This window comes from Amblyomma mixtum, chromosome 3, assembly GCF_055824585.1.
Source record: "Amblyomma mixtum isolate Tamu chromosome 3, ASM5582458v1, whole genome shotgun sequence".
NCBI lineage: Eukaryota > Metazoa > Arthropoda > Arachnida > Ixodida > Ixodidae > Amblyomma > Amblyomma mixtum.
Window position 1 is genome coordinate 26,651,778 of NC_143014.1, and position 144,179 is coordinate 26,795,956.

General features: G+C 45.7%; 3 protein-coding genes across 6 annotated transcripts; 2 read left to right on the top strand and 1 right to left on the bottom strand.

Annotated features, from left to right (window-relative positions):
- Positions 1-2,051: 2,051 nt before the first annotated feature.
- LOC149349481 (uncharacterized) lies at positions 2,052-4,360 on the top strand. The gene is made up of 2 exons (XM_089578453.1): positions 2,052-4,189; positions 4,242-4,360. The coding sequence occupies exon 1, from the start codon at positions 2,483-2,485 to the stop codon at positions 2,885-2,887; it is 405 nt and encodes a 134-aa protein (XP_089434579.1). The 5' UTR covers positions 2,052-2,482; the 3' UTR covers positions 2,888-4,189; positions 4,242-4,360.
- Positions 4,361-6,153: 1,793 nt separating this feature from the next.
- On the top strand, positions 6,154-11,792 carry Oseg6 (intraflagellar transport protein Oseg6). The gene is made up of 2 exons (XM_089578449.1): positions 6,154-10,457; positions 11,164-11,792. Exons 1-2 carry the CDS (start codon positions 6,771-6,773, stop codon positions 11,488-11,490), a joined length of 4,014 nt encoding a protein of 1,337 aa, XP_089434575.1. The 5' UTR covers positions 6,154-6,770; the 3' UTR covers positions 11,491-11,792.
- A 1,007-nt stretch (positions 11,793-12,799) lies between these two features.
- Positions 12,800-78,350, bottom strand: LOC149349483 (coiled-coil domain-containing protein 186-like). Of its 4 annotated transcripts, none has more exons than XM_089578450.1 (17): positions 78,152-78,350; positions 72,705-73,548; positions 64,011-64,179; positions 60,041-60,253; positions 58,598-58,717; positions 56,230-56,433; positions 53,242-53,328; positions 41,580-41,722; positions 37,675-37,855; positions 31,935-32,009; positions 31,443-31,527; positions 31,216-31,295; positions 27,092-27,310; positions 22,852-23,054; positions 18,981-19,050; positions 18,643-18,792; positions 12,800-15,341 (listed from the first exon to the last, which is right to left on the bottom strand). In XM_089578450.1, exons 2-17 carry the CDS (start codon positions 73,517-73,519, stop codon positions 15,255-15,257), a joined length of 2,901 nt encoding a protein of 966 aa, XP_089434576.1. In that variant the 5' UTR covers positions 73,520-73,548; positions 78,152-78,350; the 3' UTR covers positions 12,800-15,254. The 4 variants fall into 4 exon arrangements, 3 of the variants coding, with proteins under 3 accessions (XP_089434576.1, XP_089434578.1, XP_089434577.1); XM_089578452.1 differs by lacking the exon at positions 78,152-78,350 and adding an exon at positions 77,307-78,139; XM_089578451.1 differs by lacking the exon at positions 78,152-78,350 and adding an exon at positions 77,289-78,139.
- Between the last annotated feature and the right edge of the window lie 65,829 nt (positions 78,351-144,179).

Below are 144,179 nucleotides of genomic sequence, written 5' to 3' on the forward strand. Positions count from 1 at the left end.
AGCGCTCTGATGGCGACAACGCTGGTAAATTAGATCGTGCCAATGACATATCGCCAATCATCGTACGACATCCGATTGCAATGTAGGTTTGTACTACCAAAATGCAGAACTAACTATGGATTCTGTATGTTAAGGTATATTGTGCCAAAGTTCCTCAATACCTCATTCAGTGACCAAGTGAATATTTTGTCTTTGTCTGCCATCCGGAAAAGCTTTATTCAGCAATATGTGCTACAGTGATGCGAAGCGTCTGGGTGTACTATGCCACTCTGTGTAATAACCTCACTGTCTTTTATTATAATTATTACTGCGAATTGCTAGATATCTGTTTCCTATAATACATTGTTCTTCATAAGCGCACTTGTATCCACTTTTCAACAGTGTTTTTTTTTTCTCTCTTTTTGCCTCGTGCCAACTGCCGACTTGTAAGGATGGTGAGGCCCGTCAAGCGGTGTATCATTCACTGCTTTTTTTCTCACCATCCCCAGTTTGCGTGTACAAACTGAAATAAAGATTTGATTGATTGATATTCTTGAACACTCCATTAAAAAGTATGTTCAGTATTGTTTATACGTATTAAGAGTATATCCATGAATACTCATTAAACGATCCACAAAAACCCTGAGGCAGGGTATGAGTATCCAGCGTTAGCAATACGGAACGAATATTGCGTAATTTGCTATAGCAGGTAGAAATTTTTCGTTGTATCCAGATATCTACCTTTTTGATGCCAACGTATACAGCGCAAGAAGGCAAATCGTTTGACACCACTTCGAATGTCGCACGTCAATTAGTTTGGCCGTAATGGACGTCTGAAGTTTCACGAATTCACAGTTTAGGGAAACAAAGGTCATCGGTGCGAATCGTTATATTATTCTACGCTTTAATTCGACTAGTGATATTATTCTCCGTAACGCGCTGAATCGTTTGATATGACTCCGAACATTCTAAGCCAATTAGGTGGTCCACAATCTGTGTACCAATGATACCACCCACTGGTCCCACTTGAATGGCCTTGTGTTTCATACGCGACCCTTGCGTTTCATACGAACGCGACCTTGAGTAATGCGAGTGTTAGAGCTCACATGTATTGTTTAGAAGCATTAAGAGTACCTTGCAAGAGGATGCTGAGCAGCATCTGACTGGAACGGCCTCTCCCACCAAATCGCAGCCATTACCTGTCCATCAAGATTCCACCAAGAGATAAGATAACGCAGCTGATGTTAGATTAAACCAAACCTCATGTTATATCCGTAGCCCCACCCCTTATGTATACCCCTGAATAGGGATCAACTGAACTGAAAAGCAGCCATAAAACCACACGTCGATGCATATCAGCCTACTCGGACAACAGAGCGGTTTGAACGAGTAATTTGTTACCACTTAATAATGTGCAAGTGCAACGCGCCCGCGACACACGCAGCAAACGAAAGCGAAGCAGAGACAAACGTGCAATTTCTATTGCAGGAAATGAGGGGAGAGCGAATCTGCCTCTGCTACACCGCACTCGCGGAACATGACGCGAAAGAGGAGCTGTCAAGTTTACTGCGTAATAGTAACAGACGGCGAAAAAGTATTGATCTGCGGCGACTGCGTACGTGCCTGTCGGTGACGCAAGGGCCAAAAACAAAGCGCTTGCGAAAGAGCCCGCCAAGCCGCGGCAACAGCGAGCGAAGTGCTTTTCCAAGAAAACTACAGAGAAACTAACACTCGGAAGCGCCGAGATAAAGAAGGTACAAAGAGCAAGGCGCGGTGAGAATGGGTTGCTCGAGGCGCTGCGGCGCTGCTGCTACACGGCCGTTTCGCCAGACGCCGTGGTTTTTTTTCTTTCTCCAATGCTTCCCCATGACGTCAGGCAGGGTGCCTCGGGACCATACCTCGGGCAAGACAACAAACAGCGAACGGCCTGCGAGGGGAAACGCGGAGGGAAGGGGTGGGGCAATCCTCCTTCTTCTTTCACCTCTACCGCCGCTGGAGGCAGATCTCCACCCCGCGCCGCCATTGGTCCACATCTCACTTGCACGTGACCTGTGACGCGCCGCAAGCATCCCCTGACCTGCCGAACACAAACAACTCGTCTGCCATTCTTCGCCATTGCGCAGATGTTGAGGGCTCCGTTGAGGAGGTGGACGCACGCTGACGTGGGCGCTTTAAACGCGCCGCGTTGCTGGAGAGTTTCTGCGAGACCGATGCGTCGCGTGTGGCGCAGCTTTTGCTGAGCGTTTGTTTCGGACAGTGTCTCCTCTCTGTGTGGCGGCGTCCCCTAAGTCAAGTTGCCCTCGGCACTGGTCGCCATCGCCTCGTTGTGTGTTCCTCTTGTGTGCGCCCCTTTCAAGGTGGGTCACCCCTTGATTTTCGTTTCTGACTCTCGTCGGCCTAGGGCGGCGTTTCGATCTGAGCTGGGATACTGAATTGTGTGACTACATCGCCGCTTCTGTGTGCGCAATCAACTCGGCCGCCATCTTGTTCGAACGGGCTCATCATGGCTGCCAGAGTAGGGCAAGCCGCCTGTCCGGTCGCACTGGGACCTTCGCCACGTCGTCGTGAACGGCCCGCGGCTGGCGGTGCACCAGCGGTCAGCACCACTCAGGCCGCCCCGCAAAAGAAAGCCCCTCGCAAGAAGACGCCAAAGGCAGCGTCCCCGCCTGCTACCAAGAACTCTGGTCGCGTTCCGCACAGCAAGAGCGCTTCATCATCGCCTCCCTTGGGACGTCCCGCGGGAAGCGGCAACTACGCTGGGCCAAAGTTCAGCGAGCCGCCGTCGCCGGGCGCTCTTCCCCAACCGCCGGTTCAGTGGATGTCTTGCGGCGCCTTGCAGGCAGCCCCGTCCGAGGTCTGCCTTGAAATTGCCAACCAACTGAAGCTGCTACTCAAAGTGAACGCTTGAGATGAAAGACTCGGCTGACCGCGAACGAAACTGGGGTGGGTGGGGGGACTCTTTTCTGGACTGCTGACAGACTGTTGTCGCTGAACCGAGCCTTGGCGCTGCCGCCCTTTATTTTTGTTTGAATGTGTGGTTCTCGAGTACCTGGCGCAGATATTTCTGCGAGAACTCGCCGGTGGACCTTGCTGGCAGGTCGTATTACTAAGTATGGGTCTAGTCAAGAGGAACTTAGTTTTTTACAGACTGACCATCATGCGTCCGACGAGGCAGATTTTATGCATGCTCGCCGATCATGTGCATCTTTTACCGGGGGATGTGATATTATTTTTCTTGCCCCTGGTCACTCGGGAAAGCAGTTCGACTGCCAGATTGCACGGGTGGATGGATGATTTGTGAAAATTGGCTCACTGATCATTTGACGATCGCAACATTCCGCGTCATTAATCATGCTTGTGTGAAACAAAAAGAAAAATTCTCATTTATCTTTTCGTGCGAGTTTCGTCGACAATGCCCAAAGAGCGCGTCTGCTCGGCTACGCATTGCCAGCCTAGTAATTCCTCGACGCCCGGTAATCGCCGGTAGTCTCGGTGGAGAGACATTCCATGGTTCATCCATATGGTGCTGACGGAGTTGTACTTTGTGGATATACGCTGTGGCAAAGGAGCTCATTATTTCGAAGCAGTTTTGCTGGCGCGCGTGCATGTGAAGACGTTGACGCTTGCAGTTTCTGCCGCTGCTGACTTGGAAGTGAATAGGCGGCTTGAGCATTCTTCCAGACCAGTGTCAAGCACTGCCCTGGCATGAGTGCACCGTTGCGCGAGGAATGATCGTTGCCCATCATGGGGACACTTGGCAGAGGTTACAACGCTAGCTCCGAGACTCGTTCCGTGGTATCATACGCAGCCTGCCAGCAATATCCACCGGCCGCAAGCTTTGTGAATGCTCATGTAGCTTTGTTTTGTAATGACATCTAGTTCCCCGTCTTCGTGTAGTCTTCGTCTTCGCAGTGTTTTTCACAACAAACAAAATGGGTTAAAAAAGATTTTTTTTTTTTCAAGCACGTAAAATTTGGCTCATCTCATGGTCAAAATTTTCTACTCTGTCTCTTTCACGGCCCCGAATATCCTTTCCCCTTTTCCCGGGCCCCTTCGGGGGCCCACCCACTGGTGCCTGGCAGACACGCGATGCGTGCCCCGCCTCGAGCCCTCCTCTCATGCACACCAGGCCGCAAGAGTGCTTTCGAGCACAATGGCCGAAGCAAGAAGCCGTCGGCACAAGACATCATCAAGCCAGCGCGGTATAAAGGTAACTGCTTTTTGATAAGTGCCCGCATGTTTCAATCTGCCCTTGGTTTCAGATCAGGACATGGCATAGGCGCCGACTGTCGACCTCGTTTATTCAACTGTCTGGCGACTTGCTGTTACAGTGAATGGCCCCGTCTGCATATAATAAACGCCTGCTTGATTTGTACACGAACGCTGGGTTGGATTGATTTCTCTGGTAGCGATTCCGCGCCTGGCTGCGGGCAGGGGATTTTTCTCTACGGAGTTCCTACGCCATCGGAGCCTAAGTAATCTGCGACACAGATGAGCTGCACAGTGGCGCGGTACTTGAACGGAGCAAGTGTGCCGGTGTCAAAACGACGGGGTGTTGCTACGAAAGTGCACATCCCGGTTGAAATCGACGGTGTGGAGCTGCAACATGGTGGAAACAGTCATTCACTGATTCTACGCAGTTTCTGCGTGCGTTGCTATATCGGAGCAAATTTGTGTGCCTATACACTTCGTGCTGAAGTTTGCCCCCGACTTGCTGCGCGATGATTGCGCTTGTACTGCTAAATGAAAGTTACGGTAAGCTGCGATTATGCACAGAAATGTGTGCAGTGAGTGAGGATTGCTGGCCAATGTAATGCGCAAGGTATAGGCACTATCAGGAATAAGTGCGAGGAGGAGGAGGTAAACTATATAATGAAGAGACCTTACGCGGGGACTGGGGTGATGTTCCTCTCACCGCGGCGGGCACCTCTTACGCCAGGTGGCCGACCAACGTTGTCGTTCGGCGACCTGGTCATCGGCCCGCTCCGTGACTAGTGGTCATAGGCGCCGAGTTTTCAAACTGCCGGGGCGGGGGGGGTGTTAAGGAGAGGTAATGGCAGAGTTACACGAGTAGAGAATGTGTTCTGTGTCTGCCTTGATCTCTGGACAGCTAGGACGGTGAGCTGTGTCACACAATCCGAAGTTGTAGAGCATTGGTGGAGTGAGGAGACTGAGATCTGCGAAGGACGTGTGCTTATGCAGTGACTGGTGAGGTTGGTGTAAAATTGTGCGATTTTCCCTGGTGTTCTGGTAGTGTTCAGCTACTTGCTATTTGTATGTTGCGGCGTCTTCCCTGTGACGTTAGATTTGGCCAGGGGATCGAAGGCGCCCGGATCTTGATTTCGCGGGCCCGTTGATGAACCAACTCATTTTCCTCGATCCCAGCATGACCGGGTATCCAACGTAGGTCGATTTAATGCTCGGACTACTGTTATAAGACTCTGCTAGATTGTCATGTAGGTTTGTTTCCAGTAGTCTGCGTTGTATGTTGCGGATGGCATTGCTGGAGTCGGTATAGGTGTTATTTTATGTTGTTTATGGGGGATTAACGTCCCAAAGCGACTCAGGCTATGAGGGACGCCGTCGTGAAGGCCTCTGGAAATTTCGACCACCTGGGGTTCTTTAACGTGCAACAGGTCCAGTTGCGGTCTAATATGCGCGTTTTCCATAGGCTATGAATTCATCGTCCAATAATCAGGTTCCAACAAGGTACCGTAGGGATAACAAGGTACCGTAGGGATTTGAAACTAACTTTTTCTTTAGCGTCCTTTGCACCGCAGAACAAAATCGCATCCTTGCAGTTATCAGAATTTTTTTTTTTTTTTCCTATGGAGCTATCGTTGCAGCCGATCCCAGCATCGTGTTAAACTGCTACACTCTCGCGCTGTGCATTGCACATATTAGTCTTCATCAACTTGTAGCTTTGCGCAAAAGGCACGAAAGGAAACTCCTGGCTCAGTGGATGCCTAAATCGTGCTTTGAGCGACATGGCGGTAGAGAGAGATGTGCGCTGCTTGCGTTTGCCTTGACAACGCTTTGGTAGAAACGCGCACTGGAGCAATAGGCCGCAGATGTCGACAACATTGTAGACTCCGTTGATTTTTGATGAAAGGAAAGGCGCACAACTGGCTTCCCGGGTCAGTGGACCTCAATCACGCTTTCAGGTAAGTGGTGGTGCTGTCCACCTGCAACAAATTGCTTTCGCACAATATTTCGTGCTTAGCAACGCGAAACCACTTGCATTTTTTTTCTCTAAAAGCGATGCGCGCACCAAATAAAGAGAAGTGGAAGTAGACCAGCGTTTGTGTCCAGTCATTAATGAAAAGACTAGCGCATGTAACTAGGACACAGACATAGAAGACAGCACGAGCGCTAATCCTGTCTTCTACTATGTCTGTGTCCTAGTTAAGTGCGCTATTCTTTTAATTAACGATGACATACTATAGCCCAGCTTTCCGCCTTGATTTGTGTCCCGAACTGTTTGCTCTTTCGTACGCGTGCCTTTTTTACGCTGTGAACATTCACACGCGCTAAGGGGTGGCGGTAAAGGCCACGGATATATTCTACTAGCCTGTCGGTTTAAACCTCCCCCCCACTCCAGAAGAAAAGAAAAGGGGACGTTGCTTTCTTTCATGTCATAGAACGCTGCCTACTCAGAAATGTGTCGGATTAGAGTTTCCCCGTAGCGCACCAGCCAAAGTCAAGGTGCTCGCCGCTCGGGAAGGCACGCCGTCTCCCATGGCAACGTCCCGTGTTTACAACGGCTGGCTACCGCGCGTATCAGAGCAAGCATGAAGGCGGTCTTTACGCTTCCGGAAAAGACACACGGTCCGGGACCGGTGTTCTTCACGTGGCAGAAGTCGAGTGGAAACTACCTTGTGACAACTGGCTACGATCAGACGGTGAACGTGTACGACCGTCACGGCGACCGGAAGGACCAGATCAGCCTGCCCGGCATGTGCTCCGGGCTGGGCTACGACAAGGATGGCGACACGCTTGGCATCATCACGGACCGATCGGCACGGCTGTTTTTGTGGGACGCAAACACACAGCAGCTGGCACAGGTGGACACTGGCCTTAGGGACGTGCTTACACTGCTGCTGTGGGCCAAGACTGGGCCCTTTCTAGCCATCGGAACCTCTAAAGGGAACTTGCTCATTTACCATCATCGATCTTGCAGGAAGGTACCAATCCTGGGGAAACATGCCAAGAGGATAACCTATGGGGCTTGGAGTCAGCAAAACATGTTGGCTCTGGTTGGTGAGGATAATGTGCTGACAGTCAGCAACCAAGAAGGCGACACGCTATGCCAGACGACACTGAAGTCGGAAGCCACACTGGTGCAGTTCTCATGCATGAAAAAGGATGAAAGGAGCACAGCTGAAAACACGGTTAGTCTAGTGCTAAACAAGAAGACTCTGCTTCTTCTCGACATTTATGATCCAGAAAATCCCTATGTTCTTGCATTCCAAGAAATGTATGGGAAGATAATAGAGTACAAATGGTATGGAGCAGGCTATATCCTTCTAGGATTCACAAATGGTTATTTTGTAACCATCTCAACAAGCCCTAAAGATATCGGCCAAGAGATGATGCAAGTTCGCTGTCATAAGCAATCATTGTCACATATAGCTATATGCCTATCCCAAAATAAAGTGGCATCCTGCAGCGACAATATTATCAAAGTATACGACCTTTCCGATTTGCAAGACGTGCAGTCTGTTGTTACAGTCGATGATGTGCGGAAGATTGAGTGGCTTGACTGGTCCGATGACGGACAATTTTTGGGAGCAGGAGGTGCAGGCGGCAGCTTGCACGTCTTCCTCACAAAGCTGCCAACCTTGGGAAACAGCCTTGGCCATCGTTTTGCTTATCTGACTTCGCTGACTGAGGTGACTGTGGACAGTGTTACAGAGCCTGAACTACACATGACACTTAGAGTGGACATAGAACCTAGCTTTATTGCTTTAGGGCCGTTTCACCTAGTTGTAGGGATGAACAACCATGCTTGGTTCTATGCACTCGGTGACAAGTCAATGGTACCACTTCATGACAAAGAATATCTTGGAACAGTGAGAAGTATGAAACTGAATGGCGACTATGCTGCAGCTCTTTTCGATGGCAAACTGCAGCTTCAGCTTATAGAAACTGAGACCAGCGACTTAGAAGAACGGGAAAGTAAGCTATTTCCAGATTCTGCCCATGGCCATGTCAAAATTTTGTGCCATACAGTTACTGAAGACTTTGTCATATATGGCACAGACACTGGTTTTATTGAGTTTTTCTTCCTTGAGGACTGGACTGCCATCAATAGGTATAAACACTCCAGTGGAATTCGACAGCTCCATCTTGATCCATCGAACACTAGGCTAGTGGTTCTGGATGAAAGGTTGCAGGGGTTTCTATACAACCCTGTGACTGACCATGTGATAGACATCCCAAACATACCATCTGCTGCTAGGGGTGTTTTCTGGGACCAACACCTGGACAACAGAGGTTGCTTTGTTGTGTTTGATGACGTTAATGCCTACGTATACATGTATGTTTCATGCACAGTGGTAGGGGCCCTTGTAGAAACCATCAGGAAGGTGAGCATTCCTTCTGGGCAATACCCACTACTCCTCCATGACGGCAGCTTGACATGTCAAACACAGAGTGGGAAAACAGCACTACTGCTCGTCACTGGAACAGAAGACAAAGGCAAGGACACAGTTGCTCAGCAGCGGCAAACGCTCGACGAATACCTGAAATTGCGCAGGTTCAATGATGCTTGGCAGGTGTGTGAAACCTTGAATTCAAAAGAAGACTGGATTGTATTTGGAAACAGTGCTCTGTCTAACTTGGACGTTGACCTGGCTATTCGAGTTTTCCGGCAAATCGGTGATGTTGGAATGGTGTGGTCACTACGAGAACTGTGTGAAATCGAGGACAAAAGTCTTTTGGCAGCTTATCTGGCCATGTTCAAAGGAGATTTTGGAGTTGCACAAGAACTCTTCTTGGCATCAAGCCAGCCAACAGCTGCATTACAAATGCGGCGTGACCTGTTACACTGGGAACAGGCATTGCAGCTAGCAAAGCGCTTAGCACAGAAGCAAATACCTTTCATATCAAGGGAGTATGCACAGCAGCTTGAGCTTGCAGGTGACAATGCCAGTGCACTGACCTACTATGAGTCTGGCATAACAAATGATTTAAGCCACACAGACCATGACAAAGCGTGCCGTGCTGGCTTGGCACGGACATCACTTCGATGTGGAGACATCCGAAAAGGAGTCAAAGTAGCAAAGGAACTAGACAGCAGACTGCTGCTGCGAGAGTGTGCAGAAATTCTTGAGAGCATGAAACAGCACCAAGAGGCAGCTCCTCTTTACGAGCAGGGAAACTACTACGATAAAGCAGCCAACCTCTACATAAGACTTAAAAATTGGAGCAAGGTTGGTGAACTGCTCCAGCATGTCACGTCACCAAAAATATATGCTCAGTACGCTAAGGCTAAGGAAGCTGATGGACGCTTTGCAGAGGCAGCAAAAGCATATGAGCAGGCACACGATATTGAAAACGTTGTTCGAATACAACTGAACAATTTGAACAATTTAGAAGAAGCAGTTCGACTAGTGAAAGACAGCAAATCAACAGAAGGTGCAAGGCTTGTAGCAAAGTTCTTTCAGAAGTTAGGAGATAGTGTTTCTGCGATACAATTCCTCGTACTCTCTAAGTGCTCAGATGAAGCCTTCCAGCTAGCCAAAAGCTGCAAAAAGATGGATGCCTATGCAAACGCCATTGGTGACAGTGGGTCACCAGACGACTTCCATGCTATTGCTACTTACTATGAGGAAGAACGTAACAACTTTGATGCCGGTAAATTTTACTTCAAGGCTGGTCAATACAAGCAGGCCATGAAGCTGCTTCTAAAGGCAACCACTAAAGATGATGATGAGCCAATCAACCTAATTGTGCAAGCTGCAGCAGCAGCTGCAGACGACCAGATAACCAGGCAAGTCATTGAGTTCCTCATGGGTGAAACAGATGGAATACCCAAAGACTTCAAGCATCTCTTCAGGCTGTACATGGGACTTGGACAGTACAGGGAAGCAAGCAAGACTGCTGTTGTCATTGCACGAGAGGAGCAAAATGCTGGAAACTACCGCAACGCACATGACGTCCTCCTCAACATGTACCAGGAACTGCGTAAGCAGCAGGTCAAGGTTCCAGCTGAAATGCACCACAACCTAATGCTTCTCCACAGCTACATTCTGGTAAAGGTCCACGTTCGTCGTGGCGACCATATGCAAGCAGCTCGGCTGCTAGAGCGTGTGGCTAACAGCATCAGCCGCTTTCCAGCACACGTTGTTCCCATTCTGACCTCAGCTGTGATAGAATGTCAGCGGGCTGGTCTCAAGAACTCTGCATTTACCTATGCCAGCACCTTGATGCGGCCAGAATATCGCAGCCAGATCGACACTAAGTACCGAAAAAAGGTATCTGCCATGAATAGGCAAACACTTGCTCAAGAAATTTTGTTTACACCCTATGCAAGCATTCATCCTTTATGTTCCTTTCACCCATTTTTTTAAAAAGTTTGTTGCGTGATTCAACAAAAGAATGTGCTCGAGCATGTACCTTGAGGTGGAGAGGGCTTCAGCAGGGGAATTTTGACGTAAATAAATTAAGTTGAACTACAAGAAGTAAAGCCTCATGGCTACAAAGCAATTAGCTTTCTTTTGTAGCTGTATAGCTATGCTCAGATGGATGCTCAAGGGAATTTCCTTGTTCATAAAACAAATGAAAAAATAGACAAATGCATGACACGGTAAAGCAAAACAGGCTAGTTCCTCTCATGCCAAGCTAATTATGGCTGCTGCATGCTTTCCTCCATACCACTGCTTCGAATGGTGCAGTGGACTGTAAACTTTTGCAACAGATGGTACAGCTAAGCAGCATGTTATCTTCAATATATAGAGCACTTAATGCAAAACACTAGAAACTGGAGTAAAATTTCAAACCCACGCATACCTGATAATGGTAACCGGCAATGCTTGTTTTGCTACTCAAAAAACTCATTTTTCCCCCTTTACTTCAGATATGTTAATAAAAATGCTTAGCCCTACGGGTATCCTGCACGGCCGAAAACATTACCAGCCTGAAATGAATGCGGCAAGTGAAACACTCTCCCAAACTCTGCAGGTGGAGGCTATAGTGCGCAAGCCCCACCGGGAGCAAGAAGAGGCGGCCCACTCGCCATGTCCCTTCTGCGGCTGCAGTCTTGCAGAGATGGAGCTACTGTGCTCCCACTGCACGGCCAACCTGCCCTTCTGCCTGGCAACGGGCAAGCACATTGTCAAGGACGACTTCACACAGTGTCCGAGGTGTGGCTTTCCTGCCATCCACTCGCAGTTCTGTGCAGTGCTTGCATCAGAGGCCAGCTGCCCCATGTGCCTGGAGCCAGTGTCTGCAGACCAACTGCAGCTGGGGCAGTTTGAGCCGCAGGTGCACGCAGACACAGAGGAGTAGCTTCTCAGCGGATTGCCTTTGCCCTGTGCCTCCAGAATGCAAAACACTGAATCGCAGCAGGCTAGTAAAAATTACTTGTAAGATGCAACAGAGTTGTAGCTCAGTATAAAAACTGTAACAGAGCTTGTTCAGCAGTTATGCCCTTTGCAGAATTATCATGAAACGGGCCAGTAGCAATAAATGCTGTGTAGTCCTGCTATGAGAGAATCCAAATCTCTTGGGGAAGAGGAGTTGGGAGCCCTGTTGCAATATGTCACACATTTTTATTTCGCATCCAAATAAAATGTCACCGGCTGAACCCATTTTGTCTGGAAGCAAATGTCAATTGCCACTTCAAAGCACACTCAGTCTTCGTATATTTACAGGCATATAGCCTCTTTAGTAAATGATAAAAAGCACTCTGCATACAACTGCCACCAAATAATTTGAGCCGCCCAAGCTTGTGTTGAAAAATACATCGCTAAACAGTACCTACTCTAACCAAGCTGATTTTTTCTCTGCAGACCTATTTTTTTTTTTTTTTTCACAAGCAAATGATGACAAATGAGAAATTTTTTTTTTTACGTTCATCTGATATTTTATGTCAGAGAGATAAAAACAGCTTAACAAGCTGAATTATTTCTCGGAAGAAAAGAAGAGTAACATAAACCTCTCAACTTGAAGCTTTTCACCTTGAAGAGGATAAACACTGTCATAAACCCTGAAGGCCATAAACTTTTTTTTTTTTTTTATGCAGTGACAGGACAATGTGGGATTTTACCATTTCAGTTCTCTTGGCTTTGTAAAAAAAGAATTGTAAATTATGTGGATGGGATATGAGGAACACTGTAGTGAAGGGCTCCGGATTGATTTAGACCACGTGAGCTGACATTGCACAGAGCATGGGTGCCTTTAGCATTTTGCTTGCAACAAAACGTAGCTGGTGCAGCCGGGATTGAACCTGGCTTCAAGTAATGAACTGGCTGCAACCAACCCATCCAGCTCAACGAACTCCTTCAAGACCAAGGAAATGTGTAAAGGTGCTTTTTACACCAGCAGCAGATTCACAGGCACCATTTGGAAGGGCTGGTCCTGTTGAACTTCCCTTGCTTGAAAAAATGGCAGTAAATGTGGTTTTTCCATGGAACATTATTTGTGCGAAGAGGGGGGAGGGGAGCACGTTGTCTCAAGTGTGTTGCGCACTAATTGTAAAAAAAAAAAACGGATCGTGCTTACAAGATAAAAAGAATAATAAAATAAGAAGAGATACATAGCTGTGACCCCATTAGCACAAAGCAGCTTGTCAACTTGAAACGTTCTGCAGGCACAATGACACTGTTTGAAACTGTTTAATAAATTTCAGCAAAAACTTTGTGCAGGTCAAAGCACTGGCATGCAAAAAATAAAGATGCATACATGTACACTAGACTGCAAAACATCTTGATTGTAAAACAGAGGCTTCAAGGTCCAGAGCACGTGCTTCCAGTAATAATCGCTGCACAAGTCAAAACATAACTTTTGCGCATGAGCTATGGAAAGAAATTTCCACCTTCAGCACATATAACAATTTGTATAGCATATTGTTCCAGCATAGAGAAGATGCGGGACAGAGAGAAAGATGAAAAGGGGTGCTTTCTTGTTTGTTGTCTTTCTGTCTTTTGCCTTCGTTACACTGGAACAACACAATAAACGAAAACGAACTCGACCAATACTGTGTACTATTGAGCAATTTGCAGTATGATGCATTATGAGCGCTACATATGCAAGCAACAAATATAGTACAAACAAGTGTTTTTGCATGTGTTAACTATTACAGCAGACTGCTAACCCCCAAAACTGCACCATAGCTCTGAATTTGCATGATCTGACCATGATACTCTTGTTTTGCCACTGGAATAATGCGATAGACATAGCAAGGGGCCAATGTAGAGTGTGAATTTGAACCATTTTACTCATTAGACTTGTACCATACAACTTGCATCCAGTGAACTCTACAAGCAGCAAAAAAAAAAAAAAAGACACCAGTGCCAAAAATTCTAAAAGCATGTCACATAAATGAAACGAACTGTGTCTGAGTTTAACCGAGTTCACAAGAATTCATGCACAAATGTAGTTGCTTGTTAACATGATCAGTAAAAACAATTTTCATACTTGCTCCAATTGTTCACCCTAACCATGGCTTAACTGTGCTCAATGCTACTGGCAAATTTCTATTACATGAAAAAATATTGAAAGTGGCCAGTCTCACCAGAAAGACGCAAAGTCTACAAGGTGTCAGTTTTGCAATTCTGACAGCATTTAGGTGACTTAAGGGCAGCACTTCAAATACATTGCAAAGCAACCAAAACACAACAGAGGCATTTGCATGCTGGACAACAAAGAACATTTCAAATACACAACTCTGCACTGCACTAACTGTGGTGCTAATGAGGAGGAATACAAAAATAAAAAGAATTAGCAAAAGTTGTAGACGTGCATTGTTCCTTAATAATGTATCACTTGGCTATTGTTAGGGGCAGGGTACTCATTTCATTAGTGACTGTCTTTTATCTCAGCTTTCACAATAGCCTTTCAAAAGCACATGGAACCAACTGCCACATCAGTACTATGATGTTTGTACTAATGTTAAGGGAAACACAATTAAGAAGCAGCACACTACAGCTGTAAGGAGCTTTCAAGCTAGTCAGCATAACGAACACCTTATACACTTATACACTTATACACAATTAGTATTTGCCTTCAGCAGGCCACCCACTCTCACTAAATTGATTTGAATAGTCTGTTTTATAGAGTAAACTATATATATATATATATATATATATATATATATATAGGACATGCACGCACACACACCCACACGCATGCACGCACACACACACGAACACATGAACACATGCACACTTTCAGTTTGAGATTATGCTGCGATACAGGGTGTACTGCCAGATCAGGGCCAACCCTGTCATCAAGCCATATAATGCCATTGAGACAGATATGCAAAAAAAAAAAAATGAGCGAGAGAGAGAAAATTGTTAAGAGATGTCAAGGTGTTGAATGAAAGTTTGCAAGCTGTGCCTGATTGGCACTGAACTAAAAAACAACTTGAGTGACTGATAAGAAACAAAGAGGCTAGTTTCCCTATCACTTGTCTTGCTAAGGATAGGCGTATGCCATCTTTCAGTATAAGTGCCAAAAAGTCTAAAACTTTCTGACTGTTAACAATTACAATCTAATATAGAAGAGAACTAGAGGCTTTCCTTGGGTTTTAAGAACGGGTCTGGAGAAAAGAGCAAGTGATAGTCAACATGCACATTACGATTACACCCAGAAAGTATGTTTTTCTGCTCATGAACACTTCAGAAAAGCTCAGCACAGGCATCCATTTGAAGTACAGCTGCCAAGTGCAAAAAAACAATGTGCACTGTAATCATGGTTGCGGAGCTCTGCACAGGTCGATCATTTCTTGTCTCACAGAAGACACACTCTACAAGGCACGTGACACTAAGATGTGACAATGTACAATGAAAACTGGCAAAGAAAAAGAATAATGGAGACTGCACAAGGAGTCACAGGACTGTCCTTGTTTAAAACCTGTATATGCCAACTCTCTCAGGCAGCTAAGCATGAACACTGAAAGGCCTAGCTAGCATCTGCAGCCTTATCGCTACAAGTTGGCAAAATAAACCCAGACATTGTATCTAACTAGCATATGTACAAAGGACTGATTCCCAAGGCCCCACTTGCATTCAAAGGAGCAGCAGGGCAGCTCTATTAAGGTACAGTTCTTCTCACTTTCGCCGGCACTGCGTTGCATCAAGGTTGCGATAATCCTTGCTAAGGCGTGCTATTTCCTCCCCGAGGGTGTTTATATTCTCCTGCAGAGGTCGTGGGGAAAAAACAACAACACACAAGCACCATCAGATTAAAAATCCCATGTGACCTAAGAATTGATAAAGATTAAAAGAAGAAAGCCACGACCAGAGTGACTATAACAATCTCAAGTCAGAGGAAAAAAAGCGGAAAGCAACCTGCCAAAGAGAGCTTGCTTATACAACGAACAGAACAGTTACGAGGCAAAATGAAGTGAGGCCTAGCAAGATGAGAATACGTTCAGATCTCATGTAAACTTTTATCAGCGTACCACATTCACCATACACGAGGTTTTTGACCAGAGGGTCCTATATAATGAATGTTTAAGGGCTAAATGAGCCAGTAGAGTAAAATCCTCTAGATAGTAATTCATGGTATTGTGGCAAAAAGAATGTCCTGTGGTTCTGATATGCTGCGGCAGTCATCGGATCTGCTGTGTGTAGGCTGCCCCAATGGGCTCATGGTAATAAAGGAGTAAGAAATGACTGAAGCCTGTAGGCCGCAACTAATAAGAGGCTTCTGAAAAACATATTGCAACGGCTTTGTCTTTTGCACTCCAATAACATAAACCGATACAAAGACCTGCTAACACCAAGGATAGCCAAGGCGAAGAAAGGATTCGTTCTTCTGTTTGCATGTTCTTTGTGCGCATTATTCTATTATTCATATAGACGGCTCAATGAGCAGTATTGTGAATGTGGTATGTAATCTTTAAGAGGCACCGAGGACACTCCATCAGGTTTCCATTATTAGTAAAATCAGATGGCTGGTCCTTTCACGACTCTTCAACTGCTGTGAAATTGGGAGTTGGAATATTTTTTCTGAGGCTCGTGATGTAGGTGATGACGTTGAGTGTGGTAGGTTCGCTATGTTTAATTTGTGAATTAAATCTTCGTTTTCATTTTTTATGCATGATGATGTGATGAAAGTCCACTAACAGTAGCGACACAAGTCATCTTAACCCTTTAACCGCCAACCCCGAGCTGCACTCGTCACGGGAGTTGGTACCAATATTGCCAGCGACAAGTCACACTCGTCCGGCCCGATCTTCCGCTGTTTCCGCCAACAAAGACAAGTTACGATCATCTGTTGCTTTGGTTGCAATTGTCAATACCTAGAGAGCGATAGTTGTCTATAAAAAAACTGCATTTCTCGTTTTCCGCGCGTTTTGCCTGGCAACTGTCTTTTCATAATGGCGCTTCACATGAAGAATGCCTTTGGTGGCGATGCTCGGAGAAAAAGAGGCGCTTCTTAGAGTACAGAAAGCAGCGTTGCTGACGACATGGAATTTGTGTCTGACAGTAGTGTGTGTTTGAGCTGGATATTGCTTCAGATGACGATGAGGGCAACGACGACAGCGGTGACGCGCTGAGTAGTGCACGTCTGTGGCAGCCCCCTGACGAGAATGATATTCTTGGCTGATTCCATGTATTTTTTGACCAGGGCATCACTGATCTAATCGTGACAGAGATGAACCGTTACGCAGTAGCGTATTGAACTGCTCGGGGTTCCACATGGAAACTAGTAGACCGTGATCAGATGATGGTCTTCTTTGCACAAATAATATTGCAGGGTATTGTTGGCAAACCTCAATTCGAGATGTACTGATCAACAAAGGAAGTTTTGCAGACACCAGTGTTCAGGAAGACCAGGAACTGCTTAAGCGTGTTGATGCACTGCTTCCATTTCAGCAACTTGAAAACCATGGATGAAGCTACCCATCTGCAACCCAGGCAATGGAAGCTGTGGCCTGTTATCACAAGGCTGAACAAGGCCTTCCTTGCTGCCTATGTGCCAGAAGAGAATCTGTCCGTTGATGACAGTCTCTTGCTTTTCAAAGGAAGATTAGCATGGAAGCAATATCTTCCACTCAAACTTTCAAGATTTGGTCTCAAATTCTTTTTATTGAGTGAATTTTCAAGCGGCTACATCGACAATTTTCAAGCTGCTACAGCTGTGCACTTCTCAGTGTGTTACTGTCTTTTGCATCAAATAAATACTTCGAAATTTAGTACATTGTAAGTCATTACCACGTCATACATTGAGGGAAAGCCGCCCTCAACAACAGATTTTGTTTTTTTTTTAGTTTTTGTGCTAATAATAACCAGAAATCAATGATGTAATATATTTTCAGAATCAGAATTGCACAGAAAAAATTATGAAAACTTAAAAAAAATCTGTAATTTTGGTCGGTTTTTCGAGAGTTAAATAAGCGGCTAAAGGGCTAACATTCGAGCGTATACTCTATCATTTTCTGCTCTATTTAACAAAACATCTCTCAATATCATCACTCTACTTCTGGGAACACATTTGATCTACTGGTGGTGATACCTGCCTTCATTTTTTACCATTTTGTAGCTTTAAAAGCTTAACTTTCTGTGCCTTTTGATGATTAGCAAGCAGTAATCCACCAATCTAGGCCAGCTTCAATGTGTCCTCTGCCTCCTCCTAACTACAGAACCAAACATACACAGTAAGCATTGATACAAAAGTGGCAGAAGGAAAATGCAGGTGCTGCTCTACAGCAAGCCATAGAGCTCAATATAAAGTGTTGAACAGGCCACTTAAAAGGCACGCTTTTTTCTTGCGTCCATGCCCACACAGCAGCTGCATGCAATACCTGTTGATAAGATGCACACCATGCTCACTACTGGCACATCCTGCTATCAACATCACTAAGGTGTGAAAGCGTAACCCTCCTCAAATTCAAAAGCCTTGCAGCCATGAGGCAGTGACAACGCTGCCAGTGTGTGGAGTGAGCCCACTCTACCCATGGACAGAATGGATTACAAACTTTTGGCAACGGTTTCGCACAAAAATTGCAAACACCTTTTTTTTTCTTCTGATATGCTGGTTCATTTGCACTAAAATATAACAAAGAGTTTCTTTTTGACATTATTCAATGGGTGGTACTTTCACCAATAGTACTTGCCCTTTACGTCCATAATTTATCTCAACAAACATACCATCACCCTCGCCCACTGAACACCAGATTTTGTAATGCACTCAAAACAGCCTGAACACCCCTTTGAGCTTGGAGAGTTTATCACTTTCAAATGCAGATACTACTGTGGACATCTAAGCGACATTCAGGGGAGAAGTGGTGATGTCGGGAACAGATGTACTGTTGAAAGAACATTTGGAGTGCTGCAAGTACAAATAATGCAGAATAAAATGAGCAAACTACATACAGAGGACAAAAAGAGATAATACAAGCTTCCTCAAACTTATCTGCAGGCTTTTTTGCCTGCCAAAGGAGGATGAGATGTGTGAATACAGGCTTGGAAAAACTTGTGCTAAGCTCACTTTAAGGGTGATGTTTTTCAGCAAGGTATCTTCGAGAACTGCCTGGAGCTTTTGGTTAATTTCCAGGGACAGCTCCAGAGTCATAGTTGTGTCCACAGCATGGCTGTTGTACACAGATGCCATGATACCTCCTTTCTTGGAGATCTCTGCCTGCGAAGACAAAAAGCTGAGAGGTAGCCATTTTTGTCCAAAGCCGTAGAGGGAGGCTGTGGTTACCTTTTGCTTTTTCCCTAACGACTGCTTGCAAATAAACACCAACAAAAAGAAAGTGGCCATTTGTGCCGTTAGAATGCACTCCAAAAAACGTGGAGGTCTGAAACGCGAGATCAGGAGCTCACCTTGTTGCAATCCATACTGGTAGGAACCAATGCACCGGCCTCTTCTCTGATTATGTAATTTTGAATTATCCTACAAACACAAATTAAAAAAAATATATATATATACATACTTCCATAAGGATGACGCAGACAGGCACAAAAGTTCTAGCATATGTCAATATATCCATGCAAGAAGACTATAAAGAGAAGCCCGAAGAAATACTGGGGAAACGTATGTGGTGAATAATGCTTGGAGACAGCTATTAACAGTTCATGGGAGATGGATACACGATGAGAGAAAGGGGGAATGTCATTATTTTGGGCTGAAGCTGAGGAATCTTAACAGCACTGAACAATAATAACCAGCAGTTCTTGAAAAAATGTATTTCCTTTAAGGGGCGATATGGGTCTTGAAATTGCAAAAAAGACAAAAAATGTAAATTTTCAAAAAATCATGATTTTGAATTATAGGCTTATTGGGGCTTAACGTCCCAAAGCGACTGAGGCTATGAGGGATGCCACAGTGAAGGACTTCGGAAATTTCGACCACCTGGGGTTCTTTATCGTGCGCTGACATCGCACAGTACATGGGTCGCAGTTTGCCTCCATCCAAATGCGACCGCCGCAGCCGGGATTGAAACCATGTCTTTTGGGTCAGCAGCCAAGCACCATAACCACTGAGCTTCCATGGCAGTAATTTTGAAGTCTCTGTTGTCTACACTATGTCTCTGCAAACTACTGTATAAACGCGTGTAAGAGCCGCACTTTTTTTTCCAGATCCGAGGGCCAATTTTCGGGGTGCGGCCTGTACAGGCAACGTGTGGATTTTTTTTTTTTAATGTAAAAACACACCAATCAGGGAATAAGCGGCATTTGTTCTACGTTAAATCTTCCCTCGCGAAGTATTTCGACTCTGAGCTCATCCCAATAGAAGCTGCGCAGGATGTCTGCCGTCAATGCGCAGCTGTTGTTCCGCACTTCCATCACATAGCAGAGCAGCTCTTCTTCCAGTTCGGGAAACTAAAACAGCTTGCCTCAGAAAGCACGCATTTTGCAGCTTGTGTTTCTGAATGCATCCTTTTGGTTGCACCATCATCGGACGCACTTCTTAGCCACGTCAAATTTCCTGCCCGCCGCAAGCTTGCCATATTCAAGAGCTAACTCCCAGCCGCGTAGCTATTAAGGTGCTTGCCCATCGAGCTAAAACTGCAACGCTCGGCGGCAGCACACGAAAGCTACAACCACCACTACTACGGTGAACACGCTAACACGCCATAAAAGCAACAAAAGGCTTTTTGAAAAGGCTGGAGCTGGAGATACTGATGCCTATGTGGATAGCGGGAGGTCGCGGCGGAGGAAAAAGTTGACGCTGATGACGATAACCGCGGCCTCGGGTGCCATCCATGGACGGCACTTGGAAGCTCCTGTGAGCATGCGTGGCCTCCGCGATCAAGCGCTCTGCTATCAAGTGCATCGTTGCTCGCAGCCGGAGCTGATCACGGAGACCACAGCGCGTGCATTTAGAAGGCTATTCTCCCCTGGGGAAAATTCAGGTGTGGCCCTTACACGCGTTTAACAGTATTAATGCTCAATTTCTTCTCTAAGTATTAAAAAAGAAAATTTATAACATTGGAGGGCCTGAATTGGCAGTGTCAGTAAAATTTTTTAGTATTTTGCACTGAAAGTATTTTTTACCACCCAAACCCACAAAAATATGCGCTCACTTACAGCCATGGTCACAGAGTGAAGTACGTGGCAGTCACTCATGAGTAAGTACCTTGAAAGTATCGCATACTTGATAATGGGTCTGATCTGTACCTCTCACAGCTGCTACTAGTGCTTTAATTGAGTTCCTTATTAATTGCCTGGTCATTTCTGGCTGTGATTTTTTGAAAAAGGGAGGACCAAGGTTGCTCAGACAATCAAAAACACAAATCTGATTTTTAAAATGAAAATTTTTCAAACTGCATCTCCCCTTAAAAACTGTGGGGCTGCATTTGTAAGTGACCTGGCATCGCAACACATGCTATTGCGGTACAGAGATGCCCAGATATCAGTACGGCATGCAGTGCCTGCAGTGTACGGAAAGTTGCGCGGTGTCTCTTTGAAGCGGTTCGAAGCTTCTCAAACGTGTGAGCTACTCAGAAAACACAAATATGCCACAAGCAAACTTACAACTGTTTAATAACTTATTGAAGGGGGGTATTTATACATAGTATCATAATACATAGTATCATAATCACAGAAATACCGTCATGCATGCATGTGACCATTTTTACATTGTACACTATTCTTCGTCTGCACTTCCATCACATCTCACTCATTTTTCGTAATAGCGATAGGTCGCATACTTACACACATTCCTTTGTCCGTTGTTCCTATTAAAAAAGCTTCCACAATTTCCCTTTCAATTCGTTATTCTCCTTGCCTACTGTTGCAGTTTTGCCTAAAAATGGTTTGCGATTTTGTTTGCACTGGCTTCTCTTTTTGGTGCCCTCAATAAACATTCACCTTGTGTTTGTTAGCCACCTTCTTCAGTCCGTGTGTCATTTTATGAACATATGGTATAACAACCGACTGTTCTCTTCTGACTGGTTACCTCAACATCAGTTTTCTCCTCGTCATGGTTTTTGGCAGTTCTTCTGCCCCTGACACGATCATGCTATCAGGGAAACCACTGTCGATCAATCAGCTCGTTTACATGTTGATACTGTCTGTCATTTTGTGATCGCAGGACTTCAAAATGCTCTGAAACATACACGAGTGGGCAAAAAACGAGATAGACATGATAGAAGTCCAGATGTGGGGTAGTAGACAATACAAAAATGCTAACATGCATGCATGACGGTATGTCTGTGATTATGATACTATGTATAAATACCCTCCTTTGATAAATAATAAACAGTTGTAAGTTTGCACTTGTGTCATATGTCATTGCGTCCTCTTGTATTTTCTAAGTAGTGCATACGTTTGGGAAGATGATCAACCAACTAGCCTCAGTGTAAGCATTGTTAGCACTTCGAAGCGTTCAAACCAGGATGCACAGGAAAAAAAAAAAAAAAAACCTAAAAAAGAACAAATAGCAGCCGCTGTGGTATGCAGTGAAAAAATAAAATAAAAATAAAACTGGTCCAATGCCATTTTCAAGTAGGATAATGCGAGCTTTTTTCACGTTCTGTCTTCAGCTCGCTTCATGCATAGTGCAATAAATACTATATTTGCAATTATCTTCTCTACAAAAGGCTAAACTATTCATTGTTCAGGGCACACCTAGGCTGCTCATATATCTTCTTTAGGGCACCTCTGTTTGGATGAACAAATTTTCTGGCTCCTTCAAGTTCGTCTAAAAGGAGTCTACTGTAATACTTCTTGAAGCAATTTTCAATTCTAATGCAAGTTTTCTTATACATCATTAAGACTGAAGAACGGATTTGTACCACATTTGAGGTCTTCTTACAAAGTCATTGGAACAAATGTGCACCCCTTTTTCTACAAAAAGAAAACAGTAGTCGAAAATGGCTTGAAAGTGATGTCCTTCATTTCCTAGAGTCATTCCGAGAGCAATTTTGCCATCTGTATGCGTGTGAGACATGTACACAGCTTGCAACTTATAAAGGTCTAAATCACATAAATCACCAGAGCAGTGTAGAACAATGCCACTTGCCATCAGATGCATTAATTATGCCTCAAAGGTTCTTAGTTTGAATGTGTAAACACCAAAATTAATTAATACGCAACTAACTTGCATATACCCATTCACCAAGACCAAATTCAAGATTTAAGAGTAATCAGTGCTAAATTGCAAAGCTCGCTTTAGAGGTGGGAAAGAGCTCTGCAAAGAGACACTGCTTCGCTGGCCTATTAGACGTTGCTCACAAGAACAGCCACCTACTTAGATTTCTTCTTCATCTCGAGAAGCAGCTGCTTGATGTGTTCCTCTAGGAATTCAATCTTGTCATTGCGTCGTGCAAGGTTCTTCTGCAGCCGCACAATGCGCTCCACCAGCATCTGCTTGTCCAGCTCAAGCTGTGCGGGGGCCGCTGGTGCATGCTCAGGCGACCCACAGCTGCTTGCACCAGATGCCCCTGGGCTACCCTGCGAGACAAGACAAGCGCCCACAAATGTGCACCAGCATCGTCCTAAAATATACAATGTATACAATGCACCTGCTAGGGCTTAAAGCAACAACTGTCACAAGAAGAGCAGGCACAAAATGTATCTTCTATTGTTATAATACTGGTATTGCTTCTTAACCCTTTAATGCCCAACACATTTTGCCTTCTACTGATTCCCACATGGTGCCTGGCCACAAATTTTGATAGACATGCATCATACCACTGCAATAACCCCGTGAGACAAAAAGTGGTCACACGTATTTGGCTGTTTGCCAGTGTTGAACGGCTTGTTTCTAATCTTGCGGTAATTTTTGCTGGAACAGCAAGACGAGAATTGTGGCATAAAAAATCGCTTGCACCTTACGAACCTCTAAAGATTGTCCGTGTCATTATACCAGATGCTCGAAATGAATGTTTTGGATGAGCACCTCGTAAATTTTTGGTTTGTCGTAACATCACAATAACGGACATTGAGCTGCTTAGTTTCTGCTTGAGAAAGCGCATTAAAATTAATTGCGCTGGAGAATAATAACGTTTCCTCGTGCAGACAATAAGTACCATAAACTGTTATGGGTCCCAATGGCTGCGAACACATGTTTACGCAAAGTAGGAAGACAACTGCTGTCAAGGTGACAGCAATGATAACGACCCAGACTGCATGTATGCCTTAAAATTAAATAATCATTCATTGAATATGGGCAGTAGCAGCAGTTAGGATGGGGAAGAAAAGCCAATGACAGTCAGAGTTTGTTATTTGTGACAGTAATAAAAAAAAGAAAAGAAAAATTCTGCTCTGAAAAGGTTACATTTTCACTGCAGCAAGACGCAAGCAAATGGTGTAAACCACAACTGCACTGCAATGGCAACAGATTTCACTTGCTCCGAAAACAGTCTGCACTTCTGTCTCAACTAGACCAACTGCACACGATTTTCATCAAAATTAAAGCCTTTCAAGTTGGTATTTTTATAACACATGCTAGTCGCACAAAATGGACTAAATTTCTACATCGTACCAACTGTACAATGTAGAAATTGATTTTTTTTTTGTGTTTCATAGTTTGAACATTGAAGGAGCAGTAATACAAGGGTAGCTGAAGCGATGGCGTAGAGACAGATAATCCGCTTCATGTGCAAGAGGACCGGGGTTCGAATCCCGGTGCCACGCAAGTTCGCCTGACGAAATAATTTACGAATCTTGAATACCTTCTTCCGCAAATGAGAGAACAGGAAGTAAACATGGAAGAGCCCCAAAGGTGAGACTAAAAATTAAATAGACTGCGTAGTGTGCTCACCCTGGCATCATGCAGGATGTGGAGGTCCTCGGAAAAGTACGCTGTATCGACTACAGGATCTGGTATTCTCCTACGACTGCTAAATAATTTATTATCGAATTCCTTGTGCTGTTTTGCTTTCGGTTTCAACAGCTGAACGATGACTGTGTCATCAAACTGTGCTTATAAGTCATGTGTGACATAGAAAAACAGTGATAAATCGCTGCTTTGTTGTTTTAATTCGCTACAATGCTGAAGCCAGCCTGCCTCAAGAGCTGCAATGACAATGAATGTAGAAGCAGCGACTATATTGCAGTTTTTTTTATGTCTCACGTGACCTATAAGCAAAATTTGACATCAGTCATTGTTAGGCTGTTGAAACCGAAACTGGAACAGCATGACAGAAAAATTCGATTATAAATTATTTAGTAGTCGCAGGCAAATACCACGTGGCGATTCATGCATAGTAGTGTCTTCCGCATTATTATAGAGAAGAAACCATGCCACCAAAATAAGATGTCTATACTCCTTTAAGGAGTGGCTGAGGTGTGCACTGATATGTGAGACAGTTACTGTGCCATTTCCTTTCCTCAAAAACCAATTTTCATATTAAAATTGAGGCACAACCGTTAGTTGCACACTGTTGCAGGTGGTGTCATACGATTTCTCATTCCATATAGCCCACGTCTCTTAATCAGGTTGAAAGCTAGCTTGCAACAGGTATTTGAACAGAGCATCAAGAGTGTTTCGCTCAGACCTTTTTGGATTCAGCGTTCATGGAATCAGTGTTCATGGAATCAGAGTTCGGAGGCGCACCTTCGTTTCAATTCTCAGTGTGCAACCTATGTTCAGGTCGAACTCTCACGAACGTAAGCAGCTTTAAGTGCCCTCGGAATTTTTTTAAGGTTCCTATATTGAGACAAACTTATGTTCACTGGGATGGCTAGAAAAGGAAGGCATAGAGTATGCCATCTAATTTAAGTAAGAACTACACGAAATGTGCCCTCCACATAATTAGATTTGCAGAGCTAGGCTTACTGGCTCAGTGCATAAATCAGCAGCAGCTGTTATAGCTTTGGTTTGGCTGTATAGCCTAGCATTCTTCCGTAGAACACTCCTCAGGCTGCATATTCCTTCCAAGCCAGTAGGCCACACGTCACCTACCAACCTCTCTCTCTTCTTGATACTTACCCTCTCCCTACTTTGCCCCAAAGGAGGAGAGAGGAATTTTTCCTCTCTACTTCACTACCTCCCAACCACTGCAGGTGGCAAGTGAATTGAATCAAATCAAGTTCAATTAAATCAATTTGATAATTCATGGTCTTATGGCTGACACTGTATATTACACGGTAGAATACAGGGCTACCATGTCTAAACCAAAGCTATAACAGCTTTCGCTGCAAAAGTGGAGGCACACGTCTTCAATAACCTTGCCAGGCTACATGGTATCCTTTACAGAGCATTTGCAATACAGAGAGACAGGGAATGCCGTACCTACACAAGCTTTGCAGATCAACCACTGCCAGTTAATGCAAACATAAAGGTTATCACTCCATTGTAAAGTGCCATAGCAGCCCCAATTTTTCAAACAAGAAGCCTTGAGTTTTGTCACAATAATTTCCAGTCACACGGTTCATATAGTATCCCCTTCATGCACTACTTATATTACCCAATAGGGCAAAATTCTCAAAATTTTCAGATTTTAAAAAGATGCATGTTCAAAAAAAAAAAAAAAGGGACGAAAGGAATCCAAACAAAAATTTTCATTATCTCCGATGATTAAAATTATGCAATTCCTACCAGGTCTTTATAGTATATACACGCAACTCAAAAGTGCATTAAAAGTGTCAATTACACTTCTTGTAGTGCAAAAGCACTCCTTGACAGGTTTCAAACCCAGCCTCGAAAACTGTATGAAGCTTGGCCTTTGGGGCTGACCCGTGCGACCGGAGTTGGTTAGTGGCTGTGCTGGCAGATGGTGCCATGGGACACGTGTTGCCAGTGCACGCTTTACGTAATGACGGCAGCTCATGCGGCATTGTCGCCTTGCGCAGCATGTGCCACCAGGACTGCGCGTGCGCGCCTCTTGGGCCTCCTTCGCGCCTTGCACTGGCTTCGCCCATTGTGAGACTCCGAAGACGCTGTCGCTGACGCACGCACCGCTCAAGTGACGGCACAGCTACAAGCAGTCTAGCTTAAATCGTTTCAGCACCAGGCTAAAGACATGCTTTCACATGTCGGCTTGTTTAACTACGCTAAAACCATACCACTTTTTTGACTAATTCCTGTTATATGTAGTTTTTATATAGAGAAATCTGGACATTTTAGGCCTTTTAAAGCATTCATGCTTGCAAAACAAGCAAATGACAACGCACATTCACTGAAGCCATATCAGAGCTGCCAAAAAATGTCCACGTGTCTAAAAAATGATTTTCTGAGTAGATTTTGCATGCTTGGCTCAATGTGTTTCTGCACATCATTTTTCAAGTCTCAGTGCATTTTGTTGCGTCCACATTAGTGCACCTTGTGTACAAGGAATTAAGGTACGTTTCATTTATGTCCACTTATGCGGATGCAGCGACTGAAGGAGATATTGTGTAGAAGCTGCATCGATGGGAAATGCCATTTCACTTAGACGTGAATAAAGAATATTGCATATAGGTGGCAATGAGAGGTCACAACAGCTCAATGCTGAGTCATGCAAAGCATTCCACTTAACACAAGTGTGGAAGAGCAGGCTGCTCACCGGCACAGTAGACCTCCCGGCATTGACAAAGGTAACTGTGGGGTGGTTGCTGGCGGCGGCCTGACTCGGTCCCGAGCCCAGGGTCTCCAGCGAAGCTGTAGAGCTGGTACGTGAGCCCAAGCCAACAGGCTCAGGTGCGCCAACCTGCCGGGGGCTGCCCTGGTTATCCTGCTGAAGCTCGAGCCGCTTCTTGGTCAGCTGCAGCTCCCGCGACAGCTCCTGTACGATGTGGTGCATGTTGCAATCCCCCCCCACAGAAAACCATGAATTAAAACCTCTACAATTTTTTTTTCTCTTTTTTTGCACCTAACCCAAGAGGAGCGACTGGCGAAAGCTGCATGCAACTCGTTCTATTACAATTAATTTAATGGGTGCAGTTAAATTCCACATGGTGATCCATGTTTACTAATGTATTATACATCATTCCAAAAAAAAAAAGAAAAAAGAACACACTCTCCTCTCCTCTTTTAATGACAGTACAAGCTAGCAGTCTGGTTGATAACTTTGCAAACATAAAATGGGTTCACTGCTACACATACAGTAGAAGCTTGTTAATTTGACCTCTGTTAATTCTGAAATCCGGATAGTTCGAACCGTCGGCTCGGTCCAAGCTAACACCCATAAGCCTATGGCATAGTATTCTAATTCAAACACTATGGGTCTCGCAGCAGTTAATTTGAACAGACTCCCGAAGGGCAACAGTGTCCAGGTATGACTGGTGCAGCAAGCGATCGCTCAGATAGCCCTATTCAAGCTTGAATTCCATGCTGCAGAGTCACTAGTGCACAGACCTGACGACGAACAGATGGCCTTGTCTCAGAGAACAGATTGACCTCATAGTTTTGGTTTCGCGCCATCAGCATCACCATCAGCCTGACTACGCCCACCGCAGGGAAAAGGCCTCTCCCATGTCTCTCCAATTAACCCTGTCCTTTGCCAGTTGCGGCCACCATATCCCCGCAAACTTTTTAATCTCATCCACCCACCTAACTTTCTGCCGCCCCTTGCTATGCTTGCCTTCTCTTGGAATCCACTCGATTACCCTTAAGGACCAGCGGTTATCTTGCCTTCACATTGCATGCCCTACCCAAGCCCACTTCTTCTGCTTGATTTCGACTAGGATGTCATTAACACGCGTTTCTTCTCTCACCCACTCTGCCCGCTTCTGATCTCTTAACGTTACACCTATCATTTTTCATTCCATAGCTTGCTGCGTTGTCCTTAACTTAAGCTGAACCCTCTTTGTTAGCCTCCATGTTTCTGCCCCACAGGTGAGTACCGGCAAGATACAACGGTTGTATACTTTTCTCTTGAGGCATATTGGCAAACTGTCATTTATGATCTGAGAGAACCTGCCATATGCGCTACGCACCATTCTTATTCTCCTAGTTATTTCCTTCTCATGATCTGGATCAGCGGTCACTACCTGCCCTAAGTAGACATATTTCGTTACTACTTCAGCACCTCGCTACCAATTGCGAACTGCTGTTCCCTTGCGAGACTGTTGAACATTAATTTGGGCTTCTGCAGTTAATTTTTAGCCCCACCATTCTGCTCTGCCTGCAAAACTCATTGATCATGCTTTGCAGTTAATCTCCTGAGTGACTTAGCAAGGCTATGTCATCAGCGAATCGCAAATTGCTTAGGTATTCTCCATTAACTCTTATCCCCAACTGTTCCCATTTCAGCTTCACGCCAGACCATGGCAACGGCAACTCAACCAACCAGCACCCGCCAGCCAAGCGAGCCCAGCTGCGCGTCGCTAGTCTATTTTTTCCCCTTATTATTCTCGCCATTTTGGCATTTCCCTCGCTTCCGTCCGCGAGGTTCGTCAGTCCTTCAAGTGAGTCGAAACTGCAAGCTCTTTACACTTTGTTGTGCGATGAAGTCTGCGAGGTGAAGCCACCGCTAGTGACGTGGTAGTGGTGGAGCTCCATTGCTACCGTGCTGCACAATGAAGGATGCCGAGGAGCCCCATTACCTAATGATTATAGAGCATTTCTGCTTTCTGTTCCGACACTCCCAATGGTATGCATACTATAAAGCATTGATGAGAAAGTAAAAAAATAGTCATTGCATTGTTCTTACCTCAAAAGCAAGCAGCCATTACCCAGTCTTTCACTGAACAAATTTAATGCGACGCAGGCAACTGGTTCTTGTCAGGTTTTGCGGGCTCATTTGATGATTCAAACATACGGATAATTAGAACATTTTCTCCAGTCCCTTCAAGTTCGAATTAACAAGATTTTACTGGACACACAAATGAAAAGGACATTTACTGGTACTTTTAGAGTACCTTCATCAAATCTTTCGAGCTATGAAACTGGACGCACTTTTATGTTTAACCCTATACTGCCCAGTGTCACGATTACGCGACATACCATTTGAACGCTGTGGACTCATTACTACATGGTGCTTAGATACAAAGTTTGATGTCAACATGTTCTCAGCAGCCAACATTTTCCAGACAAAAGTTTGGTGTCACCGTGAGCAAGCTGTGTGATGAAGGGTACGCAAATGCACGACTACTAGCTACTATCGAAGTTTCTAGTCTCTCATTTTCTGACAAATGTTGCAGAGAATATAGGAAGACACTTGTTGGATAAAAAATTGTTTAGTGCCTTTATACCTTTGATTTGGTCTTTCTCACAACTCGGAGTAGCTGCAGAAAATGGACCAAATGCTAACTTTTGCTAATTGGCGACTAGTTGATTGCTCAAACTTCAGCGGTGGTAACAAAATTTCGATATTGGCTTTTGAATGTGGGTGCATTAGCTAGGGTAATGTGGAGATAAATGTGTTTTTTTCTTTGATTCCTTCATAATTTAGGCATTAAAGAGTTAAAGGGATACTGAACCAAACTTTTGGAGCTGCTCTTTTGCATGTAAACAAGAGCTTGACTGCTAAAATTGATAAATATGACAAGCATTTTAGCGAAAAAGGCGGATAACACGCTTTTTTTCGCAATTTATTGCCGTATCGTTGCACCTGGCGGCCGCCTGTGGAAGCTGCGACTAGACGTCATTACACCCGCGCGCCCACCGTTCCCGCAGAAGCACGATTGCCATCGCTACTCGCGGCTTTTCCATAGCTTTTCCATGTCTGTCGTCTGATCACGGCGTACACAGATATGTCAAAATGTCAATCGATGCTGTCTACATACCATAACCGTATGCACGCTTATGTCCGCTAAATGCAGCTACTTTTTCCGCACCTTACGCCATTTCTAACATTCTCACTTTTAAAACAGAAGCGCGACGATGTTCAAGTGGCGCCATCTGGTGGTTAAGAGGGGAAGCATTGTTGTCAACAAACCGACACCCCTCTTAGCCTAAAGGGGGCAGAATCGTCACTCTAAATAAAAAAATAAAGCAAATTTATTGCTCGTAAGTTTTCTTATGGGCGACAGGAGACGAAGCGGAAGACCGGTGGCCCATTTATGGCCAGTGAACGTGCTGAAGAAGGCAGCAACAACGATGCAACCAGTCTGAAAAGAGGTTTCATGCACCGAAGGGCGCCGCCATATTTGTTGCCGCGGGAGGGTGCCATGACGTCACACTCTTCACCTCACGCTGGCCGGGAGGGCTTGGCGCGCGCTCATGAAACATCGAAAATAAAACCATTCGCTGAAAAATAAACGCAGTGACGACTAGATTTCGGTGTAATCACTTTCCGAAAATCTATTTTCAGCGTTTTTGTTCAATTTTCAGATTTTGCTTCAGTATCCCTTTAAGGGGAGGCTCATACACCTAGTCTGCTACTTTTCAAACCTTCAGACTTCTCTGCAAAACAGCAGTGCACCAGTGGCAAGTTCAGCTAATAGATATGTAGCTGCACTATGTGTGCTGACAACCTGTGGAGTGTGCACACCCCAGTTACACATATGATCCAGCTTGCCGACAAACTGCTTTTGCAGCTCACAGGCTTGAGACACGTCTATCGCCTCAGACATGCAGAAGTTAGCAGAGCCGGCCAACGCAGACATCGAAAACTTACAACTTGCTTTTTTGTTTCAGTGCATTCAAGCAAGATGTAACATTATAATGTTTAAAAATACAAAAAACATACAGATAATCAAAAGAATGCAAGCAAGAGTATGTGGATGCCGCATTCTGGCAACATACCTTGATGCTTGAAATATGCCGTCTCTTCATCACCCTTTGTTCATTTTCAGCATCCTCAACTTGCATGGTCAATTTTTCAACTGCACCAGAAACGATCAGGAGGACAGAAACACAATGACCAAAGCATGTGTTAAAGTTTCTTTTTCTCAAACAAAAGGCTTTTACTCATAAAGAATGTGTCATGGAATCAGCATGGATGACGATAAAGTATGTCCAAAGAGCCTCACTTGTTTTGGTCTTTTCAGCCAACTTGCGTGCTAGCAGCTGTGTTTCCTGTTGCCGTTGCTTCTGCTCAGATTCGACGCTCGATGCCTGCATACAAGAGGGTGTCACATATCTCAATATATGTGAATATGCAATTGTACCTAACATCTTGATTATTGGATGCACAAAGCGGTACTACAAAGGGTGTCTGCTAACAGCTTAAAAACTCTTGGTAATCTAAACACCCTAATATGGCACTCAACTTGTGACACAGCAAGCCAAAAATTTCAGGCAACTAAGAGCACACCAGATCCATACCTAAAGAGACCCCACTGTGCATAAAATGTAACACTCAAAATGTGAGGCTAATTATTGTGCAACTATTCGAAATACCATGCATGGAAATTAAAACAAAAGAAAAATAACTAGAAAGATGCTTTACAGATACACCAATTGCCACTTAGCTGAAGAAAAATGGCACAAAAGTTATAGAGTAAAAATAGGAAGAGGCTCACCAGCTCTTGATTCTGTTTCTTCAGCTGGGCAACCTCCTGCATCAGCTTGCTATTCTGCTCCTCCAGGTTCTGCGCCTGCATGAGTTTTTTTTTTGTTTTTAAAGCACGCTATATTAAAAATAAACGATAGTAAAGCATTTTACAGTAACACAACTGAAAAGCCCGTATGATGCTGTAGAGAGGAAATGTAAGGATCCTCTGCCTGCAACTTCTTCACCAGGCCACATTTATATGTCCTCCAGGAGTGGAGATGGACATGCCATCTGCATCACCCTTGCACTTATGATGTTATAGTTAACTGTGGTATGTAAGGAGGAACCCGCACACACAGAGCAGTCTGCTCAAGTCCATAAAAAATGCCCCTCCATGCAACCACAAAGTTTGATGCATCACTGTAGGCCTGCGCATTTGCTTTCACATTGGGACTACACTGAATGCAATTAAGAGACGAAATGCTTTGATTACAGTTGCAGACCGATTTTTCGGACTTCATGGGACCTGGAAAAAGGGCCGAATAATCGGACAGTCCGCAAAATTCATGAACTTCAAAAAACTTATTTTTCTGCGAAAAGCCGGCTTTAAACATCACTAAATTTGCCGCTCCCCATGTTCGGCTTGCCAGCGATAATATTGACTGTATCTGAGCCACAGTTGTGCTTTCGTCACGTCCGCATCACCTCACGTCATGATACTAGGCAATGCAATGCGGCCGCAGGTCTTCCGCGAACAAATGAATGTGACGCGCGAGACAAAGTTTGCATGGGCAACGACGCTTGCGAAGGCCGAGAGGTAGCCCACAGGAAGACGCGGGCCCCTCCAAATGCACCCCCACCCCAACCCTGCTCCCGCATCTGCAGCGCTGCACAGCGGGTGGCATCGTCCAAACCGCGGTGGACGCTGCAGGTACCCTGTTGTCTTGTTTCCAACGCTATTGCACGCTCTTTGAAGGCCATATGGATGGCATTGAAGAGAGTGCCATTATCTCAAACGGCAACGAAGGAGAACAAATAGACATATCCAACCCTATACAAGCTAGTCCATCCGATTCACTCCGTGAGCACCTGCTGACTCTCGTTTAAATCCAAGATGGTGCCTTTCATGACAACGGTGAACTGGTTGGTTGTGACGGTGATACCCACTCACATCTATATTAGGCTGAAAAAACTAACTTTTAGTTCAAAAGCGATCTCTATAGTTTTGCTGGCGTCTATTTTAGTCTGAAAAATCGAACTTTTGGACTCCACAGTGTCCGAAATATTGGTCACGAAAATGTACATGTTCCTATGACATGTGCAATGGTTCCTCACACTTAGAGTGAATTAGCAGTTATAACGAAGGAATTTTAATTTCCCATTCTCATTTTTGCATTTTCATACAATTTGGGTCCGTTTTTAACAAAGTAAATAAAAGCGCGTCGGCGGATATAGAGAAGAGATTTCGTACCAACTGAAAAATAATCTATCAATCAGAACATTTTTATGCCTCTGAGGCAAATTTTGCACGAAGGCCAAAACTCAACTGATGTCAGCCTTCGTGGCATCGTCTGCTCTCTCGTAAAGCGAATGGCTGCTTCACTGCATTGCTTTACTCGCTGCCCTCGTGTTGCGGCGGTAGAGCAGGCAGCGCAGGAGAACAAAAAAAGTCAAAAAGAAGAAAGAGAAGAAAGACTTCTTTTTTCGTGACGTCACAATTTTTAGACACTGGACATACTCCATTATTCCCTTTCTCGTAACTGACTCTGATCGCCCCCTGTGGATCCTCGATTTCTTGGAGGTGTTGAGTCTCGCAAGCTCCAGCACCTTGACGGGAAAGAGAAAGGTGTCTTTCAAGACGAAGCGCACCAATCTGGATGAAGTGCGATGAAACGCCAAAAAGAGTGATATCGCATGGAAGTATAAAATCGCGCAGTCCACACTTTCAACGATAATCAAAAACAGAAGCAAAATCAACGCTGTTCTCGACGACGACATTAACAGTGAGGGCCAAAAGAGGACCCGGTGTGCCACATACGGCAACTTAGAAGCTGCACTTTACAAGTGGTTCTTGGATGCATGATCAAAGGATGTCCTGCTCAATGGTGGATCCATTATGCTGGTGAAGGCCAAGGACTTGGGCTTCGCTCTATGGCAAGAAGACTTCCAGCCAGGAAATGGGTGGCTCCAGTGGTTCAAAGAGAGGCACAATATTACGTGTAAAAACATCGTCGGGGAGGCCGCGTCCGTCGACGAGGGATCACTTCAGCATTGGATGGCCAAGAATCTTGATTGAATTCTTGCATATTCCGACAAAGACATCTAAAACGCAGATGAAATGGGACTGTTCTTCCAACTGTTGCCATCGAAGACTCTCATGGCCAAAGCAGACAAATACGTGGGAGGAAAGGCCACCAAAAACCGAATCATGGCCTTGATCTGCGCTAACAAGGATGCTTCGGACAAGCGACACTTGTTGGTCGTAGGCAAAGCCAGGAAACCGTGCGGCTTCGCCAAGGTGCTCTCTATGCCAGTGACGTATGTGAGCAACAAGAAGGCATGGATGACGGGAGACATTTTTTGCAAGTGGCTCACTGACTTCGACAAAGAGACGGTCCGAAGGAAGCGCAAGGTGCTGATGTTGCTTGACAACTGCACAACGCATCAAGTCAACGCACACTTGAGCGCTGTAGAGGTTCCGTTCCTGCCGCCAAGTTGCAGCTCATGAACCAAGGGGTTATTGCCAACTTTAAGGTCTACTACCCACGCCACGTGATCGAGCGCCTCCTGATCGATGTTCGCACTGCTGACAACGTGGCTGACATGAAGATCCCTTTGGTGAAGACGATCTTCACAAGCGGAGCCTGGAGGGACCTGAAGCGCCTGACCACCGCCACTGCTTCAAGAAAGCCGGCTTCTCCCGAAACAGCAGCTCGGAAACGACACCTGCTGGGGACGAAGCTGCCGCGGTTGACATCGCCGCAACAGCTGATGGTGCTGCCATGACAGCCTGCTAGGATCAGCTCTGGGAGTCTGCTAGCGGGTTGGACCTTGTGCCTCCGAGTCTGGGCCACATAGACTTAGTTTTTGCCGATGACGGCCTTGTTGCCAAGGTTGACAGTGGCTACGACAGCGATTGCGACGACGCTGGTTGTGCCTCTAAGCCGGTGACCTCTGCAGCGGCCATCACAGTGCTTGACACTATACGGATGTACCTCGGGAATTCAGAGCTTGGCCAGAACTTCGGTTCGCACTTGGACAACATCGAGGCCAAGATCCTGAAGTCCACACTCGTGAAAATAAGGCCTACCAGGCATTAAATAACGAAAGGGGAATCATGCTGCTTCGCAATCAAAGCTTTGCAAAAGCAATCAGCTGCTTTGTAGGCTGATAACTTGTTTGAATGGGTTATGGAGGTTTAACGTCCCAAAGTGACTCAGGCTATGAGGGACATCATCTTGGAGGGCTCCGGATAATTTCGACCACCTGGAGTTCTTTAACGTGCACTGATATCGCATAGTACATGGATCTTTAGCATTTTGCCTGCATCGAAATGTGACTGCCGCGGTCAGGATTGAACCCGCATCTTCCGGGTCAGCAGCCGAGCACGATAACGACTGAGCCACCGTGGTGGCACTGATAATTTGTGCGCAATTCTTCGACCAACATAAATATACAGTGACAGTTCGGTTTATTGCTCACAGTAAAAAAGGAGCCCACTGAATGTTGCCACGAACCACTGTAAGGTTGGCCAGATGTCACATTACTGGTGGAGTGATGTCAGAGGTTGTTAATGGAAGGGCAAGGGGCAGTGCACTGCTGGTAAAATGCTACTCAATGCACAACAGGCAGTTTTAATATAGCGTACGCAGCTATATGCAAAGGAATAGCATACGCTAAAAACAGCATGATGAGCAGTGTGTATGCGCTAAACGCTAATTGAGACCAAGCTTTTGCGTACGTTAAGTTAGCGTACGCTAAAATTTGAGTTTAGCATGCCTGGCCCACGTACGCTAGAAGATTAGCGTTGACAAGATAGCGGCATCCAGGTCGCCCACTCCAGAGCAAATTCATCAATTTTACTGTTTTTTAGCGTGCTCATGCCTATAAATACCGTATGGGCCTTTCGCTTTGCCTCATCTCACCTACAGCATAAAGAATTGGTGATGAATTTACCGTTTTTCATTTTGTTCAGCGGCTACAGCGTCCCTAAGCCTAAGAAGATACGTTGTTTTCGAGTGGAGTGGCTTGGCTTGGATTCTTACACCTGTGTGGCCATGAAGAGATGTACCCGGCTTGCAGTCTCGGTGATCGCTGTTTAGGCAGTGTTGGCACTCTGATTAGGGCAGTTCGGTCTTAGCAAGATGGCAGCCTACATGGTAACAGCAATGAGAAAGCCCACTCCTCATACGCGGTTTATATTCACGGATGATTTAACACTCCTTCAGGAAGGGAATGCGCACACTGAACTGGCTAACCTACAGTTTGCGTTCGTGTTTGTGGACGTTAAAGGGATACTGAACCGAACTTTTGGAGCTGCTCTTTTACATGTAAACAAGAGCTTGACTGCTAAAATTGATAAATGTGACAATCATTTTAGCGAAAAAAGGCGGATAGCACGTTTTTTTTTTTTGCGATTTATTGCCGTATCGTTGCACCTGGTGGCCACCTGTGGAAGCTGCGACTAGACGTCATAACACCGTCGCGCCCACTGCTCCCGCAGGAGCACGATTGCCATCGCTACTCGCGGGTTTTCGTTTTATGTCAGCTGCTCGTCGTCTGTGCGTCATCTGCTCACGGTGTACACAGATATGGCAAGATGTTAATCGATGCTGTCTGCATACCATAACCGCATGCATGCTTACATACATTAAATGCAACTATGTTTTCCGGACCTTATGCCATTTCTAACATCCTCACTTTTAAAACACAGGCCCGACGATGTTCAGACTAGTGTTGCCATCTGGTGGTTAGGAGGGGAACCATTGTTGTGAACAAACCGACGCCCCTCTCAAGCCTAAAGTGGGCAGAATCGTCACTTTAAATAAAAAAATTAAGCAAATTTATTACTCGTACGTTTTCTTATGGGCGAAAGGAGACGAAGCGAAAGACTGGTGGCCCATTATAACCACTGAACGCACTAAAGAAGGCAAGAACAAAGCTCTCGCTGCCGAATGTCCAAGTCTGAACGCGCCTTTATCGCTTGGTCTACCCAAACTGCAGTGCGACATCGCCCTTCGAGTGACGCGACCGGTTGCCTGTCGGATGAGGGTGTCATGATATCACGCTCTTCACCTTGCGCTGGCCGGGAGGGCTTGGTGCGCGCTCATAAAAAATTGAAAATAAAACTATCCGCTGAAAAATATGCGCAGTGTCGACTATATTTCGGTGCAATCACATTCCGAGAGTCTATTTTCAGCGTTTTTGTTCAATTTTAAGATTTTGCTTCAGTATCCCTTTAAACTAAAAGTGCTGGTGGGACACACAGCTTAAACTCCCACAAAGTGCTTGCGTATAGCATACATAAGAACTTGTATGCTATACTACAGCTACCTAATGTCTCCATTGCTTAGTCAGTTTTTTTTTCAGTGACCAAAGAGAGACTCTGGTGCTGAAACCTCTACAACTCCACCTAAGGTGTTTTGGTCACATGTGCAAGCTAGAAGACCACTGCAGGCATAAGACTGCACAACACACAGCTGACTGTATCAGGCTAACTCATGCCTTTGCACAGACCACTGTGGCATAGATATTAAGGGTCAAGTCACCTTGAGCTCTAACAGGCTGTGCTCAGACTGCAGCTGGACGCTCTTAGTGGTGAGGCGCTCTGTGAACTCGAGCAGTTCTCCCTCCTTGAGATGGCAGGCCTCCATGTCTGCCTGCATTTCAGCAGCCGACTGGCGAAGGCGCTCCACTTCCTGCTGTGAGGAGACCACCTTCTCTCGCTCCCTGAAAAGGTCACAATGCATATGCCGAGGTAGTGGGTGAATGCTCCAACTGATTGTCAACCAAGCACTAGTATGTAAACACTCAATTAAGTCAGCAGCAATTCAAGCACACAGTGAGCAATGCAAGTAGTCAATGAATTAATTAATCAGTAAAATAATCTACCAAATGGCTGCTCAGTAAAGTAGTGAGCAGTTAACTCTATAAACCATGAATAACGCTTCAGTCATAATGCAATAACTAAGGGAGAGAATAAATAGCCAGAGAAGACAAATAGAGAAACTGTGGCAAGTGGTCTACTATAAATTTACTCGGCCTAGTTTATAAAATCCTCCACTGCATTAATATGCTGAATCAATACCTTGTTTTGGCTAGTTGGTGCATAGTGAAAACTTCAAACGGCATGGATACTAACCAGAATTGAGAAAATCTTTTTAAATCTGTTAAGAATGCTAAAGAAACAGTTAAGAGCCCATTTTATCAACAAAGCTTGGGAAAATTGCACCTGTAGGCCACCTGTAGAGCTCAACGATGCAGAGATTGCTTTTGAAGAATTTCTTCAGTGCAAAAAACAGGACATACAGAAGAGTGGTTGCAACATGAGCACTACTAACAGCTGAAACTTTTATTGCAAGCACAACAATAAATAGGAAGCACTGCAAACACACAAGCAAAGATATCAAAATGCTATGTAACACAGCACATAGCAAACTTGAACACATAGCAAAGAAAGAAAGCTTAACCATGACATTTCACCGTTGGTTTTTTTATATCTTTGTGTGTTTTCGGTGTGTTTGCAACGCTTCCTATTTATTGCCCCGCTTGCAGTAAAAGCTTCAGTTGTTAGTAGTACTCATGCTGTCTCCACGCTGCTGTATGTCTCACTTTTTGCACTAATTTGTAGCAATTTCTTTAGGTTTCATTTTCTCATCATTGCACATTTCTAATGTAACACCATTAGAAGCCTCACTAGTGAAAAAAATGCGCCATTGGTGACACAATTCGCAGGGCAGGAAGTGACATTACCAGACCGAAAACGACAACAATATGCTTTGATGTATCTTCAATGCGTCCATGTTGACCCCCCTTTAGACACCTTCGGGGAAACATCTAACCACCGGCTACAGAACCCGAAGAGATGTCTGGCTGTGCGCAAACAGACGTACAGGGGTCCGTAAACACAACCACAAAAGAATGACACAAAACTTGTACTGCCAACACATAATGCAATTAGGTGCCTCTGTGAATTTTTCTTCTGCATTTCTGTTGGCCATTAATCTTTCACAAACAACTTACTTCTAAGCTTAACTTTTCATTACTGCCACTGTTTGCTTTCTTTTCTGTTATTTCATACAGCTTGTCTTTAAAACCTTTTTAGTTTGCAGTGTTGTTTTGTTTTGCCCTTGTTTTGTGCAACCTTACACAACTGCATAAGCATGCTTAATTACTTTGTTGAAATGCCTCAAACCTTTTATCTTTTAATTGAAAATTCAATGACTTACTAGGTCATTATTCTTCGACAAGAGCCTCAGCATGTTCAGCTTTCACTAACTTACATGACCTTATTTTACCACTGTGCTGGCACATTATGACTGATGCCTGTTGTTTTGAGAGCTTTCTGGATAGTTTACGATGACAGCAGATTATCATCATTTTTGTGTTTTGTCACTTTGTGTTTTGATACGGCCGGGATGCTCCCATATAAAGACAGGTGTGCGCAAAAATAAACGAGGACCAAGTCAGTCTCCATGCGGTGTTTGTGTATGCCTCCTGCGTCCATGTGCTTGCACTGCTGGCTCTTTCCACTGGACAGTACAGATGGCACTTACATGAAACGCGTGATCCTAGGTTTTCCTGTACAACACTGATTTGCCCAAGCCAAACAAACAATACCACACCCCTCTCTTGCAGTGCGAGAATGCAGCCAAAGTCATACTATATGTGACATAAATTATTTGACTAAAACACCAAGGCTCTACATTCCAATCAAGGTAGAATATCTTTCAGGCAATTCAGTCTCTGATATACTGCAGCATTCACACTTCCCAACGCTATAGTAGGATGGAAAGCTGGGCAAGTCAGTAACTAACAGCACGAGACACAATAGGCAAGGATGGACACGATGAGTGTTATCTGTACACAGCGCATGTCTGTGTGCTTCCCTGTCTGCTGTCTTGTTTTGTGACGTTTTGTACACCATCAACTTGCTAACATTGTAATGAGCATAGATGGGAATCAATTCTTAACTCCTTAAGGGCTCATTAAAAAAATAATGGTAAAAAATTGTCTAATTTTTTAATGATATGAAATGTTTCAATAACAAGTTTCAAAGACACAAATATCTGTACACATTTAATGGCAAAGAAAAATTGTTTAATATTGTGTATTGCCCAGTTCACTCCTGGAACTCCATAGGAAAGTAGGTTAGTTTTAATAGCAATAGTTTTAATAGCAATTGTTTCGAAATGTACTGTTCCTCCACTGATGCCATCCAAACTACTGGTGACTACCAATGATCTGTTCTATGCGACACCATTCACAGCAGCTGGCGGCCATCTCATCCATACTTTCTTTGTCTTCAGACTCGCTGTCGTCACTGTCTTCTTCACTTGAAGAATAAACATGAAGTCGGTATCCTCGTCACTTGCACTAATCATCTGATGGATCTACCACTGCACAGATGACGCTACATTTGTTTGACAGTGTGGGAAAATCTCATGCAAACAGGTGACCTCGGCACACAAACACCAGCTACCATGTAGTGTGAAAAATATTATTCAATAAAAGCACTGATAAATGAAATGAGTGTCTGCGGCATGCAGTATTTGAATTATGCAAGGAGTGGCCAAAATTTGTTTGGCCACAGTGGCAAGAGTAATGGAGTTTTTGAAATTCTAAAAACTAATATGGCTATTACTAATGACCAGCTACAAATCTCTAATTGCAACCAGGTGCCTACCTGTAATAGTTAAAAAGTTAACTTATTAGAATTTAGTTCATCAGTTCACTATTTACCATGATCCGTCCGCCAGCACTGGTATTACTATGCCACAGAATGCTCTCTAGCTATTTTTAAAAACTAGTGGCAGGCTTGCGTGAAACACATGGTATAATAAAAATTCTGACATAACAAAATAAAGGCTCCTTCATTGTAGTAGCATCGCGACTAGAAAACAACTGACACACAGCAAATCCCTATTTTAAAACTGCTACTCTAGGAGTTTTATATACCTTTTATATATATCCATCACAAAGGCAGGCAGGTACATGATATGCCGAGAGGGGCCCCGAAGTCAAATGTGAGTCCCCTATTCTTAAATAACAGCATTATAAACTGGGTGCGCACACTTGTTACAATAAACTGCTAGCATGTAACGCAAAGAATGAAAATCAATTGGCTAAGCTCGCAAACAGGCAAACAAAAATGCATAACACAAACAGCAATAGCAGCAAAAGCTGTATCTTATGGCTGCAGGCACCCACACAATTATCTAACGGAAAAGTACACAACAGCTCAACATGACTGGGCACATGTAAAGACTTTCACTTAGCATTAGGTGCACCTTAATGGTTGTTCAAAATTAGCAAGAACTCAAGCTTCACCTTATTTGAAATACCTCCCCTTCTCATGAGAAGGAGCCACTTCTATTGCAAGCAAATGATTGCTCAGCACAGGGATGTCATGAACTGTGATGGCTGCAATCTGTACAAGAGCAGAGAGGCTCACCTCTCCAGCTGTAGCTCAACATTCCTCTTCTCATCCAGCTTCCCATTCAGGTCCACCGTCTCCTGTTTGAGCGAGTTGAGCTTTTCCTTGAGCTTACTCAGTGTCTGCTCATAATCAAGGCGCTCTTTCTCCAGGTTGTGTATCTGTATGCCAAACGTGCAAGAACTTGACTTCCTCATTTGCACACTAGATATAATTTTTATGCACCATCAACCCTGCTAAAACTTTGTTCTGAGCTAGTCTCACCTTATCGACAACTCATTCTGAAATATGTGAAGATGCACGAGAAGGAGAGAATATGCTGACAGCTTCAAACGCCAGCAAATTATAATCTGAAAGTAAGCACTGCATTTGTAGTATTCAGCACATGTTAAGAGGGGATGAGGGTTTTAAAAACTTTGTTTTCATTTGTCAACATAACCTACGGAAACTTGGCATGCAGGTATAATAAAATGCCAATTTCAAATCAAATATGCATTAAGATTACGAATATCTCATCTGGAAGGAAGCATATGGCAAAATGACATCCCAATTAGACCATTTCTTACGAGCCGTTACAATAATTTCTCAGTTAAAAAAAAAATATTTTAAGAATATGTGGACATTTCCAAAGGTCCACCGTCCTAAAGCTTCCCTTTTTAACCATGACAGACCAGCAATTAGGTGAAGTGTGGGCTAATTACTGCCACATTGTTTTTTCCTTCAGACTTTGTTATTTACGATCGACAAAGTGACTTTATAGGCATTTTGTTGGCTTTAAGATGTGTGGTGGGCCTTTGCAAATGTCTGCTTATTCTTAAAAAGTTTTTTTTTAACAGATAAATTACCATAAAGGCCAGTAAGAAATGACACAATTAGGATATATTATTTTGCCATATATTTCCTTCAAGATGAGATATTTGAAATCATATTCGAAATCAGCATTTAATGATGTACCTCCATGCCAAGTTTCAGCAGATATGTTAAACAAAAAAATTTTTAAGACCCTTATCTCTCCTTAACAGTATCATAACTAAATGGCAATACTTTCCGAGTACTCTAACCAACACGTGAGTATGTGGTTCCATCCAAAGGCACCTTTTTATTTTTACCGTAAGGAGCGAATGTTCCAACAATGTTGTCATGCAATCAGCCCTTCATAGAAGAAAAAAAGAAATTCTTACTTTCTAACTAAATCAGAGTTGAGCAATGAAACGTCCTGCAAAAGACTAAACAAATGCATAACACCAGGGTTGGCAATAAGCCTTGTAGCCACTACAGCAGAATGGCGATTAATTAACACCAAACGTCAAGCAAGGTTTCCAAAACAAGCAACATTGTTGCGAGTACAGTTGTGATGCTAACTAGGCATGGAGCGCCAAAGAGCAAGCACCATACCTGAACGCATACATTTAGTTGATGCACCACAGTATGGCAAAACATTGCTTTGCTTCACAACTGCCAAGCCATGCTGGAAGGCTTTATATATATATATATTATTTCTCTGCTGTACTGACCCAAGTTCTCAAGGCACAGGATTTCAAGCATATGCTTTAATTTGTTGAGGGCGCACAAAGTGCTAAATGAATGCCATTAATATTGTACCCAGACTGAGTCTCGTTCAATGTGACCAAAAACATGCTGCACTCTGACAGTGTTCGACCTGCACAACTGGGTACACAACGACATATGACAAAAGCAAGGTTCTGCGTTTTTGAATAAATCTGACTGAATCCAAGCACCATTTGCTTGTAGGAGAATTGCCAACTCAAGTTACCAAATAAACTTTCAATATTGAAATTCTGAAACAAATATATGGCTGAACTTTCTTTTTTATTGAGGAATATCAAACATTCGGGATTCCATGTTGCTTCCCCCCGCCCCCATCCTCGCCATACTACAGAAATCCGCAGGCAGAAAACCTGGTGGCAGTCCAATGTTTTAGAGGAATCCCCCAAGGTAGAGTAGATTTGTAACAAGGGAGTAATTACTCATTAGTATCTCCCCAAGTGCCCTTCCAAGTGTATGGCTGCACTTCCACAGCTTCCACAGAAGATTCGAAGTTGAAGAAAACTTTGACCCCCTCCTAGCCACACCATAGAAATCTGCAGACAGAAAACATGGTGGCCTTGCTAGTCCATCGTAATTATGTACTGCTGGTCGCAATTATACATTAATACAGGATGGCCCGCAACACCAAGCTTGCTGCAATAATGTGTAGAAATGCCTCTGCGCAAGGTAACTACCTTGCTTATTTTTTTTAGAGGCTCTGACAAAGTAGACACATACACACAAATTAAATTTGAATGGAAAAGTTTGAGCTAACCTCAAATTCTGAGAACAAGCCATGACAACCTTATGGTTATGGGGTCCAATAACTGATGCCATGTGCTATTTCGAACATGGTTCCAAGGCCCGGAAGAATGAAAAAGAAAAATATTTTTAATGTGGTGCCCCAATTGTCATTGCTGGCCCTACTCACAGGTTCAACCACTGGCGCTACCTGTTAGCAACCAAGACGTGTGTGGTCATAGACACATAAGAAAGCCCTACCTACTATTCCGACATGGCTAGGAACCCAACATAATTTAATTTTTTTGTGTTGTGACTTTAATATATTATGTATGAAGTTTCCTATTAAGGGTTCAGCATTTTTAGAATACAGTGCAGTGAGCACACTCAGGGAATCAATGTAGGTAGATGATGCTGTTGTCGATTTTTTTTTTTTGCTATTTGCTTTACAGCCACAGAGAAGGCATAACACTTGGCAGTAAAAACCGATGCACACTATGGCAGTCATACCATTTTTTCACTTTTGCCTTGAATTAGTGCACTTTCAACATGAGTTTCTGTTTCTGAGCCATCAGTACAAAATGCAGTGTAGGTGTCACATTTTTCTTGCAGTGCAAAGAATTCTTGCAGTAAGTGTTCTTGTGGCATTTGGTTTCTGTGTAAATGTGTCAGGGTAAAGTCATATACTGGAGGGAGGCTGTACCATGGCGGAAAATAGGTGCAATGTTAGGTAGAGCATCTGTTGCAGTTAACTCTTCGCATTTGTCTTCAAAGTGGATTACTAATGGCCTAATAAGATGTGGTTTGTTGTAAAATAACCTTTTGAATGGACACTTGTTAACAATGGAATGGCAAAGATGTTTCGGGAGAGACCGGACCTTTAGGACATAAGTGCATGTCAGAGCGATTCTTCAGTCCTCTAGAGTGGGATCATTAGCTTCAATGTAAAGGATGGCTACCAGGGATGTTCTGTATGCTATAGATTAGGCACAGGCCAAGATTATGAACAGGATCTAATCGTTTCAAGTAGGATGCTCTTGCTGAAACATAGTCCAGCTAAGGGCGTACCAGAGAGGAATAGATTTGCAACAGGCATGCTCTATCGGACCCCAACCGTTTTCATTACAGCACATTTAAGGTATTAAGGGCTTGATAAGCTTTCTTTTTAAGGTTATTTATATGTCGCAAAAAGGTGAGTTTCTTGTCAAAAGTGATGCCTAAAAATTTATGTTCTTGCTTAATTGGTAGTGCGGTTTGGTTCACGTATAAGTTTGGATCGACCTGTAGGCCCTGTTGTAATGAGAACACAACTACAGTTTTTTCAAGGGAAAATTTAAATCCATTTCTGTCTGCCCACGCAGCCAGTTTATTTAGTGTCATTTGTAGTCTCACACAGGAAGATAGGCTGGAGGCAGTGCATGCTATCTGTAGGTCATCTACACAAGCCAAATACATTACGGACTTGGGGATTAACTTAGCTAAAGAATTCATTTTGACAATGAACAGCATCTTAGTAAACTATACCCCTGGGGTACACCGCCCTCATGGGTAAAAGTCACGGATAGGATTGCTCCTAGGCAGGCTCGGAATGTGTGGTTAGCCAGGAAGTCGCTCAAGCAGTTCAGCATCCTGCTGCGGATACCTAGGTTTCCAAGGTGACGAAGGATGCCGAACTTCCACGTATCATAGACCTTCTCCAGAACGAAGACCCCGATACAGTGCTACTTGTGGATGAACGCCTCCCAGATGGTGTTTTCTAGGCCGATAAGGTAACCAGTGTTTGAACATGCCGTTTTAAATCCACACTGATGCATGTCTAGCAGACACCAGGATAAGAGTATGAAGGTTAATCTAATGTCGACAACACCTTCGATGATTCTGAAATACAGCTGGTAAGGGCTATCGGTCTGTAACTGCTAGGAGTTGGTGGTTTTCCGGGTTTCAGAAAAGGTACTATGGCTGCTCTTTTCCACTGCCCAGGTATTTTCCCAGCTACCCGTATTTTATTAAAGAATTACAACAGTGCCTCCACAGCAGCCTCGGAGAGATGGGCAAGCACAGCGTAAAGCACATTATCTGGGCCTGGAGCTGTCTGTTTACAGAAGAATACTCTATTTAATTCTTGCATTATGATAAGCTGGTTCTAGTCCTCTTGTATGCCTGCTCCAGAGGGAAGCTTTTGTTTTTCTGCTATTGCTTTGTGCTTTTGGAATCTGTTTGTGTAGTTGGACGAACTTGAGACTTCACCCAGTATATTGGCCTATTCTTCCAATGATGTTCGTGTATCGGGTGTTGTCAACAACGGAAATGTGAAAGGAGTATAGTCACCAGTGAATTAACGAATTTGTTTGCACATTTTCTTTTACAGTAATGAACTGTTTATACAGCACACATATTGCTGCCAGGAAGTTTTCTCCGCAGTTTTTCGAATGTACCACAATCTACCATTTGCCTTCTAAAACTTAAAGGGCAACTGACCACCCTCGGGTTGCAAACACTCTCTACCTCTCTTTGAGCGAGCCTCCTCTCCTTCCGTTCCCTCCTCGAAATTTTTCTCTCCCGCTCCTCGTCGAGTAGGCTCGGCAAGGCAAAATCACCCCTTCCTTCTCCGATGTAAGCCGGAGGCGTGGTGTCTGTGGAGTGCGTCACAGGGCGACGTCATGGCCCCGCCTTCAATAGAATTCTTTTCTTGGTTTTTGCTGCTGGGTCTGTTCGAGGGGAGGGAGGGGGGGGGGGGGGGGGGGCGCAGCGGGTTTTCTAACACCCTCTCTGTTTTGCTCTTTGGGTCTCCTCGCGGTGTCTCTGCGCACTGAACAATCGAAAGGCGCGATCGGCTCGACCACCTAGACTTGTTAGCGAGCGCTGTTGTGTCTTCCTTTATTTTCTTCTTGGGGAACGGGGAGTGTGCGTCTTCCAAGAACAGCGTTGTTTACACGTGCCTGTGTTTCTCGTCGCCCGTGTGCCCTCCTTTGCGCTTGTGTGTGTGTGTGTTTTTCCCCACGCCCGTGTGTGCGACGGGGGGCCAAAGGGGACCAGGACAGTGCGAGGACGCTCCCTGTTTTGAGCGCTGATGGCTGGCCCGGGATTGGGTTTCATCGGCGGCGCCCGCGAGGAGAGTTTGGGCGCGAAACGTCCTGGCCAGGAAAGAATGACCGGGCCCCCTCGACAAGACAGTGGCCTCTGCGACGGCAAGGAAGAAAGACGTCTGTGTTGTGTGTTCCGTCCTACCACTCTTTGTGTATATGTCTGTAAAGTTAATTACAGTTTTCCTTGTTTGTTTGCTAAAGAATTCGTCTCCGTGTCTTCACTCATTCATCAATATTCACCGTCGCAACATTCCAGTCCTCTCACATTTCGCAACAAGCGCATCCTTTCATACATCTGTTTGTCATTCCCAGTTAGCGAGCCACCTTTTCATTTTTTTTAGGCCTCCCCACCGCTTCACGAGCGGAGGGGCGGAAGTCGGTTGTGTTCGAAACACACGGCGAAGTGCGGACCCAGCAACCGCCCGTTTGCTTTTCTTCATGTGTGTTTGTGTTTTTTCTCCGCTTGGAAGCCCATGTCGTTCATTGGAGTCAAGGCGTACGCAAGATGCACCAAGGATAAGCGGTGTGTGTGCGGAGCGGTCAAGTGGGCAAGCGAGGGAAAGGCTCTGCTGCACTAGTAATTAAAACCTTGTTTTGGGGGGCTTGCATAGAAGAAAAAAAACTGAGAAGGGAGCGTGCACGCAGAGCGTCTCGTGACGTGATCACGGCGGGGGGGCGAACCAACTCACTCAGTTTTACTATTTTTTACTTTTTATGGCTAGGGTTCAAGGCTGTCGCCGCACGCTCCCTCCGCAGTTTTTTTTTTTTTTTGTTCCTTCATGCGGGTTTGTAGGCATGTGCCAGAACAGAAGGCGCTGCGGAAAGCGCTGTGCAGACGACGCGACACCAAGGCTACGCCCAACCTTCTCCCGTCAGTCAGAACGATGCACCAATGGAGTGCCTTTAGCGAAAGTAACCCCCCATGACGTCAACGGGGTTCAGAGTAGTGGGGCGGGGCCGTTTTTGTTGAAGGAAAGAACGAGCGGGCTTTGATTTGAATTTTCGCAGCTTTTCAGGGCGCGCGTGGCTCTAGTATTTTGCAGAGGTTATCTTCGATGCCTCATCTATGCAGTGGGCTTGTTTTTCAAAAATGTCCGGACCCTGGTCAGTGGCCCTTTAAGCAAGTTCTCTGCAGTGGGACACCGACGGAGAGTGCCCCAGGCTTTGTTCTGCTGTTTTTTTTTTTGGCAATGCGCATTCCTGTGTCCACTATACTTTGTGTTTCTTCTGTAAGAGTCCTGTTGTTTGTGGTATGCTGGTGTTGCAGCCGATATTATGCATGTAGCAAACTTTTCATTAATTTAATCTACCGTATTTACTCGCGTAATAGGCGCACTCGCATAATAGGCGCACCCCTAGTTAGGGCGCGAAAAATCAATTTTTTTTATTTCCGCGCATAATAGGCGCACCCCGAACTTGGCACTGTGATCAATACTGTATTTACACGATTGCAAGCCGACGCCTCGCCACCCCCCGCTTCCCAATCTTTATTTTAACAAAGTTTTTGCTGAACTGACTACTAGTCCCTACTAGTGCTGCTGTGGACCCACAGCACGTACAACGACATCGCGTAGAACAGCCGCACACAGTTTTCAGGGATGCTCACTTTAAACGTCTGTTTGGAAAGCTTCATCTCCAGCCGGAAACGTTCCCGAGTTAGGCCCGCGAAAACCTCGGCGCTTGGAGTCGCGTACGAAAATTTAGGGACGCCGCAGTCGCAACTGCCGCACTTCTCGGCCACGTCCTATTTTCCGACCTGCCGCACGCTTGCCGCGTTCGAGAGCAAACTCCCAGCCGTGTAGCTGTTAAGGTGCTTGCCCGTCGAGCTAAAACATCAACGCTCCGCGGCAAAGCCATAAACCACGATAACTATCGCGCTACCGCAAATCCCGGCACTTGACAGCAATAACAACAAAAAAAAAAAACGAGCTGGAGATGCTGATGGCGATATAGATAGCGAAAGCTCGCGGCGGAGGAAAACGATGATGATGATGAGCTTGGCCTTGGGCGCTCTCCGTGGGCGGCGTCTGGAAGCTCCTGTGCGCGTGTGTGGCCTCCGCGATCAAGCGCTCGTTGCGCGCAGCCGGAGCCGATCGCGGAGGCCTCGGTGCGTGCATTCCGAAAGTTTCGGTGCGGCCCTTACACGGACCTTTTTTTTTTTTAACATTTTCTTCGCGAAAACGGGGTGCGGCCGTACGCGAGTGCGTTTACGCGGTGTGTTCAATTTTGCGAGTCGAAAAATTTCCGGAAATTTTACCCCGCGTAATAGGCGCACTCCGAACTTTGAGCCGGATTTTCTGGAAAAAAAGTGCGCCTATTATGCGAGTAAATACGGTATGCAGAGCTCTTCACAAAATTCTTTTTTCACAGTGGAACTTGTTCTAAAAAGTGACCAGTCGGCGAGGTTAATTTTCCAGTGCCGTTGTCTTGTGGGGATGACAGGTGTAGAAAACGATAGCCTGATGACACCAGGCAGGTGATCACTTCTCAGGGGGTAATTTAAAATATCCCATTCAAGCTGTAGGTGTTAGCAGCGCACATGAAACAAGGACGGACAGAAAAGGGAACGAAACACAGCGCTGACTTTCAGTGAAAAACCAACTAGCCCAAGAAAAGACGATCCCATTCAAAAAATTGGTAAAAACAGATGGTAATGTCAAAGCTAGACCGAGGAAGCTCCTCTTCCCTGACGTTGGGCAACAATATGTGGCCTTTTATTTAAAAGACATACATTATTTCTAGGGGTGTGCGAATATTCGAAATTTTCGAATATATTTCGAATATTATATTTTTAGTATTCGAATTCGATTCGACATCCAAGTATTCGTGTTGTTTCGAATATTCGACCCGACGCGAATATTCGTATCTAACCGAATATTCATCGTGAGCACCGGCATTTATTTCGGTCCGCAAGCCCTATCGACAGATACATAACATGGCCGCGCCTACACGGAAGGAAAATTCTTTCTTCCTCCAAGGGCCATGCCGTAGCTGACTGCACTGGTGAGCTTTTTTGTGGCTATACCTGCGAAGCTGGTATAGTCAGAGCTGTGCACGAAGTACCTCGCAATACGTGCCAGGTCAGTGCCAAGTGAGAGGGCATTTTCTGTGGATGGAGGAGTCGTTTCAGTTAGAAGGGAACTACTTCTGCCTGACCATGTGCAGCCACACACGCCTTTTGTGTTTATTTAATCATCGATAGTTGAACTGTGATGTTTTTGGGTGCCCAAATAAATTTTTTGTAGTGATTAAATGCGTCTGTCCTTAATTATTCGATATTCGATTCGATTTTTGATTCGATATTCGAAACTAAGTATTCGTATTTGATTCGTATTCGAAAAATTTGATATTCGCACACCCCTAATTATTTCATTATTTGTGAGCATAAAACCTTTGATTATTTGGCCCCTAGAGTCACTTTGTTCGCTTCCCTCCAAAAGGGGAGTAAGCATTAAAATCTCCAACTACCAGATATGCCTCTAGAAGTTCATCAATCAGGTCTTCTAGATCTTGGACTGTTAATGTGAAATGTGGAGGAAGATACGCAGAAAATATTGTTATTGCTTTCTAGCTGATGATGCTGACTGCAACCGCCTCCAGTTTTGTTGTAAGCTTGATTTCTTGAGCAGGGACGCTACTTTGAATGACAATTGCAACGCTTCCCGAGAGTCTACTTGTCAGCTCGCGATCGCGTCGAAAAGTTTCATAATGTTTCAGAATATTCACGTTGCGGACCAAGATCGATTTCCTGAGAACATAAACCTACAAGTAACACTGACCTTAGAATAAGTGTTATGTCACTGTAATTCCTCGGCAGTCCTCTACAGTTCCACCGAACCAAAAAAGTCATGTTTATGTTTTTGGGTGGGAATGAGAGGGGGTCTACTTCTGTTCTGGGCCCAATATCAGGGCTCTGTCTTTTTTTTTTACTCAAGCAAGCTGTTCCGCCGTTCCAAAGCGGGAGGACTGGGAGTTACATCCATCACCTCGCAAGAGGTGCTGGAGGACTGTGGAGAAGACATGGGTGTGTGGGTTTCAGGCCTCTCCCGATGGGGGGAAGTCCTGCAGCATGTTGACACATGGGCCGGCGCTCCCTGCTTTGACAATGGCAGTGCAGCTTTCGCTGTCCCTGCCTGGGGCATGGATGGCCCTGCCCTAGGCTCGGTGGAAGTGACCTCAGCAGGTGCCGGAGTGCTGTGTGGTGCTACGCCCCTGCGCACCACAGCAGCGAAGTTAGGTTTTGCTGTGAAGGAGAATGTGTTGGTAAGCGCAAATCGCCTTCTCACTTCTTTAAATGAAATGTTTTCCTTGGTCTTTACGATGATTATTTTTCCTTCTTCCAGGACGGACACACCCTGGAGTATGCAGGGTGGTCCTTCGAAGCACATTTCGCGCAGGTGTTGTGGCCATGGCAACTCTGTGAGCCATGGCCAAACCTCTGACAGTTGAAACAGCGCCCGACTCAGGTATCCAACTTCGATAGTTTAAGGCCATGTGCTGGTGTTAAATGTGAGAACCAGGTGTTTTGTGGCTATTTCTTAGTTATCTTTGTGGATTTTGATCCTGTGAACATACATTATGATTTGGTCGGTGAGCCCTTCTAGCATTTTGGTTTCTGTTCGATGGACAAAGTCAATTTCAGAGATTACGCCTCGGACTGTGTTGAGAGATCGGTGATGGGGAGGAGTCAGGGAGACAGGGATGAGAGTTTCGAAAACTGGATGCTATCGTGCAGTTTGAGCAGTAAGTCGCCACTGGCTATTTTTGATACCTGGTAGCCAGGGCCTAAGGCATCTGTTAAAGGGCAACTGCAGCACTTTTTTGAGAATTACGCAAAATTCAAGGATTGAAATCTATATAGGCTGCATGTAATAAAAGTGTTTTTGCACCAGCATTTAAAACAGTGACGTAATCGACGACTGAATTTTGCACTTCTCCTCAGTGCACAGGAGCAGTGCAGGGAAATTCAGTGTGACGTCACAGAAAGTATGATTTCAAATTACCGCTGTCATCAGCCACACCCTGCCCTGACTCATTAGACGCTGCCAAACAGAACTCTCGGCGGGGTCTGCCTTTGGTGGCGTTGGTTTTTTCCTTCAAAGCAGGTGTTTGTGCACTGGAAATGTACCGATACCTTCGATGACGTCATCATGCGCCCCCCACTGTGCATTGTGCGCTGCGGAGAAGCTTGAAGGGTGTCCGGATTTTCATCGTTGATTACTTCACTATTTCAAGTGCCAACCCAAAAAGACTTCGCATGCTTTACCTGCAAGTTTTACACATTCGACCCTCTTAAGCTCACTGATTTATAAAACATATGCAGTTTCCCTTTAAGCATTTGGGCACAAGGAATGGGGATATTATTCCGGCTTGTTTTTCTTCGGTTTCAATGTGGATCATGTGGAACTTTGAGAATGTTGGCTCCTTTTTCGGAAAAAAATATGTTGCTTCGTTCTGCCATTTTTTCAGAGAGTGATCGTGTTTGGAAAAGAAGTGGAGCCATAAGAGGTATGTATGATTTGGCCATGGTGCCAGCCATCCACCATGGAGCCCAACGAGGGGACAGGACAGGAACTTGCAAGCAAGCCCTGCCCACACCAGCTGTACACCCTAACTACAACCCAATAATACGAAACGCAGGGTGGTTCGCCACACAAGGTTAACCCTCGCCACCAGGAAAAAAGGAAAAACCAAGAAGTGAGTAGGAGACAGGAGAAAGGGATAGGAAAGTGAAAGATAGAGGGGAGTATAGGAAAAGGTGACTGCCGATTTCCCCCGGTCAGGTCAGGCCATAGGTGCCGTCTACAGGAAGATGGGGCCAAAGTGGTGTGTTGCCTCCGTCAAGGGGACTAAGGTTCAAACGCTCAGCATCGGCTCATCCACCAGGATCCCTTTTCCTGGACACGGCTGAGCCACACGCGGCTAAGCGCGGGTGCTCAGGTCCGTGGTGACGCACCATTCACCACCATACCAGTGTGGGGATGTCCCTGGGGATGCTCTGGAACCCATGGTGCCACAACTCACCAACATCTGCATGTTGCAGATGCCCCTGCAGGGTTTTGTGCACTAACACAGTGCTGTCAAGGCTTTACAACGCACAGTGATTTGCATTTTTCTTGCATGGATAAAGGTGAGTACAGACTGCCATCAAAAAGATATGCAATGCAAAAAATGGTTCAACCTGCAAAATATTTCGAACCCATCTTCTATCTGAAGCCTGGATAATTTGAACTGATTTTGCATGTCCTGATCACACCAAAAAAATGATAAGTTCACTGGATGATTTTACAAGCAAAGTCTCTTACTTTAATAGTGAGGCCATTGTTTTCGTCAATGCTCATCTTGTGCTTTTTCTTGAGCGAGTCCAATTCTTGCTTCATCACATGGTACACCTGTAAAGATGTGGCATACCTCATCATTTACAGGTGCGGTCAAAATATTAAGAGAGCACATGTCACCGTTTCAAATTTTCTCACGCGTTTCAGAGAAAATGTGATGGTTCTTGGTGTGGTTGGTTTAGGTTGGTTTAACGTCCCAAAGCGACTCAGGCTATGAGAGACGCCGTAGTGAAGGGCTCTGGAAATTTCGACCACCTGGGGTTCTTTAACGTGCACTGACAACGCACAGTACACGGGCCTCGAGAATTTCTCCTCCAAAGAAATTCAACCACCGCGGCCGGGATCGAACCCGCGTCTTTTGGGTCAGCAGCCGAGCACCATAACCACTGAGCCATCGCGGCGGCTGTGATGGTTGTTGGGTTCATGTGCAAGTGCACCAGCTGCATGTGCTAACATATGTGAGAAGTACTTCTTAACTTAAGTAAGGCATGACAAGAGCTTGATCGCCAATGTGTGCTCCGTATTACTATAGCCGCGACTGCACAATGTTGGGTGGGTGGGTGATTAAGCATTCTGAGCACTCGTGTATGTCTCTCCTTTGCCCCTTGTCTTGCCTGCTGTGCTGTTCTTGGCTCAGAATGGTACATTTCATTGGTGGCCTGACCACCACAGAGTTGAAACAAGGGCTACTGAATTGCGGCAAACTCCTTGGCTCTGAACGCTCTTTCAAAATTAGGCCACATGCATTGCACAGTAAAGCAGCTACAGAGGACAGCATGATACTGGTTCCCCATACTGAAGCATAATCAACACCTTCATGATGAAAGGTGACAAGCGCGGGATGATGTCAAATTTAACCATTGGCACATCGCTTTCCTATACTCTCATGCATACTTTGCAGAAAGCCTATGGCACAATTCAACACCAACTTTGTACACCAGCAGCTAGCTCTAGTGTAGCCTTTAAATAGGTGATGAGCAAACTATACAGGGCAGAAGTACATGTTGCGAACTCCTTAGGCAATGCAAGCCAAAGGATTGCAGCTTAAAAGTTAGTGGAAATGGATGTAAATATGGCTCCACAACGCATAACAGCATTATAAGTTCACTGAAGAGAATTTCACCTGTGGCTATACGTTGTAGAGTAAGCTATGTTAGACGCTTGCATGAACTACTGTTCAGTCATCCTCTTCACACACTGCGCACTAGTGTGAACAGTAAATATACCTCTTGGGACGTAATATTAAAATGGATGAATCACGCATTTTAGCCACACTGGCTTTAGGACACTGGCTTAACCAGCAGTTCTTGTCTTTAGCCATGTCATCATTATCAAATAATTTCAAGCAGATAGCCTTTTATCACCAATAACTCCTCCACCAAAGTTAGCATGAAACTGTGTCAGATGACATCACAAGCTGCCCTCATTAAAAGTGATTTTCTAATGTAAAAAGCTTCCTAAATGAGTAAAAAAATGCAGCAAACGCGGTTGAAAGACTTTGAACTGACCTTTTTTGGAAGCAAACAATCAATGAAACAAAGAAAAGTTTAATGCTTTGAAACAGGTCAGCAAAGAACTAGCTTCATAATGCTCTGATGAATTTTGCTATATGCAACAGTCTCCTTGGCCAGTGTTATAACATGTGATGTCAACAAGCAATGAGACAGACATTTGCTGTCAGTCTCGGCTGGAGCCAATTCATGCTACTGGCTATTATCTACCAGCAGGACTAGCAAATGAGTCCTATGGTGAAACAGGAAGTCTAACTTCTACATTACTTAACACTACTTGCAAAAAAATTGTTCACACAATGTTTCAAACCTTGCCATTCTAGCTGCCACAAAGCAGACTTATTTACTGGCTGTGAAGCAATATCTCAAAATAAAAGAAGCAAGTTGAGCACAAGCTGAAGCGCATTGCTGCAGGTGGCTTCAAAATGTTGAACAATTTTGGGTGCTTTCTTTTTTTTTAAAAAAAAAGGGACCGCGTGGTAGTGGCGACTTCAGATACTGAGCTGTGAGGCTCCCTCACTACTGTATGAAAGGGAGGCTGTGAAAAACCAAGGAGTGTACATGGTGTGCACGTGCCTGTGCAACGTTAAACAATTACAAGCACTAATTAACAGCCGTGCACAGCCTGGTGCCAGAAAGAAAATGGTTCACTTGCAACTCACTGATGGGCTAATAAAATTCTAGCACAAACAAAAACGCAGAATTTTTTTATCCACAGCAATGCACCAGAAGCTGTTAGGTGATACTATGCATAAAAGTAGTAGTTATATGGCCCATTTAATTTCGATAGTTTTTCAAAGAAAACATCTATGGTTGAGCTTACGATTACAGCTGAACTTAATTTGAATTCAGTGTCTGGATTTGGCTAAGTTTAAAAAAATAACACTAATAACCAAAAATTCAAGGGGACACACAATTTCCAACTTAATGTCCACATATGCAGAATTTGTCATTCTTGACTTAACATTCATAGATCTCTGCGAGTCTTCATACCCCTCCTGGCAAAGCCATGCAGCGGTTAAGTGATGTGCCACTGCCCTGGGATGGCAGATGCTGTCACAGGTGGGGTTCGTGCGACCCAAGTTGCTCTTGTCGAGCAACCTCTGGTGACCAATCATTATTTTAACTGCCATCTGCCACAGTGGACAGTTTTTTTTTCACAGTCCGGTGGGCAGGTTGTGGTGATGCCACACGGTCACATGACCCAGGTGGCCCACCTCGGTTGCTTCTCCGGGGATTTTTCACTCACAATGCCGACGATGCCAACGCAGACGCCGGATTATCTGCAGAACGGGAGCCTCAATGGTATCGCGTTAAAACTCCTATATTGATAAATGGGAGCTGACGCCAATGTTGTGGCAACACTCTGCACATGGCATGCCATGAAGCCATGCTCACACAGTCGGACACCACGGCCAGCCCAAGACAGTGGGCAAGTACTTGCCTCTTCTTGGCTTTCCTTCTCCATCTTTTGCTCCTCTAGTTCAGACAGTTTTTCTTTGAGCTGGTGATCCAAGGAGACAGACTTGATCTCCTCGGCCTCCTGATAGCGCCGAATCATCTCCTGACAGTCACGCCGCACCTGCTCCGCCTCCTCACGCAGGTCACGCAGCCGCAGCTGTGCCTGCTCCAGCTTTGCTTGCGTCTCCTGCCACACAACATGCGCAAGAACAGCAGAACATACAATCTGACACCATTTAACTAAAGCAACTCAGCTGATGCTCAATTTGGCCACGACATGACATGTTATTTCAGCACTGGGCAAAATAAGTGACTCTGTTCCAGATGCAATCATTGGGAACGGTGTCTTGGTTGCCTGATATTTTGTGAGCTAATACCCTCAGGGCTACCATGCATCCCATCCTCACCTCCTTGTACAAAATCTGGTCAGGCAACTTGTAAGGCAGCCTTTTCATAGCTCGAAGAAAATTTTGGGCAGCCCGCACTAAACTCCAACAACTCCTGACTTTTTCAACGACAAAGCCTCAAGATTTTGTGATTCAGTTCTACAAACATTCAAGGTGGTTTGACTTCACTTTGCTACCTTTAGTAAAAGCTAGGACCTTAATAATGGCTCTCCTTCGTGGAGGCGCTGCAGTTACGTGGGGAAATCTGTATTTGCCCGCAATTTCAACACCACACCTTCTGGTGTCAGAAACAAAAATTACATTTTTGATTTACAAGTTCTGTAGTAAAATCCTGTGAGCAATGATGGCAACCAATGATGTGGCGAATGCCTCTAATGACGACTGAAGTGATATTCATAACAAGTATTGTCGGCTGGAATGTACAGCTTGAATATATCGTATTTACTTGCATAATGAATGTACCCCCTGCTGTCAAAAAGTGAAATTATTTTTCCCTTGCATAATGAACGTAACCCTTCCTTTCAGTGTGCAGTCTGATGATAACAATAGTGAACTCTAGCAGCTGTCCTTTTCTGAATACCGAAAAAACTGCACAATAATAAAAGCCCCATCTGTTGAATGTCAAGCCTACTATACTTTACCCTACAAAAATTGTTGCTGTTGGGCTCCGTGCTGAACGCTATTAGTTGTGCTATAGTGAACTCTGCTTATATTCTCTTTGGATAGAATTATGAGCTGAAATGCAACTTATATGTGCAGGTTTAAGATAAACTTTGTCGACTATGCTCTCAAGCACGGAAACCATGCTGAAGAGCGCGTTTTATTTCCTTTAAGAGGAAAGTCGCACTGGATGAAGTATTTATTCGACCAGACTGTTTTTTGTCCCATTTTTACAACTTCAAAATTTTTGCCGAATATTTTAGCCCGTGTAATTTTACACCTCTAAATTTTCACTTTTTTTTTAAGTGAGTCTATTACGCGAGTAAATATGGTAACTGATGGCTGCTTTTATACACTCAGTAATTTGGCCAGGTCACATATCCCACAAGTGAACTCAAAATTAAACTAGCACAAGGTGCCATTCAAATTCTCCGGTCTCGCAATATTTTTCATCCACAATGGAAGTAGGTGCACTTTTGCGGACCGTTTTAAAGGACGTGACCAGTCATTAACCTTGAATAAGGCAGATGGCAGAAACATGTGGTTTTTAAAAAACCACATGGCCACATATCTCACTGGAAGCATTTTTAGATACTGAAAATGGAAATGTTCTTGCTCCAATCTGTTCTCATCTATTGTTTGTGCTCAACCATTTTTTTCACCTGCATGGAATGACACTAAATAAATTCACTGCTACTTGAGTATGACAAGAGGCGAGTTTGTTTAGGACATGAGAAATAAGCATGGTGCGGACAGTTCAATAAAGACTGAACAACGTGCGAGAGCAAACCAAAAGAGCTTTTTGGACAGCAATCAGCCAGTCCAGCGATATGATATTTCAAGTGGCTGAAAAACCACCATCAATGTTGGTACTGTCGTATGTTCTGCACTAATACCACCTCCAGACTGGTCCTACGAATGCTGGCGGATGAGAAGAGAGCTGCAAGTCACTGTGTCAGGCAATGTCGACATGTGATGATGGAATTCAAAAATAAACTGGAGACCTTGGACTTTGATTTCACTTTGTACTTTATCTAGCGACATCATCTGCTACACCACTTTGCTGCTTGACTGCACAAAATGAAATTTATCAAGTCCAAGCCACAGTTAATTTTTGTGCCCCTGCTACATTAGGCACATGCAAAATGAGCTACTGAAGGCAAGTGCTTCAAGGAGGAGTTTGATGTTTAGCACCCATTACAATGCACTGAACGTCTTGTGAAGAAGAGAAGTTTCGTGATGCGTGTAGTTCAGTGCAAAGGTGAATACTGCAATAACACTCACCTTGTGGGCATCCACCTCTGTCTTGAGCTTGTTCTGGGCCCATTTGATCTTGATATCTCGAGCTGACAGCTCCTCCTTGAGCCTCTCCTGCTCCTTCTGAAGCTTTGCCATGTCTGCTAACTGAAAGAGCACAACGCTAACTTTCCCGTGCTTGCAGACGTCAGTCCTTCCACTGACAGCAATCAAGTCTACATTAGCCTTGTGCCTGTCATGCGCATGCCACGGACAGCCGAGTATTAGGCAAAATTGCACATTAATCCAACAGGGCTTGTTTGTAACTCGACCTCGTTCTTGGAGTCCTAGCTACCACACTGTAGTCTTGGAAAATGACACCTAATGCACTCAATAATACACAAAGAGATGTTCAAGTGCTAGAAGACTAGTTCACAATGTCATCTGTCTCCTGCTCGTGAAAACAACTCAACTCAATCGGTCAGAATTGGCTGCTTTGGCTGCACTGCAAACAATTTATATGACGTATATAGTCTTTCACCTGCTTTATACAGGAAAAAGGAAGTGCTGAACCGCAGCTTACTGGCTCAGGATCAAACATAATTGCAGCACTGTTAGCAGGCACTTGGCGGCATATTTTGTGTGCAGTAGACTTCTCTCTGGTGTAAACAATGCAATGTCAAATAGAGCGCGGCGCAATAGGCAAAACTGTCCAATTTCGCTTCTTTACCGGTTCTGCATGTGCTGAGCATTCCCAAACACTCTTTATTCTCGTGATTAGAGCAACCTCGGTACGCGTCACACCTGCGGGACCACGCTACCAGAAGAAGCATGTTTTGCTCACCAGAGCAACAACACTTGTGCTGATGACATAGACCGGCAGAGGTCTATTGAGAAAGTGCCACCAAACACTCGTTAACACTCTAGTGTTCTGATGCTCTGTTTATTTCCATATAGAACTTGTTTATCCACCCAATCTTTTGCCAAAACCTAGGAACAGTGACGCCATGTAAAGTTTAAAAAAAAAAAAAAAGCATAACACGTAGATACCTCCACATATGGCCCGGCCAACACTGAATTTGACCAAGCCCAGCATGAACGTGACCTCCAAATTTGGCACCGGCCATTTCCAAAATTTGGCCCTGGCCACTCCCAAACTTTTAACTTGGCCGATTTGCACCAAAATCGATGTCCAACCATAATTGACCATGCCCAACAAGATGGTGACCTTCAAATTTGGCCCGGGTAATCTCCAAAAATTGGCCTTGGCCACCCTCGAAATACGACCTTGGCCAAAATGTACCAAAAAAACCAGTGCTATTGCACTATAATCGGTTTAACGAGGTTAAAACCCTGAAAATTATTTCTAGACTGCGTAATGAGTAGGAGGCACGGCTTGAACCGCTTCTGTAGTGCCACCAGTAGCACCACCGCATTCTCCTAATCTCACAACAAACAGTTAAGAGCAAGCAATACTTAAGCTATGCTCACCTTGGTGTCAAGGCTGGAACAGAGGCGGGCCCGCTCATTGTTCAGCACTCTTACTCGGCTGAAGTGCTGATCTCGTTCTTTAACGACTTCCCGGTACTTCTTCTCGGTGTCCTCAAGTGCCTTACGAGCCAGGATGACCTCTTTCTCGCTTGTTGCATATTTCACCACCATGCTGTCTTTCTCCTTCGTCACAGCCTCAAGCTGCTTACACAACTGCAATTGAAACCCGCCAGTTGTCACTGACTGGATTACACTGACACTGCTTACATAACACCAAGTTCCTTCTTGTTGACCATCAATGGCATATCAGTTTGCTTGTTGGAATTCTGTACTGCTGACAAATTGCACATACACTGCCCTGGCCAATGAGATTGACTTCTATTGCCTTTTTTCATAAAACGTGGCGCCCTCTGAAAAGTGGGTGAACATCGGTTAAAAACAAACGTGTGAGAGAGACACAGGTGCGATCCCGTAACACGAGGCGCCCACTCCACCTGCGAAGTGGCAAGTGTGTGCTCAACAGCTGTCGCTCTGTCACTTGCACCTGTCACTGACATGAACTGCGCATGTGCAGTAGAAGTTGGTGTTTTGTTTTCAACCAGTAGAGCTAGGGCAGAAGAGGCACGCATGTACAGAGCAGTCTTGTGGAAATTCTGCTTTGCCAACCTGACAACACGCTACATGTTTTCTTTTCGAAGACAGTGACTCCAGCTATTCAACAATTTTATTTGTTTACTTATTTCACACACTGCAAACTCGCACGAGGCACAAATGAATTGTAACAATCAGCAGCCCATGAAAGCACAAAGAAACACATGGTAAAAACATGTCAGCTATGAATCGCAACACCTAAAAGTTCTTTCAAAAGCACAGCATGAGCAGGGCCACAAAAGAAAGTTTGAAACTTCTATGGTGTGCTGAAAAACTATATTTGAACAAGTCAGTATAAGGACTGAATCGTGAAAAAAATTAGTTCATGACAGCTTCTTAATGATGATTGTTTAGAAAATTTTACATAGCTGCCAAGTGACTCAATTTGCTGAGATAATTAATGTGTGGAAGAACTTCAAACATTCAATGTGGCAACATAAGGAAAATGGAGTGAGCCACAGGGCAGATAGATGAGAAGAAGGCAAGAAATCTGTGACATCGGTGAAATATAAAATGGACATCTTTTTTTTAACTGATTCCAATTGTTATATCCACAAGCTTATGGGGATTCCAAATGATGCAGCCATAGTCTAGAATTGCGCGGATCAGGGTTTTGTATGCAGGTATCATATATTCCAATCTATAAGTTGTACCGCCCCACAACAGTTTTTTAGAAACAAAATCACACACAAGTCGCACTGGTGTATAAGATGCACCTGTTCATTTGGTTAATTGCTAAAAACCAGAGCTGAGGGTGTCTTCATTAGAGTGTATGATGAACACACACACTCGCGGCAGCTGTCGTGCGCAGACAATCCTCTACCTCTGGCTAACGGGCCTTCTTCTCGTGGTCTGCCATTTTTGTAGGCCTTACTGACCGGAGCACTGTTCTAGCTTTGCGCCAGTCATGGATCATTACTTTGCTCCTGTCGAACTGTCTCCCTGCTGCCCGGCTCCCCTTCTCCAGTACATACTCCATGGCATGCACCTTGAATTTTGCATTTTAGTTTCTTCCACCTGCAGGTGGTGTCATGTTGCGCAAGAATAATGTATGATGGACATGAACCCTATGGCGCGTGAGAAAGCCAAAACACCGACAGAACTGACGCTGCAGTCAAAACTTTCAAAACATGGCTGGACTGCATGTGGAGGCCACTGCATCCAGTCCAGCCATATTCAGGAAATTTTCTATTTCAGCGTCAACAGCCGCCGCATTCAGTCCAGACATGACGAGACTATGAGATTCTACCTATAAACATTTGAAAAATAACAGTATTTTCCCTTTTTACACATCGATTTTATTTCCAAACACAGTTACTGGGAATGGCAAAAGGTAACACAGGCGGCGCATAATTTTTAACTGCATGTAAGTTGCATCATGTTTAAGACACACCACTGGAAAATGCAGAAAAAAAAAACAGGGCTTATAAACCAGATAATATGGTCACTTGGAAGCCAGTCGATCAACATACAAAGTAGAGTGCAAGTATCCGAGCCTTTAGCGAGCTTTACTAGAAATCAGGTCGTTATGTTTAGATACGTTTAGGAGGTCCCGATACAGTCACTGACCATGGAACCTCCTTATGTATACAGATTTTTTGTAACCGTTTATGAATAAATTCAAATTCAAAACCTTGATATACCCGGCGTTAATGTAAGGCTAAGGTTACTGTATTCCAGAACCCTTTTTCTTAGGTAATCATCTTTGAGCGAACATGCTGGTCCAATAGAATATTATAAAACTCGAAAAACAAAAAAATGAAATTCGCCCCTTGACTGCAAAAAATGAAATCTATCACGTCAAAGCGATGTTAATTTGATGCAGCCTGTCAGCTTACGTGACCGTCTTGCACAGGTAGCCACACCGAGTTGAGACAGAGTGCGCTTCTGCCTAACTGTCATGCACTCGCTGGGCAATATTGGGTGCTTTGCATTTACAAGAACTTTGCTGCTATCCTTTCAGCCACCTACATGACATTTTATGAGCCGTTCATAACCATCTTTGGCCTACTCCAGATACTGTACAGTCATGTTGTTGAGTGCTCATACGATGTTCACACAAATTACACTCCACTCAGCAAGAAGGCTACAGAATTCGCATGTGTGTTGTCAGTCTTCTTTGTGGATGCCAGCAAGTAAACATAAGTGCTGTGTGGCTGCAAAATAACCCAGCTTTCACTCCTTCATTGTGGTTACTATAGGAGGCCGCTAAGCACTCGCACGGAAAAAGAGCGTGCACCATAACGGCGCTTTTGGCTTATACTGCGGCATTAATTATGGCACACATGCAAGTCTGCACTTCCATGCTGATTAAGTCTGGCTTTCTGTGGCGACTCTCTGGGCAGCTCCTGACTGCTTCACATGACTATGATGATATTTCCTGTTAATGTGGAAATGTGGTCTGTTAGAAAAAAAAAAAAAAAAGAGTCCGGGAGTCATAAATTGAAGAGGAATGATGTCAATCCCATTTCAAATCTTTGTTAAAGAAAGAGCTTCAAGCTAGCATGAAAAAATTTTATTTGACTTAATCTTAGTATGTCCTTCTACACTCTTCTTATATTAATTCTCTTTTGTAACAACTGGAAGAGTCCACCAACATTTGCATCTAAACATCACCCCTACTCTCAAGAACATATACTTCAGTTGTGTAGTGTGGTGGCCTAGAAAGCCCACCTATACACCTCCAGCCTTCTGAGCAAATGTATCTTAACAGGCTCATAACCTTATCAGATACTATAAGAGATAATGTAGCCCATACAATTTCAAACATAGCAGAGGAACTGAACAGAAACAAAATGAACAGAAAAAAATACAGTCCAGTCCTCTAAAGAGCTGCGTTGTGTGCACAACACTATGAAGGGCACATTTTTTATTTCCTGTCCCTAGCGCCAATTTAAAAAGGATACTGATGCTTTGTGCCTGTGTTCAAGCTTACAGAATATAAAAAAGGGTCTTTCTAGTATCAATTGCTCACTTGCATTGTCGCTACCTGTCAGTTGATTATACCAGCGTAAACTTTAGTGACAGCTATGTGCTCTAATGAAGAAGCTTGATGGAACACCAAAATAGCATTTCGCTAAGCTCAAAAGACAAATGTTCTTATCTTGCTTCTTTGCCCCCAATTCTGAGAGGAAGAGTGGTGTTCATAGTGCTGTAAGCAATGAAGCTAAAATTACCGTTGCCACCAACAACAGCAACAGACGTGTGAAATTCGAATTTGTGAACAAGTGCCAACATGAAGCAGTTGATATCCGATTCTGATCACAACAGACAGCAATCCTGCTCCATCCCACTGAGCAGCCGATGAAAGCACACAAACCTTCTCATTTTTGGAGAGCAGCTCAGCCCGTGTCTGTGCGAGCAGTCGCTGGCTCTCAGCTTCACGGGCCGAGGTCTTCTCATTGAGCACTGTGAGCTGCTGCTGAAGCTGGTTGTTGCTCTGCTCTAGCCGCTCCACAATGTCATAGCTCAGGGCACAACGCTTGCACCTGCACGAGCAGCCAGCAACACCACTGGATTCAACACGGGCAAGAATAAGCTGGATACCCGACTTTTTGGCATTTCACGAAATGTCTTGCAGGCGGTTTTCAACTGCCGCCACAAAGCTCACCATTCAGCCTAATTAATCAAGAAACAGCTCTGGTCGCTTTCTTTTAGTGTAGGCATTAGTATGCCTAACTCTGCCATATATGATGTTCACAAAGTTATGCAAGTATTAGAGAACTGCATACACATTAACTCTTTCAGTTTTCTCTGGTTGGCCCAGAGACTAAGTATTCTGTCTGATTCACTAGAGGGTCGGCATCATAAAAAATAGCCTTTTGTGGAGGTGCGCACAGGGCAGGAAATCAGAGACTTCACTTGCTATTTTGTCAGCAATGTAGTCACCTTGTCAAACACAAAAAATGCCGGTAGTGCTCTTGAAGGGTGATGTTTCAGTCTAAGGAAATTTCTTCTTACCGCTGATTTTTCCTTTGGTGTCCTTTCAACTAATGGGATGAGCAATGTTCAAATTTTATCTTAAACTTGAATGAATGTTACTACAGACAAGCTCAATTCTGAAGAAACAATAGTGAACCTTGAAGAACTCTGCAATAATTTGGTTCCCATTTTTCTTCTGTTGGAAGCACACTAACACGAAAGGAAAGAAGGGCATTATTTAGCAATCATTTAGTTCATGATTATGCTCTTGTTTGTGTTACCATCTGAAATCTCTTAGGTTGATGCTCTATGTGTGCTCCATTTAAGAAATTGATTGTGACAAGACAGGATTAATTAATGACTGCTGGGAGAGGCCTTTGACCAGCAATGAATTTGGTTGGATGATGAAGACAATGATGCACTCTGTTTGGTAGCAACAAATGCTACACAGTTCATAATTCAGTCAACCTTCAATTTCCAAGCGCCAGATGTATATCCAATCCAACAACCCATCGCAAAATCACCAAGTAAATGAGTCCCTATACATTTAGCCACCACCCATTTGCTTTGCTCGTCAGAGAAGCACCTTGATCAGTCAGTGAATGGCACAAAAAATAAAATCTGTCAAGTTACTGCTTAAGCATCACCAGAACTATGCATCAGGGACAAGAATGGAGAAAAGTAGGGTCATCATTCCATGAGGAAAACTGCATGCACAGTAACAGTAAAGTAGACAATGCATACAGTCATTTTCCAGGGGCACATGAAGAAATCGTCAATGGGAACATGTGCCTAGTCTGAAGGTTACCAAGGAAGGTAGAAAGCAGTACCCTGTTTCAAAATACAATTGTGCCTCGTTAATATTGACACTTGGGCTTTCCCAACAAATGTTCCTAAAGCTAGTGATTCACAGTAAATAATAATGAATTTGAAACAACAAACATTCACTAAGAAAAAAAAACTTTGTGAATGAAGTCTGCTTCTCTGCATTGCTGTGCAATTGAACAAATTTTTGATGACTTGAAGGGTCTTATTCTGTTTGCCACAAGAAGATGCTTTTCTTGTGCAGAGAAAATGCAGTGCAGTTTCAAGAACCTCACAGGCCATGAGACAAGTGACAGTACCTCTCTCACTACTGCTAACGACATCTCACAAACTGCTAGCATATATCCCAGCCGACAGGTGCTGAATGTGGTTGTCAAAGTAGCAGAAGCTGCTGAGCAAATGAAAAGGGATCGGGCACATTAGTACTGCAAACCATAAAACAGCGAAAAAAAATGGCCACCCCTGTCTCTTACACCCAAAACGCAGGAAAGAAATTATCTGTCTGGGGTGGTCAAGGCCTTGTTCACATCGCTGCTCATGCTAACATGAGCCCCAAGGGGCTGTGAGCATTTTCACCCTGTCCATTGTCTGAACAGGGAGTTTCCATATTAATGAGGCCAAAATAAAAATTTCGGTCTCCTGAACAGGAGTCTTTAATTCAAGTAATCTGCATTAATAAGGGTCATATTAACCAGGCATGACTGTATGCCACAGAACAGCTCAAGTCTTGCTTGACTATAGTGTGCTTATTTTAGCAGGAGCTATGCGTAAGGTCGTGGGTTCAATTCCGGCCACAGCGTCGCATTTCGATGGAGGAAAAATGAAAAAACGCTCATATCTGTGTGATGTCAGTACACGTCAAAGAACCCTCGGTGGTAGATATTAATCCGAAGCCCCCACTATGGCATCATTTGTAACCCATGTGTCACTGCTGGACAATAAACTCAGTAATTTACATAAATATTTGAACAAAATAGTTTACAGCTGTTGTAGGGACAAGCTGCAGTTTTTGTGGGAAAGTGCTACAGCTTTGAAAACGTGTGGAGAGCAAATAAGAGATACTGTTCACATTGAATTAAATCACTCAATAGACATAATTCCTGATATTGTAAGAACCTATACATGCCGATCTCCATCTGTGCCAGGACATTGAACTTATTATTGTTGATTACAATTGTAATCAGGACATCCAGTTTAGTGCGCAGCTTTTCCTCATTCAATTACAGTGTTTTTCAATTGTTTGTATTTGTACCATGTTTCCACAATTGTCATCAATATTGTTTTCGAGCTATCAATGCACGCATACCTATTTGAGAAAGTTGATAGATTTGATATGGGACAAGAGGAGCCTAAAACTTGCAATCTTTGAGCCTCTATTCCCTTTCTGTTGCATTACCTTAGTTTACTTCCAGCACTTGCCATTTTAACATGAGCTGCGAGACATATACAAGAAACTGATCAAAGCATGACCCTTGCATTCGAAAACCACAATACCCGTCATACGCATGCACAACTTTGAGAAACGGGAAAACAATTCGTGCTTTTTGATGTTCTTAAAAGATCACAGGCACGTAAATTTAGTTGCGTGTCTACTTTCCAATGATGCGTTAGACATTAGAATACATGGATAACTAACTGCATGGCATTTAGTCTATGGCCGCTAAATAATTTATAACTGCATTTCTTCTATCATGCTATTTCGGTTTGCAGTTCATTGACCGAACGATAGCTGTGACGTGCAGTTGACCTTAAGGTCACATGAGGCACACACACACAAAAAAAACTGCACTTTAACTGCTGACATGTAGTTTTATTCCACTACAACACTTAAACCAACCTGTTTCATGAACTGGAATGCGAACAAATGATGCATCAATAGCTATATTGGCATTTTTTTCATGTCTCACGTAACCTACAGGTCAACTACACGTCACAGCCATCGTTCGGTCGATGAAACCGAAACAGCAACAAGAAATTCAACTATAAATTATTTAGTGGTCGTAGGCCAATATCACAGGGCGATCTATGTATGTTAATGTCTTACGCACCAACTGAAGTAAGAAAACACGCTAGCAAAAATTTGCTGTCCGTAGTCCTTTAAAGGTGCACTGAAGAGGAATCTGAACTCGTATTTTTAGCGCTGGAACTCGATCGACATGTTCCGAGCGTTCTTAGAAACTTCGAATTATTGCCCTGTGCAGCTGATTTCCCTAATTTAAATCTGATTAAACGCCCCAGCTCCCGCCTTTCTTTTTAACTCCCCGCAGATGGTGGGAGGAGTCAACCAACCTTTCAACCAGTTCAGTGGCGGCTTGCCTTTCTGCCATCGGCGGAGTGATACGTAGTGATTGGCGAAAGCAAGGAGTCCACTCGTATTTTTATTTCCGTGGGCCTAATTTGCAGCTATGTAGTCTCTGACAGGATCTATTTGTTCACGGAATCCTAAAAACAAAATAAAAGCAAACGCAAAGCCACCATGCGACTGCCTTAAAGGGCCACCGACCAGGGTCCGGACATTTTTGAAAAACAAGCCCACTGCATAGATGAGGCATCGAAGATAACTTCTGCAAAATACTAGAGCCATGCGCGCCCCGAAAAGCTGCAAAAATTCAAATCAAAGCCCGTTCGTTCTTTCCTTCAACAAAAACGTCCCCGCCCCACTACTCTGAACCCCGTTGATGTCATGGGGGTTACATTTGCTAAAGGCACTCCATTGGTGCATCGTTCTGACTGACGGGAGAAGGTTGGGCGTAGCCTTGGCGTCGCGTCGTCTGCACAACGCTTTCCACAGCGCCTTCTGTTCTGGCTCATGCCTACAAACCTGCATGAAGGAACAAAAAAAAATAAAACTGCGGAGGGAGCGTGCCGCGACAGCCTTGAACCCTAGTCATAAAAAGTAAAAAATAGTAAAACTGAGGGAGTTGGTTCGCCCCCGCCCCGCCGTGATCACGTCACGAGACGCTCTGCGTGCGCGCCCCCTTCTCAGTTTTTTTCTTCTCTGCAAGCCCCCTAAAACAAGGTTTTAATTACTAGTGCAGCAGAGCCTTTCCCTCGCTCGTCCACTTGACCGCTCCGCACAGACACCGCTTATCCTTCATGAATCTTGCGTACGCCTCGACTCCAATGAATGACATGGGCTTTGGAGCGGAGAAAAGACACAAACACGCAGAACACAAACACGCATGGAGAAAAGCAAACGCGCGGTTGCCGGGTCCACGCTTCACTGTGTGTTTCGAACACAACCGACTTCCGCCCCTCCGCTCGTGAAACGGTGGGGAGGCCTAAAAAAAATGAAAAGGTGGCTCGCTAACTGGGAATGACAAACAGAGGTATGAAAGGATGCACTCGCTAACAAGTCTAGCGGCGAAACACCGCGAGGAGAGCCAAAGAGCAAAACAAAGAGGGTGTTAGGAAACCCGCAGCGCCCCCCCCCCCCCCCCTCCCCTCGAACAGACCCAGTAGCAAAAACCAAGAAAAGAATTCTATTGAAGGCGGGGCCATGACGTAGGCATGTGACGCACTCCACAGACACCACGCCTCCGGCTTACATCGGAGAAGGAAGGGGTGATTTTGCCTTGCCGAGCCTACTCGACGAGGAGCGGGAGAGAAAAATCTCGAGGAGGGAACGGAAGGAGAGGAGGCTCGCTCCGAGAGGGGTAGAGAGTGTTTGCGACCACAGGGTGGTCACAGGCCCTTTAAAGGGACTCCATGCGTTGGCTAACTCCTCCCACCGTCTGCGGGGAATTAAAAAAGAATAAAGGCGGGAGCCAGATGTTAATCCGATTTAATTAGGGAAATCGGCCACACAAAGCAATAATTCGAAGTTTCTAAGAATGCTCGGAACGTGTAGATTGATTCGTTAGTGACTGCGACATTGCAACTAGTTCATTGCAACTGAGTTCCCACGGCAAAAAGATGAGTTCAGATTCCTCTTCAGTGCACCTTTAATGCCCAAATTTTGTGGTAAAAAATGTGGTCAAGTGTGAACTTCATGTAGCACACGCACTAAAGTCTGCATCTTTTTTTTTTTCTTCATTGGGGGGCCAGTGCTTGTCACGAAACAGTACATGATGGCACGAAACAAGATTACCATTAGCCACTGCTAGAGAAGCAGGCAGGGAAAGAGTGGTGGGATTAATGTGCCCCAGAACTGGTGGAAATTGCAAACATCTAGAGAATAACTCCTATTGGTTCTACGGCAAATGTGAAGGCCCTAAGAAAGCGTGCGCCACCGCTATATCTAGACTGGTCATGGAGTGCCAACTTCAATTCGCTGCTTGGCCATTGACGACACTTGATTGGGTGTCTGTCAGCTGATGGAGGAGTGGGTGTGTCATGGACTACAGGCTGTGCAGTGACTTAATTGAATGTTATGACTTTCTATTTGCAAGTTGCTAAAAAACACAATGTCTAGAACATTAGAACACAAATTACACTAATTCTAGCCATTTCAAGAAACAGCAGAGCTGACTGATTTCAGTTTCAAATTGAGGCTTGTGTAGGCAGACTGCTGCAAAACTACTCTTCAGTGATTTTAAGTTCTATCATTGAAAAGTTTATGCATTTATTATGGGTGAAATAGTCATATCAGCTCTGTGTCTTCCTTTCTAAGTCATTAAGCTGGACATAATGATGCTTTTTCAACCCTTGGTCATTTCTATTTGACACACATTTGCATCCAATGAGAATTTGTACCCAAATAGTGGCGAAGTTATGAACAGAGTGCGCGACAGCAGTGAAATGCGTAAAATAGCAGCACATAGGCACATAGAAATAGCAGCACATAGAAATTCTGCTCAAAGACAGTGGTAACAGGCTTCTTCTGGCACCATGACCTGTACCATAATATGGCTCTAGTGGGAAAAAAAAAGAAACTGGGACAGGAGGTCTCGAGTGGTGCTATCTGCGCAGGTTTGAAGTTCAGTAGGTCTTCATGATGACCACAACCCTCAAGAATCTCGCAGGAATAATGTTGCGTGCACAAAAGCGAGCGGGATGGGATGGATCTATTAGCACATAAACATTACGGCAAGAGGACTTGTCTTCGTAAGTCCTAAACAAGGCTGGCACTAGCAACCAAGTGGCACATTGTCACTTAGAAGGGATACTGAAGCAAAATCTTAAAATTGAACAAAAATGCTGGAAATAGATTCTCGCAATGTGATTACACCGAAATCTAGTCGTCACTGCATATATTTTTTTAGCGGGTGGTTTTATTTTTAATGTTTTATGAGCACGAGCCATGTCCTCCCGGCCGGCGCGAGGTGAAGAGCATGATGTCATGACACCCTCGTCTGACAGGTCGCGCCACTCGAAGTGCGATGTCGCAGTGCAGTTTGGGTAGACCAAGCGCGTGTTCACACTTGGACATTCGGCAGCGAGAGCGAGCGGAATCCGCCACGGCGGCAGGGATTCTGCCGAAATATCCAGCGGAAAGCCCGATCGATGAAGGACCGATTTCTGCCGGCGAAAAAGTTTCCACCGATTCTCATCGGCCAATAGGACAGCGAATACGAAGTTGCATTCCTGCGGCGACAAATATGGCGGCGCCCTTTGATGCATGACGCCTCGCTTCGAACTGGATTTGTCATTGTTACTGCCTTCTTCAGCGCATTCAATGGCCAAAATGGGTCACCGGTCTTTCGCTTCGTCTCCTGTCGCCCATAAGAAAACGTACGCGTAATAAATTTGCTTTACTTTTTATTTAGAGTGACGATTCTGCCCACTTTAGGCTTAAGAGGGGCATTTGTTTGTTGACAACAATGGTTCCCCTCCTAACCACTAGATGGCGCCACTAGTCTAAACATCGTCGCACCTCTGTTTCATAACTGAGAATGTTAGAAATGGCGTAAGGTCTGGAAAAAATAGCTGCCATTTAGCGTACGTAAGCGTGCATACAGTTATGGTATGTAGACAGCATCGATTAACATCTTGCCTTATCTGTGTATGTCGTGAGCAGATGACACACAGACGACGAGTGGCCGACGCAAATAGCAAAACTGGAAAACTTGCGAGTAGCGATGGAAATCGTGCTCCTGCGGGAACAGTGGGCACAGGGGTGTTATGACGTCTAGTCGCAGCTTCCACAGGTGGCCACCAGGTGCAACGATACGGCAATAAATCGCGGCAAAAACGTGCTATCCACCTTTTTTCGCTAAAATGCTTGTCGCATTTATCAATTTTAGCAGTCAAGCTCTTGTTTACATGTAAAAAAGCCGCTCCAAAAGTTTGGTTTAGTATCCCTTTAAGGAAGGCAACTAATGCCATATTGACAGTGGACTACACTAACAGAGCAAAACTTCCAGCATCAACTCCAACAAAGGCAACAATTTTGCTAATAAGCCAAAATAGACTAGTAGTTAACAAGAGAAACACAAAAAAAGTGTGCTTATTCCACGACGTCCATTCACTTTATTTATCCTGTCCTAACTGAAGGTAAGGCTCCGGTGACAAGCTCAGTTCTTTCTGCCAGCAAAATGGAGAAGAAGAAAACTGAATGCGTTATCACGAGCTGGTTCCTTGGTATACTTCAGATCTCAAGGCAGTTTTGTATCTGGCATGCTAAAAATGCTAAACAAAAAGTACAAAAAATGGAATTTCAAGGACTTTTCAAGCTTTGTATTGACATTTGCTACTACACCTCCTAACCATATTTTTGAAAACTTTTTAATACAGTTCACCACCACGCTGTTCTGACATGCCTAGTTGTTTTTCTGTGAATTGTGTCCTCAGAACAAGGCAGCCACTGAACTAATTTTTACTCTGCAGCACAGAAAAAACGCAAATTAATGCAACAAACATTCACTTTGTACCCCAACCTTACTTTTTTAAATTCAAATGGTACAGAGCAGAGAAATGAGATAAGAAAGAGGTAAATGTGTAGGTTTCGCAGGTATCTACAAGAAACAAATTTAATGAAAACAATTAGAAGCTTTGTGCCCATGCCAACAGTTTCATCGAGATCTGAGGCTTACAAACATGCCCAATCAAGAACCCCAGGTGGTCGAAATTTCCGGAGCCCTTCACTACGGCGTCCCTCATAGCCTGAGTCGATTTGGGACGTTAAACCCCAATAAACCAACCAATTATCCAGAACAAAGCGCAGCTAGACAGTAACTATGCACGTGAGAGAAGGGAAGAGCCAGTACTAACCATCAAAGTTGAACATAGCCTCTCAGCTTACCTTGACTTACTGAATGCATACCAACAACACGCTTACAGTTTTGTGCAGTGTGAGCGGCAAGTGTGAAAATCAGCCATTCTTTACCTGAGCGCCACTGCTTGGGAGCCATTGTGGAGTCCCCATGCCAGCTTGGAAGACTCCGAGCCGTCCACACCTTCCAGCTCAGATTCCAGTTCCGAGAGCAAAGCATCACTGTCATCACTCTCTTGACTGCAAGATGAAAGCTCTGTGGGAGTCCGAACACAGCGTGGCAGGTGCGAGTCCGACGAGTAGCGGCACAAGTTGTGTGACTCGCTCTTTTTGTCCAGCCTTTCACAGTGCCTAGAAGAGCTGTCTGATTCAGAGCTGGCACAGTGGTCAACAAACAGCCGCACTTCGGGGGAGCTCCGGCTGCTTGAGACCTGGAGAACAGCAGGGCAATCCATGTCTGCACTGCGTGCAGAGACAGCAGGCTTTTCAGGGTCTGATGGATGATTCCCAAGGTTGCTTGAGGCAGGGGCACTTGGTGCTGTGACTTCTGGCAATGAGGCTGCCACAGCAATGTCCCCCAGGCTGGCATCGTTGGGACAATTCGCAGTGGATGAGGGGCCTGCCCCAGACAACTGGCAATTCTGCAGTGACAAGGAGCTTTGGCTTTCTTGCTTGCGTCCCGGAGAATCACATTCTTCAGATAAGCTGACTAGACACGATTCACTGCTAGTGATGATTACACATTCTGAAGCAGCCTGATCACTAACACCTTGAGGATGATGTGGCTCCTCCACCAAATGAGGTTCGTGCTCCGAAGGCAACAGCTGAGCAGCACATGCGATGCTGCTGCTTTCAGGGTCACAACACCTGGCAGCCTCTGTGCTGACAGTGCTGGCATCAGCAGTCCCATCTAAAATGGAAGACTCCATGGCAAGCAGCCTTCATTTCCATTTTAGCCCTAAAAAAAGTAAATTAAATAAAATGACGTACACATAATACCATGTGGTAGAGAGAAGTAAATTATATTTCCAACATACTACATAGCTGCATCAACATCCATTTTTAAAATAGTATTAATGATACCTACACTCTGTGATAAAGAACAGAAAAAAAATGCACCACATTCGAAATGATTCATGCTTCTCAGGTGATTAGAAATGCAACAATGGGTGGGCATATGCAAATCATTTTTAGACTCCTTTGAAGCCGAGGTAAAGGGCAACAGGGATCAAAATACATTTAAAACAACATTCTAAGTGGAAAAGGTAGTAAACCATGACTAAAAATAACATTCAGACATCAAAGCAAAGTCTGAATACTGAAGCCTGAAGTCTGCAGGGATAAGGTGGCCGCAGCTGGCAAAGGACAGGGTTAATTGGAGAGACATGGGAGAGGCCTTTGCCCTGCAGTGGGAGTAGTCAGGCTGATGATGATGATGACTACATTTTTTTTATCTATCCTTACATTACAACTATTACCACCCTGGTGCCTCTTGTGTTGTCTGGATGCGTCTGCCCAACACTGCACACAAGCATAGGTGTGCGTAAAGGGGGTGGCCCCCCTAATAGACATGGAGAAGGGGGTGCAAATTTTGCACCATATTGTCCCCTGCTACCCAGAAGACATGACAGGGCACTACCATGAACTTTTGCCCACCCATATGCAAAGACCTGCACATGCCTACGGCCATAAGGCATATGCAAGCTGGGTATACTGTTGTACATGTGAATAAATAAGGGTTATGATTATTACTACTGTCCTTAGCAAAGGAGCTGAAAGTGCAATTTTATGCAGAAACACCAGTGGTCTGCCGCCGCGGTGGATCAGTGGTTTGGTGCTTGGCTGCTCACCCAAAAGAAGCGGGCTCGATCCCGGCTGCGGCGGTTGCATTACGATAGAGGCGAAATACCCGTGTATAGTGCGGTATCACTGCACATTAAAGTACCCCAGGTGGTTGAAATTATCCAGAGCCCTCCACTACGGCATCCCTCATAGCCTGAGCCACTTTGGGGCACTAAACCTTATAAACCATAAACCAGTGGTTTGATATATTTAGTGAGGGTGTGCTCAGCCCTGATGCTGTTACTGGCTACTCCAACTGAAATGAGCTGTTCATTCTGGCCTGAGCAGAAAACTAAACCGCCAAGCTGTCAACATTTTATGACACATTGCCACATCAATGTTCTCAACGATTTTTATCCTTTTCCCGAGTACCCACAACAACCTATAAATTCAAATTACAAAGTGTCAATATTTCTAGTTACTTCCTACAAATGCCCACTTGTTGCTATGCTGTGGCTTCATTTCATGTATTTAAAATGGACATGAAACTCCTAGCTTTTAATAAAGCTGCTGTTTTTTTGTTTCTCAGGCTTTGCTCCTGCTTTCAGCATTGTTAGCACGCTGAAATATACAACAGCAGGCTCAGAGTAGCATGTGCGATGCTTCTAATATTTGGCCAAACATGCAATTAGACTGTGTCTTCTGATAATGATAATGAGCTCTATCACTCTCTTATCACACAATTCTGGCTTCGCACTGTTGTAAAGAAGAGTGAGAAAGTGAAAAAAAAAATGCAAAGGAACCCTGACAAGAGCATTATAAGGCGCCTCTGTACAGTAGCAACAGAATGAACTTAATCAGGCAAAACTGCAAACAACTAGTGCATGCAGCTTTGTTACTCGCACCAACATAAAGAACTTGGGTCACAACCAAAAGCATGCTATTAGACTGATTATTCAGACAAGCTTAATACCATAAACACCATTATAATAATTAACAAGGAAGGTTACCCTTGAATCACGCATCGTAAGGCAGTTCTGGCTGGTTTATTGATTTATTGGGGTTTAGCATCTCAAAGCAACTCGGTCTATGAGAGATGCCATAGTGAAGGGCTCCGGAAATTTCGACCACCCTGGGGTTCTTTTAATGTGCACTGACATCGAACAGTACATGGGTCTCTAGAATTTCGCCTCCATTGAAACTCAACCGCCGCGGCCGGGATCGAACTCGCGTCTTTTGGGTCAGCAGCCGAGTGCCATAACCACTCAGCCACCACGGCGGCTATAATGCAGTTCTGAAAAATTCATTCCAATACATCCATCTGCATGTCATGGTAATAAAAAAATGAAACAACATATCTTCTTCGGTATGCACACTGCAACATAGTAACTTAACGTCTACATTCTATATCAAGTGGCATCCTTTTTTTTTTTTCTGACTAAAGCAAAAGGTCTATAGGCAGATAAACAGACATGAAATGGAAGGTGAAAGCTATCAGTGTATAAGTAGGCTAGTTTCTATCAATAAAGGACACTTTTGCAACAATAAAAGAAGCTGGAACAAACGACTATAGAAATGTCTAATCCTGAATTCAGTAATAATACCTTAATCCAACACAGGTTGCAATTCTAGTCACATTACTAAGGTATGAGCAAACTTTGAAACAAAAGGTAACACTGGACATACACAAAATCTGAGTCACTGCTGCTCTTTCAGTAAACTAAGTGTGCATGGCAGCATTCGTAACTGCTAGAGAAAGTTACTGTGTTTACCATGTTAGTTTACTAATGTTTTCACATGTTCAGTGCATGCTAGCTGGCTTTTTTTTTCTGTTTTTGCACTCAGCTATAATTCAACAAAATCAAAATGAAACTGTGCAAAAACAAGCCAACGCCATCCACCATATAAAGCAGGTACAGCACTACATTGCATTAGCTCCAAGCTACAAGAAATCAGAAGTAACATGCACAGTGCTGGAGAACATGCATAATAAGATCGTATAGTATCAACATGTGCAATGTATTGCAACAAGAGAGCCTCATAATATTATTCAGGAGGGAGGTATATACTAAAAATTTAATTAACAGTTTTAAAAAATTATTAGGCCATTTTGAAACCGTAGAAATGTAGGTGTGTTGAAGCCAAGCTGGGATTTCGGGTAAAAAATTCAATGTTAGGCAGTTTAAGCCTTTGGTAAACATAGTCACATACTAGATGCCACACACTGCAATTATGGGCATGAGGCCATTATAAAACAAAATGAAGCATATAATGTCACTGCCACTGCACTCTGCTGGTCATCACATTTCTGATATCTTGTTTTTGTTAATTACTTTCACAGCTTAATGTCACTAATCTTGCTTGCGTCTTGCTTGCTTGATGTCACTATCTAATCTTGCGTGGTGTTTTGTGAGTACATCGTTACCTATGTCCTCGTCTCTCGCGCAGTTTTACTCTTTCTGGAAATTGCTCATACGCTAGAGCAGCATGCACAATGTATTTGCTTGGGCACGCCACTTTCACAGCAGACTCAAGATAATGCTATGCACCCACTGTCCCTCCTATTCAGCAGACCATTTTTTTTTTTTGTACAATAAACAAAATGACAGCTGGAGTGTTCTAGCCCATTACATAGGCCAAGCCAATTTTAAACACAAAATATACACACAAAAGCAAAGGTTACAAATGCATGACAGAAACCGATTCTAGTGGCCAATCATTCTAGGTACCAACACAAAGAAGGTGAACGGCAAGCGAATGCTGTTGTCAACAAAAAATGCCGGCCAAATCAATGACTCCGTTAGAGCAGATAAAATTTCGCTAAAGTTGCACTAACATAAAAAGCGTCACATAAGTACGCTCTGACAGCAACACACAAAGCCAAAGCATTTCAAAGTACAGGGCAAAAATCCTCACCGAGTTAATACAACGTACCAAGCGTGTCGTCTAGCCTGCGAGGTGACCGATCGAGAGTTATTGTGCCCCCAAGCAGCATTCCATCGTTAGCTAGAGTCACTGCCATTAGCTAGTGACTCTACCGTTAGCGAATGCCCAGAGCCGCCTTGTGACAGAACTAATCTTTAAGTGCTTCAGTGGGCAAAGGTAGCGCAACCTGTTCGTTCTAACGCCTATCATTTCTATCGGGCAGTTTTCATTTGTTTGCCAACTTTAAAACGCAGCATAACTTGCTCGTCCTCAGGCAACTACAACAGAACCGCTTCATTATTCATTCTAAAAGGCTACTATGATCAACATCAACTCCTAGATCGACAGCAATCCTTGCAGCTAGACACAGCATGCGACACCAGCGAAGGTTTCGGCGAAGCAGCTGTTGGCGAAACGCCGTGAGACAGCAACAGGTGTGGAGGCCGATAAAGCTAGCTACAAGATACCTTGACAGAAAGGCCTTCGAAAGTGGAGGCACATTTGGTTCGCATCTCTTTATTCCTTTGTTTCCGGACAATTAGATGGCTGGTATGTGGGCAGCCAAGCCAGGAAACGAATTCACAATTACGCTTCAAACTAACAAAAACAAAAGTAGGACGCGTTCTTAAATGGCCGCGAAACAGGCAAAAATTAAGATACTTCTGGAGAGATCGCATATTGCAGAACCCTTTCGCGACAGCATACCATAAATAGAAGTTCTCGGGAGGAACAACCGGCTGCCTCGCAAGTAAGGGCAGCCAACCCGCAAGTGAGACAGATAACGCTGTAGACGGACTCAAAGCGAAGATACCGAAATCATGAAATACGCAACATGTAACCACATGTCAACTCACATGGAACATGCAAAGGTGGAATGGCAGGGCATGAAAATAACATCACACAAAAATGCCGAACATGAACTCTTCCAGCAAGCAGGAAGCAGCGCGAGAATCGCGCACCACACGGGTAGTACGGGTACAGTACAGTGAACTAGAAGCACTAGAAGTAGCGGGTACGAAGCGAGGAGCGATGTCAGCAGCGTCGACGCGTCGTTGTTGCTTGGCTTGCTTGGCGCCACATGCCGCAATTTGGCAAAATAACTGCTTTCGGCTGCGTTAAAGCGGCCTTTACAGCCAATTTCCGTACATACACTGCTGATTGAATTTAATTTTCAACATGTCAAGTTACAATTGTTTGAAGTTTCATTTGATTCGGCGAGGTAAATATTTTTCAAAAATTTTTTTTTACTCTTTTGTCAACAACATGTTGATCTGGCAACCTGCATGTGTGACGTCACAAGAGCATTTTTGTTGCATATCCCATAGAATCATAGAGTTTCTTACTATTAGAATAGATAAGGTGGCTGAACATAGATACAGGCACATAGAAATATTCTTTCTGAAGGAAGACTTACGAGCACTCAGGAGCATAGCTCAGGAGAGACCGCGCCCGTGCCCTGCTTATGCAACATCCCGAGAGAAAAGTGCTAAATAAATCACTTGATGAGGCGCCATTTTGTACGGGCGCAGCTTAGCAACGGCGTCATAGTTGCTATTTACAAACCGGGAGGCAGCAGCGAGCTGCGGCGTACTTTGAGAGGGCAGCGAAGGCGTACTTTCGTTAGCTCGAGTTAGTTTTTGGTCGTGAGCTCACAGGCTAACGTTGACGCCGTTAACTCATATCTCAAGGTGGAATTCAGTGCAAAACTGTCGTTGTTGCGTTCATGGATTTGAACGCGCTCGGCGACAACGATCGCACAGGCGTTTCGTCTACTGCGATGACTGCGACACTGCCGCGGCGCCGTTGGCATACCGCCGCTGTTCACTGAGGGACATTCGCGCTGTGCTGTTCGTTCACCAGTGATTCAATACGGCGTGCGCTGCAGAGTGGTTGTCAGCGTATTGTGCGAACGTTTCATGTCTTGTGCGTGCAGTGTGTGTGTGCGCGCGCCATTCGCATCGGCAGTGAAACGTGTTTTTGCAACGCTCCAGCGATTGTAATTGGTGTTTATTATAATCTCTGTTATAATATAACGGCCATTTTGTTTTTCGACGATTGCGCTTGTGTGAACGGCGGGATACATGACATGGTGGAGATCGTTATTGTAAAGGAAGCAGCTACGCTCGCTTTGTTGTTAGTATATATAGAAGCTTTGTTGCATGCCCATTTGAAGCGCGTAACGTTAAAAGCACCTACCAGGCTATTTGCCTCTGCGACGTGCCGGGCTCAAGCATATCCGTTCATATCGAGATCAAGGCTGTATTTTTGTCGCGCGCTATTAGATCCGTTTCTTCGAGCTGGCTTTACAATTGCTCTTCTGGCTGAGGTCATGGCCAAGAAGTGCGAAAAATGCGAAACATTTTCGCACTTTATGACAGCAAAAATGTTTCCATTGACCAAATACTTTCTGTATTTCGTTTGCCACCCTTCGTGTATTCTATTAACGTTATTGCTCTGAGCTTTCACAGTGTAATGAAGCTCTAACTGAATTGGGAGGTCTTTTCTCACACGTGTTTATTGTGCCCATGTCCTGTGATAGCATTATTTGCCTATAATATCTGTATTGTGCATAGTGTGCTACTATGTATACTGACAATACAAGCTAGTATTTCACCAAATTGAGAAAACTGGTGCATACAGTTGCAGCTTTGCACATTAAACATGAAACACAGCATAATGCACAACTCTGTGAAACTTACACTGCTGCGACTGGGTACTCCTAAACTTCTAGAAGCAGCCTGAAAAGCTACAGTCATATATATTATGCACTAAACTACATCTGTGGATGTGAAACATTCTGTGTTGCAGTGTTACAAGGGTAGATTTATGTATTATTCTTGGAGGGGGGCAGCCCATTCGAAACACATATTTCTTGGATTTTTTTCATTGAAAAAATGGGGTTCAGCATGGTTTTTCTATGTTAAATTTCAAGCTTTAGGAGGGGGGTGGCCTACCCCCCCATAAATCCTCCCCTGCCGTGTTACTGTAGGCACTGTCGGCCCTCTCCTTTTCTGTCACCTCTATGAGTGGCTCTTGGAGTTGGGAATCGGAAGTCATTGTTGGTACGGTCACCATTATGAACATGTTACGATACTAAATTCTGCATTCTGGGTCAAGAACTCAAACTTCTTAGTGTATTTGCCCATCCTGACTGCTGTATCAGAAAGCTTTCCGGGCATGGCCAGCTGCACAAAAACATGCTATGAAGATAAATACAGTATTCAAGACCAAAAACAAAACACTGCAGGATTTTTCTTTTCCTCACTGCTGCAGCAGAAGGCACTCTTGGCACAGCCAGCTGACCAAACATATGCAGTCGAGGCAGATTGCAATATTCAACATCAAGGGCAGCATTTAAAGGCAGGTTGAACACTAAGCTTGGGTGTGACAATGCATGGCAGCATTGTTCACAACTCAGCATAAACAGAGAGGTTTGTGCTGTCCATCAGAGAGCATGATTAAAGTGTGGCCAGTATGTGGGCCACTTTTACGCGAGCATAGAATGCAAACACTCTGACATCAAAAGCCTTGCTCAGGGGTCTCATTCAGTAAGTTCTAAAATTCTCTATAGCAAAGAAAGATTTTTTTTTTTTACAACCTCATGAGCATATTTGATAGCTTTCCACTCAAGAATCTTTATGCTCTGAAAGTACGAAGTTTTGCAGAAGGCCAGTTAAATATAAGCCTCGTGCCAACAAGCTGGCCATGGAAAGCTTCAAGACACACAGTAAAAGAAAAAGGAACGAAAGATGATACACAGCACCAAGTAACAAGTTCTATTTCAGTGGCACCATGTGTAGCAGCTTATATCAGAAAAAAAGAACCCAAACAAGCATGCTCTTAAAAGTGCATGCTCGGTCTGGTTCCCTGGCGAAAATCTTTCCCAGCTCAACTGGTTTATGGAACAATTTCCAGTTGGTTCCAGTTTTTCTTTAATTCTGCTGTATTTTGGCACCAGCTGTGTAGTTATACACAATTTCACTGAACTACAATTTTTTTGCCCTTCATCTCATCTGGTTAAATGAACATTCTAGCTCTGCGATCAACACAGGACTATGATGGACTGGATGTAAGTATAGCAGTGTATTTCGCCAAGTGCAGCCTGCAAGGACACCAGGGACGTATACCTCCACCGTCGCGAAACGACGCAGACAAAAGCGGAGAAAGACACTACGTCCCGTAATGGGCCACCGCAATACGTGAAAATTCCTTCCCGCGTTTGCGATAAGCGCTTTCGCCGAATGCAACTTGATTATGAACAAGGCCGTACTGTTTCATTCGAACAGGAGAGCGGTGATGACGCGGTCCATAGCAATAACAGGAAGCAGCCGTATGTTCCGCGCGAATATTTACGGAATCTCCCGTACGTGAACAACAGCCAAAAACCAAGCGCCACTCGCGCTGGCGTCCGCTTAGGCCGCGTCGTGGCCGGCTCCTTCGCCGAGTTCGAAACGCGCGCGCAATCGCGCAGCCCGGCGGCGCGAGCGGAGCTGAGAAAAAGGCAAGAGCACGCCCGGACAACATGGCGCCGAGCTCGTTTCCGGCTTCAAGCTGTTCAGGGGGCATTGGCTTCACAGTGCCCTGCCACTCCTGTAATGTCCCGCGTCGTCTGCTGCGCGCTGCGGTGAGGTGCTTGCATGCTTGCATGCACGCCGTAGGCAGCGCTTGCTCGAAAAGTTTTTTTTTTTGCGCTTACCGGGATAAAATTAATTGTCCATGTTTTATTTTTAGAATCCTTCAGCTTAGTACACGAGTTTAGTGATCCTTTGGAAAATCGACTTGTTCGTGGCTCCCGTCTTCTCATTGTTGTAGTGTAGTGCCTAGTATATTTCTAGGCACTATAGTTGTAGGGTGCCTAGGTGCCCGCTCGCCTCTATTTCGTGGAAATATGGGAGACAGCCTTCCACCCCGCACTTCCACTCCGCGGATGGAGCGTTCCCGCTCGCTAACCGCGGAGGGGTTCGTGCTCGAGGTAACAAAGGGAGGGACGACAAAGCGTGAACACTCATATGCTATTTATTACACTTGCAGTTGATACACAGAGTGGGCCGGCTAGCTACAAAAACATCAACGAGGCATTCCTCGGAAATAGAAGGCTAACGTAAGAAGGCACGACTTCGGAGGTATCGGCGGCGAACGTTTGTACGCGCCGCCAACGGCGGCCGGGTTTTCCCGTGCGCGCCGTATTCTTGTGGCTAAGCCATCCCCGCGCATTTGCTGGGGTGGTGACGAGAGCGCGCGTTTGCTGCGCTAGCTTTGCTGCCTGGAACCATAAGTCCACAGGCAAGGCACAACAGATCTCCGTGCGCCTGCCGAGGAAGGTGACGCGAGCGTGCAGCTGCAACCGGTCGTGACCACGGTGTAAGAAATATTTCGAAATATTTCTTACACCGTGGTCGTGACGCTGGCCGGATCCCGAAGAGCGTCTCGCCGGCTCCGTGGAGCTCCGTGTAGCCTTCGAGGTGGCGCTCCCGTCGCTGCTTCCGCACAGTCACTCTTTCTGAGGCCCTAGGGTTTAAAGATAACAATGGTCATGTAAATAAATCTGCAGTGGAAGTTAGCAAAAAGCGATTGGAGGATTGGTGGCTGAAAAGCAGAGATGTGGCATAAGGTTAGAATTGTAGGAAACCGTAGGTAAAGATGATGGCGAATCTTAATGAGAATTGCCAACACAGTAAAGAAAAAAAAATAAAGAAAGAAAAGCTGAGCATGGTGGCAATTGCCACCATCCCGTTTCAAAGGAGGCGCTCCTATCCACCCACCCATCCATCCGCTTACTCCATGAGGGAAACTTCCCTCCTCGCCCAGCCGGTGCTGTCTTGACGCACCGTGATGATGGTCGGGGGGAGGGGGCAGGATTTCCACAACTATAAAAACAGCAGTTGCTAACACTGGGCCGCGGTCCGCGGCATCTTGTATTACTCCGCTGGCCAATCGCAACTGTAAGCGAAATCAATTTTTTAATGCTTGACTATATCAAACAATCCACGTATCAAAACTGTAGAGCTCGTAACTTTTTTCTTGTGCTAAACTTTTTGTTTACGTAACAGAAACGTTTCAGCCACAGACAACTTTTTCGTCGTGGAGGAATTGTGCGCGCGGAGGCTGAATGTGGGTGGAGCTTCACTGCAGACTTAAGTTGTATCCGACTATATTGTTGAGTAAACAGAAAGCGATGGGCCCCTGCTGCGTTATTTGCACTTAGAAGCGTATTATTTATTTATTGTGGGTGTGGTCTCTCATCAGCAGAAAAGTGCTCCCGAAAGTGGAAAGCGGTACGTGCCGTGTCTGCCTTCGCCGATGTGCACCGTGAAGGGCGTGGCGCGGTGGCGTTCTGTCGCCGACTACCAAGTTCTTGCCCGCTGTTCGTCGGCTCGATAAATAAACTCAAATTAGCAAAAGGTGGCACTAGATTAAAGCTTGTGAAAGGATAGAAGCAGAGAAAACTGACCAATGCAGCGACTCCCCCCCCCCCCCCCCCCCCCTCCGCATGTATCAGTAGGTATACAGAGTGGGTCAGGAAAGTAATGCATTTTTTTTTTTGGGGGGGGGGGGGTGCAGCTATCAGTTCTACCACACCTGGATTGGAATTTTGGGTTAGGGGGGGGGCTTCACCTTTTTATCATCGCCTAGCGCAGTCTGCTCCAAGCTCAGGGAGGATGGGAGGGTCAGGATCGCTGTTTCCGTGGGCCTACTGATAGTGCTGTGTCACAACGTGCGATGGCATCCGCGTGCGAACAACGGTACGCGATCAAATTCTGTGCTAAACTCGATAACAATCTTGCCGACACCTACCAAATAATTCAGCAAGCCTACGGGAATTCTGCTTTGTCACATTCTCAATTGTTTCAAGGTGGTTGAAGGCGTTTAAGGAGGGCCGGGAAGACGTCGATGACGAATCCGGTTCTGGACGGCCATCAGCCAGCAAAAGCGACAAAAATGTGTCTCGTGTTCGTGATCTTTTGAACACCGACTGTCGAATGAGTGCAGATGATAGCAGAGACTCCAATATTCCAAAAACCACCGTGGACGACATCGATCGTAAGCGACCATTTGAGCATGCGGAAAGTGGGCGCCAAGCTGGTCCCCAGATTGTTGACTGACGACCACAACAACAACATACGAGTGGAGATTGCGAGCGAACTTTTCGGACACGTGCAAATTGAACCTTATTTTTTTGGACAGTGTCATTACCGGCGGCGAAACATGGCTATTTGAGTACGACCCTGAGACGAAGTGCCAAAGTTCTGAATGGCGCACTTCAGAGTCCCCTCGCCCCAAGAAGGCAATAATGAGCAAGTCGAAAGTGAAAACAATGCTAATTATCGTTTTTGATGCCAAGGGTGTGGTTCACAAAAAATTCGTACCCCTAGGGCTGACAATGCTGTCTAATACGTGGATGCGGTCTACGTGGATGCGTGGGGGCCCCTCCGTGTTCGGAAGGGGATCGCCGGTATACGTGGTAGTTGCACCACAACAACGCTCCTAGTCACACTTGTCGGCGTGTACGGGAGTTCCTGGCCAAGCACAAGTTGGCGACGCTGCCCCCCCCCCCCCCCCCCCCCCCCCCCCGTCTACCACTCACATATGCAAACAGTTGTAAATATGCCTCAACTTTTACCGCCTGCCGAATAGCCTCCCCAGTATTGTCGTCTTTATTTCTGCGAGACTTCGCCAAACGGGGAGCTACGAGGGTCCCCGTTGGAAACCACAAGCTCTGGCCCCAAAGTGCTGAAGGTAAGCGCCGACTCTTGCTATACTTCGTTTGGGCCGAACCTTTATTGCCAATCACCGAAGCTCTGCATCATTTGCGGTGATAGTCGGAGATATGTGTACTATAAAGGGTAAAATGCAAAGCTTAGAAAACCGGGGAATTGCTTTATATGGTCACAACATGACGTCATGTAATGGCAGCGAGTAGCACAGTCACGCCAAGAACATTTATTGAGGTAACCATGAGCAGCGTAAGAAATCTGCTGCAGTATACTATAGCTCAATTGGATTAGCAGCAGACGCGAATTCAAACCAACGGGACAGTTCTCCAACTACGGCAGCGTTTTTTATGTGCTCTCTGCCTAATAAAGAAGGTTAATCCAGATCTTATTTCACAGGACGCTTATTACATTTTCGCTTGTGCTTTCCTTCTGTTCTGAGCGGCTGACCTCTTTCGTTTTGTTTTGTAACGGGCCAATTTCATCTGGTTTCTTCTTTGCAATTAAAGGAGAGCTCTACAGTCGCTCGCTTTGGCGATATCTCAGCTAAGCTAATGAATGCTATAGGAAGTACCTTATACATATGATAGCAAATGCTGCTGGTGAGCTTACGCATGAACAAAAAAAAAAAAAAAACCACCGCATATCTTCTCTACGGAACTGATGAGAAATTTTCGAACGCCGATACGTGCTCCGTAATATTTTGGCCGAATCTGTATACCTCACAATCCCACTGTTGATTCAATTTTCTTCAGGAGGTTTACGCGCCTGCGTTGTCAACACTGTAATTCACATATGTGTGTTGTGTTGAGTTTAATGGCGCATAAGCGGCTAAGGCTACCATGCGCCAAGCTCAAGGTAGAGAAAATTTTGATATAGGATGTTATGCAAAAATGTAAATCAACGGCGGTGTAAAGGGCCTAAAAAGTTCATTTGTGCAACCTAGTACAAAAAAATACGGCAAAATTTTAGAATTCACTTATGGTAAAAGCTTTAAAAAGGGTCAGGTAACCTCAGCAGACAATCTTGGCTGGGCAAGGATCTTGAGGTTCCCACCCGATGGAATAGGGACCTCAGCCGTCTTCTCAGGAATGAGAGAGTGGCTGAGGTATTTCAAAAACAGGTGGGGCAATGGGTTGAAATTTATAGTTTATCGAGAAAACCAGCTTCTCTTAAAAAGCTAAAAACAGATCTTATCTCAACAATTGCATTATCACTCAAGAGTAGCATTGGATGAAGAGGTATGTGTTCATTATAAAATTGAGTGAAGTACTTTTTCCTTAGTCTTTAAGTTTTGAACATGACATTAAAATATGGTTTATTGTGAGTTCGTCTCCACATGTTTCACAAAGTGGTTTGTCTTGTTTCATCATTAGGAAGTTATGCACAAGGTGTGTGTGTCCTATGCAGAGACGACATAAAATTACCTCCATAAAACGTTCCTGGTGAGTACAGGTCTTCCATTCCCCGAGGACAGGTTTTACATAATGCAGCTTGTTGTTTATTTCATTATCCCAAGTTGTCTGCCATTTAGTCTTCAAGTTAGAATGTATTAATTTCATGCAGTCTCTATGGGGTGTACTGACTTTTTTGATTTCGTGACAGTGAGCTTGTGCAGCACACAAGTCGGCTCTTTCATTTCCAACTATTCCAACATGGCTCGGCACCCAGCAGAATTTTATTGCATGCCCCTGTGTTGTGATTTTTTCTATGTTGTGTATTATGCTTCCTATTAATGATTGGGCTGCATTTCTGGGATGTAAAGCTGTGAGCAGGCTGAGTGAGTCCGTGTAGATGATGCTGTTTTCGATATTGTTACTTATTATTCGACCAACAGCTACAGAAGCAGCATAACATTCAGCGGTAAAAATAGACATACAGTTTGGCAGTCTTACTATTTTTTCCCAGTCTACTTGTACTACCGCGCTTCCGACATGATCGGCTGTTTTTTAGCCGTCAGTGTAAAACTCTGTGTGATAAGCTTATTTTTCTTGCAATGTCAAGTATTCCTGTAGTATGTGTTCGCGTGGTGTGTGTTTTTTCCGAAAATGTGTTAATGTAAGGTCACATACAGTGGGCAGGCTGTACAATGGAGGCAGTGGGTTGTGCCCCGAGGCGACGTCAGGAAGGGTGTCCAGTATTCCTAAACTTTGGCAACTATCCTCGAAGCGGAGAAGCAGGGGTCTGATTGAGTGGGGTTTTTTTGTTGAACAGTGTTCTGCAGGGGCACTCTGTAACTATGGAATAACAGAGGTGTTTCGGCAGGGAACGGATTTTCAGGACATATGCGCATGTGAGCATAGTTCTTCTGTCTGTAAGGGAGGGTTCATTGGTTTCGACATAGAGACTATTTATGGGGGATGTTCTGTATGCACCAGATGAGAGGCGTAACCCAAGGTTATGTACTGGGTCCAATCGCTTCAGATATGATGGCCTCGCAGAGCCACACACAACGCATCCATAGTCTAGGGCGGAGCGTACTACAGACCGGTAGATATGTAAAAGACATGTTCTATCAGATCCCCACCGTTTCGTGACAGTACTTTGAGTATATTCAGGGACTGGGAGGCTTTCTTTTTGATGATACTTATGTGTGGCAGAAACGAGAGTTTCTTGTCAAATGTTACGCCCAGAAATTTATGTTCATGTTTTACTGGCAGTACAGTTTCATTTAAGTGCAGGGTGGGATCAGTCTGCAAACCTCTTTTGAGCGAGAAAAGGACAGCAACTGTTTTTTGTGGGGAGAAGTTAAACCCATTTTTGTCTGCCCAAACCGAAAGTATGTTTAATGTCAGTTGTATCTGTCGTTCACAGGTTAATAGGCTGGAGGATGTGCATGCTATTTCAAGGTCATCGACATATAAAGAATACATAAATGGACTTTGGAACTATCTTGGCTATGGAATTTATTTTCACGAGAAACAGGGTAGTACTTAAAATACACCCATGCGGTACCCCATTCTCCTGAACGAATTTTTCGGAAAGGGTGGAACCTAGGCGTACATGAAATGAACGGTCAGAAAGAAAATATTTTAAGCAGTTCAACATCCTTCCACGGATGCCTAGGTCCGCTAGGTCGCGGAGTATGCCAAATCTCTAGGTGGTATCATGTGCCTTCTCCATGTCAAAAAATACTGCTAAGCAGTGTTGTTTAGTATGTATGAATGCTTCTCTAACTGTATTTTCCAGGTGGACGAGATGGTGAGATTTTTTAAAACCACACTGGTGGATGTCGAGAAGTTCACGAGTTCTAAGAACAAACATCAGCCTAATGTTCACAACGCTTTCGAACCATTTTGCGAGACAGCTTGTAAGGGCTATGGGCCTGTAACTGCTGGGGGAGGTTGGTGGTTTTCCGGGTTTTAACAATGGTACAATATTGGCCTTTTTCCATGCTTCCGGTATTTTTCCTGCCATACATATTTTGTTGAAAAATCTCAAAAGTGCTTCTACAGACGGCTGAGAAAGATGTGCCAGCATTTGATAATGAATTTGATCAGGGCCGGGCGCAGTCTGTTTCCCAGCAGATAAAACTCTGTTTATTTCATGAATTGTGATTAAACTATTGTAGGCTTCATTTGTGCACGCGCTTTTAGGGAGTCTTTGTTTCTCAGATGTGTTTTTGTATTGTAAAAATTGTTCTGTGTAGTGTGAAGAGCTGGAAACGTTTGAGAAATGTTTGCCTAAGATGTCTGCCTGTTCTTCTATACTTGTGCACCAGGGTTTGTAAGAAAGGGAATTGTGAAAGGGGAGAAGCTACCATTCAGTTTTCGAACTTGCTCCAACATTTTTTTTGGATGTGATAGAAATGTTTATAGATGGTATATAGCTTTGCCATGTGGTTTTTTCCGCACTGTGACGGATATGTCGTTCTTTTGCGCGCGCTTCTTTATATGTTATAAGATTCTCAGCTGTTGGATACCTGCGAAAAATTCCCCAGGCTTTATTCGGTTTCTTTTTTGCTGCTCTGAACTCCTGGTTGTACCAAACCTTGTGGTTTTGGCGTACCACTCCCGAAGACTGAGGAATGGCTAGGCGCGCAGCACTTATAATTGGGGGTGTGTGAATATCAAATTCTTCGAATACGAATAGAATACGAATACTTGGCTCCGAATATCGAATCGAATATCGAATTATCAAGGACAGACGCATTTAACCTCTACAAAACATTTATTCGAGCACCCAAGAACATCACAGTTCAATAATCGATGATTAAATGAACACAAAAGGTGTGTGTGGCTGCACAAAAAGTATCAGCCTCGAACATTATTCTGAGAAGAGTCGAAATATCAGAGAAGATGGCTGGTACACAGCATTGATTAAGGCTAGCTTGCCATCAGCACGAACGCGCGTTGCTGGGATGAGCATAAAAGGTTGTCGTGAAGGAAAACCCGCTGCTCCACATGGTCAGGCAGAAGCAGTTCCCGTCTAGCTGAAGCGACTTCTCCAGCCACAGAAAATGCCCTCTCACTTGGCACTGAACTGGCACGTATTGCAAGGTACTTCGTGCACAGCTCTGACTATACCAGCTTCGCAGGTATAGCCACAAAGAAGCTCACCAGCGCAGTCAGCTACGGCTTGGCCCTTGGAGGAAGGAATGCGCATTGCTGTGGGCGCCGCCTTGTTATGTCTTTGTCGATAGGGCTTGCGGAACAAAATGAACGCCGGTGCTCACAGTGAATATTCGGCTAGATACGAATATTCGCGTCGGGTCGAATATTCGAGACAACACGAATACTTGGATTTCGAATCGAATACGAACACTAAAAATATAATATTCGAACGAATATTCGCACACCCCTACTTATAATAGAAGTTGTAATTATTTCATTGAGTTCGTTTACACTAAGATCATCTGAAATAAACTTATCCAGTGCGGCCTTTTCCTGAAATAGCGCCCAGTCAGCTACGTGGAGCTTCCAACGACGTGGTTTGCTAGGAATGGTTGATGGGGGTGATGACAACCTAATTACTATAGGAAGGTGATCACTTCCGTATGGATTTTCAAGAACATCCCATTTAGAATCAGTAAAAACGGAGGGTGAACTAAAAGACAGGTCTATGCAACTCATTTTTCCTGAAGATGGAGAGCAATATGTGGGTTTGCCTGTACTTAGTAGACAAACATTATTGCATAGAATAAAATCTTCTAAAACCCGACCTCTAGTGTCAGTCTGTTCGCTTCCCCAAAACCCAGAATGGGCATTAAAATCGCCTACTACAAGATATGGCTCGGGTAACTGCTTAAAAAGTTCTTCTAGATCATGAAGTGTTACGGTGAGATGGGGTGGAAGATATACAAAGCATATGGTAATTGTTCTAAAATTAATAATGGTGACTGCAACTGCTTCGTATTTTGTTTGGAGCCTCATCTCACGGGTTGCAACACTGTTGTGGACAACAATAGCAACGCCGCCAGAGAGCCTACTCGCCTACTCGCCTACTCACGGTCACGGCGAGAGACTTTGTAGTTTTTAAAAATATTTGTATTCGAAGGTCCCAAGTTCGTCTCCTGCAGACACAGTGCTACTGGAGATAGAGAATTTAAGATATCTGTTGCATCACTATAGTTATTTAGAATTCCACGGCAGTTCCAGTGGATAAGGAACGCCATGATGATTTTGAGAGGGAATGTAAGGATACCTTAGGTCCCTCCTTGTTGAGGGCCTGTTATTAAGGTTTTTTTTTTTTTTTGCGATCAAGAGCGTTGCGGAGGCGAGCTCTGAGTTGTGTCCATCGCCTCAGTGGAGGCGGTGGACTTCCGCGGAGAACCCGCGGGCAGAGGGGTGGCGGGCTTCTCCCGACTGGGGTAAGCCTTGCGGGCTGCCGACTTGGTGGCCGGCAAGCCCTTTTTTGGGGGTGGCATAGCAGCTCTCGCTGCCATCTGCCTGGGGCGCGGATGGCCCCGCCTCAGTCTCACTGTGTGTGAGCTGGGAAGGTGCCGAAGGCCGGTGTGGTGCGCCGCGCCCACGCACCACATCGGCGAAGTTTGTATATGCAGTGAAAAAGAATGTGCCTCGAGTCATTGCGTACCGCTGTCTTGCCTCTTTAAATGTCACAATTTCTTTGGTCTCGATGGCAATTATTTCTTTTTCTTTTTTTCCATGCAGGACACGACCTTGAATAAGCAGCGTGATCGCCTTCGCAGTTCGCACAGCGTGGCGTGCCGTCGCAGTCGTCGGATTTGTGGTCATTTGAGGCACATTTGGCACGTGTCACGGCCGCGGCTGCTTTGGGAGCCATGGCCGAACCTCTGGCACTTGAAGCAACGTCGAGGGTTGGGTATATATGGACGGACAGAGATTTTTGCGTATCCTACCTCGATTGACTCGGGCAGGGTGCAGGAGGCGAAGGTCAGGACTAGGTGTTTTGTCAGAATTTCTTTGTTTTCTTTGCGTATTTTGATTCTGTAGACATTGGTTACATTTTGATCAGACAGTCCTTCTAACATTTCCTCTTCTGTCAAGTGCGGAAAGTCGTTGTCGGAGATTACACCACGTACTGTGTTTAATGATCTGTGTGGTGTCACAGACACAGGGATGTCACCGAAGGTTTCAATGTTTGCTAGTTTCGAGATTTGTGTGATGTCCACAAGTTCTAGCAGGAGATCTCTGCTAGCCAGTTTTGTCACCTTGTACTTCGGACCTAGGGAATCTGTGAAGACTTTTGATGAAACTGCGAAAGGAGATATGAGTTTGGCTGGTTTTTCTTTTTGTCCACTATGAACAATGTGGAATTTTGAGAAGGATGTTTTCTTTTTGTTGAAGAACTGGGAGGTTACGTCGGTCCGCCCTCTTTTCAGAGGACGATCATTTGATAGTAAAGAGGCGGCCATAGAAAAAAAATGTTCTTCGGCCATAGTGCCAGCCACCCACCGGAGTCCAACAAGGGAACGGGACAGGAAACTTGGGAAAACAAGCCCTACCCACGCCAGCTGTATACCACTGCTATAACCAAATATGACAAAACCTAGGGTAGTTCGCCACACAAGGTTAACCCTAGCCGCCTATGAAAAGTGAAAAAAAAAAAAACGGAGAAAAGAGGAGGAGACAGGAGAGTTGTAAGAAAGAGATAGGAAAGTGAAAGATGGAGGGGAGGACAGGAAAAGGCGATTGCCGATTTCCCCTGGTCGGGTCAGGCCGGAGGTGCCGTCTACAGGAAGCTAGGGCCAAAGTGGTGTGTTGCCTCCGCCGAGGGGCCTTAAAGGTCCAAACGCTCGGCATTGGCTCAACCACCAGGATTCCCTTTTCCCCAAACACGGCGATGCCACGCACGGCTAAGCGCGGGTGCTCGAGTCCGTGGTGGCGCACTGCTCACCATCATCCCCTTGCGGGGATGTCCCTGCGGATGCTCAGGTACCCGTGGTGTCGCAACTCACCAACGTCTGCATGAATCAGACGCACCTGCGGGGCTATTCACATCTGTACCAGTAAAGGGGGGGGGGGGGCACTGCATGAATTACCTCCCCCCCCCCCCCCGTACCAAAAGAAAAAAGGAATACCGCTGGATTAAGGGGGGAGCTAAGGGGGCTGCAGCCCAGAGCCTCACTTGCGACAGCAGTTGAAGGGGGCCCATTTATTCGAACCTGCTTAGTATATGGAACCACGGGAAATTGAACTTCGAACGACACGTATGAAGCGAGAAAACCAGAACAAGGAGACGGGCCCCCACATAATGTAGCTTCGTTCAGCCGAATCAGTTGGGGAGAGCTTGTCGAGCTGCAAAAACAGGAATCCCCCGCCAGGGGGGGGGGGGGGGGGGGGGGTGGGGGGGGACTTTTTTACGAAGCGATAGATGTGTCTGCTTACGGACTGAGGAAGGGTTTTCGCGGTTTCCTGTCAATCCCTCCGTCCAGTGGCGTCTGAAGGTGTAGTGTGTGTAGAAGGTGTAGAATCCTGGCGTCGGCATAACATCTGCTTTTACAGAGCATCGAGGCGGGACTCCCGCCTCATTCCCGCCAAGCATTCCGCTGGAACTGCGTTCATATTACGCTAAAAATCCACTAATATTTAAAACCACAAATATATCCGCTGATATGCCATGCGGTGCCAGATGTAAAAAATACTTGCTTTGCGCCCTCTGCATGGCTTACAAATGTAAGGAAATGCAACGCTTTGGTGTCACAAGTATAATAAGGGCAGGGTAGTCAAAAACGAAACCAGAATGCGCAGCGGCATTTGAAGCGGCGTCTACTTGTGCGAGTATCATATACAGACTGTTGGAAAATAAACACGTGCAGTAGAATGCTTCTCTACTACACGGGTGGATTGTTCGAGTTCTAATTTCGCACAGATATGACATTTGGTCGTCAGAGTTGTTTTATACAACACCGGGCTCTCTTCATTAGCTTTACCAAATTGAAAAACAAATCAGGCAGTGCTAGCTTCTCGGAATTCCCACAGTGCTCCCACAAGTTTCACTTAGTGCTCCGGCGGCCACTAGAAAAAGCGAAACACTCGTTTATGGGTTTATGTTTAGGCTTATAGGCATTAACGTCCCAAATCAAGTCCGACTATGCGGGACGCCGGAGTGGAAGGCTCTGGATAATTTCGACCATCTTGGGTAAACGGCACTGATATCGCATAGTGCAAGGGCCTCTAGCATTTCGTCTCCAGCGAAATGCAACCGCTGCGGCCAGGGCAAATTATTTTGTTCGTTCTTTTCTCTTGGTACTAGTTTTGTAGAGCCAGGTTAATTTTAAATTTTGAAGAAATACAAGGTGCTGTAACTGCCTCACTTCTAGGTGGACACCTCAACCGCGTCTTGAGGGGAGGGAGGAAGGTGTGAATGAAAGGAGAGAAAGAGGTGCCATTGTGGAGGGCTCAGGAATAATTTCGAACACCTGGGGTCTTTCACGTGCTCTTAAATCGCAGAGCACATGGGCGCCTTTTTGCATTTCACCTCCATCAAAATGCGGCCGCTGTGTGGCTGGGTTTGAACCCGGGTACTCGGCTCAGCGCCGAGCATGCTCACCACTGAACCAGGACTCAAATTCTGCTATTCAAAATGTGCCCCACGAGGGCAGTAGTAAATGTTTATCGTGTAATCCAATTAATTTTAATAGCTTTTAAATATACCCTCTAGGGGCACTAATTACGAGTGTTTCTATTTTCTAGTCACTGCCGGAGTACCCAGCTCAACTGTAGGAAGCTAGCTAAGCCTGCTTTTGCTTTAATGCGTTAGCATTAAAACAATGCTGCGAACGAAAATCCGTCTGTCGGCTTGTGTACGGCCTCACTGAAAGAGGAGAGGAGGCGGCGCGTGCAGCGCGCTGCAATGCAGCCCAGGAAGGGGGTGGTCGCCGCACGTGGCTCTTCCGTGGCGTTCGGCACTCGGCCACGGACGGACACGTGTCGCGCGTTCCAAGAGTCGCGCTTTGTTTTGTGCGCTGTAAAACTAATGCTGCTGCGTTACTGCTGCATGAATCCCATTGATCGCACTTCGTTCTTTTCAATTAGTTGGAATTACAATGAAACATTGGATATATTTCAGTAGTGTAGCAGGGGACAGGGGGTCAGTAGAGGGAAATGGAGAGGGGGCCTACATGCGCATTAGCCCAGGGCCCCCATTTTCAGTAATCCGGCCCTGAATCTGCGCGCCTCTTGTGAGCACTAGATGATCTTGCCTAGGAGCATAGCATCGGAGCCCCGTGACGCTATATTTTATAAAAACAAAACGAGGGCCGCTTGCGTGTTGAAATGCTCATTCAAATGGTTCCATCTGCTGAGGTGTCATTAAAGTAGAGGATCAGGAACCGTTGCAATCTAGAAACAACGAATAAATACATTCGCTTCTGAAAATGCCCGAAGCTCGGGAGTGCGAGTAGGATTTGGTGTAGGGAACGGTATCAGGCCCGGGCCGGAGTCTATCGATCGGTTTCGCAGGTGTAGACATACTGCATAGTGTTATTTTTGGGCTAGTTGGTGGATTTTGAGTCTCAGAAAAATAGCAGCGCTAAAGCATGCAACCACATACGAAGAAAGAACAGGCCATGCATGCTTTAGCGCTGCTATTTTTCTTGTTCTAAATACTTGATGATCGGTTTCTTAAACGCCAGCCTATTACATCACGCGTATAATTAGAATTTGATATGGAAACAATGATAGTGGCAGGTGCTAACAGGCTTTGAAAACGAAGAAAGGCTCACACTGCCATTCCTGTCGTCAGTTTGCGACGCTGCCCCCCCCCCCCCCCCCCCCCCCCCCGTCTACCACTCACATATGCAAACAGTTGTAAATATGCCTCAACTTTTACCGCCTGCCGAATAGCCTCCCCGGTATTGTCGTCTTTATTTCTGCGAGACTTCGCCAAACGGGGAGCTACGAGGGTCACCGTTGGAAACCACAAGCTCTGGCCCCAAAGTGCTGAAGGTAAGCGCCGACTCTTGCTATACTTCGTTTGGGCCGAACCTTTATTGCCAATCACCGAAGCTCTGCATCATTTGCGGTGATAGTCGGAGATATGTGTACTATAAAGGGTAAAATGCAAAGCTTAGAAAACCGGGGAATTGCTTTATATGGTCACAACATGACGTCATGTAATGGCAGCGAGTAGCACAGTCACGCCAAGAACATTTATTGAGGTAACCATGAGCAGCGTAAGAAATCTGCTGCAGTATACTATAGCTCAATTGGATTAGCAGCAGACGCGAATTCAAAACAACGGGACAGTTCTCCAACTACGGCAGCGTTTTTTATGTGCTCTCTGCCTAATAAAGAAGGTTAATCCAGATCTTATTTCACAGGACGCTTATTACATTTTCGCTTGTGCTTTCCTTCTGTTCTGAGCGGCTGACCTCTTTCGTTTTGTTTTGTAACGGGCCAATTTCATCTGGTTTCTTCTTTGCAATTAAAGGAGAGCTCTACAGTCGCTCGCTTTGGCGATATCTCAGCTAAGCTAATGAATGCTATAGGAAGTACCTTATACATATGATAGCAAATGCTGCTGGTGAGCTTACGCATGAACAAAAAAAAAAAAAAACCACCGCATATCTTCTCTACGGAACTGATGAGAAATTTTCGAACGCCGATACGTGCTCCGTAATATTTTGGCCGAATCTGTATACCTCACAATCCCACTGTTGATTCAATTTTCTTCAGGAGGTTTACGCGCCTGCGTTGTCAACACTGTAATTCACATATGTGTGTTGTGTTGAGTTTAATGGCGCATAAGCGGCTAAGGCTACCATGCGCCAAGCTCAAGGTAGAGAAAATTTTGATATAGGATGTTATGCAAAAATGTAAATCAACGGCGGTGTAAAGGGCCTAAAAAGTTCATTTGTGCAACCTAGTACAAAAAAATACGGCAAAATTTTAGAATTCACTTATGGTAAAAGCTTTAAAAAGGGTCAGGTAACCTCAGCAGACAATCTTGGCTGGGCAAGGATCTTGAGGTTCCCACCCGATGGAATAGGGACCTCAGCCGTCTTCTCAGGAATGAGAGAGTGGCTGAGGTATTTCAAAAACAGGTGGGGCAATGGGTTGAAATTTATAGTTTATCGAGAAAACCAGCTTCTCTTAAAAAGCTAAAAACAGATCTTATCTCAACAATTGCATTATCACTCAAGAGTAGCATTGGATGAAGAGGTATGTGTTCATTATAAAATTGAGTGAAGTACTTTTTCCTTAGTCTTTAAGTTTTGAACATGACATTAAAATATGGTTTATTGTGAGTTCGTCTCCACATGTTTCACAAAGTGGTTTGTCTTGTTTCATCATTAGGAAGTTATGCACAAGGTGTGTGTGTCCTATGCAGAGACGACATAAAATTACCTCCATAAAACGTTCCTGGTGAGTACAGGTCTTCCATTCCCCGAGGACAGGTTTTACATAATGCAGCTTGTTGTTTATTTCATTATCCCAAGTTGTCTGCCATTTAGTCTTCAAGTTAGAATGTATTAATTTCATGCAGTCTCTATGGGGTGTACTGACTTTTTTGATTTCGTGACAGTGAGCTTGTGCAGCACACAAGTCGGCTCTTTCATTTCCAACTATTCCAACATGGCTCGGCACCCAGCAGAATTTTATTGCATGCCCCTGTGTTGTGATTTTTTCTATGTTGTGTATTATGCTTCCTATTAATGATTGGGCTGCATTTCTGGGATGTAAAGCTGTGAGCAGGCTGAGTGAGTCCGTGTAGATGATGCTGTTTTCGATATTGTTACTTATTATTCGACCAACAGCTACAGAAGCAGCATAACATTCAGCGGTAAAAATAGACATACAGTTTGGCAGTCTTACTATTTTTTCCCAGTCTACTTGTACTACCGCGCTTCCGACATGATCGGCTGTTTTTTAGCCGTCAGTGTAAAACTCTGTGTGATAAGCTTATTTTTCTTGCAATGTCAAGTATTCCTGTAGTATGTGTTCGCGTGGTGTGTGTTTTTTCCGAAAATGTGTTAATGTAAGGTCACATACAGTGGGCAGGCTGTACAATGGAGGCAGTGGGTTGTGCCCCGAGGCGACGTCAGGAAGGGTGTCCAGTATTCCTAAACTTTGGCAACTATCCTCGAAGCGGAGAAGCAGGGGTCTGATTGAGTGGGGTTTTTTTGTTGAACAGTGTTCTGCAGGGGCACTCTGTAACTATGGAATAACAGAGGTGTTTCGGCAGGGAACGGATTTTCAGGACATATGCGCATGTGAGCATAGTTCTTCTGTCTGTAAGGGAGGGTTCATTGGTTTCGACATAGAGACTATTTATGGGGGATGTTCTGTATGCACCAGATGAGAGGCGTAACCCAAGGTTATGTACTGGGTCCAATCGCTTCAGATATGATGGCCTCGCAGAGCCACACACAACGCATCCATAGTCTAGGGCGGAGCGTACTACAGACCGGTAGATATGTAAAAGACATGTTCTATCAGATCCCCACCGTTTCGTGACAGTACTTTGAGTATATTCAGGGACTGGGAGGCTTTCTTTTTGATGATACTTATGTGTGGCAGAAACGAGAGTTTCTTGTCAAATGTTACGCCCAGAAATTTATGTTCATGTTTTACTGGCAGTACAGTTTCATTTAAGTGCAGGGTGGGATCAGTCTGCAAACCTCTTTTGAGCGAGAAAAGGACAGCAACTGTTTTTTGTGGGGAGAAGTTAAACCCATTTTTGTCTGCCCAAACCGAAAGTATGTTTAATGTCAGTTGTATCTGTCGTTCACAGGTTAATAGGCTGGAGGATGTGCATGCTATTTCAAGGTCATCGACATATAAAGAATACATAAATGGACTTTGGAACTATCTTGGCTATGGAATTTATTTTCACGAGAAACAGGGTAGTACTTAAAATACACCCATGCGGTACCCCATTCTCCTGAACGAATTTTTCGGAAAGGGTGGAACCTAGGCGTACATGAAATGAACGGTCAGAAAGAAAATATTTTAAGCAGTTCAACATCCTTCCACGGATGCCTAGGTCCGCTAGGTCGCGGAGTATGCCAAATCTCTAGGTGGTATCATGTGCCTTCTCCATGTCAAAAAATACTGCTAAGCAGTGTTGTTTAGTATGTATGAATGCTTCTCTAACTGTATTTTCCAGGTGGACGAGATGGTGAGATTTTTTAAAACCACACTGGTGGATGTCGAGAAGTTCACGAGTTCTAAGAACAAACATCAGCCTAATGTTCACAACGCTTTCGAACCATTTTGCGAGACAGCTTGTAAGGGCTATGGGCCTGTAACTGCTGGGGGAGGTTGGTGGTTTTCCGGGTTTTAACAATGGTACAATATTGGCCTTTTTCCATGCTTCCGGTATTTTTCCTGCCATACATATTTTGTTGAAAAATCTCAAAAGTGCTTCTACAGACGGCTGAGAAAGATGTGCCAGCATTTGATAATGAATTTGATCAGGGCCGGGCGCAGTCTGTTTCCCAGCAGATAAAACTCTGTTTATTTCATGAATTGTGATTAAACTATTGTAGGCTTCATTTGTGCACGCGCTTTTAGGGAGTCTTTGTTTCTCAGATGTGTTTTTGTATTGTAAAAATTGTTCTGTGTAGTGTGAAGAGCTGGAAACGTTTGAGAAATGTTTGCCTAAGATGTCTGCCTGTTCTTCTATACTTGTGCACCAGGGTTTGTAAGAAAGGGAATTGTGAAAGGGGAGAAGCTACCATTCAGTTTTCGAACTTGCTCCAACATTTTTTTTGGATGTGATAGAAATGTTTATAGATGGTATATAGCTTTGCCATGTGGTTTTTTCCGCACTGTGACGGATATGTCGTTCTTTTGCGCGCGCTTCTTTATATGTTATAAGATTCTCAGCTGTTGGATACCTGCGAAAAATTCCCCAGGCTTTATTCGGTTTCTTTTTTGCTGCTCTGAACTCCTGGTTGTACCAAACCTTGTGGTTTTGGCGTACCACTCCCGAAGACTGAGGAATGGCTAGGCGCGCAGCACTTATAATTGGGGGTGTGTGAATATCAAATTCTTCGAATACGAATAGAATACGAATACTTGGCTCCGAATATCGAATCGAATATCGAATTATCAAGGACAGACGCATTTAACCTCTACAAAACATTTATTCGAGCACCCAAGAACATCACAGTTCAATAATCGATGATTAAATGAACACAAAAGGTGTGTGTGGCTGCACAAAAAGTATCAGCCTCGAACATTATTCTGAGAAGAGTCGAAATATCAGAGAAGATGGCTGGTACACAGCATTGATTAAGGCTAGCTTGCCATCAGCACGAACGCGCGTTGCTGGGATGAGCATAAAAGGTTGTCGTGAAGGAAAACCCGCTGCTCCACATGGTCAGGCAGAAGCAGTTCCCGTCTAGCTGAAGCGACTTCTCCAGCCACAGAAAATGCCCTCTCACTTGGCACTGAACTGGCACGTATTGCAAGGTACTTCGTGCACAGCTCTGACTATACCAGCTTCGCAGGTATAGCCACAAAGAAGCTCACCAGCGCAGTCAGCTACGGCTTGGCCCTTGGAGGAAGGAATGCGCATTGCTGTGGGCGCCGCCTTGTTATGTCTTTGTCGATAGGGCTTGCGGAACAAAATGAACGCCGGTGCTCACAGTGAATATTCGGCTAGATACGAATATTCGCGTCGGGTCGAATATTCGAGACAACACGAATACTTGGATTTCGAATCGAATACGAACACTAAAAATATAATATTCGAACGAATATTCGCACACCCCTACTTATAATAGAAGTTGTAATTATTTCATTGAGTTCGTTTACACTAAGATCATCTGAAATAAACTTATCCAGTGCGGCCTTTTCCTGAAATAGCGCCCAGTCAGCTACGTGGAGCTTCCAACGACGTGGTTTGCTAGGAATGGTTGATGGGGGTGATGACAACCTAATTACTATAGGAAGGTGATCACTTCCGTATGGATTTTCAAGAACATCCCATTTAGAATCAGTAAAAACGGAGGGTGAACTAAAAGACAGGTCTATGCAACTCATTTTTCCTGAAGATGGAGAGCAATATGTGGGTTTGCCTGTACTTAGTAGACAAACATTATTGCATAGAATAAAATCTTCTAAAACCCGACCTCTAGTGTCAGTCTGTTCGCTTCCCCAAAACCCAGAATGGGCATTAAAATCGCCTACTACAAGATATGGCTCGGGTAACTGCTTAAAAAGTTCTTCTAGATCATGAAGTGTTACGGTGAGATGGGGTGGAAGATATACAAAGCATATGGTAATTGTTCTAAAATTAATAATGGTGACTGCAACTGCTTCGTATTTTGTTTGGAGCCTCATCTCACGGGTTGCAACACTGTTGTGGACAACAATAGCAACGCCGCCAGAGAGCCTACTCGCCTACTCGCCTACTCACGGTCACGGCGAGAGACTTTGTAGTTTTTAAAAATATTTGTATTCGAAGGTCCCAAGTTCGTCTCCTGCAGACACAGTGCTACTGGAGATAGAGAATTTAAGATATCTGTTGCATCACTATAGTTATTTAGAATTCCACGGCAGTTCCAGTGGATAAGGAACGCCATGATGATTTTGAGAGGGAATGTAAGGATACCTTAGGTCCCTCCTTGTTGAGGGCCTGTTATTAAGGTTTTTTTTTTTTTTTTGCGATCAAGAGCGTTGCGGAGGCGAGCTCTGAGTTGTGTCCATCGCCTCAGTGGAGGCGGTGGACTTCCGCGGAGAACCCGCGGGCAGAGGGGTGGCGGGCTTCTCCCGACTGGGGTAAGCCTTGCGGGCTGCCGACTTGGTGGCCGGCAAGCCCTTTTTTGGGGGTGGCATAGCAGCTCTCGCTGCCATCTGCCTGGGGCGCGGATGGCCCCGCCTCAGTCTCACTGTGTGTGAGCTGGGAAGGTGCCGAAGGCCGGTGTGGTGCGCCGCGCCCACGCACCACATCGGCGAAGTTTGTATATGCAGTGAAAAAGAATGTGCCTCGAGTCATTGCGTACCGCTGTCTTGCCTCTTTAAATGTCACAATTTCTTTGGTCTCGATGGCAATTATTTCTTTTTCTTTTTTTCCATGCAGGACACGACCTTGAATAAGCAGCGTGATCGCCTTCGCAGTTCGCACAGCGTGGCGTGCCGTCGCAGTCGTCGGATTTGTGGTCATTTGAGGCACATTTGGCACGTGTCACGGCCGCGGCTGCTTTGGGAGCCATGGCCGAACCTCTGGCACTTGAAGCAACGTCGAGGGTTGGGTATATATGGACGGACAGAGATTTTTGCGTATCCTACCTCGATTGACTCGGGCAGGGTGCAGGAGGCGAAGGTCAGGACTAGGTGTTTTGTCAGAATTTCTTTGTTTTCTTTGCGTATTTTGATTCTGTAGACATTGGTTACATTTTGATCAGACAGTCCTTCTAACATTTCCTCTTCTGTCAAGTGCGGAAAGTCGTTGTCGGAGATTACACCACGTACTGTGTTTAATGATCTGTGTGGTGTCACAGACACAGGGATGTCACCGAAGGTTTCAATGTTTGCTAGTTTCGAGATTTGTGTGATGTCCACAAGTTCTAGCAGGAGATCTCTGCTAGCCAGTTTTGTCACCTTGTACTTCGGACCTAGGGAATCTGTGAAGACTTTTGATGAAACTGCGAAAGGAGATATGAGTTTGGCTGGTTTTTCTTTTTGTCCACTATGAACAATGTGGAATTTTGAGAAGGATGTTTTCTTTTTGTTGAAGAACTGGGAGGTTACGTCGGTCCGCCCTCTTTTCAGAGGACGATCATTTGATAGTAAAGAGGCGGCCATAGAAAAAAAATGTTCTTCGGCCATAGTGCCAGCCACCCACCGGAGTCCAACAAGGGAACGGGACAGGAAACTTGGGAAAACAAGCCCTACCCACGCCAGCTGTATACCACTGCTATAACCAAATATGACAAAACCTAGGGTAGTTCGCCACACAAGGTTAACCCTAGCCGCCTATGAAAAGTGAAAAAAAAAAAAAACGGAGAAAAGAGGAGGAGACAGGAGAGTTGTAAGAAAGAGATAGGAAAGTGAAAGATGGAGGGGAGGACAGGAAAAGGCGATTGCCGATTTCCCCTGGTCGGGTCAGGCCGGAGGTGCCGTCTACAGGAAGCTAGGGCCAAAGTGGTGTGTTGCCTCCGCCGAGGGGCCTTAAAGGTCCAAACGCTCGGCATTGGCTCAACCACCAGGATTCCCTTTTCCCCAAACACGGCGATGCCACGCACGGCTAAGCGCGGGTGCTCGAGTCCGTGGTGGCGCACTGCTCACCATCATCCCCTTGCGGGGATGTCCCTGCGGATGCTCAGGTACCCGTGGTGTCGCAACTCACCAACGTCTGCATGAATCAGACGCACCTGCGGGGCTATTCACATCTGTACCAGTAAAGGGGGGGGGGGGGGCACTGCATGAATTACCTCCCCCCCCCCCCCCGTACCAAAAGAAAAAAGGAATACCGCTGGATTAAGGGGGGAGCTAAGGGGGCTGCAGCCCAGAGCCTCACTTGCGACAGCAGTTGAAGGGGGCCCATTTATTCGAACCTGCTTAGTATATGGAACCACGGGAAATTGAACTTCGAACGACACGTATGAAGCGAGAAAACCAGAACAAGGAGACGGGCCCCCACATAATGTAGCTTCGTTCAGCCGAATCAGTTGGGGAGAGCTTGTCGAGCTGCAAAAACAGGAATCCCCCGCCAGGGGGGGGGGGGGGGGGGACTTTTTTACGAAGCGATAGATGTGTCTGCTTACGGACTGAGGAAGGGTTTTCGCGGTTTCCTGTCAATCCCTCCGTCCAGTGGCGTCTGAAGGTGTAGTGTGTGTAGAAGGTGTAGAATCCTGGCGTCGGCATAACATCTGCTTTTACAGAGCATCGAGGCGGGACTCCCGCCTCATTCCCGCCAAGCATTCCGCTGGAACTGCGTTCATATTACGCTAAAAATCCACTAATATTTAAAACCACAAATATATCCGCTGATATGCCATGCGGTGCCAGATGTAAAAAATACTTGCTTTGCGCCCTCTGCATGGCTTACAAATGTAAGGAAATGCAACGCTTTGGTGTCACAAGTATAATAAGGGCAGGGTAGTCAAAAACGAAACCAGAATGCGCAGCGGCATTTGAAGCGGCGTCTACTTGTGCGAGTATCATATACAGACTGTTGGAAAATAAACACGTGCAGTAGAATGCTTCTCTACTACACGGGTGGATTGTTCGAGTTCTAATTTCGCACAGATATGACATTTGGTCGTCAGAGTTGTTTTATACAACACCGGGCTCTCTTCATTAGCTTTACCAAATTGAAAAACAAATCAGGCAGTGCTAGCTTCTCGGAATTCCCACAGTGCTCCCACAAGTTTCACTTAGTGCTCCGGCGGCCACTAGAAAAAGCGAAACACTCGTTTATGGGTTTATGTTTAGGCTTATAGGCATTAACGTCCCAAATCAAGTCCGACTATGCGGGACGCCGGAGTGGAAGGCTCTGGATAATTTCGACCATCTTGGGTAAACGGCACTGATATCGCATAGTGCAAGGGCCTCTAGCATTTCGTCTCCAGCGAAATGCAACCGCTGCGGCCAGGGCAAATTATTTTGTTCGTTCTTTTCTCTTGGTACTAGTTTTGTAGAGCCAGGTTAATTTTAAATTTTGAAGAAATACAAGGTGCTGTAACTGCCTCACTTCTAGGTGGACACCTCAACCGCGTCTTGAGGGGAGGGAGGAAGGTGTGAATGAAAGGAGAGAAAGAAGTGCCATTGTGGAGGGCTCAGGAATAATTTCGAACACCTGGGGTCTTTCACGTGCTCTTAAATCGCAGAGCACATGGGCGCCTTTTTGCATTTCACCTCCATCAAAATGCGGCCGCTGTGTGGCTGGGTTTGAACCCGGGTACTCGGCTCAGCGCCGAGCATGCTCACCACTGAACCAGGACTCAAATTCTGCTATTCAAAATGTGCCCCACGAGGGCAGTAGTAAATGTTTATCGTGTAATCCAATTAATTTTAATAGCTTTTAAATATACCCTCTAGGGGCACTAATTACGAGTGTTTCTATTTTCTAGTCACTGCCGGAGTACCCAGCTCAACTGTAGGAAGCTAGCTCAGCCTGCTTTTGCTTTAATGCGTTAGCATTAAAACAATGCTGCGAACGAAAATCCGTCTGTCGGCTTGTGTACGGCCTCACTGAAAGAGGAGAGGAGGCGGCGCGTGCAGCGCGCTGCAATGCAGCCCAGGAAGGGGGTGGTCGCCGCACGTGGCTCTTCCGTGGCGTTCGGCACTCGGCCACGGACGGACACGTGTCGCGCGTTCCAAGAGTCGCGCTTTGTTTTGTGCGCTGTAAAACTAATGCTGCTGCGTTACTGCTGCATGAATCCCATTGATCGCACTTCGTTCTTTTCAATTAGTTGGAATTACAATGAAACATTGGATATATTCCAGTAGTGTAGCAGGGGACAGGGGGTCAGTAGAGGGAAATGGAGAGGGGGCCTACATGCGCATTAGCCCAGGGCCCCCATTTTCAGTAATCCGGCCCTGAATCTGCGCGCCTCTTGTGAGCACTAGATGATCTTGCCTAGGAGCATAGCATCGGAGCCCCGTGACGCTATATTTTATAAAAACAAAACGAGGGCCGCTTGCGTGTTGAAATGCTCATTCAAATGGTTCCATCTGCTGAGGTGTCATTAAAGTAGAGGATCAGGAACCGTTGCAATCTAGAAACAACGAATAAATACATTCGCTTCTGAAAATGCCCGAAGCTCGGGAGTGCGAGTAGGATTTGGTGTAGGGAACGGTATCAGGCCCGGGCCGGAGTCTATCGATCGGTTTCGCAGGTGTAGACATACTGCATAGTGTTATTTTTGGGCTAGTTGGTGGATTTTGAGTCTCAGAAAAATAGCAGCGCTAAAGCATGCAACCACATACGAAGAAAGAACAGGCCATGCATGCTTTAGCGCTGCTATTTTTCTTGTTCTAAATACTTGATGATCGGTTTCTTAAACGCCAGCCTATTACATCACGCGTATAATTAGAATTTGATATGAAAACAATGATAGTGGCAGGTGCTAACAGGCTTTGAAAACGAAGAAAGGCTCACACTGCCATTCCTGTCGTCAGTTTGCGTAACACGCCAGCTGGGTTTTTCAGGCGTTGTTGAATCTTACCGTGTGCCTTATTTTAGAGGCTGCTTCCGCTGGGAACCATTAAAACAACCCTTTCGCCCTTCGTGTCCTCAAATGAGAACAAAGAAATAATATTTTTAAGCCTTGTATTGATGAGTCACTAGAACAAACATGAAAATGTTCAAGAAAACTCCGGTAATCATATCTGCACCACTTTTCTCTCTTTCGTGCTTTTTGCTGTGGTCGAAATTGACAAGGAAGATGGCGCACGACACAAACCAAGGGCACAGCACAATGTGCGTGCTGTGACGTAGTTTATTTTCTAGCTACTGGCTGAAACATGCTGAGAGCTGTGGCAAAAATAATACACTCGCTTATCGTTTACTTGTCCTCTATTGAGGACGTTAGGACATATATTGGCTATAGCGTGTCAAGCAAGATAAGCTAGATGGAGCTATTTTCTAAAAGTGATTTGGCTTGCTTGAAGCATTAAAATTGCACCTCAGGAGTGCAGCGAAGGATACAGGCTAAAATTATAACCAAGTTCATGACTACTGCAAGCAGTAGGCCCTGGCGAGCGTTTTTGGGTAGGGGTAGTTAGAAAACAGCGCCGGCGCGTCAGGGAGCGGCGCAGACCCACGCGATCACCTCCTAGGCGATGGCGATGGATGGACGCCTCGTCTGCTGCTCCCATGGCTCGCGTGCGCACAAAAACGTACAAACGTAGTTTTCGCCTTGATCTCCTTTGTATAAATGAAACCAGATGGTTTAGTAACATTTATAGCTATGACTTTCGCCAGGCACGTTAAAGACGCGCTGGCAAACGGCTGCTCGTCTCGTTGTGGCTTCATATCTGGGCAAAGTTTCAGGGAACCGATATAGTGAGGGAATGCTAGTGTTACGTCATGGAAGCTTGAAATCTCGTTGTTTGGGCTTCTTTAACCGTATATGCATGCATGACTTAGCAAGTTGATTTCTTTAGCCTGGCGGCTTCTAAACGTCAGATTTCGTATTTAACGAGGTGATTTTACGAAGTGAATGGGAGCTTGTACCCAGGCCGAGGCTGTGAAATTCCGTAGGTGTTTCAGTTGCTTCTGATAATGCCAATCAGTTAATCTTTGATTCCTGAACACCTCTGTTGAAAGAAGCCAAGGGAAAATATCTCTTGATATGGTGCCTTTCTGCTGCAGTCGGTGCTGCAAGGTAAGCACTGAGGGGCCCGCACTTCGCGAAATTTAGTGCTGTTATTGCGACTTCAGTCGCAGTTTTATAGGCGATAAGCGACCTGCGTGAGTTGTCCCGATTCACGTCGCCAGTAAGACAAGGAAGGTAAGCATTAACGGTTAGCAGAGGTGCAGCCTGCACAAGGCTGATTTAGCGGACCTGCAAACTACTTTGCACAGACGGATATTACCCACGTGAAGAGTTTTATCAAGCCAAACTACGAAGGGGCAAGCGGCACGTCGTGTTTCTTCGATTCGATTTTACCGTGTGGAACCACGGAAAGAAGGACTTCCAGTTTAGGCTGAGATCTACACCCAAAAAGCTCAACCACGAGTATCCTGCACTTCGACCCCTCCGCCGACGCGCAAGCCGCTATCTGCAGGGCCTGCGCAAAGCTTCAGTGCTCTAGCAAAGCAAGAGGAGCTCCCGGAGCACTTCGTGCTTCACTGCGACGGGTTGTCCCCTCCACATGCAGATGGCGCCACCTTCCCACGGGCGTTGGGATTTTAGGCAGGCGAAGAGGAAGATGAGGGAGAGAGCGGTGCAAACAGGCGCTCAAAATAGCTTTACGACTATAGATAGCTCTTTGTCCTATTTGAAACGTTAACCATTACGTCATGCTGTCCATTACCACTCAGACAAAGATCATGAATGTGGAAAGTTGATAATTTTAGTCTTCACAAGTGATATGCGAGAGACAGCGCTTGAAGATGGTTTATGCTTTTTCTGGGGTATAACGTCCAAAAGCGACCCAGGCTAGATAGACGCCGTAGTGAAGGGCTCCGGAAATTTCGAACACCTGGGGTTCTTTAACGTGCACTGACATCGCACAGTACACGGGCCTCTAGAATTTCGCCTCCATCGAAATTCGACTGCCGCGGCCGGGATCGAACCCGCGTCTTTCGGGTAAGCAGCCGAGCACCATAGCCACTGAGCCATCGCGGCGGCTGCGCTTGAAGATAAACGGTGGAGGAGCTAAGGAGGCTTCAAAATAAAAGTGGGCAAAAATGCATTGCAGTTAGATCAGTTTAATTTCTTAGTACTGCTTTGCGCTTTTGTAGTTGACACATCTTATAAAACAAAGATGCAATTTATTCCCTGGCCTTGAGCTGGGCGGGGGGGGGGGGGGTGAAAAAAAAACGGCTCGAAGAGGTGGTTCCGTGAAATCGCGAATTCATCGTCGCGTGGTTCGGAAAGCGCTGCTCGGATGCTGGTGTAACGCGCGTTGTTATGCGGACACGAGTTAGCGCCACCCCACCTCTGCCCCCTATCACGGATTTAGAGAACAGTATAAGGAGAAAAGTAACCTATGTTGACGGCATTTCGCAACTCTTAAACTGCCCATGAATATGCAGTTTTCGTCAAACCCCTCAGTGATAAGGTCTAGGCTAAGGCGCTGAGAAGTGTTTATTTCACTGACGGTGAGATAAGCTCCACGTCTGGCAGCTTTTTTGACAACCCCGTCCGAGTGATTTGCGAAGCGCGAAGAATGAAAATGCGGTGTATGTTAAAAACATAATCACCGTATTTAATTTGAACGAAAAATTAATGCTGGCTGGCTTTCAGCAGTAAAAATTAACCCGCGTTGTGTCCGAATAATCACTGGAATAAATCTGCTGTCATCTGTCATTACAACAACAACGAGAACTTGACTTGAGAGAATGACCCCGTCATACAAAAACTTCTTTACTCACGTCTTATATGTTTCACTGTAATATACACACGGCGCCGCATATTACCTGTTTACTGTAAGTGCTGGCAGAGTGTAGATTTACAAAGAATATTTGGTTTACTTTTGATACTCTTTTTCGGATTACGCACCCTTTGATTACACCGTATAAATTTATTGCACAGATGGCACGAAAGCAGACCTTCCTTGGCCTGTGGTCGCCAACTGTAAAGAAGCCCAAGCTACCTCCAAAGGATCACATCTTGGACTTGGAAGCCGAGAGCACGCCCACGGCATGTCTACCACAATCAACCACACTAGGTCCTGCAGAGGAAAGAAACAGTTCTCCTGACGATGTGTGTAGAACTGAAACGAAATTCCATCCTGTAACTTTGTTCAATTTTCCTAAAACTGACAGCAGAAGTTGCCAGTCATTGTGGTTTCTTATGTTTCTATGGCTTCATTATGATGAGAAGCAGGGCTGTGTTTTCTGTTCAGATTACAGGGCATCTGAGATTAAGGACTTGAAGGCTCTCCACGGTTTCGAGCCCGCTTTTCTGAAGACAGGTTTTAGAAACTGGCGCAACGGACCTAAGAAATTCAAAATGCATGAGGGTGATTCCTCGAGAGATCAGACTGCCTAAATATTTCAAATGTTTAATTTTCTCGATTATTTTATATATTATACACACATTATTCAGTAGGCCAACAGTGAATTTCGTTTTGTGAAGATGCTAATATTTTAGGAGAAAAAATTATAAACGACGTCGTGGCAAAGGCAGCATTTTTAAGCACAGCTCAATTTCGCAAATTTGCAATGACGTAAGAATCTAGATATGAAAGCCATGATGGATATATTTTTCGTGCTAAACGTACAGGTGAGAAGAAGTATGTCAGGCTTATTTCCGCCATTTTGAGGAAGTTGTCGCTTACTGGGAAAAAATTTCGAAAACGACACGTCTCGAACAAGGCTGTTTTCAAGAATTTTTTTCTCCGCAAATATAAAGCATATCGCCTTCAAATTTGCACAATAGATAAGCATTGAGGTGCTAAAAGAGTGTACCGACTTTCATTTTTATTTAATATAGGGAAGTGCGAGAAGTATTGCCCTAAATCTGGCATTTTTAATGTAGTGTTTTTCAAAAATCAAAGGAAAAAAAACCCACCCCCAATTTTTCTTAGAACTCCTGAAACAAGTCTCTAGAAGGAGGCTAAAAAGGATACGAAAGAGCATGTTGATTTATTTTGTTTCCAACAATGTTATCCAAGCTCAAACTTGTAGCTTTTTGAGCATCGGCAGGAGCGCCTAAATGAGGGGGCGGAAGCAGCAAACACTCCCTCCGATGCTCTAAATTTTCCCCATATCCCAAGACGGAGACCTAGGAGATGCTAGACGTTGGCCTTCCGACACACAGCCCATGCTCATCGCCGGTCGTCCGCGTTAAAAAGAAAGCCGGCACGTTACCGGAAGCTGAACGCAGTCATCAAGAAGGACGATTGCCAGTTGCCACGCATTGACGACTCTCTCGACCGCCTTTTTTCGTTCATCGATTGAGGTCGATGAAAGGGATCATGAGAAGCCGGCCTTTGTAACTCCCGAAGGCCTTTACCACTTTAAAGTTTTACCTTTCGGCTTTTGTTCTGTGCCTGCCATGTTTCAGCGGATGATGGACACTGTTCTCGCTGGTATTAAGTGACAGTGTTGCCTGGTATATCTCAACGGCGTGGTGGTTTTCTCAGAATAGTTTAGCCAACATCTTGAGCACCTGCGGACGGTCTTCGAAGCCCCAGCCAACTTGACACTAAAGCCACACAAATGTCACTTTAACTACCAAGAACTCCGATTTCTCTGCCCTGTCGGCAGCGCCGTCGGCCCGACCCCGATAAACTTGCAGCGGTTGCGGAATTTCCAACCCCTCGGGGCAAGGAATCTGTTCGCCGTTTTCTCGGGTTGTATGCACATGCCGTACGCGGTGCGCTGTGGGTGGCTGCGGAGTGGTCGGCCATCTTGGCGTCCACTGGGCGAGTGTACCGAGTGCTGTCATGCGCATCCCCAAAGTGGTGCGGCGTTTCGCAGCTATGGTTCACTGCGCTATTGTAGGCTGTAACAGCCGTACGCAGAACAGGCAGCAGAAGCTGAAGAGCGACACGAAAGACCGTGCCCTTTTTAAGGTGCAGAAGGTGCGGTCGAACGAGTGCAACCGAAGAAAACAACTGCCCGAGATGCTGCATCGCGTATGGTTGGCACGGATCAAACGAGCGGGCATCACAACTGCCGTATCTGCTCACGGCATTCTATATCAGATATGTATACAAAAAGTACCTACTTGATGATTCGGTTTATGGGGTTTAACGTCCCGAAGCGACTCAGGCTTTGAGGGACGCCGTAGTTAAGGGCTCCAGATTATTTCGACCACCTGGGGTCATTTAACGTGCACTGACATCGCACAGTACACGGGCGCTTTGCGTTTCGCCTGCATCGAAAAGCGGCCGCCGCGGCCGGGATCGAACCCGGGTACTCCAGCTCAGTAGTCGAGCGCCCTAACCATTCAGCCACCGCGGCGTGGTAGCACCTACTTGAGGTGCTGAACTTTGCATGAGCCGAGGAAAACACAGATGGTAAATCGCAGCGTGCAGCGAAGAGCCGATTGCTGCGCATTTTAAAATGCTTGAGTGCGAAACACCTGTGGTAATGGAACATCCAGTGATTGTTTTGAAACGAGGTATGTGCCATTTTCAAGATGGTTGGCACTACTAGTCACTCTGTGCCTTTTACCTTATTACATCTGTCACTGATTGTGCGATTTTACGGCTAGTTATCAACAGTGATATGTACAGCCTTTTTAAAAAGTTTAGACGCTCAAGGGGCTTGCATCTAAGCTCCGTAGTGGAACTGTGGTAGCATCTGCGGAAGTACTGGCCTTTGAATGGGTGTGGGCGAGTGTTCCTCTCACCGCCCAGATGACTGAAGTAGAGTGAACCACATATCATGGCTCAAAAGCAAACCCCATGGGCTCTTAACGTTTGACAAAGGCTGTACTTATTTTGGCAGCTTATGCTGGAAACCTGAACCCATCTTAAATGTTTGCTTTATGCGTTTTTGTGCTTTACTTTCGTTTATGCAGATGTAGCAGCAGACGCACCACCTGAGGCAGCTGTTGTAGAAATGGAACAGCCAGGGCTTGTCTTGGAACCTGGCATGCACTGTTTCAGCACTGCCTCCACTTCCAGTCACACTCGATGCCTTTTACTGCATCAGGTGCCACTGATTGTGTGGTTTTATGGTCTGCCATCGGAAGTATGTACAGGTATGAAAAATATGAGTGGGGAACACAGTTGGAGCATTCATTTATTGATTACTCCGTTATTATTTGTGACAAGCGCAGTTTTTCTCTCTCTTTAACTAGTTTTCGTCTGCGCCTACAATATCCCAATGTAGTTGTGCAACTTAGTAGAGAAATAACCAAGAAATTTGCAATTTTCTGCGTGAAGTTTGTTCCCTCTCATATTTTTCATACCTGTACCACCACATTCAAAAGCTAGATGCCAAGGGGTTCGCTTCATGGCATGTGGCGGGGCTCATGTAACAAGTTTCGGATGGTTCAGTTACTTTCACCGTCAAAAAAATGCGAACACTGGCAATGCATAACGAGCCACACAGCAAAGCTTAGAATCAAACTTCTTGGGTTCTTTGCTTTGACAGAGGGCGTACTTACTTTGGTAGCAGTTAAAAAAAGACAGTTTTGTCACAAACTTCAAGCTTTGCACTGGCCTTAAAATTTTTCTCACGTATAGGTTTCTGTGGTTTACTTTCCTGTCTTTCTTTGCTGCAGGTGTAGGCTGCCAAACAGACATAACAGCAGCATATATCCAGCAGCTTGAAGAAGAAGTCACTAATCTTCGAAATGATCTACGGACTGCAAATGAGAACTTGGCAGCGAAGAAGTTCACCGAAGATTCTCTTCGTGGCAACGATGAAAAAGTTGAATTCGACGCAGGACTGCCGGCATTTTTAAGCTCCTCAGAGACCACGTGTCGCACTCTTCGACAAGCAAGTTCACGCAGTTTGAAGAAATTATGATGTTTCTCATGAGACTGAGGCTAGGCATCTCGACACAGGGCCTGGCTTATCGCTCGCTTTAATTTGTCGCAGTCCACAGCGTCAAGAATATCTGAGAAGTGGCTCGATGTCTGCTATGACCGTTTAAGTTTACTTGTACACCGGCCAGACAAAGATGATATTGCGAAGACAATGTCAGCTGTATTCGTGGAAAATTTTGGACTGAAAGTGAGGGTGATACTAGACTGTTTTAAGGTTTTTTTTTTATAGAGACCGAGTTAACTGCTGCCTAGATCCGAGACATGGTCGCATTACAAGCTCAACAATACAGTGAAATTCGTGATGACAGTCTGCCCACAAAGCAAGATCACATTAATTTCCAAGGAATTTGGTGGACGAGCAAGTGATAAAACGATAACAAAAGAAAGTGGTGTTCTGCAGTTGTTGGGCAAAGGAGATGCCGTGCTAGCTGACAGGGTTTTTTAATTGCCGAGAGTGTAGGAATGTGCTGTGCCACACTAGCTGTTCCTGCAATTACGAAAGGCAACAAGCAGCTGTCGAGTTCTGAAGTTGAGCGAACCAGAGAGATTACCAATGCTCGCAGCCACGTTGAACGTGTCATTGATATGGTCAGAAACAAGTGTACTATAATGCAAGAACATTGTCAGTGGAAGTGCTCAAAAAGAACAGCAGCAATGAGCGCCCAATAGACAAGATTGTAAAGCTGTGTTGCGCACTCACTAACCTATGCCATTCGGTGGTCCCATTGGACTAGTGTGACCGCTGCCTGTCTGCATATTTTGCGAAGTGCGACGGAATCATATGATTCTGCAACTTGCCTGATCGTGTGTTATGTGGGCTAATGCATATTGTTTGATTCCACCCTGTACCTGTGTGCTTTGTAAGATTTGCAAAGAAATATGTACTTTGTTCATGTTTCCTTGTACCACACTGAATTGATGGAGACAAGTTTTTACTCGTGCCCTTAGATCACTACGCAATGCTTCAATTTCTAAGGCCAAAATTTAACATAACTCTGGGAGACGTGGAACGCAAGGAAGTGGGGGGCTTTAGCCGATGTAAGTTGGTTTGACATAACTGAAATCCTTGAGCAGTTTTGACTGCTTGTGACAAAGGACAAAAGAAGCAGACACATGTTTATACACAGGCGCAAACTAAGCTGTATATTTGTGCTCAACCATCTACGTATGTATACGCTTCCTTCGCCTGCTGCGTACTGTGTCGAATTAGAACAATAAGAATTTGACAGAGTGGTCTACAACATGCTTTAATGTGATCAAGTTGGCACGCACAGCGAATAAAGCAAACCTTTCAGCCAAGTGAAAGTCCTCTGTGTAGAAATTGAAATTGCTCTGAAATAGTGCATGATCAAGCACTGGACACAACTCGCTGCTTTGAAAGTTGCCAGTGATCCAAATAATTTATTTTGATGCCTGCTTTTCAGAACATAAGCTGCAGTACCAATGTTTTCTTTTTGGTGTTCGTTTTAATCCAGCGCAGCTAAAATGAAACCATTCCGTCTGGCCCCTCTTGTCGCATGCAATCATACTGCCTTCTTCAGGCCGCTTGCATATTGTTACGACCCAACTTGAGACCCGCGATGATAACGGTGGCGGATTCAACAGCGGAAATTTCGAAAGGTCGTTTGACCCCCAAGATGACCCCACCAAAAAGAATGATTAGCTGGGAAGTGGTCGATGGAGCTCTTCCCACGCTCGGCTCGGTGCCAACGACCTTCCCTTCTAGAAGCGACCGACGATGGACGGACAAGGGAAGAAAGGATTCACCTCGTCTGAGAGGACCCGGAACGATTCCGAGGAAGCCAGCGCAGCTGCGGCCGCGGCGCCATCATGCCACACCTGTGTTCGAAAGACACGTGCTGTTCGCGGTAGTGTTGCACCGCAGTGCGAAAGAGCTGCAGACTTACGTTTCCTCCTCGCCAGTTGCCACGCGTGGACTCTGCAACAGGTGTCTTCGTTTACTGTGTTGTGTTGTGCCGACCTGTGCGTCGTGTTGAAATGCCACCTGGTGAAGGGGTGAAGCCTTAGGCTATTTAACCAGCGCCCTAAGGGAGAACGAACGCTCTGGGCCTTGGGTAATAGGCTCATCCAGACGCTCGACGCTATGAACTCTTAATTTTTTATTCTTTGCTTTTTTCTTCATTATGTAAATAAGTGTCTTAAAAAGTGCCATTAAACCTGCTTGTTTTCGTATCCCCAACCTTCGAAGCTTCAGACTGTTCCTCATCCTGTACGAGCCCCCAAGAATGCTCCTACCCGCCCTGTAACAACTGGTCACGCTACCCGAGCTGTGATAATATGCAGAAAGTTTGTGCTGTGACGCTGCCTTCAGCATTCCCCGTTTATGGGCCTTGATTGCTGGACACCTGAGCATTAGGTAATAGTGGAGCAAAAGGTGTATGGCTGTTGCTGGTGCTTTGTGTTGCTGACACTACGCCGACATCCTTTGTTGCTGAAGGGTCTTCAGCTGAGTCACCTTTTTCTCGCTGGAGTCTGAGAACCGATGCGCAACTAGCTCAGGTAGTAGCACTCTCTTGAAGAAATTGCTTGCAGTCGCAGCCTGTGCTGTGATGTATGCGCTGTCACTGAAAACTCGTTAAACGCTGATCTCTTTGTCATTCCGCAAGGCAAAATCTGCATATCCTACTTTGCACACAAGCATCTGCGATTGAATTTGATAATAGTAGCGGTGTGTTCTCTGAAGTTCTAGAGTGCCACCACAGACTTCTACACAGCTGTTTGTATCGTTGAGCAAACGCTCAAGAGACCATCTCTTATCTTCCATGGATACTTCACTTCAACTCCTGCGCCACAGCTTGTACACTGAACAATCATACCAGGTGTTGCATGCAGCCAAGAAAAAACAGTTCTATTCAATGTCCCGGTGGTGCTCGGCCATCAACTTTCTGTACCTTTGAAGTGCCTCGGGTTCTTTCTCGCGTCCATGCGTTACTGCATGCGAGGACAACTTGTTGATCTGTGGGGCACAGATGCGACGAACAAGACATATTGACGGGACCTCTAGCCGTGTGTGACACACGTCGTACAGTGTTGTTGCTGTAATGCGACCTGTTCTGTACAAATGCCAACTTGGGCGGATTCCTGGTTCTTTTGAAGCTAAAGCTTCACTACGGGACCTCGGGCTTTGTTCGCGGCGCTTGCGGTTTTCACCTTCAAATGACCTTGAGCTTCGAAAGCAAAGGCGCATATCTACCATTGTACTACCATTGTAAAGCAGCCGAAGGTCAGCACCATTCCAGCTCCTGACTGCAGGCAAGAACAAGTCTCTGTACTTTGGGTCAGTGCTTAAAACAGCCGGCTGAAGCCCACTTGCAACCGCAGCAACAAAGAATGTTTCCCAATCTTCTCTTGGTAGCGGTGGAGCCGGTCTCCTCGGTGGGAGCTTGCGCTCTTGAACCTGGATCGTCGAGCCAACGCTTTTTCATCGCTGACGATGCGAAGTCCTTGTCCACAATGGGCTGCGTTGCTATCTTTTGGATGTGCGCGGGCAGCCAGCTGTTCTCGCGGTAAAAAGCAGCGCGGCAACGCGAGAGCAGGCTTCGCCGTTGCCAGCCGTGCAAGTGCAGACACCTCCCCGCCAAAACATGACATCTCTCCGTCATGTTTTGCGGCGATCCAAACCTTCAAAGGAGGGCTCGAAAGGCTCTGCAAGTAATAACTAGCGGTTCTAACTCAGCCATAAATATAGGGGAAAATTTTTTACCTGCGTTATGGCAATGGCGGTGTCTGGGTTCGTCTTCTTCAGCCACGGCTCTTTAACCCAACTGCTTGTAACGAAGGTGCGGCCTTCTAAAGATTTGTATGCTTTCAGTTGGTTTCTTGTGACGATGCTGGTCCGTAGCACGAGGAAGTCATAGATGTCGCACATATTTATGCGCGGCCACAGGTTGATACTTGCCGTGCAGTCGCGCACATCGAGGACAAACGGGTAAGCGCCGCACAGGTCAACTTTTGCGATGTATCGCTCTCTGTCCGCGTCAGGCAGTCCAAATAGTCTGAACTGTCACTCGGGGATGAAGATTTAGTTGCCAACATCAGCGCTGGCGTGAGGCAGAAAGAGCAAACACACACACGAGTAGCTGAACCGCCGACTGCAGCAAGTACTCGTCAAAACAGGACACCAAGATGACGTCGGCCGGACTCCGACATCAGCTACGTCAGCCTCGACGTCACGTGCATAGCCCCTATAGGCGTTTTATCGAAAATTTCGCTGAAACGCTGACTCGCCTCACCCGCGACGCCACACCTTTTGTTTGGATCCAGGAGCAATATGTGGCTTGCGCCGAGCTACGCCTGCGTCTTCAAACGCCACCCGTACTTTCCCATTTTGATGAGAAGGATGACACTGAAATACACACCGATGCCAGCAATATCGGACCCGGCGCGGTTCTCGTGCAACAACAAGATGGCGTTGAACGAGTCATCGCTTATGCCAGCCGCACTCTGCCACGCGCCGAGATTAAAAGAATGGCAACCGATCTAGTAGGTCGTAGCTCCGCCTAGTAGGTCGTAGCTCCAACCGACAATTGATGTCATGCTAGCCTAATTTGGCCTAATTACCCAAATCGACTGGCATTTTTTCTCGACACATTTCGTCGTTTTCCCTGAAACGAGGCATGCTGTATAAGAAGAACCCTAGTTCAATTCGCGAGCTTACTTCCTCGTCGTCGCCACCACTCTTCGAGAGGAAATCCTTTCTGCGGGCCACGACGAACCGACTACTGGCCTCTTGGGCTACTCTCGCACGCTTACGAGAATACGCCAGCTGTTCTACTGGCCCAACCTTGCCACTGTTGACAAAAGCTATGTCCAGAGCTGCCGACAATATCAGCGCCGTAAGGCCCTGGCCTCGAAGCCTCAGGGCCGCCTCAAACCTATTGCACCACAGCATGCACAGTTCGATCAGGTCCGCATGGGCCTCCTCGGCCCTTTCCCTTTGCCCTCAGGTGCCAACTGGTGGATGATCATTACTACTGACTATCTCACTCAATACGCCGAGGCCAAGGCCTTATTACCTCCTAGTACAGCGTCCGAGGTTGCAGATTTCTTCACGATCCAGATATTGCTTCGACACGCCGCCCCGATCTGCGTCATTGCCGACAGAGGGACAGCCTTCACTTCGCAGATGGCCGAAATTTCTCAGCTCAGTGGTACGACCCATCGAAAAACTACTGCTTGCCACCCGCAAGCAAATGAACTGACAGAATGACTTAATAATACCATGGCGGACATGCTGGAGATGTATGTCGGTGCCCAGCACAAGACTAGTAATGGTGACAGGTCAAAAGTAGTGCTCGTCACTAGGTTTTCCTAATGTGGTTAGTTATGAGTACTAGCTCTTAGACCTAGTAACGGTTACTACAGTCGGATACAACTCGAGAACGAAGCGGCTTTTCCCCGTCAAATGACCCTTTTCCAGCCAATGGCATCAGCCATTGTCATGATCCTGCTACCGTTACAATACAGGGAGTGGCAGATGAAAGGAGATACTCCCCTCCTCCATGGTCTACGACAGCCCCTCCCTACATGGTCACGCTAGCAGGCTCTTGAGAATCGGCCGATGTCATTGGCTGGAAGGGGGTCCTGCGACGAGGAAAAGCCGCTTCATTCTTGAGTTGTATCCGACTATACTATTCCGTTTACTACTTGAAGTTACTAAGAACATAGCAACATATGTGACAAGTACTTACTAGGTTTGCCTTAGTAAGCAGCACGACCTTTTTTTCAAAGAGTGTAACCACGTGAAGTTCTGCGCTGGATTCAGGAGACGGCTGGCGTGTCGGTGGTGGTTGTCGGCGCGTCGGTGATGGTTGCCCAGAAGTAAGACGGTCAGGACGGCAGGAGGAAGCCCGGTCTCGTGACTGTAGCTTCATTCGCGACGAAAGTGGGACCGCTGTCGGATTTCTCGTATGGCGTGTCCGCGACCGACTGGGCCGGAGGTGGAGCGAGCGGAGAGCTGCTCAAGGGGGGCCGACGCTCGTGTTTTCAAACCCTTTTTCTGCAGATAGTCCTTGTCCTCCTCTCTCACACTTCGACCTTGACGTCCATCGCCGACATGCGGTGGGTTACAAACACAGGGGAGTTATCTCTCCCGTGCTGCATCTTAACATCGATTGTCTACTAACGGTGAGTCAAACCTATGCAAGGCCGCTTACATTCACTGCCACACATTTGAAGTCTAATGTCGACCTGTGGTGAGTCACGTACATAGGGAGCGCACCTCGACCTTGACGTCCATTGTCGACTTGCGGTGACCGAGAGGGTGCTCCCATTCCGTTCCGCACCTTGTAGCGTCCATTGTCGACGCGTGTTCAGTCACTGAAGCAGGTGTGATGAGCCCTATGGCTGCTGCGTTCCCTCGTCGCGCACCGTAGAGGCATGTTCCGGTACGCTGCAGCATGCTTCATCCGTCACACACCCTTCATTATGGGGAGCGGTGCTCGAGTGGGCGAAGTCACCGCCTACCATCCGATCTCGTTCACGTCCGTCGTCTGTCGCGCGATAACTGCCCTCCCACAAGTTTTCAAACCAGCTCTTCTCTCCCATCAGTGCGGATTCCTTCCAGGACGTGGATGGAAGTCAGCACTAGCCTTTACCACCCACGTCCCCAGCGACCGCCTAGACAAAAGAACTCCTTGTGAAATGGTACAACTTGACTTCCACCATGCATTCGACAAAGTCAGTCACGCATTACTCATTGAGAAACCCCCACCTTTACAACTGCAGGCAACCTCCTCCGTTGGCTGTTTGATTTTGTTACCGGTCGTTCCCAAAGGGTGCTTTTTCGCGGCTGTCGCTTGACGCTCATGGCCACCACCTCGGGGATAACCCAAGGCTCCGTCCTGGGGCCGATCATTTTTAGTCTTTTCATGAATGATGTCACAACTCAATTCCAGGCCTTACCCATCGTTTACACCAATGACTTAACTATCATCCACCCGATTCATTCTTTAGCCCCTTATTCTTTCCTGCAAAGTGATATCATTTTGGACCATATAGGTCCAAGCTAAACCAGCTTCCTCGAAATCTCAGAAAATGCACCACCATGACCGTATAAAACAGCCGCTAGAAACGAAACCAGCCTTCTCTGCGAATTAATGAGCAGCCGATCAACGGGTGACAGACTTCTATACTCGTTCCGCGATTAGACCGGCGCCTCACGTTCACTGCGCACGTGGATGCTATGGTAGGTCGCACACTTGCGTTCCCGCGACACGCTAACAGTAAAGTTGTGCCGGTGGTGTTGGTCCGGTGGTTTCCAGCAACTGGATGCACCGCTTGAAGGGCTTCTCGATGAAGTGACTTCCAGGCGAAGCGATTCACGGAGAAACGAAGAACTTTTATACAGGCTATTTACAGATGGGTACAAGATTCAGTACGGTCGAACTATCCGCGGCCGGCCTAGCCGACCGCCTTCACAGAGGCGAGGGACACCACGTCCCAACAGTCGAACTGGCGCGCCTTGCACCAGCTCTCAACGGCCGCTACTCCGCGCTCGGCCCGACCGAGCGCCTGACAGCTACGAGTAGCTAGCAACAAAAGCCCTCGGGCGCGGGTCTCCTCGAGAGTCCACTACGATTTTCCCGCGCCCCTTTCCAGACGCAAAAATAAACAGTGCTACAGCTTCCCGCCTGACATCAGTTTTAACGAATAAGAAAGCTCAGAACTGATGTCAGCGCCTTTGCCCTCACCCCGAAATTCCTCCCTACGTGGCTGCGCAATCCTCCGCCAAGTGGAGCGGAGGCGCGCCAGACGTGTGGAGCCAACGGACACTTTCAGCTCCTAACCGTGCTGGCCTAGTATACCGCCCGTCGCGTAGCGCGACGAAACCGAGACCGTTCTCGCTTGTTTATGGCCGGCGGCTTCTCCCCCCCCGGGAGGCAGGATTCCGGGAAGATGGGGGACAGGAGCCCAAGGTCGATGTCGGCAGAGAGCCCCGCCATCTGGAGTGGCAAGGGAAAACGCAAGTACGAACGGGGAGACCAACCGAAGAGCATGGGCGTTCGAGCCGCTCCTCCCCTTCCAACGGCACGCACTAAAACAAAACAAACAAAACGAAACAAAACGGGGCGCGCAGCCTAGTCCACTCTCCTCTCGCGGAATGTTCGTAACACATGTACAAAAAGAGGCGGCAGCGTGCCGAACCCTACACCTTCCCCCCAAGACTCGGCTAATCTATTAAGAGATAAGCCGAGGCAACAAACAACAAAAAGGGTTCGGCAAGTATAGCAGTTCAGTACATCGGCACGAGTAAGCTGCAGGAGCCTGTGGGCCAGCATGCCGCGGCCTTTCGTCACACACTTCACAGATACATGCTAGAGAGTCCACCAAACAAACACACACAGAACACTACCACTTTCGCTGGGTTGGATCAGGGTGTGTCTCTTAAGTCCAACGAGTCTGTGTGCACTGTTCCCTGGTCCAGTTTCCCAGCGGTCACTGCGGGACGTCAGCCAGTGTACTATTCCAACAAGCGTTGGGGATCCTAGACAAGGCATCCGCGTTACCGTGGTCGACTCCCCTGCGATGCTCAATGTTAACATTGTAGCGTTGGAGCGCCAGAGCCCAGCGCGTAAGCTTTGCACTTTGGGGCACGCTGCTCGTAAGAAATGAGAGCGGATTGTGGTCAGTGATGGCTGTCACGGTGGCGGCAAACACCTACGTCTCAAACTTTTATTTAATGCCCAGAATAACCCGAATTCCTCCCTCTCGATTGCAGCTCCCCGCATTTGCAACGGTGTGGCTGGAGAAGGCTCTCGGCGCCTCAGTGCCGTGGCCAGAAAGCTGCACTAAACATGTGCGCACTGCTACTGCCAACGCGTCGGTAAAAAGCAGATACGGCTTTCGCGGGTCCAGAATGGTCAGTGAAATCGCCTCGCACAGAGCTTTCCTTAGGGCATTCAAACATTTCGTAACAGGAAAACAAAGCACGTACTGAGCAATTGATACCACTTTTTCCACAATCACTGACGCACACAAGGTAAAATCGGCATAACTCCCGCACAAACAATATTCGATCATGTCGATAGTCTCTGAACACCGAGTCCCTCCAGCTCTGGATCGCCCATTCCCACCTACTGCATCCCGGCTTTACTCGAGCCTTTTGTTTCAATCTCTAGACATGCTACCAAGGCTAGCTGTGTTGCATATCTAGTGCATGGCTCCCGATCACAGCAAGGCCAAGCAGTTAAGGGTGGAGGGGCCCCGGCCAACGCGGCCGACGATTTAAGCGGTGTCCTCCCGGGTCAAACACCCGCACTTGCTGTGTACGACCGAACATCCCTGCGGCACAGGCAGTGCGCGCAGAGACGATATTCTCTTTCCGCAGCGCTGTTTTTGCTTCAGTTGTGACACCGGCCATCAGCGCACTCAGGCCGCGGGTTGTCACTCTAGACGCACTTTTGTGCGCTGAGGGCCCTCTCACGCATGGCATTCTCAGCTTAAAGTGTGCCGGTGTTTCTTTGTTCTGCTTACTGCGACTGACGCATTCCCTGTCACCGATACTGCACATCCCTTCATCTGGAAATCGCTCTGCTGCATAACTGCCTGTACCTGCATTAGCTGTCTCAGAATCGGCTCTCAGCAGCTGCGACACGGGTTCCTCGTGCGCCACCGCTGCTACTGAGGTCGCTGTTTGAACCACGTCATCGCTGCAACACACCTGATGCACTATTTCCATGTCGGTGGGCAACAAGAGTTCCCACGGGACACCAGCGCCTGTCCACTCACCCGTGTCCTCATGCTCATGCGGTTCAGCGCAAATGTCTTCCACGCCCTCACGCGCGCCGGCTACCTGGCCACTTTCGACGACATCTTGCATGTCACCCTGCACGCTCTCGGGTCTCATCTCAGTACAGGCAGGTCGGGATTGCTGTTTTCTTTCAACCTGAATGTCCGACTCAGCTACATCCGGCAACTCTGCATCAACACTCTCTGAAGTACTTGACGGGACGCGCCATTCCACTCGCACGCTCTCAATTTCAACCGGCTTCATGCCGTCGCGTCCAGCCCGCTCATCTGCAGCATTGCTCTGCGCCTTACTGACATCTCTATCTAAAGGGGATGATCGGCTCCGAGTTCGCTCTAGCTCATCACTGTCAGCCATCCGCTGGGGTAGGCTTTCGCATTCGAACGCCAAGACTGGCTCGGCGCCTGCGTCTGGCCCTGATTCATCTGGTCTGTCTTCACCTGGCGGCGACAGAGTCCAAACCGCCTGCGCGAGACCCCCGCTGTCCGTTTTGCGCGAGCTGTGCAGCCGTTTCCATGCGTCTGCGGAGATTAGACAGTCGGCGTGCGTGAGCCTGTCGGTGAGCGCACACGTCACCGGTGTCGCATCGTCCACATTTTCGATTAAGGAAGGACCGCGATACAACATCAACGGAACAACTGCCAGTTTCGCCTCTACCTTTTCTCCGAAAGCGGAGACGAGATCGATTGTTCCATGTGAGGATACAAACTCCTCAGGTACAAGACTTTCGCGCACTACGGTGATATCTGCGCCGGTGTCCACGATGGCGCTGATAACTGCTTCCCGACAGCTGATTTTAACGTCCCTGAGAGTTGGACGCGTGGTTTCCGAGGCATGAGTAGACACGCGTGCCGTTAGCTTATCCTCGCGCGGCGGATTCTCTCGTTTGTCAGCTGGGTTCTCACGATCAAATGGGCAGTTCGCGACCACGTGCCTCCAGCTTCCGCACCGGAAACAGCCACCCGAACGCGATGCCTTTTTCCTTTCTCCTCCTGGCCTGTCTGCGGCTATTCTGTCTCCTCGTTCTGCCTCAGGCTTCTGAGCAGGTGGGGCCTCAGTCCTCGGTTTTGGGCGGTTGTCAAAACCCTTAAAGCTGTCGGCTTTCCGCTGTGCGCTTCCTTTCCCAGCGGCTTCCTCGTATGTCTGTAGTAATGCGGCTAACTCATCCGCGTTCAGCCATTTCTCACCCTCGCGCAGCTTGACATATTTGAGTGCTTCTCCTGATAGCCCCTCCTTGAGCTGGTCGGCGACCAGTAGCTTCAGAAGTCCATCAAAAGTCGACACGCCTCGAGACTTTAAATAAAAATTTAAATAACTCTGGACGCGTGTGACAAAACCCTTCCAAGTCTCTTCGCGCCTCTTGGTGGCCCCTGAAAACCGCCTTTGGTACTCTGCGGCTGAAAGTTTTAACTCGTCTAGGACCACCGTCTTCAACTTATCGTAGTCCCTGTGCTGTTCTGCGGTGAACCGAGTCGATAGGTAGGTCACCCGCTCGGCCAGCACCGGGAACACAAGCTGCGCCCAGTGTTCCTTCGGAACGTTGTAAGCCCTGAGCGAGCATTCCACTGATTCGAACCAGACGGGCACTTCACCGTCTGCAGGCAATTTGGGGAACGCGCCGGCGAGTAGCTTAGCGTACTGTCTCAACCGTTCGTCTTCGGAAGGCGCAGCATTCTGGCTTCGAGCACGAATGATTTGCATTTCAAGCTCTAAGGCTTTTATCTTTTTTTTCGTACAATTCCAGCTCTTTATCAATGTTTTGGCTACGCCGTGGCCTCGACACCTCATTGCTGCCCTTGTCACCACCGTCCCCACAGTCACCACTGTCACTATCGCTGTTCATTGTGGATGCCTTGTCAGGGCTAAGATGCCCAAATCGGGTTATCATTAACTACGCCCGCCGTAGTCAAACAGTGACCGTCAAGAAAAAGGAACCAGGGAACTCACTCGGAGCTGCTCGCAGTGTCCTCTTTTCGGGCAAGAATGAAGTCGACCACCTAAGGAGCCGATTGAAGCCGCTAGCTGCTGCCGTTGCTCGGGGATGCCACTTGGCGTCCGCTGAAGGTCGTGTCTGCTTCAATTTCCCAATTGCCGCCGCTGAAGGCCTTGTCTTCGGCGTTTCACGCCCGATGCTCCTCGCACCTTCGTACCCTTAGCCTGTCGTCCACTCGGTATCTCGCCTTGGATACCGAACTTCGTCCTCTCCTGGGAGCCGCTGCAGTGCACCAGTACTGTCGACTGCGCCAGTAAAGTTATGCCGGTGGTGTTGGTCCGGTGGTTTCCAGCAACTGGATGCACCGCTTGAAGGGCTTCTCGATGAAGTGACTTCCAGGCGAAGCGATTCACGGAGAAACGAAGAACTTTTATACAGGCTATTTACAGATGGGTACAAGATTCAGTACGGTCGAACTATCCGCGGCCGGCCTAGCCGACCGCCTTCACAGAGGCGAGGGACACCACGTCCCAACAGTCGAACTGGCGCGCCTTGCACCAGCTCTCAACGGCCGCTACTCCGCGCTCGGCCCGACCGAGCGCCTGACAGCTACGAGTAGCTAGCAACAAAAGCCCTCGGGCGCGGGTCTCCTCGAGAGTCCACTACGATTTTCCCGCGCCCCTTTCCACACGCAAAAATAAACAGTGCTACAGCTTCCCGCCTGACATCAGTTTTAACGAATAAGAAAGCTCAGAACTGATGTCAGCGCCTTTTCCCTCACCCCGAAATTCCTCCCTACGTGGCTGCGCAATCCTCCGCCAAGTGGAGCGGAGGCGCGCCAGACGTGTGGGGCCAACGGACACTTTCAGCTCCTAACCGTGCTGGCCTAGTATACCGCCCGTCGCGTAACGCGACGAAACCGAGACCGTTCTCGCTTGTTTATGGCCGGCGGCTTCTCCCCCCCGGGAGGCAGGATTCCGGGAAGATGGGGGACAGGAGCCCAAGGTCGATGTCGGCAGAGAGCCCCGCCATCTGGAGTGGCAAGGGAAAACGCAAGTACGAACGGGGAGACCAACCGAAGAGCATGGGCGTTCGAGCCGCTCCTCCCCTTCCAACGGCACGCACTAAAACAAAACAAACAAAACGAAACAAAACGGGGCGCGCAGCCTAGTCCACTCTCCTCTCGCGGAATGTTCGTAACACATGTACAAAAAGAGGCGGCAGCGTGCCGAACCCTACACTAACCGTGGCGCTGGACCAGACTATACAATACTGCCCTCATACGACGGCAGCTTGAATGCTGCGCTACAGTCTGGTCGCCCCATCAGTGTAATCATACACTGCTAAAAGCGTCCAAAGGCGCGCAGCTTGCGCAGTAATCCGCAGGGGTGGTCGCCCTACTCGACCATACGGGATGTGCGGACGCCGGAGCTACTTCGGCTGGTCCACTGGCAACCCATCCTCATGCCGCATAGTGTTCCCTCCCTTCGCATACTTCTTACACTCGGGCTTGACACCTCTCTAAATTGCATCTTGGATACGGCGGACACGTCAGGGTGACCCGGCACCCTGTCCACACCTTACGCCAACGCCAATCATTTCTACCGCGCACCATCCACTTGTGGAACTCGTTTCCGAGCACCATTAGGGCCAGCTTCGATGCAGAAGGCTTCAGAGGGTGTTGTCGCCAAGACACCCGCCATCTGTGCGCTTAACTGCTCCAAGCGTGTTCTTCTGCTGCTGTTGTTGTGTTCTTATTTATTTTATTTTGTGTTTATTTTTCCTTCTCAATTTGGTGTACTATAGGTCTCCGTGATATGGGCCTTCGGGCTTTCTAGTTCTGCTCAGCCTTCCCAGGTGGAAATAAGTAAGAATAATAATATTATTTTTTCTTGCCAAATCCGCTGGGAACTTTTGTCATCCACGTTTGATTAATGCACCGACGATTTCGGAACAGAACGGTGTGGGTACGTGGCCCATTGTGTGGTGCAACGGTGCTTGGTACACAAGGCAACGAAAGACACACATGGGCAAAGACGCTTCTTCAGCCCTGGCAGCGTCATTTTCGTACAGCTGCGACGGCGGTCATGTCGGCTGACAAATCGAGCGCACCATGGTACTGTCCACGCAGGCAACCTGAAGGGGCTCTTGGCATCGACAGAGCGGTTCGGCCGCTTAATCGTATGCCGAAGCAGCTCGATGTCGCTGGCTCTTTCGAGCTTAAGTCTTGCATGTAAACATAATAACTATCGTCAGTTTTTCCCAACATTCTATTTGGCTACGCTAGGGGCCTGCATTTCGCAAGCCCGCATGTTAGAAAACCTCAAACAGCCGTCTATTGTGACGAGGCAAGTGACCAGCCAGGAGTTCAAAAAAAAAAAAATGAGAAGGAACAACGACAAGGAAAAAAAAGTGAATACTGAGAAGGCGCTGTTTGTTTCCCGTCACTCAGAGCTCGGAACGAGACGTCACGTTACAACCAAAAACAGGACCTCAGCGACGCCGACTACTTCTCCGAGGTTAAAGCGTCGCGACGACAGCGCGCAGTGGTACGAACCGAAAACAGTAATCTCGTAGACGCAAACAGCTCTGCGGCCAATAGGAGGTTAATATTCTGTTTTCTTTTTCGGCAAGCGAACCGGACAGGCGCTGGCGTCGAGCGTGGAAACGAGGGGAAGGAGATCCTACAATGAGCAACTGTGGCTTGAGATTTCCGCGCCAAGGAGGCAATGGTTGAAACAGCTCGCTTTTGATAGTTTCCCGATAATAGTGCAAGACCTCGCACCGCCGCAGGCGCTTAGCCGTGCGAAGTTACGACAGCTCCTCGCGCGAGGAGGATAACCCCGCGCGCGGCTGTTTCGGCGAAGCGTTCTGCTCTCGGTCTTCGGAACTGGTTCCCCTATTCACCAGTCGCCGCGTGGTCGCCGACATACCGGCGATATCGAGCCGGATGCCGAGCGAACGTGCGGCCGGTCGGGCTGAACGATACAACCGGAGGGCAACGTCGCGACCACACAAACATGCAATAGGTCGGTACCACGCAGTTGAGCGCATTGCTGGCTATAAGTTTTCGGCAAGACGACGGTCGTCTCTCACAGTGCTATTTTCGCTAATCTCGAGCGTATTTTGCGTCCGCCTGCAGTAAGAGTTAAGGATCACGCTCGAAAAGCCCGGCAAAACGACGCAGGCTGCCGATTTTGTCAAAGAGCACTGTTGCGCGGACAATGTATTTGAGACGGTTGGGGGGCGCTTCTTCTCCATCTGACTGCCACATTCGCAACTGCCGGAGCCTGAAGACTAGCTCGTACAGCATCAACAAGTGCGAGTGAGAATGGATTGGAAACAAATTTTTTGCGTCTTCACGCGGTCTTGCATCAGAGTTATCAGCGTATCCGCTCCTGCCGTGAACTGAAACCTATTCTAAAGAGCTACTCCATTGCCTCAACCTTAATGCACGCAACATCGTTAATAGATCTGATGACATTAAAAGCATTATTATGGCACACACGCTGCAAAACTGAACTGAATAATTATCGTCCGATATCGTTAACAAGCACTAGTTGTAAAATGATGGAACACATTATTTTTAAAGCCATAATCTCATATCTAGAAAATAATAATCTCATTTATGAAAAACAACATGGTTTCAGAACAGGGCTTTCAACAGTAACGCCGCTTGCTGAAATTACTCACGACATCGCTAACAAAATTAATGAAGGCTACCAGATAGATGCTATATTCTTAGACTTCTCTAAAGCGTTTGATGTTGTTCCTCACGATGACCTTGTAACAAAATTACTATCTTTTGGCATTGATCGCAACATTGTGTCATGGGTTTCCTGCTATTTGCAGAACAGAAAACAATGCGTTAAAATAGGTGAATACGTTTCGCAAAACCTGGATGTGTATTCGGGTGTACCCCAGGGATCAGTACTTGCGCCTCTTTTGTTCCTCATTTATATAAATGATATTCATTCCTGTGTTAGTTCATCGATCCAGCTTCGCCTTTTTGCAGACGATTGTGTCGTATATATAGCTGTAAAAAAATATGACGATCAAATTCTCCTTAACAATTCCCTAGAATCAATCCACGCTTGGTGTATGACCTGGGGAATGAAACTTAACGCAGATAAAACCAAAAGTATCACATTCACTAATAAGAAGCATCCTCTAAGTTTTACATACACACTTGGTGACACACAGGTTAAAAAATATGATCAGGTGAAGTATCTGGGGCTCATCCTAACGTCTAACCTGCGTTGGGAGCCCTACATCAAATCCATTTGCTCTAAAGCTGAAGGTAAATTACATTATTTAAGGAGAAAGCTCCGTAACACGCCGGCCCATATTAAACTCAGTGCCTATAAAACTCTTATAAGACCTACCCTAGAATATGCGGATATAGTCTGGAGCCCCCATCAAAAAAGTTTAATCAACAAATTAGAGCGCATCCAAAAACTAGCAGTGAGGTTTGTCTATTCAAAGTATTCACGTCAAACTAGCGCTACCAGTCTAATAGTTCAGTCAAATTTACAAAGCCTGTCACAGAGAAGAATCATTTCAAGATTAAAGTTTTTGTTCCAACTTCTTCACGGTCACTTCAAAATAGCCAATTCACAATACTTACACCCGCCATTCAAACACTCGTCTAGAACAAACCATAGTAAAACACTTCGTCAACCAGTCAGCCGTGTAAATATCCACAAGTACTCCCTGTTTCCAGATGCTATATCATATTGGAATAAATTGCCTGAAGATGCGGTGAAGTGTACGTCCGTGGAACTATTTCTTAATTATATCGAAAAAATTGACTTTTCTGTTTAATTCTCTCCTAATCTTTTTGTGTTTTGGTCAGAGAACATCTCTGTATTTTTGAATTTTTGTTTTTACTCTGTTTGATCAATGATGCATTGTAAACACTCCTGCATGGGCCCGAAAAGGGCCTGCAGTATGTTCAAATAAATAAATAAATAAATAAATAAATAAATAAATAAATAAATAAATAAATAAATAAATAAATAAATAAATAAATAAATAAATATTCTTATATTCACGGAAACTTGGCTTCACCCTGATATATCTGAGCTGGTAATAACGTCACCAGGTCAAGGAATTTGTCGAAAAGATAGAAATTCAAGCAACAGTGGTGTTGAAATTATGTACAGTACCAACATTCCTTACTTGTGTACAAGTTACGTGACATACCTGCAATTGAGTGCGTCATCATTAAAGTGCATCTCGATGGATGCAGTTTAGTTGTAGGAGGCTTTTACCGCCCCTTACTCAAGTAAACACTTTGCTTGAGCTCAACGAATAATTTTGTTCCAGCAAAGGCTATTCCTGTAATATCCTCTTAGGTGGTGTCTTTAATATGCCGTCAGTCGACTGGAGTAGCGATTTTCCTTTCCCCCTGTCCAGTACTGCCGAACCTTTAGTTGACCTCGTAAGTTTTCACGGTTTAGCATAGTCGGTAAGCAAGTCCGCTCGCATTTGAAACGATACAGCTTCATTTTCAGTTAAATTTCTTATGAGTAATGCTGTGCTCCGCCGGGATCCCAAAATAAATGTTTTTGACGGAATACCTGATCACAAAATGATATCCTTAACTGTTCAACTTAGCCGCCCCACTGAAAACAAGAAAAAAAGATGCCTCGTTCCGAACTTTTCTCGCGCTGAAGACGTCAGCATGCATATTAGACGGCATAGATAGGTCGCTAACTGATTTTATTCTTCTTTCTGAACCAGGCACGCGCTGTGTGAATAACCTGTGGTGTTTCTTTAAGAGCCTAGTCTTGAAACATGTAAAGAACTTTGTTCATGCGACAGCGCACGCGCCCACGGATAACGAATGAAATAATGCAGCTAGGGCGGAAAACAAAACGAATAAGAAAACAATACTGTCAGTGTCCCAGCACGCATAATGCCAGAAAGCTTTCTAACATACGCCTACTTCAAAAACTGGCTATTAGAAATGCAAAGGAATGCTTTCAAAGTGCATCTTTGAATAATTTTCTGCCGTCTTCTCCATCTAAGTTTCGGCGACAGTTTTCATCGAAAAAACAGCCCTTGAACGCTATGCTGGAAGGCCCAAGTTTGGAGAAACTCAAGATTTTCCCGACCTCAGGCGACGCCCTCAGATGAACTATTGGTATCGAGGCATAGAATTCAACCCTCGGCACGCCTCCAGTTTCATTGGGTTATCTGGATATACTCCAAAGTTATCATCACATCCGCGTCACCTCGTAGGCTTCATGGACAGTCGACAAAGGACGCGTCACGTGATCCGACCGCCGATGCACTTTCGTTTGTGTAGTGTTCCGCCGAGTGCATTACTTCTGCAAGTAAGTTGAAGAAAAGGACGGTTTTAGTGCATTTTTATTAAGCACTTAGTGCAACTTTGTAAGCATTTTATAAAGTTTGTAAGATGTGCATTGAGAGAGAGTAGTTTGTGATTTATTATATTGTCACGTTTTAGTGACGGCAGTCCAGCGGTCAGGAAGACACCAGAAATACTTGCAAACGAAGCTCTTTATTTGGGCTGACTTGCGCCCTCAAAAGAACTGAATCACTCCGCGGCGACGTAAGCAACAGGCGTGCTCGGCGGTCGTCGAACTACGAATCCCTGCCACTCGCGTCATCGCTCAATTTAAAGCCGGCAAGGAAACTTCCAGATAGCAGGACAAGATCATCTACAGTAATCTGGAAAAACCCAGATGCAGCTCGGCATGGCTGTGATCAATCGAGATTAACCCGGTCGCCTCTCGCGTCACGAACACAAATGATAACAGCCCTTTCCTGCAGCCTTGAGCGTGAACGAACAAACACTACAATGATACGTGGCATTACCCCCCTTCCAAAGAAGCATCGCCTCGATGCTTTAAAATGAAATTAAACACGGAGAATGCTTCGAGAACTTAGAGTCCTTTAGCGTTCCTAATAAGGTGTAAGGGCAGCGGTAAAAGCTTCAAGTCTGGCCGTGTCGTCGTCGGTGTTGTCGTCGGTGTTGTCGTCGGTGTTGTCGTCGGTGTTGTCGTCGGTGTTGTCGTCGGTGTTGTCGTCGTACTTGTCGTCGTACTTGTCGTCGGTGTTGTCGTCGTACTTGTCGTCGTACTTGTCGTCGGTGTTGTCGTCGTACTTGTCGTCGGTGTTGTCGTCGTACTTGTCGTCGGTGTTGTCGTCGTACTTGTCGTCGGTGTTGTCGTCGGTGTTGTCGTCGTACTTGTCGTCGTACTTGTCGTCGGTGTTGTCGTCGGTGTTGTCGTCGGTGTTGTCGTCGGTGTTGTCGTCGGTGTTGTCGTCGGTGTTGTCGTACTTGTCGTCGTACTTGTCGTCGTACTTGTCGTCGTACTTGTCGTCGTACTTGTCGTCGTACTTGTCGTCGTACTTGTCGTCGTACTTGTCGTCGTACTTGTCGTCGTAGGGATCATCGTCGTCGTAGGGATCGTCGTCGTCGTAGGGATCGTCGTCGTCGTAGGGATCGTCGTCGTCGTAGGGATCGTCGTCGTCGTAGGGATCGTCGTCGTCGTAGGGGTCGTCGTCGTCGTAGGGGCCGTCGTTGTCGTAGGGCTCGTCATCGTCGTAGGGGGCATGGTCTTCTGTTTTCGTCGATGGAGGATCTTAGTTCTTGCGCTCAGAAGCAACCTCACCTCCAGAGGCTGCTTTATTCAGTGTAACCTTCGGAGGCTGGGGAAGCGTCCACGCACTGAGTAGCCTCGGCTAGCAGATACTTAGCGCGGTGACGATGGCGACGGAGAATGCGATAGGCGGCTCGGCGATAAGTATTCTTCCCGACGCAAAAAAATCCTCGATTTCGGCTCGTCACGGGCCGGGTCGGGGTCGTGGGGCGTCGTAAGGGAACCCTCGGATGCCCATTCTCCTGTATGGGCAGTACCGGAGAATGTGACCGGCTTCTCCGCAGTAGAAGCATTGTGGGCGGCGCTGGTCGGGTGTTCTCCACTCGACGCATTTCCTCGGCCGTGTACGACGCTCGTAGGACGGGCGAGTTGGGGCGAGAGGGCGGCGCTGCAGCGCAGCTGGCTAAGGGCGATTGGGGCTTGGGTCCCGTCATCGAGGTACAGGACGGCGCACTGCTGCGGCGTAAGTCATGGCTGGAGGCTCCAGAGGCTGCGTGGTTGTCCGGTACCTGGAAGGCTACCCCGCACCTCCACCAGATGTCACGTTTTAGTGACGGCAGTCCAGCGGTCAGGAAGACACCAGAAATACTTGCAAACGAAGCTCTTTATTTGGGCTGACTTGCGCCCTCAAAAGAACTGAATCACTCCGCGGCGACGTAAGCAACAGGCGTGCTCGGCGGTCGTCGAACTACGAATCCCTGCCACTCGCGTCATCGCTCAATTTAAAGCCGGCAAGGAAACTTCCAGATAGCAGGACAAGATCATCTACAGTAATCTGGAAAAACCCAGATATAGCTCGGCATGGCTGTGATCAATCGAGATTAACCCGGTCGCCTCTCGCGTCACGAACACAAATGATAACAGCCCTTTCCTGCAGCCTTGAGCGTGAACGAACAAACACTACAATGATACGTGGCAATATTTTACGCTGTGCCCCGAGGGAACGCTACGGTCGCGTCATCAGCTGACTGTCGTGGCGACGAGGTCGATAGTGTAAACCGTGTAAACGGTGCGACCAATGGCGTCAGCAAACTGGGGGTGCGCGATTGAAACATCAAACCCAAGGGTCGCCACTATTCCTCGGACCCTTGAATTTCTACGCGAACGCTGATCGCGTGCGCCACGCAAGACCGCAAGTTTTTCAGGCGATTACGCTCACAGATGGCATCGTGCAACGCGAGCAAACAGAAGTTGCAGTGCTGAAGAATCTACTTTTTAGAAGTTCGGTGCTTCTTTGTTTAAAAGCTGCAAGCGTATAAAATTCCATTCTGCGGGAGTGCGAGTGTCAAAGAGTTTATATGCAGTGTGTACAAGGAAGACAGCCTGTACTTTGGCCTGTATACGGCTACGATTCAACAAGGAAGTGGCGCTGACGATGGATCTCGCTGAGCAACACAATGAAGACACCAGCGAACTAAAGGTAAGTTTGTATGTTCTGTTTTATATATAACATTATGAGACTGCACGGGCTGTGTCACTTTAGTAATAAGCGATCTGAACGTGCTAGTTCAGAAGGTGCTAATAGGCATGTGTCTCTTCAAGCTTTAACCGGCGGGAGGAAAGCACGAGCAACTTCCGTCCCAGCCGATTGGAGAAACCTCCTCTGAAGCCCTCCGCCTATCGCTTTGAACGTAACTGAAGGAGGAATTCGCGCTAGCGTCTGTAGTAAAGTACAAGCGATATAAACACGAAAGAAGGTTCTGAAAGGAGAAAAGATCTCTCTCTCTCTCTCTCTCTCTCTCTCTCTCTCTCTCTCTCTCTCTCTCTCTCTATCCTTTTTGAATTTCCGACCGGCGCGGCCGTTGCAACCGTTCCGCATACTTCGCGCGTTTCGGGAGCTCCGTCAGTCGCGTTACCTCGGGCGCTGTCGCCTGCTTTGCGGCGCCGGTCATAGACACTTTGGCGTCGTGTTGCTTTATGTGTTAGTGGTGTCGGTGCTGCAACAACTACGGTGGTGTTTGGTTTTGGCCTCGTGACCTTCGACATTGCCAAGAGGGCAGCGAGACCCGCACGGATACGACGGGAACCGCTACCTGCGCTCGCTTTCTCGGGAGCCACCGCACATTTCGGCTCCGTGGATCATGAACTACGATTTATTCACTGCTTTTGACGAAGCACCTCATCGTGTTTGGTCCGCAGAAGAGACCGTGCATCGTGGGAACCGGTTATGCAACTTTACATTCCATAGGTGTCGCGTGTATTAGCATGGACTAGTGAAGACCACCGCGTGATAGCGGTTTGCTTTCACGCGTTTTCATAAATACTAAACAATTTTTTTTTTGCAATTATCTACGATTGTAAGGCACATCGTGCAAGCATTAAATTGCGTGCACTCACTCTGCACAGAATGATCCTTCTGTATTACGTGAACTCAGCATGGACGGAGCGATCACACATGTATTGCGTGAATGATGCACGCAATGATGTACTGAAAGTGTCAGCTGCGCCGTTTGAGATAAACTTAACACCTCTGGTGCGTCGGCCCACTTATCTATATTGTACGGAGTGCTGTAACATAGACATATAGTGTATTTTGAAAAATATCTTTTAGACTCTAAGTAACGGTAAGGATGTATATGTGAATAAAACTATGGAAAATATGTTCTCTGCACTCTGTACATTCGCGCGCTGCGGTTACCATTACTGACCAGCAGCGCAACCAATTTTGACATGCCACAACAGCAAAAAAAAAAAAGGTGTACGAAAGCCCAAGTAAAGCGCATCGCGCGGGCGCGAGCAGAGCAGGCGGGCAACGCCTGATTTTGGACCAGTCCGGGCTTGAAGCAGATGCCGTGCGAACACCCCACGAGCCCGTGTATTTCGGTCGTCCGTTGTCATGGAGATAATACGCCGTAACTGCGCCGCCTACCGTTATGGATGTAACTGAAGGAGGAATTGGCGCCACCGTCTGTAATTCGTGGGCGCTGGGAGGTATACGAAGTTTTACCCCCCTGCGTTAAGGTAGTACAAGCGGGCCCGCGAAAATTCAAAGCGCTTGCGTTAGTCCATGCATCGAATGGAAGTCACGTCTCCATCGTCGGTAATTGCCATAGGTGAGCAGAAACATGGCGGAAAGCAACTTCAGCTCCACACCACCTTCGGCGAAAAAGGCAACGTCGGGATGGCATGCCTTTGTTTGCCAAAAAGAACATTTAGTTGCTTTCTTGGAGTAGCACACCGGTCTAGCTATAGGCCGAGCAGCGACTTGCCGGGCTCTTCTACGGGCTATGGAAAGGAGCCGTTGTGGCAAGATGTTGCGGAGCTCCTCAGTGAATTGGGCCCTGCAGTAAAGGACGCAGCAGGTTGACGACGATATTAGTCGGAACTGGTAGTATCAATTAAGAAAGACGCAAGCGTCGTGTCAGACACTGCCATGCAAGTCACACTTCTGTCTGCCGGTCTGCGCTACGTTCGCAATGGAGTTCACTTTATTCGTTGTACTCATTAACTGAGGACCAGCATACAGTCGCGAGGCAGCGCTGACACTGTAGCTTCTAGCAATTTTTGTTCACCTTAACCTTTTCACGGCCAGTGATTACTGCAAGAATCACAATGCACTCGCTGGCTTCACTGCCTGACACACTGCGAAACCGAAAGTGTCAGTTGGAACCACGATCTTATACAGTAGGTCGTGCTTAGAACGGACTTCTCGAAGAGGCTACTCTTCCCGCCAAGTTAAATTCGTGTGCCCATCACCGCTGCCGCTCAATAGGGCTCTTTCGCAATAATTTCGTGCATCGACTCAGAGCGAAAGTGACATTTCTGAGCTTTCAGAAAAATAGCTCTTGTTTTTTGTGCATTTATTTATGCTTGCACTCAGTTTATAGCCGCTGAAAAGGAATGCCTCCGCGCAGCCTTTCTAATGTTTTGATTCCTGCAGGAATCATTGGCCAAGATAGGTGTATCCTGGAACGCTCTATGGACGATCGCAATCGAGGTGTCTTTCGAAGTTCCGAGGACGTACCATCGTGGACGTTTGGTACAAAAAAATTGTTCGTGCAATTCCTCAACCTCACAGCAGTGAACTCGTGGCTTCTATACAAGAGGCATGCAAATAAGCTCCAGCTTTCAAAACAGCTCACATTATGTGATTTTGCCTTGGATGTGTCTGAAAGTCAGGAAGGGTTGCAACAAGAAGAAGCGGCCAGCCGGCAACAAGTCAAAGTCCACCCGTGAAAAAATGTGGTCGACCACCTAATTCACGCCCATCAGGTGACACAAGGTACTATCAGATAGGTCACTGGCCTCAGTTCGAAGATGTCAAGCAACGTTGCAAGCTCTGTGTCTCTTCGTACACAAAGTGCAAGTGCTGAAAATGCAACATAATTTCCTGCCTTAGCAACAGCAAGAAGTGCTGCGCGGAATTCCACAACAAGTAGAGGCGGTACAAAGTGCCCTAACTGACCAATGACTCCTGGCGGAATCATAATAATTATCATCCTATATCAGATAAGAGGGCAAGTCAGAATTTGTTCTTTATTTTTCCTTGAGTTTGTAATAAAAAGTAAGGAAAATTTTTTTGCTGTGATTTGAAAATTCGTCCCTGAAAGGGTTAAATACATTAACGCAAATGGTTGGGTAGGTAGGCGGCGGCAGTAGTAGTAGTAGTAGTAGTAGTAGTAGTAGTAGTAGTAGTAGTAGTAGTAGTAGTAGTAGTAGTAGTAGTAGTAGTAGTAGTAGTAGTAGTAGTAGTAGTAGTAGTAGTAGTAGTAGTAGTAGTAGTAGTAGTAGTAGTAGTAGTAGTAGTAGTAGTAGTAGTAGTAGTAGTAGTAGTAGTAGTAGTAGTAGTAGTAGTAGTAGTAGTAGTAGTAGTAGTAGTAGTAGTAGTAGTAGTAGTAGTAGTAGTAGTAGTAGTAGTAGTAGTAGTAGTAGTAGTAGTAGTAGTAGTAGTAGTAGTAGTAGTAGTAGTAGTAGTAGTAGTAGTAGTAGTAGTAGTAGTAGTAGTAGTAGTAGTAGTAGTAGTAGTAGTAGTAGTAGTAGTAGTAGTAGTAGTAGTAGTAGTAGTAGTAGTAGTAGTAGTAGTAGTAGTAGTAGTAGTAGTAGTAGTAGTAGTAGTAGTAGTAGTAGTAGTAGTAGTAGTAGTAGTAGTAGTAGTAGTAGTAGTAGTAGTAGTAGTAGTAGTAGTAGTAGTAGTAGTAGTAGTAGTAGTAGTAGTAGTAGTAGTAGTAGTAGTAGTAGTAGTAGTAGTAGTAGTAGTAGTAGTAGTAGTAGTAGTAGTAGTAGTAGTAGTAGTAGTAGTAGTAGTAGTAGTAGTAGTAGTAGTAGTAGTAGTAGTAGTAGTAGTAGTAGTAGTAGTAGTAGTAGTAGTAGTAGTAGTAGTAGTAGTAGTAGTAGTAGTAGTAGTAGTAGTAGTAGTAGTAGTAGTAGTAGTAGTAGTAGTAGTAGTAGTAGTAGTAGTAGTAGTAGTAGTAGTAGTAGTAGTAGTAGTAGTAGTAGTAGTAGTAGTAGTAGTAGTAGTAGTAGTAGTAGTAGTAGTAGTAGTAGTAGTAGTAGTAGTAGTAGTAGTAGTAGTAGTAGTAGTAGTAGTAGTAGTAGTAGTAGTAGTAGTAGTAGTAGTAGTAGTAGTAGTAGTAGTAGTAGTAGTAGTAGTAGTAGTAGTAGTAGTAGTAGTAGTAGTAGTAGTAGTAGTAGTAGTAGTAGTAGTAGTAGTAGTAGTAGTAGTAGTAGTAGTAGTAGTAGTAGTAGTAGTAGTAGTAGTAGTAGTAGTAGTAGTAGTAGTAGTAGTAGTAGTAGTAGTAGTAGTAGTAGTAGTAGTAGTAGTAGTAGTAGTAGTAGTAGTAGTAGTAGTAGTAGTAGTAGTAGTAGTAGTAGTAGTAGTAGTAGTAGTAGTAGTAGTAGTAGTAGTAGTAGTAGTAGTAGTAGTAGTAGTAGTAGTAGTAGTAGTAGTAGTAGTAGTAGTAGTAGTAGTAGTAGTAGTAGTAGTAGTAGTAGTAGTAGTAGTAGTAGTAGTAGTAGTAGTAGTAGTAGTAGTAGTAGTAGTAGTAGTAGTAGTAGTAGTAGTAGTAGTAGTAGTAGTAGTAGTAGTAGTAGTAGTAGTAGTAGTAGTAGTAGTAGTAGTAGTAGTAGTAGTAGTAGTAGTAGTAGTAGTAGTAGTAGTAGTAGTAGTAGTAGTAGTAGTAGTAGTAGTAGTAGTAGTAGTAGTAGTAGTAGTAGTAGTAGTAGTAGTAGTAGTAGTAGTAGTAGTAGTAGTAGTAGTAGTAGTAGTAGTAGTAGTAGTAGTAGTAGTAGTAGTAGTAGTAGTAGTAGTAGTAGTAGTAGTAGTAGTAGTAGTAGTAGTAGTAGTAGTAGTAGTAGTAGTAGTAGTAGTAGTAGTAGTAGTAGTAGTAGTAGTAGTAGTAGTAGTAGTAGTAGTAGTAGTAGTAGTAGTAGTAGTAGTAGTAGTAGTAGTAGTAGTAGTAGTAGTAGTAGTAGTAGTAGTAGTAGTAGTAGTAGTAGTAGTAGTAGTAGTAGTAGTAGTAGTAGTAGTAGTAGTAGTAGTAGTAGTAGTAGTAGTAGTAGTAGTAGTAGTAGTAGTAGTAGTAGTAGTAGTAGTAGTAGTAGTAGTAGTAGTAGTAGTAGTAGTAGTAGTAGTAGTAGTAGTAGTAGTAGTAGTAGTAGTAGTAGTAGTAGTAGTAGTAGTAGTAGTAGTAGTAGTAGTAGTAGTAGTAGTAGTAGTAGTAGTAGTAGTAGTAGTAGTAGTAGTAGTAGTAGTAGTAGTAGTAGTAGTAGTAGTAGTAGTAGTAGTAGTAGTAGTAGTAGTAGTAGTAGTAGTAGTAGTAGTAGTAGTAGTAGTAGTAGTAGTAGTAGTAGTAGTAGTAGTAGTAGTAGTAGTAGTAGTAGTAGTAGTAGTAGTAGTAGTAGTAGTAGTAGTAGTAGTAGTAGTAGTAGTAGTAGTAGTAGTAGTAGTAGTAGTAGTAGTAGTAGTAGTAGTAGTAGTAGTAGTAGTAGTAGTAGTAGTAGTAGTAGTAGTAGTAGTAGTAGTAGTAGTAGTAGTAGTAGTAGTAGTAGTAGTAGTAGTAGTAGTAGTAGTAGTAGTAGTAGTAGTAGTAGTAGTAGTAGTAGTAGTAGTAGTAGTAGTAGTAGTAGTAGTAGTAGTAGTAGTAGTAGTAGTAGTAGTAGTAGTAGTAGTAGTAGTAGTAGTAGTAGTAGTAGTAGTAGTAGTAGTAGTAGTAGTAGTAGTAGTAGTAGTAGTAGTAGTAGTAGTAGTAGTAGTAGTAGTAGTAGTAGTAGTAGTAGTAGTAGTAGTAGTAGTAGTAGTAGTAGTAGTAGTAGTAGTAGTAGTAGTAGTAGTAGTAGTAGTAGTAGTAGTAGTAGTAGTAGTAGTAGTAGTAGTAGTAGTAGTAGTAGTAGTAGTAGTAGTAGTAGTAGTAGTAGTAGTAGTAGTAGTAGTAGTAGTAGTAGTAGTAGTAGTAGTAGTAGTAGTAGTAGTAGTAGTAGTAGTAGTAGTAGTAGTAGTAGTAGTAGTAGTAGTAGTAGTAGTAGTAGTAGTAGTAGTAGTAGTAGTAGTAGTAGTAGTAGTAGTAGTAGTAGTAGTAGTAGTAGTAGTAGTAGTAGTAGTAGTAGTAGTAGTAGTAGTAGTAGTAGTAGTAGTAGTAGTAGTAGTAGTAGTAGTAGTAGTAGTAGTAGTAGTAGTAGTAGTAGTAGTAGTAGTAGTAGTAGTAGTAGTAGTAGTAGTAGTAGTAGTAGTAGTAGTAGTAGTAGTAGTAGTAGTAGTAGTAGTAGTAGTAGTAGTAGTAGTAGTAGTAGTAGTAGTAGTAGTAGTAGTAGTAGTAGTAGTAGTAGTAGTAGTAGTAGTAGTAGTAGTAGTAGTAGTAGTAGTAGTAGTAGTAGTAGTAGTAGTAGTAGTAGTAGTAGTAGTAGTAGTAGTAGTAGTAGTAGTAGTAGTAGTAGTAGTAGTAGTAGTAGTAGTAGTAGTAGTAGTAGTAGTAGTAGTAGTAGTAGTAGTAGTAGTAGTAGTAGTAGTAGTAGTAGTAGTAGTAGTAGTAGTAGTAGTAGTAGTAAATAGGTTGAAGTAAATGGCTATAGGTAGGTAGGAGTAGTAGTAGTGATGGTGGTGGTGTGAGCAAATCGTAATTTTGTGCTAGTAGCTTTTCAGCTGGGGAATGGTTTGTGCATGACGCCCGCTCGGACACGGTTTGTTCTCAATTGCAGTGGAATAGTTGGTGGAAAGCTGCAAGGCCTTGGGGGGAAGGTGCTTTCCTTAATCGGCCGTGAATGTGTCGTGGGCTGTGGGCCTTCACTGCTGTGAAAGGACCCTACACTGGTAAGTGCTGAACAATGTATGCAGCAATTTCAATGCTAAGCATTCTTGCAGAGTGTACAGTGGTTTTATTTGCTGGGCGTCCAGTCATTTTCACGAAGCAGACAGATAAAAGAAATCTGTCTCTTTGGATAGCCAGCGTAGACTAATTCTGCGCAAATGAAATTAAAAGCCCTAATACAAAGTGCCTAGAGCTGCAGGCCAACGCGCCTCTTGGAAAGCTGCTTTGCATCAAAGGCTGGGCGCCATTGCTGCATATTTGAGACTCCACTTCATGGTGTTGACTGCGGCACCAAGAGTGTGGCGCGTGAGCTCATTGTGCACACGCGAGGTTTTCTGCAAGCATCTCCACTTTGGGCATGCCCATTTTGCCCCTATCCTGTTGACGGCATTCTTTGCGGTAAGGACGCCAGTTCTGCCATGGGTTGGCTCAATATTGCATTACATTCGATCATTCCACCATTCGATCATTCCACCATTCGATCATTTCACCAATATATGATGACTGGCGTAATGAAAGCGGCTTGGCGAGGACGATGTGACGGCAGTGGTGTGACGATGACGGCTTGACAGCATGGCGAGGACAGCATGTAAATTGACGACTGGCTGTTACCAGTCGTCCTCGTCATCATTGTCATTGTTGTCTCCCCCTGAAACATGAATGTCTCCCATCATGTAGACTTCAACTGAAGTTGGGCCGCTGCGCAATTTTCGTAGTTAAAATTCAGCGTGCAAATGCATAGACAGCATAAACTCTTCCCTTTTCACTGAAGTACGGAATGCCATGTGTAGGGATACAGAAAGTAATTTGCACGTTGATGCACAGCTAACACTGAACAGAAAAATATGACACAATATCATTGCGCTTATTACACTTTAAACAGCTTGCTACGTTTACATTTCTTCATGCAACTTGTGTACTTCTACTGACAACTTTCTGCGGGAGGCAAAGCCCTCGTCCACTTCAGTCCACTTCAGCAGCCAATTTCAGGCATGTCATGAGAATTTTCTATGCAAGTGCACTAGTTAGAGCTGACCAACCACAAATCCCTATTCTTTGTTCATTGCCAGTCAGAGCAGCATACCAACTGATCCGTTAATGCTTACACTAACTTTGTTCTCTGTGACTGCGCATAAAAATCAAGCACCAGTGCTGTGTTCTGTTGTACTGCAAGCTCACTGTGACCAGTAACAACTGTGCATGCAACATAGCATATTGTGTTGTGTATATTCTTTGTGGCTATTTTTTCTGCTCTTTATAACTGCAGTGCCATGTGCTACAACCATGACAAGCAAGGGCCGTCGGACTGCCACATCCACCCCACCAAAGGCAAACACTTTAGAAACAACAGCCCAAGACCAGAACAGATTGACTGAGGCAGTGGAGGGTCTGCGGATCGATATTGCAAAGGCATGTACCATGCTTAATTGCAAACAGCTTTGTAATCAAACGATATGTTTGATTTTTGAAACCATGATTCGTGGCCTTCATGCAGCCTGGTGACTTTACCTTTACTGCATGGTGTAAATGCTACTATGTTGGCTTTCTTCACGCCTTCGCTGTTGCTCACATCTCTCGGCAGAGTCGTGCCTGATGTACATTAGTGCATCAGTGACGTCTAAAGGCGCAATGTGGAGATTGTTCTGAGCTTAGTAACACATCCGTCACCTGCATTTGTATAACTGGGAAACTATCGCAAGCTCTGTACACGCTTGCAAATAAGCAGATTTTTCGATACTATCCAGCACAGAAGTTGAATTTGGAGACTAATCTAGAAATATTATGAGAACAGGGTGTAGGGATGGTTCAGCTGATGCCCGAATTTTCACTAAGAGGATTCGCCTTTAACAAAAAGAGCAGCACTCTACAAAAATTTAGGCAACATTGAGACATACCCACACGTTTTCATATATATGTTCTGTACACCATTGAAAGACACCTTAGAGCATTAGTAGAACGTGTTTGGCTGTTGTAGTTGTCTCTGTAAATGCAGTTAATTTCAGGTCTGATACGTGCTTGATTAATTCCATAATTACATATTTTTTTGCACCCCAGTCTTTCACTGGGACAGGCTATAGACCACCAGACAGCAGCACTGAAGCCAGCACAGTGCAGCAGCTAGCAGCAGCAGTGACAGCCGCAGGTGAGCGCCAGAAACGCGCCATCGAAAGCTTGTCTGAAGCAGTGAGGACTGCTCAACGACCAACTGATCCCTGTTGTGAATGTGCTGCTGACACAGCACAGTCGCAGCACCCAAACAAAAATCGTTTTTTTTTTCTTTATTCTAGATTTGAATAAAACTAATGAATTGCGCATACTGAGACTACTGTAATATGCATATAGATGTCTAGAACAAAATGTACCCTATAATACTCTTGAAAGCTGCGATCCACATAAATGAAAAAGGCAGCATGTACTATCGGGAACAAAGGTCTCCAGGACACATAACCAGGAACCAAAGCCGATAGCTTCATTATTAGGCAGGTGATCCAAGCCAAACTTGCGGAAGTGGTAGTGGGACTCGGGCACTCTAGTGCAGAGCAGTGAAACTAGATGTTTGTTATCTGGCGTGCCACCTAGAATGCTTTTCCTGCGTCCTGGGGACTTTTTTCCGCGCATGCCATTGCACTCTCTGTTCATTGTGTGTTCAAGAATTAAATGTATATTAAAGAAGAACGAGATCACAAGAGCGCATATATTAACAGTAAAAAGACTTGCAACCAAAAGAGATGGAACACACATTCTTGGAATAAAAGGACTAGCAACATAGCAGAAAACTCAATTTTTTTTTAGCAGCCGCACAATCTGATGACATGCTTTCATTTAACAGTGTTTGGAGCCTGAAAACGTGATGCGCTTGCTACTGAACACTTTCTGAACATGAGATGTAATTTTATGTTCAAGTCTTACTCTTGGCAATGCCAGACTTTTCTGTCCATTTTCATACGGTGCCCTTTGTTTTGGCCCTTGTGCGACTCATATGCAGTGTTACTTTCATAAGCAAAGAAAAGTAATCATGCATTTTGTCCTTTCGTGTTGCAATACCATTAAGGCACGATCATCCTCTAGCATCATGTGATGCCTCTCATTGACTAGAGCGATTTTACTCACCTGCCGGCACGCATGATCAGGAACATAAATCTATGTGAGGAAGCCAGATAGAGGGGGCTTATGTGCTAAACGAGGAGCTACGAAAAAAAGGAAGGTCTCGCCAAATGGCCCAAAGAGCATCTCGGAAGGAATGGGACCCAGCCCTCCCAACTCATAATGGATAACAGACTATTGTGTTAAAACAGCGTGTCGGGCAAAAACAAACTGAGCTTGGTCTTGCACGAAGAATGTGATGACAGTTTGTGTTTCACCTAGCAAACAAACTGTTCTTCACAGCCCAATTGTTCACGAGTCAGGTGTGACACAACAGATGATGCCCAATAGAAGTACAGTCTGTAAAATATAGATACGTCCATTCATTTCTATGTTATTTTTGTATGAAGCTCTTCTCTGTCATAGATGACATTACATGAGCAGGCAGATTTTAATGCCTTCAGATGTGGACTATGTTCCACATCTCCTCCAATGGGAGGAGCATTTTCCAATGGGAGGAAAATGCTCCTCCAATGCGAGGAGCATTTTCGCAATTTCCGACTTTTGTAAGAAGCATAACAGGGCTGTACAGGATTGCCCGCCTGCCCGCCCAGATTACGGCTCCTTATTGCGTCGGGGGGCAAGGGTACCAAGTACATTTCTTCCCAAATGCTGGCAGCCGCCCTGGCATGGCCGTAGTCGCAACCTCTGCTCCCCGATTACGCATGACCGTAATCGCAACCTCTCGCTAACACAAGCCAATCAGGAGAGCGCGTTAGACGTGTTCCTCCGCACCTCGTCTCTGCGTGTCGCCTGCTCGCAGCGTACACAGATACGGTTCGAAAAGAACAGAAACCGACGCCACCACCGTAGCATAAGCATATACACTCTTACGTGCGCTAAACTCAAGCATCTGTCACATTCGCACTTTCAGTTCAGCGCATGTAAACGGAGAAGCAGCGCTCCTTATCAGGCCTGTAACGGCATAGTCACCGCTATAAATAAAAATA

Bases quoted from the DNA above. Each gene is read 5' to 3' on its own strand.
- LOC149349481 (XM_089578453.1), top strand. From the start codon at position 2,483: ATGGCTGCCAGAGTAGGGCAAGCCGCCTGTCCGGTCGCACTGGGACCT.
- Oseg6 (XM_089578449.1), top strand. From the start codon at position 6,771: ATGAAGGCGGTCTTTACGCTTCCGGAAAAGACACACGGTCCGGGACCG. The intron at 10,458-11,163 runs GTATCTGCCATG...CAAACTCTGCAG, and splicing joins ACACTAAGTACCGAAAAAAG to GTGGAGGCTATAGTGCGCAA.
- LOC149349483 (XM_089578450.1), bottom strand. From the start codon at position 73,519: ATGGAGTCTTCCATTTTAGATGGGACTGCTGATGCCAGCACTGTCAGC. The intron at 56,434-58,597 runs GTGAGTGTTATT...GTTGTGTGGCAG, and splicing joins CAGAGGTGGATGCCCACAAG to GAGACGCAAGCAAAGCTGGA. The intron at 19,051-22,851 runs GTAGGTGGCTGT...TTGTGTTTGTAG, and splicing joins GAGATGAAGAAGAAATCTAA to GATAATTCAAAATTACATAA.